The following is a 144,179-nucleotide window of genomic DNA, read 5'->3' on the forward strand; positions in this document are numbered from 1 at the left end:
CGAGCGCTCTCCATAGAAATGAATGGGCTGCTTCTTTCACTACGAGCACTCCCATTGTAGTGAATGAGAAGTGCCGGCGTGTACGGCTCGGCATGAGCAGAGCTAGCAGTACACACAGCGCTTCCCATTCACTACAATGGGAGTGCTTGTAGTGAAAGAAGCAGCCCATTCATTTCTATGGGGAGCGCTCGTATGCCGGCTCCCGTAGAAATGAATGGAACTGCTTTATACGCCGCTTATTCTGAACGTGTTTTACGTTCAGAATAAGCTGGCGTTTACTCCGTGTGAATGAGCCCTAAGTTTCCATTGGTGTTATTAATAGATGTTCATTCTACTTTTCTATGAAGAACTTTCTTTGAGCTTTTCTTGCTTTTTCAATCAGCTCAAAACTTGGTATACCCTGTGGCATTTCTAGTAAGTGATGCTCTTTTTCAAGAATATCTTCGGCAGTGCCTAAACAAAACAAAAACAAAAATACATGAATATCACAGTAACTAGACAATATAGGAGCACAATAAACTTTACATTTCTAGAGAAAATGTGCGTAGTACATAAGTCAAAACAGTTTAGGTAGGAAGCATGGGAGTGTGCCTGAATGTAGAGACCAGCTCTTAATAAGTTAGGCATATCTTCCGCCAGTCAGAATTTGAGTAGGACTATTGTATATAAAGCCAGTCTTATGAATCCCCCCACCCCTTGCATGTTACAATGACTGCTGTGTGTATATCTACTTTTCAACCCCTTCTTCAAGTCTATTAGAATATCAGTGCACAGTGCCACTAAATTCACATTATCATCAGCTCTCCGTTGTTCTGGTCCATCAGAAAACCAGAACAACAGATAGACGGACAACTAAAATAGCGCTTACATACGGAGCCCGACGGGTGTCAATTGTTTTAAAACTGAAAGTGGCGGCCAGATATGTCATGCGTGCAGGACTTTTACAAATGTGAACATGGTCTGAGCTGAATTTTATTGTAGCAATTAACTGAAATACTGTCCTAATGAGAAAAATACTGTTAGGCAACAAATGTTTGTCATGGGTAGGGTATAAATAAATGATATATTAATACATAACTTATAAATAATCATAACTTTTAGGCTGGTGATTTTAAAGAAACATTTCAATAAATGAAATCATTGTATATAATGATTATATAAGTAACGCTTTAAAAGGAGAGTCATTCTCTTTTACAGAGCGCTAAAAGCAAAACAGGTGTTCTTATTTCCAAGAAATCCACTTACTTGTACATACATAATGTAGCAAGTAGAGGCTTTGTCTGTAAAAATTTACATCACAATTTCCATTGCATCTATGTGTATTGTTGCATGTATATTTCAATAATTACTTGTGAATTATTTCTGGTTGCATAGAAGCCTGTTTCCATAATATAGCCATTACACAGTAAACAGCATTAAAAGGGTTGTGGGGAAATTCATTTTATTACAATGCATTATTCCAACTGTCTTACTTGCAGAGTGCTGCAGGTCTGCAGAGTAGAGCACAGTCGGCATGTAACAGAGTCAGAACATCAACAGGAGAAGCTGAGGAATGAGACTTCCCACCCATTTGCCTCACTCTGTTCTGCAAAACATCAGGATGCCTGGGGGACCCTCTTGTATGCCAGTATGATGTTTCCTCAGCGCAGTGACTGCGCTGTAATAAGAAATAATCTTCCCTTTAAGTAACAGTGCACTAAACACTGAGATGTCAGTTGTCGATACTGGACAGAATACATAAACTTGGATGTGTTTTAAGAAAGAACATACTAAGAGTTTTATGAACATGAGGTGCACTTTTTCCTATTTCAGAAATGATCTTGGGGGAGGGGGTAGGTAAGTGGCAACCAGCTTTAGTGCCAGACAAAAGTAAAGTTACACTCAAATTTTCTTTGTTGTTCTTTGTTTTGCACCATACGCATATAGACCCATATCGAAAGTAATTCATTTTGGACATTTTCACAGTAGGACTTGCTACTTTCACATGCAAACCACAAGCCGAACCTCCCAAATTATATAAATCTTCACACTTAAAGGGTTTCTATCATTGGAAAAAGTCATTTTGCATAGCCTTTGGGAAGGCTGTTCCACACCTATCTTTTGTATGTAAATTGCCTCAGTAGATTTTGAATATGTCTGTTTTTATTCATATGCTAATTAGCATCTCTGTGCGCCCAGGAAGTCTCTTTGTGAACTGTCTTCTGTATATACAGTACAGGCTGCTGCTGACTCCTCCTCCCTGCTCTCACACACAGCAGGGAGAGGAGCTGGCTCACAACTTCGAGGGCACGAATAAACTAATTAGCATATGAATAAAAATTGACTTATTCAAACGCTACATACAAAAGGTATGTGTGAAATAGCCTTTTTAAAGGCTATGCAAGGATGTGATTAGTTAAAAATGACTTTTTCCAACAATAGAGCCCCTTTAACTGGGATTTTAGCTCAATGGCACATTCTTTATAGACACTGTATAAATAACATCAATAACTTAGGCAATTAAAGGGGTATTCCCAACTCGCCTGTTCACCACCTTGCAGGTTCTGTTTAGTTCCTGGTTTTCTCGGTAAATTGGTGGGCGGGATTTCACTTGTTATCTCACAGACAAAGCCAGCTCTGTGATCTCTCTTCATAGCAGTGCATGTTTGCAGTCAGTAATGAGGGATGGTTGTAAATAAATTAGCACAGTATCACTGGAAGATGCACAATATGAAGCTGATATAGCAGAGCTGGATTTGTTAGGTGATGAGAATCCCAAACTTACATGCTACAGGACCACGAGTCAGCTTGCAATATACTCACTTTTAGGTCTGTGTTTAATGGACTTCCTGTCTCAGCCCTTATCAGCAAAATTCAATTAGCTGACTGATAACTGGAAGAGCTGGGGATAAATAGCTCAGAAATACAAGCTCCTGAGCAGTCAGCTTCCCCTCTCTCCTGAGAGCAGAGAGCTATGTCACTTTTCCTGGGCGGAGAGATAAGACCATCCCCAGGTCTGTGGTTATGGAAACAGTGTGTAAATAATGAAGTGAAAAATCTCAGCGGCCAAACAAAGCAGTTTTGCTGAAGCAATGTATTTAGGAAAAGTCTTAAATCCACATAAGCTAGCAGTATAGATAGGATCCTTGTGATGGGACAACCCCTTTAAAGAAAGATATAGGAGCAACTTTTACAAAGAAATTCTCCATTCTGGCTCATATTGGAGAAGGGAGAAGGACTCAGAATGCCCTACTAGGATATAAACAAAGGGTTTTCATCTGAGATGACGCCTTTAAATTGAATCTTATTTATACATGGATGTAAAAGACTTGAGCAGTTTTTGTCACTTCATGGTGCCATGTAGGTAGCAATTGCCAGTAAGCTAATTAACTGAATGTGAAGATGTACAGATAAAGCTGCTGGTTGTTATTCTGTGAATGGAACTTTAGAATCAAGTGGCAAATAAGTTCTTCTAAGATATAGTAAGTAATCATACAATTGTACCTTTCATCCTATGAACTAGGGTTCCATATCCCATATCATACTGGTATGCGAAAACAAATCCCAGTGGTATAATAGGAATAAATAATGCTGGCTTCTTTCTTTTTATTGCTCTGCACAAAGGAACAAATAGTCATAGTTAGACACTATAGATACAAGAATAGATTAGGTAAAATATACTGTACATATAAATGCCTCTTAGACAGATTTATAATAACTCTGCATATGGAATTAAGTAATGAACAAAAAACAACGTTAGGCCCGGTTCACATCTGCGTTACGCTTAGGGACACCCCCTTCCCCCTAGCATTCTCTTTTGGGCCGAGGTTGTACACCCTAGTGTCTGTGATTCTGGCACAGCGGTGACCCCACAGTGTGTTACTTGAGCCAGAGGCCAGAAGAGGATGTTGGGAGACTGTTGGATACCATGAGGATGACCAGGACTGGTGAGGCATGGGGAATGTATTATTACACAATGGGAACTAATGAGGCCCTAGAGTATACACTGTCTACCAATAAGTATTTGGACACCCATGCAAATGCAAATGAAGATACCTGCAGTCGTGATGTATCGTGTAGGATACAGCACTGGCATTAGCCGCATGCAAGATGCCACGAAGTGCAGAGTTGTCCGATTTCGAGAAAGGGGTAATTGTGGGGTACCACAGAAATGGTTGATCCTTAAGGGACATAGCAAGTGAACTGAATTACACAAAATCGACAGTGGCCTATGTGATTACGAAGTGGAAGGTGAACGGTGATTGTCAGAATGTGCCCCGAGTCAGCAGACCCCCGAAACTGCAGCCGTCCAAAATCGGTGAAAGAACTTACCTGTCTTCTCCAAGTCAAATGGAATAAAATACTACTAGCCGTCATACAAGGACTTGTGGAAAGCATGCCCCGGAGGGTTGAGGCTGTAACTGCCGTTTGTGGAGGCTTTACCAACTATTGAATATGAATAAATGTTGTTTTCTATTCTACCACAGGTATCCAAATACTTATTGGTAGACAGTGTAATAGTGTTTTGTGGGTGACAAAGCTCGTGGAAAATCAAGTCAAATTTGGTTTTATTCGAATTGGTTCACTCATCCCTACTATTGACCTGAATGGGAGCTGAATTCCAATGGTGTGGCATGTCCAGTACATAGTATGCTGAGCCAGCTGTTTCTGGAACTCCTATTGATGACCTATCCTAAGGACTGACTGGCCATTAATATGTAATATAAAAAAAAAACCAAAAACTTGATAGTCTTCAGTAGTTGATACCTTTTTAATGACTAACTAATAACGGTGACAGATTACAACGTTTCGGAACTCTAGGCGCCTTTCTCAAGTAAATTTAAAAAACATTTCTGAAGGATGCATATTTATACACAAGAAAAGGGGCACATAGGGATAGGATTCTAGGAGGAAGGGGGGTAGAAGGTTATTAGTTATTGGTAGAAACAATGTAAACAATTCCAGGTTCTTATCAGTTCTCAGGGTCTCAGGTCAGTGATTTCTGTAAGATGCCATAAGCATTAATATGTAGTTATGGATGACCCCATTAAAACAGGGTAGTATTTTGGTTTCGTATTCCAGATATTGAAAATATAACAAACCCCGCTGTTAATCCGAGTGCGGCTAAACTGAAAAACGTCCCATAATATTTCAGAAATTCCCGCGTCCAGGCAATCTGCATGGCCATCTGTTTCTCTCGCATTTGATTCTGCATCAAGATCTGCCTCTCCAACTACAAATAAAAAACAATAAAAGACAAACTTAGTTAAACTAAAGGCAATTTGTCTACCTTTCCTTAGAAAAAAAATTCATGTTTCACTATTATACACATGTGATGATCCATCAATAGTCAATCTGATTTCTTCCAGCAAGACGCATATGAACATAAACTAATTTTGTCAAGGACAAAGGTATTTGAGCAGGTGTGCATAGCAATATCCACAAGGATAATCAATCTTAATCTGATGTTTAAATGGAATTTCTAACTGGATCTCTTATTGTATTCGCAACACAGAATAACACCATGATACAAGTTTAAAAAAGAGGGGGAAAAAAAACACAAAAACACTTTTTTTTTCATGTAATTATTTTACATTTCTCTAGGAGCTTACCTGCTCTGTGGACACACTAGGTAAACTGCTCAAACTGAGACAGTGAAAGTCTGGAGAGGTACAGTACTGGTTCCTGGGTGGTAGAGGTCTGCATATGTGTATTTTTTGTTTTTATCTTGTCGTAATATGTACAACATATGTATTCAATCCTTCTTACACTGGATCTCACATCCAGGAGAGAGGTAAGTAGCGGTATATATATTTCTGCAACCGTTATCCCCTTCCCACTGGTGACATTTTTAGATTTTCCATTTTTGACTCGCCTCATTCCAAACCCGAGTAACTTTTTTATTTTTCCGTTCACAGAGCAATATGAGGACTTAAAGTGTAACTAAGCTTTCAGACAACTTTTGATTTTCTGGTAATATTTGTGTGATTAAAGGGATCCTATCATTAAAACACATTTTTTTCTGCCTACCACATAAGAATAGCCTTAAGAAAGGCTATTCTTCTCCTACCTTTGGATGTCTTCTCCGTGCCGTCGTTCCGTAGAAATCCCGGTTTTCGTCGGAATGCAAATGAGTTCTCTCGCAGCACTGAGGGCGGGCCCAGTGCTCAAACAGCACTGGAGGCGTCCCCCAATGCTGCGAGAGAACTCTCCAGCGACGCCTCCATCTTTAAGAACGTCCTCTTCATGCGTCTTCTTCCGGCGCAGGCAGTCAAACTTGTAGGCCTCGGGCAGAGCAGACTACGCATGCCCGCGCCCACAAGAAAAATGGTCGCTTACCCAGTATAAGAACTTCCTATACATTTCTCATTCCTTTTGTAGTCACTCCTAGGTTTGGCTCGAAAAACTGCAGCAAAATCTGCAATAAAAGAGGGTGCGTTTTATGCAATGTGGGGCCTCAGCCTTAAAGAAAATTTGTCAGAGTCTATGGTGATCACTGATTCTGAGACAGGGAAAGAAGGACAATGTCAGGTAGTATTTTCAAGGGTATATCCGTAAGACCTGTTGGTAAGAATTTGTTGCAAGCACTTAACCTAACCCTAGTATCTACGAAGTGTGGTCTTAGAGAACAAAGGGTAACCACTATCTACAGTGCCTACAAGTAGTATTCAACCCCCTGCAGATTTAGCAGGTTTGATAAGATGCAAATAAGTTAGAGCCTTCAAACTTCAAACAAGAGCAGGATTTATTAACAGATGCATAAAACTTACAAACCAAAAAGTTATGTTGCTCAGTTAAATTTTAATAAATTTTAAACATAAAAGTGTGGGTCGGGGCGTGGCTTGGCCATGGCGGAGTGAGGTTGTGTGCTGTCTCTGCTCCGTCCCTGGCTCCTGGTAGAAACACCCTATACGGCTGACCATATTTGAACTTACCTGCTCGGTGATGGGGAAGAACCACAGGCCCTCTCAGCGGTCCTCTTCAACCCCTCCGGGGACTTCTGGATCGTCTTCTATCTCCCGCTTCCTCCGGGTGCCGCGCTGTGGGGACTCCTCTGCTCCGGCCGGATCTAAGATGGCGCCTGTTCCTGTAGCCGCTCCACGCGGCCGGCCTGCTGCAGCTGCGGTGCTCTCTCCGGCTGCCTCCAGCGACGTGCGCCTCTCATCTGCTGCCCTCCGCAATGCTGGGGATCCTGAGGACACGCGGCCGTGCTCTTCCTCCTCCGGCGGTCCGGACAAGCTGCAAGCCGGGGATGTCCGTCCGCCGACGCATACCTCCGGCGGCCCCCCCCTTCTCTCCTCCGGCCTGATGGATGATGGGCAGGTAGGCTGTGACTCTGCCTCGCCCTCTCTACTACCTGCTCATGGGTTGGATGGTGAGTGGCCGTCCCTGCCGCCTTCTCCTGCTGCCCCACTGATGTCCCCCTCCCTGGAGCCCATGAATGCCTCCTCAGGGTCTGTTGCTTGGGGAGAGGGTGGGCATGGCTGGTACTCCTCTGAGCCCTCTTCCCCTAGGATGGCCCCAACGTCCCCCTCATGCCCTGTACGTGAGACCCTGAATGTGCTGAATGTGCTGTCTGTGCCTCCGAGCCCCCTGGCTCCTGACTGTGCCGTCCATGCAGCCCATGGACTTTCTTCCCCATCTTCTGCCTCCCCCTCGGGGTCCGCCCCCCCCCTCTGCTGCTCCCTCCCGGCCTCCCCAAGGTCATCAGGCTGCTGCTACCTCCTTGCCAGTTCCCCTGGACTCTCCTACTGCTGCTGCGGTTGGTGGACCAAGTCTCTGTGCTGCTTTTGATTCTTCTGGAACTGACATTTCCTCTGCTTCTGTTTCTGATACCCTGGTTGAACTACGTCGCCTTAGCGCTCATTTGGCGGCGGTTCCCACTAAGTCTGATATGGAGGAATATGTGATTCGACTTGAGCAGTCTTACAAATCGGAGCTGTCTGCGGTCCGTTCCTCTGTACAACAACTGGAGACCAGAGTGGATTCCCTCGAAGCGTCCTCTGCCTCCCATGATTCCCAGCTTTCTAACCAGGAGGCGACCATTGCCTCTCACACTCGGCAGCTGCGGTTCTTGTCTGATATGCTGGACGACTTGGAGAATCGCAATCGACGTAATAACATAAGGGTGAGAGGACTGCCTGAATCTGTTGAGTCTCAGCACCTGGACGCCACCTTGCGCACCATCTTCAATTCGATTTTGGGGGCCCTGGACTCACCCATGGAACTTGACCGCGCGCACCGCTCCTTGGGTGCGCGCCCTCCTGATGACAATAGGCCCCGAGATGTTATTTGCAGGGTGCACAGATACCAGTTGAAGGAGGCGATTATGCGTAAAGTTCGGGAGGTCCCGAAGGTTTTGTTTCAGGACTCTGAGCTCCAGTTACTTCCGGACCTGTCGCGTCTCACCCTTGCTAAACGGAGAGCGTTGAAGCCTCTTCTGGAGGTTCTCACCCAGCATCAAGTGCCGTACACATGGGGCTTCCCTTTCCGCCTACAGGTCCGTCATGGCGGCCGTGTTGTCTCCATGTCTCATCCGGATGAACTTTTCAATTTCGCCTCTGCCTTGGGCCTCCCGTCTGTTCCTGCCCTATCCTGGCCTCCGTTCCCTGGTGATCTCCTGTCGGCCCCTCCTGCCCGTCCTCAGAGGCGCTCCGGGAGGCGCCGCAAGACCCGCTCCCCGGTGGAGGCGAATCCGTCTCAGGCTGCTCCTGGCACTTCTACCTGATGGCTCTGATTGTTTGGACGGACTTCTCTAGTTGTTTGGATTGGACTCCTTTTGCGTTCCTGTGATATGTGTTGGGGGGATAGGGATGTGTGATGCTTATCTCTCACTGCGGTCTTTCCATCCTCTCCACCAGCTGGCTCCTTCGGGTGGCTTGCTCCCTTCGATTGTTATGTTCTTGTTGTTCTATTTTGTTGGTCAGCATTTAATACTCTGTTAGAAGATTTATTGTTTCGGTGTTTTCGCCTGGGGGCCCGGGATGGGGCACCGGCTGCTATATTTGGAAAAGCCCGTTTCCCACCGGGGTCTCCACGCTTTCTTTGTGCGTGGTCTTTGGCAATCTTTTTCTTTGCCGTTTCCCCACCTCTCTGTGTGGAGTTTTTCTCTCCACCCCACTTAGTTGGTTTTGTCTCTCCTTTTTTCTTGTCCTCTGTGTTTTGTTCTGGTTTTTTTTTTTTTTTTTTTTTTTTGTCTGGTTGTTTCCTCTTTTCTTTTCCCTCTTTTACTTGTTTTCCTTTATCGTTCTCTGTCTGTCTCTCTGTTGTTTCGTCCCTTCCCTCTCTCTTTCCTTCTCCCTTGGCCATGTCCTCTGTTAACTTTTGCACCCTCAATGCTAGGGGTCTAAATGTCCCTCAAAAACGTAATCAGATTTTGTATCAGTTGCATAAACAGCGCTCACATGTCCTTGTTTTGCAGGAAACCCATTTTAAGAAGGACCACGTCCCGGACATTCGCAGTCGTTACTTCCCTAAGTGGTTCCACAGCGTCAACCCTGTTGCTAAATCAAAGGGAGTCTCGATTGCTATCCACCGTTCCTTGCAGCATGAGGTTCTGGACACCTGTATCGACCCTGAGGGTAGGTTTCTCTTTTTGAAATTGCGCACGGAAGGCACGGTTCTTACCATGGCTGGCTGTTACCTTCCGAATCAGGGTCAATTGGCATACTGTAGGTCCCTTATCCGCAGATTGGCAGACTTCAGTGAGGGAGTAGTAGTTCTAGGTGGTGATTTCAATTTTGTCCTAGACCCCCTCGTTGACTCCTCCCCCCCGCGTCCCCCCCTCGCAATTGCGCCGTTTGTTGTCTGCCCTTCACAACTCCCAATTGGTAGATGTCTGGCGTATTCTACACCCTCAGGATAAGGATTATACATATTACTCCCCGGCCCATAACTCTTATAGTCGCATTGACTTTTTCCTGACCAGCCACCATGCCCTCTCTTGGTCACCGGAAGTTCGTATCGACTCGGTCCTTTGGTCGGATCATGCCCCGGTTCATTTGTCCCTGGTCATCCCTGGTTTGTCGCGTCGTCCATTTAACTGGCGCTTAAACGAGGGCCTATTGAACGACATTTCCTGTAGGGAGGCTGTCGGGGAGGCTATCCGGAACTTTTGGCTTGATCATACCCATGACCCTACTTCCCTCCCGTTGCAATGGGAGGCTATGAAGTGCGTAGTGAGGGGGGTCCTTATTCAGCATGGCGCTCGTCTCAAGAAGGAGCGGGCTGTTGGGGTTGCTGCCCTTTTGGGGCGGATCCACGATTTGGAGATGTCACACAAACAGACTGGCTCCCGTACGACCTTCACGGAGCTTATCAATGTGAGGGAGGAACTCCGTACCCTTTTGGACGGAAAATATTTACACTTCAGGGATCGCGTTAAAAAAACATTATTACGAGTTCGCTGATAAATGTGGTCGTTCGTTGGCTCGTCGTCTCCATCCGCGTGACTCCCCCGCGTACGTTCCGCGCTTGCGTACGGGTTCGGGTGGTTTGGTTCATAATCCTACTGACATTGCCGCGGAATTCCGCTCGTTTTATTCCAACTTATATAACATTCGCGGTCACTACGCGGACCTAGATCCGTCGGCGCTCGGGGATAAGATCCGTCGTTATGTCACGGAGACTGCCCTCCCCTCCCTTTTTAGTTCTGACGCGGAAGCCCTTGAGACACCCTTCTCGTTGGAAGAAGTCGCAGCGGCGATTCAGGTGACGCCCGCGGGTAAGGCGCCGGGCCCAGACGGGTTCACAGCTCGTTTTTATAAATGCTTCAGTTCTCTACTTTCCCCGGATCTGGCGCGGGTGTTTAATAGTGTAGGGGAGTCGTCGCCGTTTGCTACGCAATCCTTGTCGGCTCTGATCACTGTGATTCCTAAGCCTGGTAAGGATCCTGTGTGCCTGGCGAGATACCGGCCTATTTCCCTAATCAATATAGACGTAAAATTGTATGCGAAGTTGTTGGCGAATCACCTTTCCTCTTTCATGCCTGCTTTGGTTCACAGTGATCAGGTCGGCTTTATCCCGGGTCGGGAGGCGCGGGATAATGTTTGCAAAACTGTTCTTGCCATCTCCGTTGCCCGCTCCTCTGGGGTCCCTCTTTGCTTGCTTTCAATTGATGCCGAAAAGGCGTTTGATCGCATCCATTGGGGGTTTCTTCGGGAGACCCTGGTGCAGATCGGTATTGGTTCCGGATTTTTGGGCAAGATTCTGGCTCTCTACGGGAATGCGTCGGCGAGTGTAGGGGCGAACGGAGTGATTTCGGATCCTTTTTCTGTTCGTAACGGTACCCGCCAGGGTTGCCCCCTCTCGCCGTTGCTCTTTGCTTTGGTGATGGAGCACCTGGCGGTGGCGTTGCGCCGCTGTCCGGATGTGCACGGTATACCTCTGGGGTCTCGTGTGGTCAAAGCGGCGTTATATGCTGACGACCTTCTGCTTTATGTCTCCGAACCGCGGGTGTCGTTTCCAGCTATTCAGCGTGAATTCTCCCGTTTTGGTGCCCTCAGTAATTTCAAGGTTAATCTATCTAAGAGTGAGGCCCTTAATGTCTCACTTCCACCTTCCGAGGTTGAATTTCTGGCGCAGACTTTCCCTTTTAGGTGGCAACCCTCCTCCTTCAAATACTTGGGGATCCATATCCCCCCTGATCCTGCTTCCCTGTTCCAACTTAATTACCTCCCACTCCTGGATGCCATTGCTTCGGACCTACGCTCTTATGGCGCTCGTCTCCCCTCTTGGTTCAGCCGAATCCATGCCCTTAAAATGGATGTCCTCCCCCGGTTTTTGTATTTGTTTCAGGCCCTTCCCATCCCTCTCCCACGCACTTTTTTGGCTAGGGTACAATCCTTGTTTGGGAAGTTTGTATGGGGCTCCTCTCGGAGCAGACTTGGGTTTAGTACTCTTGTCAGGCGTAAGTCCAGGGGAGGTGTTGGCCTCCTGGATGTGCGCCTTTATTATCGCGCCTCGGTTTTGCTTCGTCTGTTTGACTGGCAATTCCGTCGCCAAGATAAGCAGTGGGTGTCCATTGAATTTGACCTGATATCATCTTCGCTCTCCTCTTGGCCATGGATTCCACCGCACTTTCGTCCCAAACCTCCTGGCCTCTTTGTTCTCCCTTCGCACTTCCTGAGGGTGTGGGATCTGGTCTGCTCTTCTGGTCGCTTGGCCCGTGTTCCGGGCCCTATGACTCCCCTCTTTGAGAATCCTATGTTTCCCCCTGGGTGCTCAGTGGATCGGTTCCTCTGCTGGGAGAGAGAGAATCGTACTTGTCTTCAGGAGGTGGCGGGTGATTCTCCGCTCCTTCCTTTTGCCCAGTTGTGTAGCTCTCACCCTGACCTACGCCTCTCGTGGTTGGAGTATGCCCAACTTCAGTCCTTTTTGACGCGGTTCTCGCTTCCTTCTCACCTCTCTCCTCCGGCCTTAGCTTTAGAATCCCTTGTTGGGCGACGGACCTCCCCCCCTCGCGCTCTTTCGCTGTTGTATGACGTTCTCCTTTCGGATGTCACGGCGGGACTCCCCTCCTATGTTGCTGCCTGGAATTCTGACCTTCCTGTAGGTCTGTCTTCTGCGGATTGGGACAGATCCTTCCTGCTTTCTCATAAGATGGCCCTACCATGTAGTGCTCAGGAGAGAAATTTCAAGATTCTGTCCCGGTGGTATAGGTGTCCAGTGCTTCTTCATAGGATTTTCCCTGCAGTTTCGGACTTATGTTGGCGCTGTGGTTCCGCTAGGGGTACTATGCTACATATTTGGTGGGATTGTGATGTTCTGCGACCTTTCTGGGACGCGGTGTTTTCATTGTTTTCCACGGTCAGTGGGCGTTCTGTGACTGTTTCTCCTCAGCTGGCACTTCTGTCAGTCATCCCTGGCAAGCTGTCGGCAATTAAGGAGGACCTCCTGAGACATTTTCTTACGGCCGCCAGGACCGTTATTCCAAGGCACTGGCGCAGCTCCACTCCACCCTCCCTGCTTGAGTTCCTCCAGGAGCTCCTCCTTATACAGAGGATGGAGGCCTTGGTGGCGGAGGATTCTCCCGCTTATTCCAAGTTTGAGCTTCGATGGCGTCCTTGGATTATGTTTCGGGAATCTTCTGCTTTTTCTACTGCCTTTGCTTGAGTGTAACATGGCCGCCTGTTTTCTTCCCCCTTTTCTTTCTGGCTTTCCCTTTCCTCCGCTTTCCGTTCTGGTTCTGTTTGTGGTCTCTCCGTATTCGTTTTGTGTTCGTTTGTTTGTTTCTTGTCCCTCCTTTATTCCCTTTTCTTCTCCTTGTTGAGCTATTTTATTTTTGATGTTTATGTGCGGGGGGGTCTTTTTTGGCCTCCCAGCCTACTGATTTTTATGTTTTGTCATTGATGCTCTGCTTATCTTCTTTTTACTTGTGTTGTATTATTTTTTTGAAAAATCCTTAATAAAACCCGTTTAAGCATAAAAGTGTGGGTCAATTATTATTCAACCCCTAGGTTAAATATTTTGTGGAATAACCCTTGTTTGCAATTGCAGCTAATAATCGTCTTTTATAAGACCTGATCAGGCCGGCACAGGTCTCTGGAGTTATCTTGGCCCACTCCTCCATGCAGATCTTCTCCAAGTTATCTAGGTTCTTTGGGTGTCTCATGTGGACTTTAATCTTGAGCTCCTTCCACAAGTTTTCAATTGGGTTAAGGTCAGGAGACTGACTAGGCCACTGCAACACCTTGATTTTTTCCCTCTTGAACCAGGCCTTGGTTTTCTTGGCTGTGTGCTTTGGGTTATTGTCTTGTTGGAAGATGAAATGACGACCCATCTTAGGGTCAGTTCACACGTGAACTGCCCGCGCGGGTTTTGACACAGAGAGACGCGGCGAGCCGCGTCTCTCTCTCTTGACAAAACCCGCCCGCCGTGACCATCGCGGTCGCGGCTTTCACCTCCGCTGTCGGCTCAAATGAATGAGCCAACATGGAGGGTGCTGCAGCCGGGCGGAAGCCGTGCGGCGCAGCCCGCGCAGCTTCCGCCTGAAGAAAGAGCATGTCGCTTCTTTTCTCCGCTAGCAGCAGCCCGCCGCTAGCGGAGAAAAGAAGCCCGGCGTTCTCCATAGACCACCATTATAAGGGGAGGTTTAGGACGCGAAATCCGCTGTCAAAAACATCCCCTTATACTCACGTGTGAACTAGCCCTTAAGATCCTTGATGGAGGAGCGGAGGTTCTTGGCCAAAATCTCCAGGTAGGCCGTGCTATCCATCTTCCCATGGATGTGGACCAGATGGCCAGGCCCCTTGGCTGAGAAGCAGCCCCACAGCATGATGCTGCCACCACCATGCTTGACTGTAGGGATGGTATTCTTGGGGTCGTATGCAGTGCCATCCAGTCTCCAAACGTCACGTGTGTGGTTGGCACCAAAGATCTCGATCTTGGTCTCATCAGACCAGAGAACCTTGAACCAGTCTGTCTCAGAGTCCTCCAAGTGATCATGAGCAAACTGTAGACGAGCCTTGACATGACGCTTTGAAAGTAAAGGTACCTTACGGGCACGTCTGGAACGGAGACCATTGCGGTGGAGTACGTTACTTATGGTATTGACTGAAACCAATGTCCCCACTGCCATGAGATCTTCCCGGAGCTCCTTCCTTGTTGTCCTTGGGTTAGCCTTGACTCTTTGGACAAGCCTGGCCTCGGCACGGGAGGAAACTTTCAAAGGCTGTCCAGGCCGTGGAAGGCTAACAGTAAGTTCCATAAGCCTTCCACTTCCGGATGATGCTCCCAACAGTGGAGACAGGTAGGCCCAACTCCTTGGAAAGGGTTTTGTACCCCTTGCCAGCCTTGTGACCCTCCACGATCTTGTCTCTGATGGCCTTGGAATGCTCCTTTGTCTTTCCCATGTTGACCATGTATGAGTGTTGTTCACAAGTTTGGGGAGGGTCTTAAATAGTCAGAAAAGGCTGGAAAAAGAGATAATTAATCCAAACATGTGAAGCTCATTGTTCTTTGTGCCTGAACTACTTCTTAATACTTTAGGGGAACCAAACAGAATTCTGGTGGTTTGAGGGGTTGAATAATAAATGACCCTCTGAATAAACTTTTCACAATTTAAAAAAAAAAATTAAACAAAGAAATAACATTCTTTTTTGCTGCAGTGCATTTCACACTTCCAGGCTGATCTACAGTCCAAATGTCACAATGCCAAGTTAATTCAGAATGTGTAAACCTGCTAAATCTGCAGGGGGTTGAATACTACTTGTAGGCACTGTATGTATATGAGGGCAATGGTGGTCCACATACTGGTAAAGTTTAGATTTTGTCACCACAAGCCCAGCTTCAGTCACATGCTCCTAAGTGAAAGAAGCAAGAAAGGCTGTTAGTCCCACTGTGAACTTTAGGAACCTAGACAACCTACGCTGTACCATGTTTTACAAATATAGCTCAGTTCCAGATGAGAGATATAAAAAAAAAAATATTTTAAGAAAAACAGGCAGATGGGAGCGATATAAACCCGTCTCCAACAGCAGTAGGATTTCCTTTTGATTTCCTGACCATTTTTAGGGTTGTGGAATACGGTATATGAAATGCTAAAGGCCTGACGGTCCTGGAGCTCTCCTAACACACATTCCTCATCAACAGTGTGCGGATATGACCCCCCTCCCCATTATATAATGTAATAACTCGTGTTCACATTTGGCAATAAAATATATATATAAAAAAACAAACATGTGGCTTACAAGATAATGGCCATTCATGCACAGCTGACATGCATAGTAATATGTGCACAGTATTACATCAATTAACAACTGCATGAAAGCACTGTGTAAACTCAGCCAAACTGATTGCTTTACAAGCTAATTTAGTAAAGGAATTAAACATATTCTTCCTATAAAAGTAGTTATAGTTTAAGGGAGGCATAGGTTTGCTCCTAAGCGGGTGCCATATTTATACCTGACATCCTATCCTATCCTTTCCTACTAATCCTACTAATATTATAATTATTATAATTATAATCCTATTATAAATGTGAAAGTTTGTGTGTTTGTTACTCAATCATGTAAAAACGGCTGAACGGATTTGGTTGAAACTTGGCACATAGATAGTTGGTAACCTGGATTAACACATAAGCTACTTTTTATCCCGGTAAATGAAACGGCTTCACAACTGTTATGAATTTATGTTCATATGCTATATTAAACTGCTCTTGCTGGCAGCACTATCTTAGCTAATTGCAGATTGCTGATAAAGCGAGGTCTGTTATCTCTCTATGTAAACACACAGATAACACTGAGTCCATTCTGTCCAAGCATCTGCATATTATATGATCTGCATAAGTGTTCTGTGTCCTCTAGGCATAATGCTGAGGCACTGAGATGGGAAAACCCATTTAATTCAAATTGGCAGTTTCCCAATTTTAAACATTGCGAGAAAAAGGAAAACGAATTTGTCACAAAATTAAAAAACCGGGAGCCATGAAGGTAGCCAGAAGTCAACAGAGTTCTCCTCAAGTGGAGCAGGCGGATCATCGATGCCAACAACACGCTCATTATATGGCGTCTTAGCGAGCTGCTGAGATGCTAGTACAATCAGAGGCACGGTGCGAGGAACAAATTCAGCGGCAGGCCAACTTGAGAGCTGCCAAAACACTGGAGCAGGCAAACCATCGACGGCAGCAATTTGCTGAATATAGGCGGATCATCAACACCAACAACACGCAGACGAAGTCGCAGCTGAGGCTAGTCTGCCATAACAGTAATTAATGCCTTAATCTGTTATGAAGCCCTTAGCTGGTACAGCAGTACTAGTGTCGCTTCTGGAGTGTCCCCAACATTGGATGTACACAAAACCAGAACGTTTGGTGGATGTGGACCTGTGACCTTCTTTAGGTCCTGTGATGATTAGTGCTTGTGCTCATTTGCATAGCCAACCAATTACCCAGTAGAGGCATAGTTGGAAACTGTAGAATCACCTTGACAAGGTACTCTGGTACCATAGGTGTGTATAAAATGTAAAACAAATTTATTAGGTTTACAACAAATCAACTGCTTACATACTCCCTTTATACTTGACACACAAGTTACGAAAACTATGGACAGAAAAGAAACTTTCAGACCTAGAAGAATCATAAGATTAGTAAGGATTACAAACTACAAAAGAGATAATGTCAGATGATTTAGAGAGGATGTGAAAAGCTATATTAAAAAGTCTGAATTTTCCTAAACATCACAAGATATCTCAAAGTTAGGAGCCAATAAAAATCATCTAGGTGCACTAGCTAAAGTGATGCTTGCAGCTCTGACAAATACAGGTAGGACTCATTTAGACTGCCGTAATGCTAAATTTTTATGACCTGTACTCACAGCATCAAAGCAATCTACTGTCCCGTTAATTTGTGCAATTAGAGCAACAGTCAACCTGGGACTTGCACTGCACACAAGGGCTCTGTGACTCCTCTTCACACTCACAGAATGCATGTGGCCAGGAGCTAGTGAGTTGCCAGACTGCACATATACCACTGTGATTACAGAATAAGTCTCTCCCCCCTATTGAGAACACATCCATACTTGACCCAGAGAGATGCACATGTGTATGGCAAGAGAAGAAAATATTGTAGTTTGACCATCAGCAATTTTGATGATATGATGTGGCCAGGCTAACTCTTATCCCGCTCGATATACCAAAAATGGATCTTCCTTGTAAAGTGGATGTTCATCTCACTGGATACTTTTTCTCATGGATTTTGATTCACTTGCTATAAATTTAATCAAAACAGTAAACATGCAATTAGATAAAAACTTTCGGGCTGGGAATAAAGTATTGTTTAAAAAAAAGAAAGAAAAAGAATTACTCCCTAAAGTAGATAACACATTATAATGTTCTAATTACAAATTTAAAAAAAATAAAATAAAATAAAACTTTTAAGCATAGTGACTGTAAGTGTAATGAAGTCTTCTATACATAATTTACAAACGCCATACAGCGTGTTTCTATAAAATAATCAAAGAATTAAAGAAAGAATTAATACCAGTATTCTAAACATAATATCAAAAGCGCCTTAATCCTGGCTCACTACCAAGTATCTTACGTGTTAATCATGAGCGTATGATATTCAAAGACATTCAAAAATTAAAATGTTCCCAAAGTGGCAAATAGAAATTATAACAGATAACATTTAGAAGAAATTAGACAGGTAACATGATTCTTCAAAATATAAACAACATTTCACAATCCACAGGGATCAATTAAATACAATTCTATGACATTTTATCAAATGGATCTTTGAGGACTGAAATGAAGATAAAAAAGGGGCTAAATAATTACTTAAATAAGCACAAGAGGTAGCCAGTTATCCTTCCAAGAAATTCACTTGAGAATTCAGCTCAAAAATTGCCCAGACACAACAAAAAGCAGATGTAAAGTCTAGTTTGATGTTTCGCCTGTACTCTTTTATGGCTCTAATTTGCCAAATGATATAACATTTGGGGGGCAATCTTGGCTAATAAGAGAACAGTTCTGTCCTTGTGAAAATGTGGTTCTTATATAAGAATATTTAGATGAGAGATCTGCTTTAAAAAAACATAAATAAACCAAATACATAAGCACACAATATAATATACCCACATCTAAAGAAACTTAATCAAACTTTATTGAATTTTTTAGGTTTATAAGAACATACACTGGTAAACGGTCTGGGAGGAGCAAACATGCACAACATTGCCCACCACTCTACTATAGCCAAGAGCTTCATAGGTAGAAAATGAAATAGCCTCAGACATGGATTCCTGTTGCAACATACTGTATACACAGCATGTCCATCCTGGCTGAGGCTAGTTAAATCAGGAACAGCCTTAACAGACAGCTATGTATGAGATGGAAAATTCCTCAGACTGGGGGTAACAAGGCCCCTGTGATGATGAAAGAGGGAGGGCGAAGTCCCAAGCAAAGCAACAGCAAATACAGTACAACCGCTAAACTTTAATGGAAGATAGGAGAAAGCGATATGCACTGTAATAATGATAGAGCTGGAGGGAGGTAGAAAAGAAAAGGAAATAAAAAGAGAAAGGAAAAAGGGGGTTTGAAGGGGGATAAGAACAGGGCAGGGGAACTAGGTTGCCATATTCGTAGGAATTTTTCCTTAGGGCCACAGGTTTCCACCAACAGTTTCTCCATAACAGATCTGAGTGCCAGAGGTGTGGGAGCACAGAACATACTAGTCAAAACTGAGAGGAAAGGAGTGTTCCTCACACTACAGTTTTTAGAATGCTAAAAGCCACCAGGGCCTGGTCTTTTGCCTATTGATGTTTTTAATTGACAGGCCAAGCTCCATGTCTTTTATTAAGCCCCTTTTCCAGGACGGTAAGGACTGTCTTGAATACGTACTGTATTTTTTGTAATATAAGACGCACCAGACCATAAGACTAGAGATGAGCGAACAGTGTTCTATCGAACACATGTTCGATCGGATATCAGGGTGTTCGCCATGTTCGAATCGAATCGAACACCGCGTGGTAAAGTGCGCCAAAATTCGATTCCCCTCCCACCTTCCCTGGCGCCTTTTTTGCACCAATAACAGCGCAGGGGAGGTGGGACAGGAACTACGACACCGGGGGCATTGAAAAAAATTGGAAAAAGTCATTGGCTGCCGAAATCAGGTGACCTCCATTTTAGACGAATAGTGGATTTCAAATCCGGGTCATATGAGAATGTGAACTTTGTGACTATGAGACAGGGATAGCTGTACAGGCAGGGATAGCTAGGGATAACCTTTATTTAGGGGGGAATGTTATTAAAAATAACTTTTTGGGGCTCTATCGGGTGTGTAATTGTGATTTTTGTGAGATAAACTTTTTCCCATAGGGATGCATTGGCCAGCGCTGATTGGCCAGAGTACGGAACTCGACCAATCAGCGCTGGCTCTGCTGGAGGAGGCGGAGTCTAAGATCGCTCCACACCAGTCTCCATTCAGGTCCGACCTTAGACTCCGCCTCCTCCAGCAGAGCCAGCGCTGATTGGCCGAATTCCGTACTCTGGCCAATCAGCACTGGCTAATGCATTGTATTGGCGTGATGAAGCAGTGCTGAATGTGTGTGCTTAGCACACACATTCAGCTCTACTTCATCGGGCTAATAGAATGCATTGGCCAATCAGCGCTGGCCAATGCATTCTATTAGCTTGATGAAGCAGAGTGTGCACAAGGGTTCAAGCGCACCCTCGGCTCTGATGTAGCAGAGCCGAGGCTGCACAAGGGTTCAAGCGCACCCTCGGCTCTGATGTAGCAGAGCCGAGGGTGCACTTGAACCCTTGTGCACCCTCGGCTCTGCTACATCAGAGCCGAGGGTGCGCTTGAACCCTTGTGCAGCCTCGGCTCTGCTACATCAGAGCCGAGGTTGCGCTTGAACCCTTGTGCACCCTCGGCTCTGCTACATCAGAGCCGAGGGTGCGCTTGAACCCTTGTGCACACTCTGCTTCATCAAGCTAATAGAATGCATTGGCCAGCGCTGATTGGCCAATGCATTCTATTAGCCTGATGAAGTAGAGCTGAATGTGTGTGCTAAGCACACACATTCAGCACTGCTTCATCACGCCAATACAATGCATTAGCCAGTGCTGATTGGCCAGAGTACGGAATTCGGCCAATCAGCGCTGGCTCTGCTGGAGGAGGCGGAGTCTAAGGTCGGACCTGAATGGAGACTGGTGTGGAGCGATCTTAGACTCCGCCTCCTCCAGCAGAGCCAGCGCTGATTGGTCGAGTTCCGTACTCTGGCCAATCAGCGCTGGCCAATGCATTCTATTAGCCCGATGAAGTAGAGCTGAATGTGTGTGCTTAGCACACACATTCAGCTCTACTTCATCGGGCTAATAGAATGCATTGGCCAATCAGCGCTGGCCAATGCATTCTATTAGCGTGAACTGAGTTTGCACAGGGGTTCTAGTGCACCCTCGGCTCTGCTACATCAGATTGCTACATCTGATGTAGCAGTGCCGAGTGTGCATCAGATGTGTAGTTGAGCAAAACTGACTCAGCACTGCTAAGTCTCTGCATTCGCATAGGAATGCATTGGCCAGCCTTCGGCCAATCAGCGCTGGCTCTGCCGGAGGAAGCGGAGTCTAAGGTCGGACCTGAATGGAGACTGGTGTGGAGCGATCTTAGACTCCGCCTCCTCCAGCAGAGCCAGCGCTGATTGGTCGAGTTCCGTACTCTGGCCAATCAGCACTGGCCAATGCATTTCTATGGGGAAAAGTTAGCTTGCGAAAATCGCAAACTGACAGGGATTTCCATGAAATAAAGTGACTTTTATGCCTCCAGACATGCTTCCCCTGCTGTCCCAGTGTCATTCCAGGGTGTTGGTATCATTTCCTGGGGTGTCATAGTGGACTTGGTGACCCTCCAGACACGAATTTGGGTTTCCCCCTTAACGAGTTTATGTTCCCCATAGACTATAATGGGGTTCGAAACCCATTCGAACACTCGAACAGTGAGCGGCTGTTCGAATCGAATTTCGAACCTCGAACATTTTAGTGTTCGCTCATCTCTACATAAGACGCATCTAGGGTTTAGAGGAGAAAAATAGGACAAACATTTTTTTTTTATGAGGGAAGGGGATCTGCTGCTGAAGGGCCACGGGTTGTGCAATACTCTTGTAGGGGGACAGCAGTTTTGCACAACCTGTGTAGTTCTGAAGCTGTTGCCAAACTACAGCTCCGATTATCCCAACCTGTGCAAGCATGATGGGATGGGAGTTTTGCAACAGGTGCAGGGCCACCTTGAAAGGTGGCCCTGCATTATAATTTTCCTACGCTAATGTGGGACACATCAGCCATGTGATGGAGGCACATACTGGCGCCACAGGCTTTCTTCTTCTAACGCACCTGCACTGGCTGGCCCCCACACAATATAATAAGCTCCACAGTTGCCCCTACACAGTATAATATGCTCCACAGTTGCCCCCACACAGTAAAAATCATCCACATTGGTGCCACATGGTATAATATGCTCCACAGTGGCCCCCCCACACAATATATGTTCAATAATGGCCCCCACACAGTATTACATGCTCTACAGTGGTCCCTACACAGTATATTATGCTCCACAGAGGCCCCCACACAGTATAATATGCTCCACAGTGGCCCCTAAATTAAAATACACTTATACTCACCTTACCTCATGTCTCTTAGACATTCTTGCTCCATCCGCCTCTCTTCAGCATCCTCCCCAGTTCTTTTCTGCCTGCAACTGAGGTCACATGCCCCAGATGTCACAGCTGGGGCCTGTGATTGGGCCTTTGTGGTGATGTGGGGCACGTTAATGTTATTACAACGGCAAGCACTACGTGACTGCTGGGGCATAATCACAGGCCCCAGAAGTGACCCCTGGGGCATGTGACTTCAGTCACAGACCGGGAGAACCCTGAAAAGGATGCTGAGGATAGTCAGAAGCCCAGGAGAGGTATAGGTGCATGTTATTTTTAGTCACCTTCCCTGGACAGAGTATGTGTATAGCGGAACTATAGAGGAACTAGGCTTTCCATGATTGATATCATGGTGATGCAGGGCCCTGGCCATCTTCAGCTGGATGTGAGCCCCAAACAATTCCGGGGCAAGCATGCATCTGCGACCCCGCTCTACTGCCCTCTCCCCACTACACTCAGACTATACACTACTCCCCCATTTCCAAATTTGGGGGGGGGGGGAAGTGCATCTTATAGTCCAAAAAATATGGTAATTAGCAATTCGAGCTTTGAATCCATATCTGGGATGCTGGTGTAGCATTAAAGGGGCAAGGTAAATGGGACAGGATTCCCCACATATAAGTGTAACCAAAGGGTATATACCAAAAATGTCAAACTCATGATTTAAAAAAACAAACAAAAAAACAACAAAACGCACTGCCCATGTACAAATGCATTGCTTTTAGGAACCCTAGTGCATCACGTACACTGATGCAATCTGACCGTCGGCAGGTCCGCTCTATTGTCATTGGCCACTGACAATAAAGCGGACATGCCGACGGTCAGATTGCATCACCGTGTCTTTTGTTTAAACAGCAGTTCTGACTGCTAATTACATCTGTCATCAAGCCCCTGATGAATCTACTATTAGATGAAATGCGCAGGGTATATGTGTTAGGGTTTTTTAGTTAGTGTGTGATAGTGCTCCTCTTTGGCTGTCTCCCAGTGCCTCCTATTAAAGACTGTTCCCTTCTATCTCCTCCATTGGCGTGGCATTAGGCCAGTAACCTTGGTGGACAGGAGTGGCTCATCTGTACCTCTGAATTTAGAGGTTTCTGAGGTTACACTTGTATTCAGCCAAGGAGCAGAGATCCATACTAAATTGTTTTTTGTATTTTTGGAGGGCGATAGGATTGCGGATATTTAGGGCAAGTCTCCCTTTATACAATTACACTCTATTAGGTCTGAAACCCGTCATTTATTCCAATTGTCCATTGAGACAGATTTTAATATTAGAAATAAAAGTGAGTTTTAATCATGTTTATTTATCAGTATCACCCATTGGAATATATTTATTCCCTTATGTGACATTGATAAAATATTTTGGGGACCCCCTCTTTATGGTCTGTACAGTGATTTAGACTTTACAAGAATATATTTGTATAGAAACCAATTAAGGAGAACAGAGAGCAGTTAAAAGGATACTGTCAGCAAGAAAATTGCAGTTAGTAAATGATACACATGGTCATTTAGACATTAGGCACCTTCATGCTGAAAAAAAACGGGACCTTTCTTATGCCAAATATGCAAAATATGTTAATGAGCCTGGAAGTGCTACCCAGGGCATTCCTGTGGTTGTTAATGCCCTGGTTCACATTGCAAATTATCATTTATCATCATCCATGTCAGGTTGAGTGACATGCTCTCATTGCCTCTTGACTGCAGAACTCACTCCTAAATTTGTCTTCCAGCGCAAGTGCAGTACAGTTGCGACACATTGGACTGTATTGTGCTTGAGCCAAAACAGAGATTCAGGAGTGAAGAAAAGACAACGTGAGTGGAGGCACTTGCAGCCTCAGGACCACCCCGAGGAGCTCTTGTATGTTCACCGACACATTTATAATAAGATGAAATTCTCAATGTAGAAGCAGTAGTGTGGTATAAAAAGGCACAATTTGTTCAGTGCGAAGGTGCCTACATGAACATGCGTGCCACTTAACAGCAATTTTCCTGCCGACACACTCTTTAAGGGTTTTCCCATTACAAAAAAAAAGTTATATATTTGTGCTGCCATTCTGTCTGTAAATGCAGTAAGATGAAACAATCCTACAAGGTAAAATATTGGGAAATCAATAAAATTAACCTTTTTCGCTGCCAAGGGTCTCTGGAAATTTTACACCTCCAGTAGCCAGAGCAATTTTCACAGTTTTGAGATGAACAAATCAAACCTAAATTGCAACATTAAAAAAACATCCAACCCCCCCATACCTATATATTTTCTTAAAGTAGACACCTGCAGCATTGTCAGAATGCCACTTGGTACTGTATACGAACAGGCACCTTCATGCAATTTTGATTTAAAGTGAATGTTTTATGAAAAAATGCAAATAAATGTATATTAGTTGTTAAAAGCGGAAACCAAACAAAAAAATAAATGCACCAAACCTCCTAAAAATAAGAGTTCAACATGTGCAGAGTTCATACATATCACTATGGCCTGAACCTGCATGCACGTGTCTTCAGAAAATCGCTAGAACTGGAAGGAACAAAAATCTGCTTTGAAGCTGGAAATGTTAAAAAAGTATCATCCTATAAAATGTAGGGATTACACACCATGAAAAGTAAGTGAACCCCTAAACCCTATATTTTTTTTTGAAAGTAGACAACCTGAAGATTACAAATATCTTAATGGGTCAACGATAGCCACATCCACCTTCATGCAACTTTGCGACCAACACAAATAATTTTTTGAAAAAATACGCTAAAACACATATTTGCACCTAAAACTCATGTTCAATCTCACATTCATATCCTATTAATATTATAAATGTGAAAGTTTGTGAGTTTGGATGTTTGTGGGTTTGTGTGTTCGGATGTTTGTTAGTCAATCACGCAAAACCCGCTTGACCGATTTGGCTGAAATTTTCCACAAACATAGTTAATACACCCCATTGCGCAATAGGCTACTTTTCGTCACAATAGCGCACATACGTTTTTCCCAGGACCCCCACAAACCCCAAACTCACATCACCATCTCTGCAATCTCACACACTTTGGACCATAGCAAGCCACAAAATTCATATTGTCCTCTACAGCCTCGCCCCTAACCCCACACAATCACATATACATATACTTTACCACTTTGCCCCTCACCTTAACGATACTCCAGGAGGCTCTCTTTAACGCTCCGGAGCAGCCATGTTTGCCAACCCCCACCGCTCTGACAATCCGCGACACCGCCCACCCATGTCAATACCCCTAGGCGGTCTAATAAATGCAAAAAAAAAAAAGTTTAAAAAAAGTAAAAAAAATATTAAAAACAAAAAAAAAAGGATTAAAAATTCAAATCACCCCCCTTTCCCTAGAACACATATAAAAGTAGTTAAAAACTGTGAAACACCTACATGTTAGGTATCCCCGCGTCCAAAAATCGCCCGTTCTACAAAGCTATACAAATATTTTTCCTGTTCGGTAAACGCCGTAGCGGGAAAAATGGTCAAAAGTGCCAAACCGCCGTTTTTTCACAGTTTTGATTCTGATAAAAATTTGAATAAAAAGTGATCAAAGCAATAACATTTCCTGAAAATGGTAGAACTACAAAGTACACCCAGTCCCGCAAAAAAAGACGCCATATACATCCCCGTACATGCACGTATAAACAAGTTACGGCTGTCGGAATATGGCGACTTTTCAAAAAAAAATTTTTTAACAGTTTTGGATTTGTTTTTAAGGGGTCAAAATGTAACTAAAACCATATAAATTTGGTATCCCCGGAATCGTAACGAAACACAGAATACAGGGGACATGTCATTTTGGTTGCACAGTGAACGCCGTAAAACCAAAGCCCGTAAGAAAGTCACAGAAATGCATTTTTTCTTGAAATCCACCCCATTTTGAATTTTTTCCCTGCTTCCCAGTACATTATATAGAATAATTAATGGTGGCATCATGAAGAAAAATTTGTCCCGCAAAAATTAAGACCTCATATGGCTCTGGGAGCGGAGAAATAAAAAAGTTATGGGGTTCAGAAGGAGGGGAGTCAAAAACGAAAATCAAAAAATGCCATCGGCGGGAAAGGGTTAACTTCAAATACCTCTGTCCCAAAGTCACTATGTAAAGTTTCTCACAACACCATATATATAGCAGCTCTAATACAAAGTAACTGCAACACAAAAGTCTGACGTATTCTCTGAATTACAGCAAAAACAAGATACAAACTTACATTTCATAACCCATACCTTATACACACTACGAAAACCTTACCCGCGCCTGTATATACCCACTTCTACAATCACCGCAGACGAAGTCGCGGGTACCAGCTAGTACAAAATACTTTTAAAATAATAGCTTATGGTGTATACAATGTGTATATATACTATATGTATCGCAAACATCAACTACAACAAGAGCTCGGACTCCCAAAAACACGAATACAGAAGACAAGCAGGATTTTGCTGTTGTTCACTAATATGTTAAAAAGCTATACTGCTGAAGGGTGCCCCGATTCCTTCTGCCATGCTTCAGTCCCATATTTCCCTTGTCCCTAAACCAGATAAGGATCCTCAGGAGTGCTCCAACTATAGACCAATCGCCTTACTTAACACCGATCTTAAAATATTTACTAAACTTTTAGCTAATAGGCTTGGGGGCTGGCTGCCTTCTCTCATCCACAAGGACCAGGTGGGTTTCGTCCCCTGCAGGCAGGGGGGAGACAATACCAGAAGGGCTGTGGACCTGATTGAGGTAGCTAACCGTTCGTCTATACCGACCGTAGTGCTGAGCTTAGATGCGGAAAAGGCTTTTGACCGCCTTGACTGGTCTTTCATGTTTGCTACTCTTCGGCGGTTTGGCCTTTCTGGAGCTTTCCTGACTGCGATCCGATCTTTGTATTCAATCCCTTCTGCTGATGTTAAACTCCCAAATGCGACCTCCCGTCTTTTTCCCATACGGAATGGAACGCGGCAGGGGTGTCCTCTATCCCCTCTGATTTTTGCTCTCTGTATAGAACCCCTGGCAGCCAGGATTCGTTCGAATCCTGATATTGCTGGGGTTAAAGTCCGGGACAAGGATTTTAAAATTTCTTTGTTTGCGGATGATGTCCTTCTCACCTTGACCTCTCTTCACACTACTCTACCCAATCTCTTAGTCACTCTGAAAGTGTTTGGTAGTTTTTCGGGATATAAGGTTAATCCTACTAAAACTGAGGCCCTTCCTATTAATGTACCAGCGCCTTCTTTACAACTGCTTCAGAGTAATTATGACTTTCAGTGGCGTGTTACCTCTCTACGGTACTTAGGAGTTCAGATTTCCTCTTCCTATGCGGGCTTGTACTCCGCTACTTATCCGTGCCTGTTTGGCGAACTTCGCTCGTTATTGGATAAATGGCGCCCCCTCCCTATTTCGCTACTGGGTAGAATATCCACGGTCAAAATGTCCCTCCTTCCTAAACTTCTCTACTACTTTGAGACTCTTCCTGTTGCAGTACCTAGGGGTGAGCTTCGGTCCCTTCAGAAGAGTATATTTCATTTTATCTGGAATGCTAAGCGACATCGCATCCCCAGGTCCGTCATGCTGGCTGGCAAGGGAGAGGGGGGACTTGCAATCCCGAACCTGCTACTGTACTATTGGGCCGCTCACCTCCGAGTTATCCCGTTTTGGGCAGCTCCACAGGCTTATACTAAATGGGTCGAAGTTTTGGATGGCTCCTGTTCATCCTAATACGCTCTTATGGACGCGATCCCCTCCCTCAATTGCCACTCCGCTTCTTGGTCCTATTTGGTTTTCCAGGGAAATTTGGAATGTTTGCTCCTAACGTTTTGTGTTGGCCTCTCATTCGTCCTCTATGGTTTCCTTTCTTTATAATCCACTTCTCCCGGGAGGGCTTTCCTCTGCTATGGTGCGTCCATGGGGTGGGCGGGGTCTGTTTCGTATAGCTGATTTGGTAGACCCTTTGTCATTGGAGCTCCGGCCTTTTGAATATTTCACCTCGACATTAGACATGCCGGTTACTGAATGGCTGCATTATCGACAGATTGCGCATTTTGTTAAAGCTCAGTTTGGGTCCCTACGGGTCTCACCCCCCACGGTGTTCGAATGGCTATGTCGAGCGGGTGTTTCTACTAGGGGTCTTATCTCTTCCATTTATAGACTTCTCTCGGTGTCTGAGTTGTCGTCCTCCCTACCCCATAAGTATATGACTCGGTGGGAGGAGGTTTTGGGACATCCGATTCCCTTAGGTTCTTGGCAGGTTATCTGGTCCTGGGCTGCTAAATCCTCTACATGTATTACCTTTCGGCAGACCCAGTATAAAATCCTCATGTCCTGGTATCATACTCCTGTACTGTTGCATAAACTTAACTCTGCCCTTTTCCCTATGTGTTGGCGCTGCCAATCCTCCTTGGGCTCGATTTTTCACATATTTTGGGACTGCCCTCTTCTTCGTCCTTTTTGGGAGGAGGTGCAACTTATCACGGAAGATCTTTTTATACAGGGGGTTCCGCTGGATCCAATGATTTATCTACTTAATTTGCCTCCTAAGCAGCTGGGTAAAAAGACATCTCGTTTATTTTTATATTTATGTACTGCAGCTAAAACTCTTATTGCCCGCCATTGGAAAGATGTGCTTCCCCCTACCAAACCTGAATTGATAGCACGTCTTAAAGACGTGCGTAGCCTCGAATATATGACTGCCACGTTGAATCATACAATGGAGGTCTTTGATTCCATCTGGTCGTCCTGGGATGCTTACTGTATTACGCACGGTTTTTGACCTTTCCTTGTCCTCACACCGGTTTACATCCCTCCCCCCCCCTTGCTTGTCCACCCCTTCTTTTTGGTCCTACTCCCCTTTGTCCTGTTTGTCTTGTTAGTCTCCCCTGTTTGTTTGTTGTAATATGTTCTTTTTTGTCTCATACAGTTGTGGAAAGCCGTCTTCGATTTGGTTTTTCCTTTATTTTATTGTATTTTGTATTTTTACTGTTTGTGGTTGTATACTTTGTTTGAAAATTTAATAAAAATTACAGTTTAAAAAAAAAAAAAAAAAAAAGCTATACTGCACCTACCAAACGGTGACTGTGATACCAAAATCTAACTTTTTTCAGAGTACACAGCATACCGTATATAAAAACACAATTTAATAGTTCATATATACAACCACCTTCATTCAACTTTGCGGCAGAGATTGCTAGCAAAAATTGCGCAAAAATTCAAATTTGCCACTAAAGTGCGGTTCAAGCAATCCCTTTCTGCAAATATAATGTACTGTACATAAAACTGCAATATGTGAGGAGTTCATAAATACCACAGATGAATATATTTACAGGGGCGGGTGTTAAAGAATCGCCAAAATCGCAGAAATGCGCCATCCCATTTTGCGCATGCAAATTAAATAGGACTTTACATAAAAATGTTACTTTCCATCCCCCTATAAAAATTTTAGCAACCTATACGTTCATCTCTAGTGATAATCGTTATTACTATTATTTTATCACTAGAGACGTATTTTACTGTAGAAAGCTCAGGTATAGACAGGACAGGGATTGGGTGAAATGTAAACTTTATTTGCGACTTTATGTATATGTTGTGTAAGTGTTTGGTGCGACTTTTTTTTTTGGCGCTGTGACCTGGACAATGGTAAATGCCTGGGTCACAGTGCCAATAAACTTCCTGGTTATGTTCAAGGGGTATAACATAAGAATACCCCACTAGTAAAGCTCAGGGGGAAATTACATTATACCTGTATGTGACAATCAGAGACAAATGTATAGTAAGTTCTATACATAGTAAATTATATTTGTTGAGTGAAGAAATTTGCAGTGCATTAACCCTATGTGGAAATAACCTATCCACGACTGTAGAAGAGTAAATATAACAGACTTCTAACAACCTAGTCCAGACACACTGAAACCACACTAGCTTTTTGAATAAAAATGTTAATTTTTTACATTAGGGAACACACCGTAAACATACAATGTTACAGATTTTTTTTTTTTTTTTTTACTAAAACTACAGGATTACCCAAAGTATTAAAAAACTGAGATGAGTGGGAGCAGGTGGAGCCGCACACACACCTAATAAGTAAAGGCTACAAACCATCTCAATCATTTTTATTTGACACTAGTGTGTGGGAGTGGAATATAGAAAAGTATTATTATGTAAATGATAAATTGTGTAATTAGAGTCTAATGTGAGTTTATATTAAATAAGAATACATACACACATTTTGGCGGTATACACATGGTAGATCACAGAACAATTACATCAATCACACACGTATACAAATATGTACAAGCTGAATATTTCAAATTAAGAAATCAAAAAGTATACAGTAATGTAAAGTTTGGTTTTTTGGATATTCCATCATGGTTTGTATTGACTAATCTGACAGGCGTATTGTTCAAAGATGCAAAAGAAGGGCATACATGGCGGTGCACTTTTGGACGATGGTGGAATGTATCACTTTCCACCCAATGATCAACTATAAGTGAGCAGCACAGCAAAAGTTACATTCAGTGCTGTGGAAAACCATGGACTGGTCAATAAATACACCACAAGAGAATCAGTAATGTAAGTGGCACAACCACATGAGAAATAAAGCATTATAGAGTTGAAACTAAAAGGACTGTTTAAAATCAGATATTTACATAGCGTAACCTTGGGATAGGTCATCAATAGCAGATCGGCTACCAATCAGCTGATATCTACACTGTGTATGTTGTCAGAAATATATCTGTACCCTGTGTGGTGGGCATGCCATGTTACCGCAGCTCAGCAACAGTGAAATACTGTAGGTACTTTATGTAACAGTCCTCTGCTGAAGCTAAAAGATGAAGATTGGAGAATGGAGACCCCTATCTCATACCTGAACAATCCTTTGAAGTCTGCGATACATAAAAATCTTTATCATTCACATTAATATTAAATTACTGAAATACTGTTATTAGATAAGCAGCACTACGCCTGTGACAACTGTGTACCCCTTTATAGCAATTTACTATCCCAACTTTTGTCTTGAAGGTTGCATTCTCCCCTCCAGCAGATACCAATATACAGTGTTTGACTCATTTAAACTTTGTCAAACACTGCAGACCAATTAAGAGGACCGAGGCACGCAACGCTCAGTAATTGATACATCCAGACTGATGGGATCATACAATGTCGTCATAATGAAGCGTGGCAGCAACTAATGCCCGGAAATCTTACCTCAGAGGACCTAATTTGAGCTTTTATTTAGTGTGTCAGTATAAATGATACAAATGTGTGAGGGATGAGCAATGATACACAGCCGCTTGTTCTACCTGTCAAAAGCCTGAGACAAACACACAGGACCTTTGTGCCCTAATCAATACTGTCAGGAAGCAAATGTTTCATGTTTCCTCTAATAGGAACAAATTCTCATTATTACTCTAGACTCCTTGCTTTGTTTTGTTTTCTTAGGGATGATTTTAATGAAAGTTCAGTCTTGCGCAGAACTAGGTTAAAGGAGCAACTTTATCCTTTTCTCATGTGTTGTTGCCCACTTTCTTCCAACTTCACTTGATATCCATAAAATAAAATTGTTATGGAGGTTTCACCCATAGCTGTGGGCAGATGTTTGCTGATAAAATATAAAATGTACTAAAACAATGCACTTTTCTTTGTACCGTTTTTCCTTAATTTTGGAGTGTTTTTGAGGGCAAGTTCACACGTAGTTTTTTGGTCAGGATTTTGAGGCCATATCCGCCTCCAAATCCTGACCAAAAAGACGGCTCCCATTGAAATCAATGGGAGCCGCTCAGGTCTTTTTTTCCGGGAGCCGTTTCTTCCGGTACCCGGAAAAAAGAAGTGAGATGCTCATTGTTCAGGCCGTTTCACCTCACGATTCGGCCTGAAGAAACTCCCTCCTCCAGACTAGGCCCATTCATTGGGCCTAATTTGGAGCGGAGTGCACGGCTGGAAGCCGGTGCAGTGCACCAGGTTTCAGTTGCGGCTACCCGGCTTTTGCATCAGAACCTGAGGCGGCCTCCGCCTCAGGTTCCAGTCCAAAAAACCCCGTCTGAACTTACCCATAGCGATTTAGTGTTCTCTTTTCCAAAATGAAGCAAGTGCAAGGTATGAAGGGCATCTTCGCATAAATTTCTGCACAGGATTTAAAAAATGTCTAGAAAAAGAACCCTTGTATAATAAAAATGATCTCAATAAAAAGCTCCATCTAAAAATGTTTTGGTGATTCTCAAAAGCCAATAAAACTCTACCACCTCATGCACAAGAGATAGATTCTGGTAAGGATAGGTTTCTGTAAACTTCTATTACTAAACTTTTTTGATAATTTGTAAAAAATAAAAAAATAAATGAAATTAAATTGTGATAGATCAATCAATTCACAACATAACTGCAAACTTTAGAAAAATATTTTACATCACTTTATTGTTTTTCATTATACTTTTAGGCTAGAAATACACAGAAGTGCAGACCTTTCTTACACTAGGATCACACTAGCATTTGGGTTTTACTGTATGTTCTTTGGGTTCGCTAGGGGACCTCTGTGATGGAAAACCCTATAAGCTTAAAAAGCAGTTTCCCATGGACCCCACAGACCATAATGGGGTCTGCCGAGTTCATGCATGAAAGGCAGGAACAGGCAAGTCGGTGTAACTCAGAGCTGATAGGCCGGCGCCACATGTAGTGTAAATGGTGTGGTTTGGTCGTGGCAAACACCACAGCATTTTACAGACCCTGTCCATGTCAATTGTATATCAAAAAAGATTTTTTCCAGCAAACCTTTAGGTATAAAACTTAACTTTTACTAAAAATGTGCATAAAACATGGAGATTACATCATCATTTAGAAGAACACGAGCATAGTTGAACAGCTGATGCGTTTCAGGACCGAGATATTATGGTCCCTTACTCATAGCCACTATCAGCTTTCCGGCAGTATATAGAACTGCCTGTGGGCAAAATGGTGAAAGGTCCTCTTTAAGGGCCAGTTCACACGGAGTTCATGGACGCACATTGTTCTGTCACGTATACACATGTCAGAATGTGAGCGCTCAAAACAGATCCCATTCATTTCAATGGGTCGTTACAGGCGTATGACGCGCGTAATTTTATACGCCCGTAACGACCCATTGAAATGAATGGGATCTGTTTTGAGAGCTCACATTCTGACACATGTATACGTGCCAGAATGTGCGCCCGTAAACTCCGTGTGAACTGGCCCTAAAACTACAGGAGCAGAATGGATATTTCTGACATTTGGGCTGCACAGACGGAAAACCAGCCAACAAGTGCTCAGAACCTTCATGGAACCCCTTTAACACTGTTGGAAAACGATTCCAGATGACTACCTCATGAGACTGATTAAGAGAATGAACGCCGTAATCACAGCAAAAGTGGGCAACTTTGTAAAACCAGAATGTTTTATATTTAAAACTCTTCACTTTTTTGTTTGCTATTAATTGCATACATGTACAATGTAGAACAGAAAAAAAAAAACGCTAAATGGATAGGTGTGTCCAAACTATTGACCAATATTGTTCAAGAGGCTATATATATAGTGAATGGAAAGTTACATGAGAGCTGAAATGAAGAATATTACAATGAACACAAACTGACTCAATGCAATGTGACAGAATAAGGGAAAGGAGAAAAGGTCACTAGCTTTAAAAATGATAGTGCTAATAAAAGTTAGTCATAGGTGTCTCATGATTGTGGGTCAACGGGTCTTTGTCTTTTCTTGACAGCTTACATTCTAACCCCTTCCTGACATCCGCTGTACTATTACGCCAGATGTCGGGTATTTAAATTATACAGCAAAGATCCGATGGCCCTGACACCTCAGTCAAATCTGACTGATGAGCCATTTTCCCTGCAGAGCATGGGCGCTGCCAGTTTGGGGAGGATCACGGGTACCTGGAAGACATCCGGGGCCAGCAATCCATTGCCTTGACATTTGGGAACCTATTGAAGGCTCCCAGGCTTGCATTAACTTCTATGCAGCCTGTAATAAAAGTACTGGTACTTTGCAATTCATTGCCATGCATTACATTAGGAAACAAACCCTAGGGGGATCTAATAATTAGTTAAAAAAACAAACATATGTATAAATATATATAAAAAATTCGCAGAAATGCACTTTTTTTCCAATTCCAATCCATTCTGAATTTGTTCACAGCTTCTTAGTACATTGTACAGAATAACAAATTGCACCATTATGAAGAACAATTTGTTCCGCAAACATTAAGTCTTCGTATAGCCCTTTGAAAGGAATAATAAAAAAGTCATGGGGTTTAGAAGGCCGAGTCAAAAACAAACATCCAAAATTGCCAGCGGAGTGAAGGCATTTCTTTCATGTGAAAGTCACATGAGTGGAAAAAACCCATTGATTTTGCAACAATGTTCTAGCACGTTTTTGAATCCAATATATTTACCGTAAAATATATAGTAACCAGATATAAGTGGGTACTTTTCTCAGGGGTGGAAGTGGTACGCTCTTATTCTTGGGACTGGTGAGGGGACCCAAATGTGCAAATTCGTATATTGTATTTAAAAATTACAAAATACTTATATTTTGCAAAAACAAAGTTATACATGTACTTGAAGTTTGTTAAAAGGGTTCCAGGACTTCAATATTGATGGTCTATAATTAGACTATATACTCTTTATAAGAACAATGAGATACAACCCACAGAATGATATTAATGAAGAGGCTGCAGCTCTACAGCATGCACCTTATTCTTCAGACACAACTCCTTATATTTTGCATTCGCTGTTCAGTTTATTCCCCTTAATGTAAAGGTATTAGGTACAACCAGGCTGTGATCAATCAGCTAACTCATAAAATGTTCATTTTCAGGTGGGAAAATTGTCAAAAAGGATTATACAGCCAATGCAACATGGCTGTAAGTACACTACTCTCATGAGGTCTAAAGCTGGCCATACACATAAGATATTTAGCTGCAGACCCTCAACAGATCCGGATAAAGGCCCATACACACGACCATGTGCTAGTTCAGCGTGTTATATAAGTTCTTCTCAGATAGTACACTGACCCATTCATTTGTATGGGCCAAGGCACACGGTTCCATGTAGGGGCCGGCAGCCTGTGGCGCAAAATTCAGGACAAGTTCTATTCCTGTCCGGTTTGATACTTGTGTTCTCTGGCCCTGATGAATGGGATCATGGAATCACGGGCGGCAAAAGGAGGCCATCCGTTCAGTTACAACTGGCGTCACGCATACGGTCATGTGTATGACACCTAGATGAAATCTGATGAAATTTACCAAGAATGTGAAGTCTATGATAATCAAGCAGAAACAATTAACAGTATGCACGAGGGCTGGGCAATTATGACCCACCCCAAATCAAAATCATGATTAAGTGAAAATTTTACCTTGATTATGATTAGAGAACAATTCTGTTAAGACGTTCCCCTATGTGCATGACAAGCCCACTATTTATATGCCACTGAAATTCATGCCAGTGAATTTTGGTTTCGGCTATTCCTATATAATAGTTTAAGTTATTTGTGGGGGGGGGGGGGGTCATGTTCCTCGGCCTCCTTACTAAGAGCGGTTTATTCTTTTAAAAAATGCAAGGCAAATGGCGGAATTTCAATATTGAAGGATATTGTAGTTTGCCTTTACAGTGTTTCGGATACAGGCCTTCAGTTCAAACTTTGTGTTATAACTTGACCAAAGCATAAATGAATTTCCACTTATTGCTTTGCTGCTGTTATTTGTTACCAGCCAAGGCCTGTGCGTACTGCAATTACAGAGTTCACAGCTCACAGAAATCAATACAGGACACAGCCAATTTACTGGGGTCCCTCTTATAACAAATAATGACTGCAACGGTCAACAATGTAACTTCTTCCATCTTGGTTCATTAGCATCTCTTCTATGAAATCTATAGGGTACATAATGTTGGCAGAGCTGAAATCCACACCAGCTGAAAGCTGGCACAGAATTAAAGTATAATTTGGGTTATTTACTTGTGAAAATGAAAACATGTACAAAGCGACCAAGGCCCCACCCATATGCCCACCACTTTTTTGTATCTACATACCCCCCAGAAGTCACAGGTTTATGCACATGTGAGACTTGCACTAAACGTTTTAATGCCAGAGAACATATGAAGTTTATAAATGTGCACCGACATTGGCTGTAGTGCTAATATACTACACTACAAATTAAAAAAAGCTCTCCAGAATTGCAATTCATTGTGTGGGGAAAAAACAGGCATGTGAACTATATTCTCACCATAAACTATTAGGAACATGGGAAGAATATGCAAATCTGACTTCCATGATGTAATTAGGATGTCAGTGCCTCAAGTATGTACACCAATAGACATCCTAATTATATCATGGAAGTCAGATTTGCATATTCTTCCCATGTTCCTTTGCACAGTGGAGAGCTCATGGCTTAATAAGACTCCACACGCCTTAATGGTGGTTCTCTCCTTATGGAGTGACGATATCCCCTCAACCCTGTCTAAGCCTCTCAACTCTGCCAAATCAGTCCTCTCTACGCCAAGCTGATGAGATGCAAATACATCGAAATGGCTGTCCTTGGCTGAGATGACTGTATCTGGAATAATCCCAACATCATTGCAAACAAAGGCCTCTGAAAAGGTCGGCATGATGTTAAAGGGAGCGCCCTCTATAGGTTGTTTGACTGAGACTCTGTCTTCCTAATTACATCATGGAATATAGACTTGCACATTCTCAGTCAGCGCCCTCTATTGGTGTATACTTGAGGCACAGGCATCCTAATTACATCATGGAAGTCAGATTTGCATATTCTTCCCATGTTCCTTTGCACAGTGGAGCGCTCATGGCTTAATAAGACTCCACACACCTTAATGGTGGTTCTCTCCTTATGGAGTGACGATATCCCCTCAACATAAACTATTAGGTAATAGAGCTAAGTGTAAGAATTACTAACGTCTCCCACAACAACACACAATACAGTCCTCCAGGCTGCACAACTAAACAGGACCCTTGTAACCGCAGGTTTGGGTGTATACAGCTACTCCCTGGTCTATTTCCCAGAATAAAAGTATATATAGGATTATATCAGAGATGCAACATGGTATACATTAACAGATGTTGCCTATTAACGGTTATAAAGTGTATTTCCCTTTTAGCAGACTATGTTTTTCTAAGCATAAAGAAATGTATGTATGGAATTATCAGGATGTATTATCAGTAATATCAGGATGTTTTCCAGTGTCTGTTGCAGTATGCCCCATACTTAACCCTTTCACTGCCAAGGGTCTCTGGAAATTTTGCACCTCCAGTAGCCAGAGCAATTTTCACAGTTTTGAGATGGATAAATCAAAGCTAAATTGCAACATTAAAAAAGCATCCAACCCCCCATACCTATATATTTTCTTAAAGTAGACACCTGCAGCATTGTCAGAATGCTACTTGGTACTGTATACGAACAGGCACCTTCATGCAATTTTGATTTAAAGTGAATGTTTTATGAAAAAATGCAAATAAATGTATATTAGTTGTTAAAAGTGGAAACCAAACAATAAATTATATGCACAAAACCTCCTAAAAATAAGATTTCAACATGTGCAGAGTTCATTCATATCACTATGGCCTAAACCCGCATGCACGTGTCTTCAGAAAATCGCTAGAACTGGAAGGAACAAAAATTCTGCTTTGAAGCTGGAAATGTTAAAAAAGTATCATCCTATAAAATGTAGTGATTACACATCATGAAAAGTAAGTGAACCCCAAAACCCTATATATTTTTTGAAAGTAGACAACCTGAAGATTACGTATATCTCAATGGGTCATCAATAGCCACATCCACCTTCATGCAACTTTGTGACAAACGCAAAAGATTTTTTGAACAAATGCACTAAAACACATATTTGCACCTAAAACTCATGTTCAATCGCACATTCATATACAAAATACATTTAAAATAATAGCTTATGGTGTATACAATGTGTATATATACTATATGTACTGTAAACATCAACTACAACAAGAGCTTGGACTCCCAAAAACCCTAATACAGAAGACAGGCAGGATTTTGCTGTTATTCACTAATATGTTAAAGCTATACTGCACCTAACAAACTGTGACTGTAACGCCTAAATCTAACTTTCTCGAGATTGCATAGCATTCCGTATATAAAAACACAACTTAATGTTTCATAAATACAACCACCTTCATGCAACGTTGCGGCAAACAGAGATTGCTAGCAAAAATTGCACAAAAATTCAAATTTGCCACTAAAGTGCGGCTCAAGCAATCCCTTTCTGCAAACATAAAGTGCTTTCTAAAAAACTGCAATTTGTGAGGAGTTCATACATACCACACATACCGTATTTTTCGGACTATACGACGCACCTAGGTTTTAGAGGAGGAAAATAGGGAAAAAAAATTTTGAAGCAAAAACTGGTAAAATATTTAATATATGGGAGTTGTAGTTTTGCAAAAGCTGCAAGGCCACATTGACAGGTGACCCTGCAGCTGTACGGGGATGCATAGTGTGTTTTTTTTTGCGGGGCCAGCTGTACTTTTTAGTTATACCATTTTGGGGACTATCTATTGCTTAGATCACCTTTTATTGAAAAAAAAACCCGGTGGTTTATGATATATGATTTTCTACTTTTATATATATATTCTAGGGACAGGAGGTGATTTAAAATTTTTATTTATTTCATATTTTTATTATATATTTTTAAAGCTTATTTTTTTTTTTTTTACTATTTTATTCCCCCCCCCCCCGGGGCTTGAACCTGCGGTCACTTGATTGCAAGTCCCATAGACGGCAATACAGTTGTATTGCCGTCTGTGTATTAGTATTACGGCTGGTCATAGACCCAGCCGCAATACTAATATATAGCAGTGACAGGCCTGGGAGCCTCATTAGGCTCCCGGCTGTCACCCGAACAGGTCAGCTCCTGCGATATCGCCGCGCAGGAGCCGGCCTGCAACTTTACAGGTACGGGGCCGGTGGGGACCGGCCCCGGGGGAGAAGGGGCCACCGATACTGACCCGGCATCCGCTGTACTAGAGAGGCGGATGCCGGGGAGGGATAGACGCCGAGGCCTGAGACATCGCTGCCCTGCCCTGCATGAAGCCAGCAGCGGGGGGATGGAGGAGCGGAATAGCATCACTCCTCCCGCTGCTGGCTTCATTGCAGGGCAGAGGAGCGCAGCGATGTCGCAGGCCCCGGCACCTGTAATGGCGTCTATCACTTGCCGGCTTCCGCCTCTCTATTACAGCGGGTGCCAGGCGCCACATTCGGCCTATAAGACGCACCCTTCTTTTCCCCCCAAATTTGGGGGAAAAAAAGTGCGTCTTATAGTCCGAAAAATACGGTATATATATATATTTACAGGGGCAGGTGTTAAAGAAATACCAAAATCGCAGAAATGCGCCAACCCATTTTGTGCATGCAAACTAAATAGGACTTTACATAAAAATATTATTTTCCATCACCCTATAAAAATTTTAGCAATCTATACCTTCATCTCTAGTGATAATTGTTATTACTATTATTTTAGCGTGTAATGGATATCACTAGAGATGCATTTTACTCTCGAAAGCTCAGGTATGGACAGGACAGGGATTGGGTGAAATGTAAACTTTATTCATGATTTTGTGTGTATGTTGTGTAAGTGTTTGGTGCGACTTTTCTTTTGGCGCTGCGACCTGGACAATGGTAAATGTCTGGGTCACAGCGCCAATAAACTTCCTGGTTATGTTCAGGGGATATAACATAAGAATACCCCACTAGTAAAGCTCAGAGTGGAATTATATTATACCTGTATGTGACAATCAGAGTTCAAAAGTACAGTATGATCTCTGATTGACAGGAGGGGGGTAATAGGGACTGAATCCCTTCTCCGCCCCCCCCCCCTCCTGGGGTCACATACAGGTTGTGCACAAAGACAGAGAAAATGCTTCTCTGTCTCTGTGTGCACGCTGCTCCTCCTCCTCCTCACACTTTAAAGTCTTGCATCTCAGGACTCGTTTGAGCTATGAAGATAATTTTAGATTCATTTTAAAGATGAGAATTTAGGGGGGGGGGGGAATGTTACTCAAGCAGCTCTTTGGGGCTCTAATCTGGTCGGGATCCCTGTCAGCTTGCGATATGAGCGAGCTGACTTTTTCCCATAGGAATGCATTGACCAGCGTTGATTGGCCGAATGCCATACAGATTACAGCATTCGGCCAATCAACACTGGTTCTGCTGGAGGAGGCGGAGTCTAAGATCCGTCCACAGCAGTTTCCATTGTGGTCCGATCTCAGATGTAGCAGTGCTGACACAGCACTGCTACACGGAGAAGTGGCAGAGCTCAGCACACACAGAGATGCAGCAGAGCTGAGTGCGCAGCATGGTTCAGCGCACACTCAGCACTGCTACATCAGATGCAGCAGAGCTGAGTGTGCAGCAGGTTCAGCTGAACCCTGCTGCACACTCAGCTCTGCTGCATCGGACTGCTACATTGGACACTGCTACAATGCTACATCGGCCAGCACTGCTACATCGGGCTCAGCTGGGCTACTCCGGAGATGCAGCTGAGCAGAGCGCACACCCAGCACAACTACATCGGAGATGAAGCAGAGCTGGCCATTCGCCGAGCTCAGCTACTCCGGAGTAGCCGAGCTGAGCGCACGGCCCAATATAGCAGTGCTGGCCGTGCGCTGAGCTCAGATGCATCTCCGGAGTAGCCCAGCTGAGTGCATGGCCCGATGTAGCAGTGCTGGCCGAAGTAGCAGTGTCCTATGTAGCAGAGCTGAGTGTGCAGCAGGTTCAGCTGAACCCTGTTGCACACTCAGATCTGCTACATCGGGCCATGCACTCAGCTTGGCTACTCCGGAGTAGCCGAGCTCAGCGAACAGCCAACTCTGCTTCATCTCCGATGTAGCAGTGTTGGGCGTGCGCTCTGCTTGACTGCATCTCCGTAGTAGCCCAGCTGAGCGCACAGCGTGATGTAGCAGTGCTGGTCGATGTAGCAGTGTCCGGCTATAGCATTTGGCCAATCAACGCTGGTTCTGCCGGTGGAGGCGGAGTCTAAGAGCGGTCCACAGCAGTCTCCATTGTGGTCCTCACAGACGAGTCTCCGGCAGAACCAGCGTTGATTGGCCGAATGCCGTACTCTGTACGGCATTCGGCCAATCAACGCTGGTCAATGCATTCCTATGGGAAAAAGTCAGCTCGCGCATATTGCAAGCTGACAGGGATCCCGACGTAATACAGTGACTTGGGCATGTTAGATGCCCCCAGACATGCTTCATCTGCTGTCCCAGTTGCATTCCAGGGCGTTGGCATAATTTCCTGGGGTGTGATAGTGGACTTGGTGACTCTCCTGAGTCGAATGGTGGGATCCCCTGAAACGAAGCATTTTTCCCCATAGACTATAATGGTGTTTGATATTCGTTCGAACAGTCGAATATTGAGCGGCTATTCGAAACGAATATCGAATATTTTACTGTTCGCTCATCTCTAGTTTTCATCAGTTAGACCCCAAGTAATCGGAAGTGCTCTTCCTGGGAATATCCTTGTAAAAGTCACAAGAGTGCTGTTACTGCAATGTATTTTACAGTTTTCTGTGCTTTTAAAGGGGAGCCATATAAAGGATAGCTTTATCATAATTATTACAGCATGGACTAATGTGCTTATTTAGTAAGTCTAAAATAATTCGAGTACGGCAGATACTAGAAAATCTTTGACAGAAACCATTTTATTCTCATTTTGGACTGTTTGTATTTCCACTCACTTATCTAACTAATGATGACTGTTTTGAGTGACTACGTAGGCTGGACATCTGTGGTTCAGGGATAATGAAGACAAAATGTGAACAATTACTAGCAGATAAGATCAAATTAGCAGGCCCACATAACGATTGCCCTGACACACGGCATACCAGCAATTATTTTGTGCTTCACAGAAAGTTGACACAGAGAGTGAACAATTCTCCTACCAATGGGAATCTGTGAGCTTTATGTGGATACTCGACTTTTCAACGCTAATAACTTACGAATGTCACCTTTGGTTTCAGGCTCTCTTCTGTTCGTCATTGTTACATCAACATTTGACCTTTCCATTCCTTGCTAATGTAAAACTGGTATATTTGTATTTGTCTGTGCTCAATGACTTTTAGCACTATTGTTAGGATAGACCATGGGTGTAAAGCTGATTCCCTTCGGGTGAAGTGTAAGTCAAGATTTCAAGAAACACCTTCACCTAAAGTTCAAACATTAAAGATATTTGGGTGATGAGACCTCTAATGCATGTTTATCATTTCTGCTACTGTAGATAATAATATTGAGTGAAATATACGTTCGGACTAGTTTATAGCAAAATAACACACATAATTATGTATTTTTGAAAACATATGTTGTTATTAATGATCAGCGGCCAGGCCAGCTCATTAGAGGATAGCCGATGATATCATAAAGCACAGCTGGATGCTTCAGTAATCGATTAGTGATGAGGGGACTGTGCTTAGAGGACACAAGGAATTGACTGGAGGAAGAAGAAAATGATCCTAAGAGTTCTATAATGGGAACAAAATTTCCCCTCTTTGATGATTTAGATGGATAATTGGCTAATGAGAAAAGTTAGAAAAAAAAATATAAAGTAGAAACCTTAGAAAATTTCTATAGTGCCCAAGAGTCCCATTGTGATCTATCACTGAGCAAGGATAAGCAAATGTTATTGCACTGTAGATATCACTGATGTGAATGATACCTGTGCACTTCTCTTTAGGCAATTACAGTAATAGAATAATCACTAGAATAGGATAATCCATCCATAAATGTCTCCACTGATGTAGTCCCCTTTAATTTTTGTTTAACCCTTTTGCTGCCAAGGATTTTTGGATATTTTGCATAGTTTTGAGAGGGACAAATAAAGTCTAAATGGCAATGTTAAAAAACGTATTACTAAGGCCCCGTTCACATGTGCGTTGGTAATGAAATACCAAACGCAACTGCAAGCGGTGTGCCAGTGAAAGCACACGGACTCCATAGACAAATATACTTTTGTTTTGATCTTGCGATACCATGGCATCTTCCTACACAAATATCTATGCCATGAGTTAGGTGGGCATTGCCTGCTGGCATCATTTTGACGCTTCTAGCAGTGCAACTTCCTCAGTGGCGCCACTTTGGGTATTCTTGGATTATTAACTATACCTGTTTCAGGTATATGTGGATATATGTGGACTTATATGTGGATGTGTGACCTTCACATTTCAGCCGCCTTAGGAAGCCAGGGGTGAAACACGTGTAGGGGCTCATGGGGGAGGACCCATCCATTCACTGGTACTGTATTTTGCTTTCATTGCATTGTAATGTTTATTATATCTTTATGTGTTCTGTGCATATACACATACACATAATTAGGATTGGGATACTCGCCATTTGGGCCATACTTTGGAGTCTGTTTATTACTATCCACTCCAGTCTTTCTCTGTGCAATGACACAATAGTGTGCAAAGTCCTTTTATATGTGGGACATCATAACTAGAGATGAGCGAGTACTGTTCGGATCAGCCGATCCGAACAGCACGCACGCATTGAAATGAATGGACGTAGCCGGCACGCGGGGGGGGGTTAAGCGGCCGGCCGGCGTCAAAGCAGAAGTACCAGGTGCTTCCATTCATTTCAATGCGTGCGTGCGTGCTGTTCGGATCGGCTGATCCGAACAGTACTCGCTCATCTTTAATCATAACTAATAAAACTTTTCTTGCAAGCATCTGATGTACATCTTACTCTTTATCTGATGTTTCGCACTACTCAGTTTTGTGAATATATATACTCTAATAGTATGCTATTATGCAATCATACGTGTAGTGGTTTGGTGTATACACACATGTACATTGGAGACTTTGTCAATTGCACTATTTCTTTGTGAGACTATTTACTGTTACATTAAGCGTTTTGGATGGGACCTCTGTTATGAATTGTGATTTTTACTATTTTTAGCGCTTAAAGTTTGTTAATAAAATATTTATATTTTCCAATTATGTTAGTGTATGATTTCTTTGGTATTTTCATATAGGTCAGTAATAGTGTAACAGGCTTATCAACCATTAGCCACTATGAAAAATCTGTTGAATTTTAAGACTGTTTAGTGACTACAGTCTGAAAATGCACCAGCTTTTAAGATAAATTATAGTTTAGCACTGTCTTTTATTAACACGCAAGTCAATGGAATTTTTATATTGGTGTGGTATCATCATATATACCTTTTATTGGGTATCTATGAAGTATTTACCTGAAGCTGTGAGTTCATGAGCATGAATTCCTGTTGTTTTTTCATGTTTTCATCCATTGTTCTAGAGAAAAAGGATCCCATTTCTAGGAAGAGATATACATCAAATTATTTAAAATTAAACAGGAAAAAATGTATTTTTTTAACCTGCAAACAAAATAAAACACGTGTCAAAAATGTCTTCAATTGTTATCAGCTATTCCTATATGCATATTAAATATTCAAGCAGGATATTTAAAAATTTGCTGTGAACTCAGGGGGCCATTCACATCACAGTTGAGAAGATCTGTTTAACTGATAGCCATCTGTTTACATAGACTCAATGTTAAAAACACAAGGGGTCCATTTTTGTCTGTTATTTTTATGAGGCACAAAATTGTGGTAACTACACTTAAGTGTCTATAAGTGATATCTATGTCTATAAGTTATGTCTATGTAAACAGCATTGTTTTTAGCGTCAGTTTTTTAATCTGTTAAATAGATCCCCTAAATGGATGTTAAAAACATGATATTTTCAGACCACAGAGTATAATGATCGGAGACCCAAGGGAGGATACAAACATAAAAAACAATGTTAGTTAACTCTCCATGGCTCTGGTGCACTCCCTGCTACCTTCGGCCAACCTCAATGTTGGACCAGACGTCACATGAGCCAGGCCTGTGTCGCTACTTATAATTACGTCGGCCTGGCCCATGTGATGTCTGGGACGTCACCAAACAGGGCCGCAGACTGCCAGAGTGCAGGAGAGGTAAGTAACAGTGGTTTTTTTTTTTATGTTCCCTCACCTCCCCTGGGCCTCCAATCTTTATACTCTGGGGTTTGAGCAGAAGAAAGGCAGCACTGGAATGCTGTGCACATACAGTAGCATAGAGGGCACACCCCCTGTGATTTATGAGTGCAATTAACATAAAGAAGAAAAAATTAAAAACCGGTGGCACGGACCATCAAGATACAGGTAAGAGATGAATAGCCTTTATAAAGGCTATTCCTATGTGCTATTAGTTTAAAACAGTTTTTTAATGATAGAATCCCTTTAAGGACTGTGGGTGTAAGAGGTCATTGATGACATCATAGCCACTAAGTAACAGCACAACCAGAAAGTTGCCATTTTGTGGAGCTAGAGGAGAGATAGATAGAAAAAAAAATCAGATTTAGCACCTTGTGTGTATATACCTGAGTCATCTTTCTACAAAAGGGATATTTTTTGGCCTTAAAAAAAATCCTAAACAAAATGAATTTTAAACTTTTTGCATGTCCTAAGGTCTCAGACACATATCGGAGTGCCAAAGCAGCACATGGATAACATCTGTGTGCCGCACGTGTTCCCACAGCTCCATTCCCTGCTCTCAGTAAGTCCAGGCTGCAAAATCAGAACATGTCTTATATGTTATATTCTTCAAAGTAGTCCCCTTTTGCGTTGATGAGGCAATCACCTTGAATGGTTTTCAATTAATAGGTATATTTTGTCCAGAATAAGGCTACATGCACACAACCGTAGCGAGTCCATTGTTGAACAGCAAGGCTGGCATAAGAATAACGCCTGCGTGCTGTCCATGACTCCACGGATCTATTCACTTCATCTAGTAAGCACAAGATGCAAAACTGTCTGTTCGGATTTCAACTTGGGGATGACTTCTGCATACACAGGCCTGTGATAATACATGGTGGTTTGTATGGGGGCCATAGAAATTAAAGGGTCAGTGTGCTATTCGTGAAAAACACAGCTTGCACACTGACAATACAGTCGTATGCATGAGACTCTGGCGCGTATGTATATACCCTAGATAATAGAAATACTGGTGTTTATGGAGCAGAGAACTAGAGCGCATGTCCAGTACACAATATGGGGCCAGAAGCAGAAAACTTTGTCCGTTGTCTAGTAGTCCAGCTCCTTCACTGCAACTCAGCGAGGGCACCCGGCTGCTATTCAGCGGACAGAACTTTCTACTTCTGGCCCCATAATGTGTACTGGATGGATGCTGGAAGCCATGCTGTACAGATGATTGGTCCAGGGTCTGAGTGCTGGCACTGCATCAATCATATATTTATGAATAGTAAAAAAGTAAGCCTAGACAACCCCTTTAGTACCATTCACATGGAAATGGTCAATCCAGGAAATGCAGCCATCACACAGACCATGTTTCATAAGAACACAGCCACATGAATAAGAGTAAGCTCACACAGAGGAATTTGGCACTGATTTTAAGGCAGATTCTTAAAAATCAGCGTTAAACTCCATCTTGAATTCAATCGGAGTACGAGACTGAAGGAGGACACTGAAAACGATCTTGCCGTGGCTTATGCAGCTTATTCAGCGGCAGAACCCTCAGCCTGAGACTTTCTACTGATCCGGCCACTTATCTGAGATTACTCAGCATGGAAAATCTATGGTGGTGGAAAGCGGAAAGTAAGGGTCCATTCACACGGAGGAAAATGGTGAGCAATTCTGCTAGCAGAAAAAGGAACCCATTGAAGTCAATAGGAGGCTTTTTTTCAGCGCTGAAATTCCACACCATTTTACGCCGTGTGAAAAGACCCTTATTTGGAAATCTGCCGCAAATTCCTCTCCACCTTCCACCGTGTGTACTTACCCCATGAGGGTATCCACAAGGTTTTGATTTTTCATGTTTTCCTAGTCATAATTAGTATGAAAATATACTGGCTTTTGCCTTCCATTGCTTCAGACGGACAACTCCTAAATACTTTCTATGTTTAGGTTTTCCCATGAGTGGAGCTGATTCCCACAGGTTTAGAAACACAAACCAAGTCCAATCTTAGCACTGAAAACAATGGCCATAGCCCCCAGCTGACTGCACAAGGATTGGTCCTAGTGACTGGGGGAGACCCTTTCCCTGTGGCAGTTCTGCACTTTGCACTGTCCCTGGCCTTTCTGCAGGCTTTCTCAGCGCCCACTCCCACAGGACAAGTCTAAGATTTTCTGCAGCTCAGACACCATCCCCGTTTATTCTAAGTCCACAGACAGTCATACTCCACTCACTAGTATGGCGGATTTACCGTGCCGTCAGACAAGCCCTCTGCTCCCTACAAGTGACTCGCTACAGGTCGGAGGAGAAAGGTCAGAGCTGTGCTTTGTCATTGACAGCTCTCGTTAACTGTTGCTGTACCGCACCGAAGTGGAAGCTTACACTTCACAAGAGCTATGAGAGCGAAACTCCAGCGGTGAAAGAGTTAAGAGAAGGTACAGCAGCGTGTACAGGAAGGGTGTGTCAGAACATGGTGGGCGGACTAGGAGCGATATTTGACTTCAGCTTTGACTGAACGGATTGTAGCGACACCCATTGGTCATTTTCAGGTACTACAATGCGAGAACGTGCTACACTTTAGTTTCCTTTTAGTCACACGACCATGACACGAAGGAGAAGTCACGTGGTTAGGAATGCGCAGGAGAGCGCGTAATTTCCTACTTCAGCAGTGGCGTTATTTACCAGCAGTACCTGGAAGATAAACCGCAAAAATTCCAACTATATACCCTGAATATAATAAACTACAGACAAGGCAATGTTTGCGATAAGACCAGTGACAGATCTGACCTCGTTGATAAAAACATAGTTGTTGTGCTATATTGCCATTGTTGTTGATGTTTGGCCCATCATTGGGTATGGGGAGGGTGTTGTTGTGGTATTTTAACCCTTCAGTGATCAGCCTGTTTTTAGTTTGAGGCCCGGTTCACATCTGTGTTCGGTGTTCCGCTTGGGGCCCCCCCTTCCTGAACGGAATACCGAATGCATTGACAAGCGGTGAGCAATTAAAGCACACGGACCCCATAGACTATAATTGGCCTTCCGCACGGAAGGCCTGGTTCACATCTGCATTAAGTAATCCATTCAGGGAGTCTACATGGGGAAGGGAATACCGAACACATTGGCAAGCATTGAGCTTATGAAAGCACACAGACCCCATAGACTATAATGGGAACCGTGTGCTTTCCGTGTGGTATCCACACGGAACGTGCGGACAGAAAAGTACTTTGTGATCTACTTTCCTATCCGCATGACTCGTGCAGAGACCACGCAGAAAGCACACGGACCCCATTATAGTCTATGGGGTCTGTGTGCTTTCATAATCTCTCTGCTTGCCAATGCGTTCGGGGGTCCTCGTGTGGACTCCCTGAACGGATTACCGAACGCAGATGTGAACCAGGCCTAATAGTACAAGTGGTTAGGATTTTTAGACCGGAAAATGTATTTTGTTTTTTATTTTTCTATACTTTTTTTTTTTTTTTTTTTACATTCAATTATATTTTAACAGGTAGGGGATCTAAGTAGGCTATGAAACTTCTAGACCAGGGATAGGCAACCTTTTTTGTTCGGCGCGCTGATTTTAATTAAAAAATCACAGATGAGGTCCTCAGAGTGTAGGTCAATAATTGTAAGTCTGATAACCCCTAAGCTAAAGTCATATACCACAAACCATAACAGAGAAGTACTGCCACCAGATGCTTTAGGACAGATGCATTTACTGTTATTTCTTGCGATACAGCTATACTTTCCGATTAGAAGCAATGTACATGTGCAGCCCCCAGTTAGTAGAAATGATAAATGTAGGTGTCCAGGAGCATCCTTAGGGTGGTGACACACTATGCATTTAGATGCAACTATGTTCTTTGGAAACTGGAACTTTTACTGTGATATAAAGCTGCATTCACATAGTGCATTTTTGCACACACAAATGCCTGTTTTCTGTGCAAAAACACAGTTATACAGAATAATGTCCCATACCGGCTCCTGCACACACTATTATATCCCACACCAGGCTCTGCATGCCGTATTGTATCCCATAGCGGCCCCTGCACACAGTATTATATCCCATAGCGGTTCCTGCAAACAGTATTATATCCCATAGCGGTTCCTGCAAACAGTATTATATCCTATAATGGAGTCTGCCATGTTTCCGCGCAAAAATGGCAAAAAAAATGCAGAGAGAAAAGTGCTGCTTGCACACATTCTCCACATTTTTCAAACGGATAGGGGAACATAATCCCCAACAGTCCTCAATCACTGGTGTGACTCCAGCCTAAGACACATGTGGTATCTTACACAGTACAACTTGTTTGCAGCATGCTGTTGTAATGAAAAACATAGTTTACTACACTTTTCAGTAAAGGTGAAAAAAAATCTGAGCACAAACTTGGCCAATGTATGGCAAAAAGACACTATTCTGTTGAAGATTGGCCCATAGACAATACCTTCTAGGAATATATACTAAATTGGTAAATACATTGTGAACATTGCCTAATAAGCTTGCATCAGTAGTGGTACTTATTCAGAACTTCAGCAATCAGTGCAGTTTGTTTCCCTATCTGCTAATAATAAGCAGATCCAAGCATATATATTGCCTCAAGGCTACTTTAATCCTGCACATTTGCATAAAATAAGATGCCTGCAGCACCCCAAGTGTCTACATTGTTCAGCTGAGTACTCTGACCTTTAGCTTAAGATTTTTGGGTGGAGGTTGTGAGCCTTGTATCGGATATACTGGGTGCCCCTGTTCCGCTCACCTGAGATATTTGCCTGTTTGGTATCTTATGGGTTTGGGCACAGGCAGTTCCATATACTGCTGGAAAGCCGAGAGTGCGCTGAATTCAGCGCACTGTCGGCTTTCCCGATTTGTGCCCGGATAAAGCGCTATCGGTCCCGGTACCGTAGTGCTTTACAGTCAGAAGGGCATTCCTGACAGTCTGTCAGGAAGGTCCTTCTCCACAGCAGCACCTATAGCGCTGCACAGTGTGAGCAGGGAGGAACACCCCCCCCCCCCCTCCACATAATGCTCATCTATAGACGAGCATCGTGAGCAGAGGGTGGGGGTGTTCCTCCCCGCTCACACTTTGCAGCGCGATAGGCGCTGCTGTGAAGAAGGACGTTCCTGACAGACTGTCAGGAACGCCCTTCTGACTGTAAAGAGCTACAGTACCGGCACCGATAGCTCTTTACCCGGGGCACAGATCGGGAAAGATGACAGTGCACTGAATTCAGCCCACTGTCGGCTTTCCAGCAGTATATAGAACTGCCTGTGCCCAAACCCATGAAAGGTCCTCTTTAAACAAGGAAATGTGGCCACACCAATCGCATATCCTTTTACTAGAATCCTTATTTTTGGCTCGGAAAGCCCTTGCCTTATGCTGGATGGCTTGCCGTCCACACTCCCTGTCAATGTAGAGAAAACTAGTAAATACCGATTTACCATATAATCAAATGGTAAATAAAGGTAGGGGCTGCTCTAAAAAAATCCAAAAAGTCTGAGGTCTCTGGTGTAATTCACCAGTGACTTTATATACAGCCCCGTGCACACATTAGCTAGATAGGGGATGTTGTTGGGTGCGCCCCATGACCTCCCCTTGAATTACATACTGTCTTCTTCTTGGCTTCCCTGCCTGGACTTTCTTCTGGACTATTCATTTGTTTTCTTTTTTCTATGGATATGTAATGGACTCTGCAGCACTGTTCTGGTTCTTTACGTATTTATTTATTTATTTATTTATATAAATATGTATATTTATAATTTGATTCATTATGGTAAGTAGATAAATACAGTATGTGTGAAAACCTACACGTCCTGTTACTAGAATCTATGTGATAAAAGCCATTCTATATTTCCTGAAAATTACCTCATGGGAAAATCCAGAATATGCAGAATTGCTATCATTTCACTAGATGGTGACAATGTTTCTGTATTACAATTAACTAATGGACACAGACAAAAAATGTCTGGACAGCAGATTATACTGTAAAAATGTGTACTAGTCGCAAATGATTATGGATAAGCCTTAGAGGCTTTATAACCAGACACAGATGTTTATTTTTTCCTAGTGGCCAGGGCTGGCCTTAGGTCACTGATTGCAGAACAGTTGGAATTTTTTTCTCTAGCCCCAATCGTTTCGCAAGCAGTCTTTACTGTTAGTTTTGGCTAATTAGGCTCTTTATGGTCATGTGGGCAGTCCCTGGCAATCTGCTCCAGTCAAGGACTGCCCACCAGTCAGTAATGGAAATTACAGGAATGGTGATAGCTAGAGAAAAAATTCCAACTGTGCCAAAATCAGCAGAATAGAATTTGTCGATCGAACAGTCGAGTATTGAGCGGCTACTCGAATCGAGCTTCGAACATTTCACTGTTCGTTCATCTCTAATGTTCATCTCTAATATTTTTCTAATGCCCAATACAGTTTGGCGTTCTCCAACTCAACTTTGAATTTCCCTGCAGGTTCTGACTCCAAAGGACTCCCTATGAGAAAAAATTTTCATGCAGATGTTTTACTTTTATGTTGGGAAAGTCCATCAAGACTATATTTCGTTTCAGCGGTCTGGGGAGTATCGGGCGCTCCTGGGCTCTTCACCTTCCTCCTAGTTTTAACTGACACACTTGGTTTGTGGATACTACAGGTGGACGTTCTTCTTAAGTATTGAATATGTTGTTTCTCCCCTCTAATAGGAGACCATTGGCCCATCAGAGGTGGACAATTTAGTTGGTCTGTCTCTCGCTCCCCCCCTTTTTTTCTCTCCTTCTTCTCTTCTCCCCTTTCCCCTTCTTTCTCCACTCCTGTTCTCATTACTACTGGCCCATTCTGGGGTTCCCCTGATGGCCCAGTTTTTGATCCTTGCTTGCTGGTTATATTGTTGTTTGTTTTATTATGTCTGTAAATGTCTTCTCATGTTTTTGGGGCATTTGTCAGCCCTGATGTCTGTTAAAGTCTGTTTCTTAAAAATTTGCAATAAAAACTTTGAATTAAAAAAAAGAAAAAAAGACTATGTTTCATTTTTTGTCCAAGGATTTAAGAATAATCGATGGATCGCTCTCCAATTTCATAAGTACTAGGAGCGGTGCATGGTTATTATTATTAGGGCCACTCCTGTTTTTTTTTATATCAGTGACAGTCCATAAAAGACCTCCTACTCAAAGATGTGTATGTGACTAATGTCAAAGTCAAACCGGCAGAACAAGGACCGATTTCAATAAAGGAGACTGCCTTAATTGCTGGGGTGAGCGCTGTGATCCTTACCTGTTCCTCGGGTTGGTCCTTGTTCTGCCGGTTTAACTATACGTCCCTGAGACGTCCCTGAGACGCTCTTGCAGCTGCTGCCATAGTAATTCCTATTGGGACCTACGGGTGTTTAAGGCTCTTCAGGTTGTTGTGACTCATCACAACCCACCAAGGTGAGCAGACACCTGCTTGTACCTATTTACTACACCATTTATTTGTAATAATACGAGGATCGGCTCGGTATTTGTTTTTGTTGTTCTAATGTCAAAGTCAGGAGGGGCCATAGTGCTTTTTGTATGCAAGCTCGTGAGCGGACCTGGTCCAGTTTCACCCTGACCATCTAACCACAGTTCCTCAAGTATATTTAAACCAGGGAGTTCAATCTCCATGTCCAATTCTCTACTCTTTTTACGACCTGCCAGTCTCATAAATATAGCCATAAATAAAATATAATGAGATTAAATATCTTAATTTTCTAATAAATAGGGCAACATCTGTGACTCAAGAAAAATGGCAGTGCCAGTTGTCTTTTTTCTTTTCATAATGTTTTGTTATATAGTTTTAATATATGTTTTTTATTAGAGTTATTAGTTATAGAGCTAAAACAAAGAAGAATATCTTAATGAATTTTACAGAATCATTCAGCTTTTAGATTAAAGATATCATCACATCAGGCAGTACTACACCATGCAAGTCCACCCTTACTGGTTTTATTAAGGTTTAATTAAACAAGATGCTGAGCTGTTCATGTAGAAGGACTGAAACTTTTAGGCTGAGGGCACATGTTGTGGAAATGCAGAAGAGAAAAACTCTGTGTTTTACAGTTCCAGCAAAGTAAATGAGATTGCAGGAAAGTTTTCCCTTTGCACTTATATGGTGGGAGGAGGCAAAATGCAGCAGAAAAGTCATAATAAACACCAGCATTTTTGGATTGTGTTTTCCATTGCGTTTTTGCTTTGTTTTGCTATGTATGGCTTTAGCCTGATGAGAAGTTAGGTCATTATGAGGAATTAACTATAAATGGGGAAACCCTCACATACATTTTATCAGCACATTTTTAAGTTCTGCCCTGCTGAAGAGCAAATGTAACTTTCCTTTGACTAAGAGCTTTTCTCTGAAATGCGTTTCCAGTATGCACATTTGTAAATTCATTTTCTGGCAGCAGCCTGATATGTGCAATAAGCAATTTTCCCGCAACATCATTTAAAGTATTACTAGGCATGTACTTCCTCCTTGAGAGAAATTATATGTAATGATTCAGGAAGCGCTGAACAGTACAGAGCAGACTATGAATCCTCACTGTGGCTGCAGTTCTCTGGGTAAGTACACAATACTTGAGCATCTTTTATTTGCTTATAGTCAATATTCCTTACCATGACCACACAGCTATATATCAAGAAAGCGCTGTATCCAATATCAAAGATATAACATAAAGATTTACTAAAAGTATTTTGTTAACTATTTTTCTGAAGAAAATAGATACATATGTATATCATCTACTTAGCTTCTGATACGTTATAAATGATCTGTTTTGGAATAAACACCACATTTTTATTTTAGCAGCTTTTACATGTTTACTATGTGTTTTGGTTCCTGGATCCAACACACAATTTGCATTCCAGTGTTATATTGGACTACCCTCTACAGGGCAGGGAAGCCCTGCATGCGCCATGGCTGCGTAAAGAAAAGGATTCTGTGGGTACTAAGCTTATTTATGAGAGTGCACTTTGCTGGAGGTGTTGTTTATTGGGGCTGTCACTATAGTTTGGGGGGCAGTTTCTCATCACTACTTATGTGGGTCACTTGGCTGACATTATTATTTATGGGACCATTTGCTGGCACTGTTTATTTTGGTGCCTTCCCTTGTCATTGTTTAAATAGGGCACTTTACTAACATTATTATTTTTGAGGGACAGTCTACTAGCACCTCATATGACAAACATTTGTAATGCACTTTTCTTACAGAAAGGAATAAAAGTGAAGGGCGATTTGTGGAGTAGTGGCTGCCATACAGGCGCACATGCCCAACGCCCACATGGAAAGCCAAAAGTTAGAAGAATTTATGGAATATGGTATCTTATGAGGCTTTAATGATTTGTGGAGTCATATTTCTAACTAAAAGTATATGTGAGAGGAAACCCATACAAACACAGGGAGAATATAATAACTCCATGAAGATGTGGCCCTTGGTCAGATTTGAACCCAGGCCCTACAAATACAAATTTCATAATGGTAGATAAAAGTAGATGTGGTATGTTATCTTTACATCTCCCTTCAATAGTCTACTACTCACACTCTAGGTATGGCATATAAGGATCTAAGAGTATTATAAAATGGTTATTTTTCATTTACAGTACACTATATAAAGGGCCTTTCATATCCTCATGCACATTCGGTTTTATATACCGCTAGAAAACCGACAGTGAAAATATTGGTGCTATTAGTTTTGGCACCGATCTCTGCCCACTGTCAGAAGGACGTTTCTGGGCTGAGCTGTGAGGAATGTTCCCCTCCTGACAGTTCTTATCCATAGTCCTAGACTGTAAGAGGGAGAGTTCCTTACTGCCCAGCAATGCTACTAAGCTCACCCCACCCCACCCCAGTACATGTGAAATGGGCGAATACTGTCGGGGGGGGGTGTTCCTCCCAATCCAGCAATAGCACCTATACACTCACCGGCCACTTTATTAGGTACACCATGCTAGTAACGGGTTGGACCCCCTTTTGCCTTCAGAACTGCCTCAATTCTTCGTGGCATAGATTCAACAAGGTGCTGGAAGCATTCCTCAGAGATTTTGGTCCATATTGACATGATGGCATCACACAGTTGCCGCAGATTTGTCGGCTGCACATCCATGATGCGAATCTCCCGTTCCACCACATCCCAAAGATGCTCTATTGGATTGAGATCTGGTGACTGTGGAGGCCATTGGAGTACAGTGAACTCATTGTCATGTTCAAGAAACCAGTCTGAGATTATTCCAGCTTTATGACATGGCGCACTATCCTGCTGAAAGTAGCCATCAGATGTTGGGTACATTGTGGTCATAAAGGGATGGACATGGTCAGCAACAATACTCAGGTAGGCTTTGGTGTTGCAACGATGCTCAATTGGTACCAAGGGGCCCAAAGAGTGCCAAGAAAATATTCCCCACACCATGACACCACCACCACCAGCCTGAACCGTTGATACAAGGCAGGATGGATCCATGCTTTCATGTTGTTGACGCCAAATTCTGACCCTACCATCCGAATGTCGCAGCAGAAATCGAGACTCATCAGACCAGGCAACGTTTTTCCAATCTTCAATTGTCCAATTTCGATGAGTTTGTGCAAATTATAGCCTCAGTTTCCTGTTCTTAGCTGAAAGGAGTGGCACCCGGTGTGGTCTTCTGCTGCTGTAGCCCATCTGCCTCAAAGTTCGACGTACTGTGCGTTCAGAGATGCTCTTCTGGCTACCTTGGTTGTAACGGGTGGCTATTTGAGTCACTGTTGCCTTTCTATCAGCTCGAACCAGTCTGGCCATTCTCCTCTGACCTCTGGCATCAACAACGCATTTCTGCCCACAGAACTGCCGCTCACTGGATGTTTTTTCTTTTTCGGACCATTCTCTGTAAACCCTAGAGATGGTTGTGCGTGAAAATCCCAGTAGATCAGCAGTTTCTGAAATACTCAGACCAGCCCTTCTGGCACCAACAACCATGCCACATTCAAAGGCACTCAAATCACCTTTCTTCCCCATACTGATGCTCGGTTTGAACTGCAGGAGATTGTCTTGACCATGTCTACATGCCTAAATGCACTGAGTTGCCGCCATGTGATTGGCTGATTAGAAATTAAGTGTTAACGAGCAGTTGGACAGGTGTACCTAATAAAGTGGCCGGTGAGTGTATCTCCGGCCATGGAGCACATAACGGAAAAGCCAACAGTGCGTTGAGTCCTAAGCTTTCTAGCAGTATATAAAACCCCATGTGCATGAGCACTTGAAAGGTCCTCTTTAACACTTCATATTTTAATATTTACAGCACCTTCCACCAAACGTTGAGACGTGACAGTATTATATGCATTCCAGACAATTTATTTATCAAATGGATTTCTCAGATTTCACTGGATAAATGTTTAGTAAATACTAGTACAGTCCTTACTATTTACAAGGCTTGCTTATGTGGAATAGCTAACAATCTGTACTGTTATTATCTTTATGGTTTAGGCTGCAGATGGCTGGACATAACAATTTTCTGCTTGCCATGATTTTGGGGATGTGCTGCACCATTATAAATGGTAAGCAGTTCTTTTTTTTTTCTTCTAATTAGAATTTGTACACATTACAAAAAAATAGAGCTGCATGAGGCAGACACAAGGAAAGCAGAGTTACTGTTAGAGGAAGGAATCAGGTACATCTAACGCTACGCTAACACTAGCGTTCAGATAAAAGCCTGTCTGCTAAAAATGCAGTTACCTGCGGATCCCAGAGTTTATAATGGGGTCCTCTGGGTGTCCGCTGAGTTTCCACCAGTTTTATACTGAAACTGGCGGAGATAAAAAGCCAATTTTGTGCAGAATCAGCGTCAAAATGCAGATGTGAACCTAACCTTACTGTGATGTAGTGCTATAATACACATACAATCAGGTCTCTAAACACTGTATGTATTTCAGTTTATGTTTAGATGGTGTTTAGATTGTGTACGATCTAAACACCATCTCTTCAGAAATGCTATATATATATATATATATATATATATATATATATATATATATACAGGGCCGGCGTCAGCGCACGGCATAGTCGGGCAAGTGCCGGGGCCCACAGAGCCTCTGGGGGCCCCCCGGCACTTGCCTGTCACAATTTCAGCTCATCGGCGTCCGTCCGCCGATGAGCTGAATACATACGCGATGCAGGAGCTGTGAGATCAGCTCCTGCTTTAAAGCTCCGGCCCGGCTTGCGTGTGTAGGCGCAGAGCGCGCCGCACATTTTGCCCCTCTTTCTACTCTTTAAAAGATTGGGAGGTATGGCGTTGGTGACGCCACACTCCTGCATGACGTCACTCGCTTCATCTGCAACGCACAGTGTCTCGACTCCCCCACCTCCTTTACAAGGGGGCCCACTGAGGCTCTGTTGCCCAAGGGCCCATAAAAACCTGGAGCCGGCCCTGTATACATATATATATATATATATATATATATATATATATATATATATATATATATATATATATATATATACACACTGTGTAAAATTTTTAGACTGAAGTTAAATGGCAGCAATACCTGCATAACTCTGCAGATTCTTTTCTTCTTACTCTGGTGCTGTGCTGTTTGTCCAATATTCATACTAGAAATGTATAAATAAATTGATGAATTGGTGTTATCAGTATGGACCTAAATACACACACTGTCTATTCAGTGATGCTAGTACCAGACTGTGTAGCTACACACCCTTTCACTATTGAAATGATAACTACATTTGTAGTAAGCGTGACAGAGGAATGGCAGGACAAAGAGTTAAGAAAAGATGTTCCAGAATTGTTTATGGGGAATGTGAATACAAATATGTATTTACCAAACCCAAAATGTTGCAGTAATATCTTTGGACAAACCTAAGTTTGACATATGATATGACTTCCTGAAATAAAAATTATCACATGCAGAAAAGTACATGGGGTGTTGTCCCAATTTCTCTTTACATTGATGTTACTTGGGGAATTGGTCACTTCCCATGGTGATCGTGCACCTACCTGTGAAGTATCAGCTGAGTGCCACCCTGTATATACATATGCTACTCTTTAAAAAGGTTGTCCTATCAAAACATCCCTGACCATATGTTTTATTATGGCAAATGTATATAATAGAGTGTCTACAACATGGGATATTCCTCTGTGAGTCACAACATGGTAGCCATGTAATGCCACACGTTCATAGCAATAGCTGGGTCAAAGAAACTGAACATCAGTCAGATTAGGGGCATTGTCTATAAAAGTGTAGCACAGCTGTACTGCCCAAATGTCTGCATTTTAGGATATGTATAATGGATGTAGTAAAGTATGGTAAGATAAGTTAAGCAATGCCAGCATTGGCGCATAATACAGTCACTAAAATGCTGATGTGTGATAGCTATGGTTCTTGAAGTGTCTTTATTTATTCCTCCACCCATAATAGAAAATCACTTTATTAGTCATTGTTACAGAATGCATCACTGTTTTCTGACATGTGTTTTATATTTCAGGGTTATTTACAGTGGAGGCCAGAACATCTCATTACATTGCAGAGTATGGGGGCAATGTCTCCATGGAATGTCAATTCACATTGGACCCAGGAACTCATGTTAAAAATTTACAAGTTTTATGGAAACACAACATAGACAAATTGAAAAGTGTAGAAGTAGTGAAGTACATAAATGGCAAAGATATTGAAATATTGCAAGGCACAAACTACAGTGCTCGTGTAAAGCTTTTATCAAATGAACTGCATAAGGGCCGTGCAATTCTTCACATCAGTAATATAAAGAGGACTGATGCAGGTCAATATTCCTGCATTATATCTTCTCATGGATCAGACTATAAAGTGATAAATCTGGACGTGCAAGGTAATTTCTTTTTTATTATATCAATATAACCTGCACAACTGCTGCACACATATGATAACTGTCAACTAGAATCCTTCATGGGCAGAAATAATTTATCATTACTAACATTTATAACAGTCAGATACCAGTAAATGAAAATGTATTATTTCATATTTGCTATTGTGGCTATCAGGGCTGGCTCCAGGTTCTTATGGGCCCTTGGGCGACAGAGCCTCAGTGGGCCCCCTTGTAAAGGAGGCGGGGGAGTCGAGACACTGTGCGTCGCAGATGAAGCGAGTGACGTCACGCAGGAGTGTGGCGTCACCAACGCCATACCTCCCAACTTTTGAAGAGTAGAAAGAAGGGCAAAATGCGACAAATTTAGCTCCACCCACTTTTATGTTGACTCCGCCCATTCTCATTAATTTTTCATGTGCTCCCACACAGTATAATCCTTCTACAGTCACCTGTAAATTATATGCCCCCTCCAACTCTCCCCCAGTTTCACATACACCCTTCCTCTGCCCCCAGTTTCATGTCCCCCTCTCCATCTCTGTCCCCAGTTTCATGCCGTTCTCCCCCTTCATCTGCCCACAGTTTCATGTCCCCCGTCTCTGCCCCAGTGTCATGCTGTTCCACCCCCCCATCTGCCAGAGTGTCATGCCGTTCCCCCCCCTTCATCTACCCCAGTGTCATGCCGTTTCCCCCCCCTTCATCTTCCCCAGTGTCATGCCATTCCCCACCTCCCCTTCATTTGCCCCCCAGTTTCATGGGCCCCCTTCATTATGCTCCACCTTAATGTTTAATACAAAACAAACACTTACACTCACCTTCCATCGCTCCCCCGCCGCTCCTCTCTCCGCTCTCTCACTCCATTCACATAGTTGTAGGCGCGATGTGACGTCATCACATCGCGCCTACACACGCCGCAGCGTTAAAGCAGGAGCTGAGCTCACAGCACCTGCTTTAATCGCCTATGTATTCAGCTCATCGGCGTCCGTCGGACGCCGATGAGCTGAAATCGGGACAGGCAAGTGCTGGGGCGGGCAAGTGCCAGGGGGCCCCCAGAGGCTCTGTGGGCCCCGGCACTTGCCCGACTATGCCGTGCGCTGACGCCGGCCTTGGTGGCTATGACTAGACACTTGCACGATGCAGCACATCTAGTTCAGGCTAAAAATTTCTCATAGTACAGGTTAAAATTAAACATTTCCTTAGGCCAGAGCCCCACGGAAAAAAATGCAGTGTGTTACAGTCTAGTGAATCCCATCCACACTTTGCGGGAAAGTTCGCTCAACAGACATGCAGTGATTTCTAAAACCACCATGGTTTTGGAAATCACAGCATGTCAATTACACCTACAGAGACACCGGCGTATAATTAAAGAAGAAAGTCTGCAAAGGAACCTTCCTCTGCAGATTTTCTGTTAAAAGCGTTGTGTTGCTGCCATGGTTTTTCCCACAGTGTATTTATGCTGCGGCCCACTATGTGGGGCCTTAACCTTTAGGAGGATTTCCTTCATGTTTAATTACAAGAAAAATGTTGTGTCTGCACACTGATGTAGAAGGACATTAATCATAAGCCACATACTTAGCACCGAGTAAGGTATTATATGTTTCGACAAGGTTTTCTTAGTATCACAAGATGGAACCCAATCTTTGGCTCTATTTCTTGTACATGATCCTTGTACTGTGAGCTTTATATTTGAGAACTATTATATCTCCTGGACATGTGCCTCTACACTTGTATATTATTAAAAGTGAACCATTGGTTCGAGCAATCATCAAAGATTATAAACATAATTATTTTCTACTTCTCCTCATACCCATCCTAACTCATTGCCAAAAATAAGGCATGGTAGCCCAGCAGGCATAGCAATTGTTGTTTTCTCAGTGATAATGTCCTATTGTATAATATGACATTTTTGTTTCTCCAGCGCCATACAAGAAAATAATAAAACAAGTCAGAAATGTGTTTAATTCATCTGGAGACGCAGTCAAGGAAGTTTCTTGTCAGTCATTTGGATATCCAAAGGCCAAGGTTACCTGGATGGTAGACAAAGAGAATCTTACTGAGGTCTACAACATCAGCTACACACTAACTCCTGACAAATTGTTCAATGTTACCAGTGTAGTCAGAATCCCAGCCAAATCTAATAGAGCACTAACTTGCACCTTCTGGAATGAAATCAGTTGCAATGCAACATCTCTCACTTTCAATGTATCAGGTAATTACAGTTTTCTATACCTCTTGTTATTGACAAGGCAAAGACAATATGGTACAAAGATCGTCAAGGGAAGGGTATTCTAGGATCTCTCAATATTCTTCTATTTGGAGATTAAGATAAGTAATATGAACCAGAAACTAAATGTGACTTAATTCATCTGCACTCATGAGTTGGCCATGTTATGTTAGCAATGGGGAAAGGGGAGTAAGCCACTGCTATAGATCCAGTGGTGGCTTAACTCTCTGAGATAATAAGGATCAAGCATTGAAATTCAACATGCTTGATTCTTCTTGATGTTAAAGAAGAGTAAGAGTCATGAGATATCAGGTTAAAGGGATTCTACCATTAAAACAACTTTTTTTTCTAATTACCACGTCAGAATAGCCTTAAGAAAGGCTATTCGTCTCCTACCTTTAGATGTGGTCTCCGTCGCACCGTTCCTTAGAAATACCGGTACTTACCGGTATGCTAATGAGGTCTCGGCAGCAATAGGGGTGTCCTTCTTCTTCATCTGCCTCTTCCCCTTGTCTGTCGTCTTCTTTCTTCGTCATGTCTGACGTCTGCACAGTCGGCTCTGACAGCAGAGACTCTGTTAGAGCCGACTGCGCATGCTCAGAAAGGTCCGTACAGCCCTCCGACGCGCGAGTGAACTCATCCATTTTGTCCCTCTTTCGGTTCTTCAAAAGTTGGGAGGTATGACATGGGGGTACTAATAAAGGACCTATATAATGAAGATACCTAATTATTACCTTCATATGTCTCATATATCAGTAACCCTTATGTGAGGCACACAGATGTTAATGTGAGGGACATGATGGGGTTAACTACAATTAATATGAGGAACGTGGAGTTGCTAACCTGTAATGCACATAGCCAGACTTTTTATCCACAAATTTGGATAATAGTACAGACTCATACATTTCAATGGACATATATATACAGCCATTTGTTTTGTGACTGTGTATCTGGGCCAAATTGAAGAGCTGAAAATTATGGCGCAGGTCCTATATGTGTCCTATACATACCCTATATCTGTCTGCAATTGCAGCCCTGTCGATTCATTTTTAATGTACAGGTCAGTGAAAACCACATCCGTATCATTTGTATGCAGGAGGCTGAGGCCTCACATTGTGGAAATGCAGTGTTTTTGTTGCAGATTTTGCTGTGTTTTTTTTAAAGCTAAGAATGGCTACAAAAGGAATGGGAAATATATTGGAAGCTTCTTATACTTCTCCCTTCTGCTCAATCCAATCCTGGCTTGGCTCAGAAAAACACAGCAAATTCTGCAACAAAAAAGCTGCATTCCTACAACATGGGGCCCGACCTTAGACTGAAGCCCCACGTTACAGAAACAGTTTTTTTTTTATTACAGATTTTGCTGTGGTTTTTGGAGCCTAAGACAGGAGTGGATTGAGCAGAGAATAGAAGTACAAGAGATTCTTATATATCTCCCATTCCTTTAGTAGTCACTCTTGGCTTTGACTGAAAATTGAAACAAACAAAAAAAAAAAGTTAGCAAAATCTGCAACAACAACAACAAAAAAAAATCTGCGTTTTTGCAACGCCTTAGGGTAATTCTTTATGGGTGGTGACACACTGTGTACCCAACTATTACTGTGCCCAACTGTGCAACTATAGTGAAATCCAGTCCCCTTGCACCTGTGCTGTCACATTGGGGTAAGTGGGACACTCATTAATTCCTGGCTGTGGTTTTACTGTTACCGCGCAGTCAGGAATTAAAAGTGGCTGTAATTAGTCTGCATTTCACTTACAGAAAAGTGAAGTTACTGATGGCCAGGGACTAGATGCAGAATCTAGGTACATAGTGTGTCACTGCTCTACAGGTGTTGCCTCACTCTGCTCCCAATCACATACATTTACCACTATTTGTGGGTTACACATGTATTTCCATTGCTTCTAATGGAAAGGTACAGGTGTATCAAGGCAAATAGCGGAAGGGTATGTGGCTGGGAGCACAGAATGACAGTACCCCTATGTTACGATTTGTGCTATATGAAGTATAGGGTTTGTCAGCCTTACAATTATTGTGCGGCACTCCGAGGACCTCATCTTTGATTTTTTTATTTAAATTGGCACGCTGAACAAAAAAGGTTGCCTACCCCTGGTGTAGGGTTTTAGGGTTATCCCGGACAACCCCTTTAAAGTCACCTCAAGAATGGTGTGCCCGTGCCTAGAAGGCGGAGGTGGTATTGTCTGTAACTGCCCATGTGATGCTGTACCAAGGCATTGTGAGAGTTATAACAGAGGACAGTCCTTGGTCCCACCCCCTTCTCCATCCTGGCGACCTCTGCCCTTTCCTCTTGTTTCCCCCTTCGATGTCTATGTGTTCCCCGGTGTCTTTTCGTCTCCCCCTTCCTTCTTTCTCTTACCCCTCTTTTTTCTCCCCCCTTGCCTGTTTCGGACTTTTATGTCCACCAGCACAAACATTGTTATGATGTTGCCTGTATTCTGTACTGTGCAGTTACCCTGTTTTCTTACGAAATTTTTTTTATAAAAACTCATTACACCTATGGCAGAGGACAGAGGAAATCTAATATCAAGATGATGTCTGATCACAAGTAGACAGGATATGCATAAAAAAGTTCAGGTTGTAAAAGACAATTAGGTGAGGAGTTTAGTGATGGAAAAAGTGTTTTTCACTGGAGTTTTTCTTATTAAGTTTACAGTATCAACTTCCACTGCACAGTTATAATTTCTGAGTAGTGATGTGTCTTTCCCTATAGGGCCATCATTTCTCAATGCCAAATTAATTCTACTGTCATAAAAAATGTTTAAAAAATTCATGTATGTACTATGCTGTAGAGGCTCACATACAATGAAGTGAAATAGAATTTTTATTCATATATTTAGTTATTTTTTATTTATTTCTGCAGAAAATTCAGCAACTGAAAGATCTCAAGAATGGAGATTGTTATTTTCCAGTTTGGCAATAATAATTGTAATAGTTTTTCTCTTGGCAGTAGTTTATGGTAAGTCAATTAATATTATTTATATAGATAAAGTCTTTTATTTTAGCAGCATGCACGGAACTAGTAGGACATAAATCCTTCTACATTTCTTCACTGTCAGGGAAAATGTGTACACAATTTCACGTAAGATGAGAAAATACAGTAAGACGAAGTAGTATGTGTTCCCAGCAAAACTGAGATAACTTGAGGAAATATAATATTACAATTATATTTATGTAAATGTATATTCACTGTTCCAATTCCTCATATAAAAATGCTGGATTGAAATAATGCAATATTTTATAATAAAGACAGAGCTAGTCCCTCAGAAGAGAGAAATGCTGTTTGGATTATCTCTCGACTGCAACAAAGGTTGCATTCATATGAATGATCTGTTTAAAAATGGAAATACACTAGAATGTGCAATGCCCATATTGCATACGTAAAAAAGAAAGTATGTAACCATGTTTTTTCTCAGTTTCAGGACAATGGAAAATGTTTTATCAGAAAAGGGCTGGCTTTCACGACAACATATGTACAAATGAGACATCTACAAGCGAATATTCTACAGTAAATCTCAGAAACAATTCTGAGATTATAATTATTGGTAAGTCATTTTCATCCTCTTCCACATCATATGCATGAACTACTTTATTCTACTCTATGATATTCCTTCACACTGACACATAAAAATTTCATACAGGGAGACACCAATATTTTTTCACACATTAAAACTAGATACCAATACATATTATTTTTTTTCCTGTCTGTTTCTATGTCCTGATGGCAATTTTTTTTCTATATATATATATATATATATATATACATGATTTATGAAGGAAGCCATCTTGCTTGAACAACTGTTAATGGCATTCAGAGAAAAGCTTAAAGAGGTTGTCCAGACATTCTTGTTCACCTCCAGGGGAGGTGAAAAAAATTAAAACAAAAATCATACTCACGTGTGCCTGATGCTCCGGTGTTCTCTTGGCGTGTTCCAGTTCTTCTGCTCCGGTGAGTTCTCACGGGTTTCTTCCTGAGTTCCACTGATGCTGCTGATTGGCCTCAGCTGTCACGTGACCTCTGAGGCCAATCACTGGCCTCAGCAGGCCTCAGAAAAAGACCCGTGATGTCACAGGTAGTGACGTCGCATGCCCTTCAGCGGCCTCAGCGGTCACGTGTGGCTTGGACTCCCGCTACATGTCAGCACATTACCAAGTATACTGGGCCATGCAGGGAGGCACTGGAGCACCATGGAAAGGTGAGTATGATAGTATGATATATATATATATATATATATATATATATATATATATATATATATATATATATTTTTTTTTTTTTATTTATTTTTTTTCTACTGCCCCTGGGCCTATTTAAAACTTGCACAGGATGTTCATTTTTTTCCTGGACAGCCCCTTTAACAGCAGCCACTGGACATGGCTTCTACAGCAGAGTATTGTAGGCGTTCTATGGGCCCTGTGTAGAGGTTGTTGTGCAGGGAAGAGGAAAGTAGAGATGGGTGAAGCTGAACTTTAAGTGCTCTGTGGTCTTCAGATCGCAGAGTATAATAAGTAGAGGCCCTGGGAAGGTGTGGAAACATAACAAACACTTATTATTACCTTTCTTCACTTCTCCTGGGCTACCTTCCAGTATCTGATGCTTTCTTTGGTTCTTCTTCTGGCTTCCTGGCTGTGGTCATGCGCCTCGGGCATATCTTACAATCATCAGTACTCTAAAAATAAGTTCATCTTTAAAGGGATTCTACCATTAAACTACCGTTTTTTCTAATTACCACGTCGGAATAGCCTTGAGAAAGGCTATTCGTCTCCTACCTTTAGACGTGGTCTCCGCCGCGCCGTTCCGTAGAAATACCGGTTTTAAACTGTATACAAATGAGCTCTCTGCAGCAATGAGGGCGAGCCCCAGCGCTGAAACACCGATGAGCGTGTCCCCATTGCTGCCCAGAGATCTTTCCTGCGCCACCTCCTTCTTCTGCAGCATCTCCGCCTCTTCTGGCTTCTCTTGCTCTTGTAGTTCGATACAGGAGCATAGAGAGGCCACCCCAAAATGGCCGCCGGCCAGCTCCTGTATTGAACTGCAAGAGCGACTACCCCAAAATGGCCGCCGGCCGGCTCCTGTGTTGAACTGCAAGAGCGGCTACCCAAAAATAGCTGCCTGCCGGCGGCCATTTTTGGGTAGCTGCTCTTGCAGTTCAATACAGGAGCCGGCTGGCGGCCATTTTGGGGTGGCCTCTCTATGCTCCTGTATCGAACTACAAGAAGAGTTGCTGAAGAAGAAGGAGGCGGCGCAGGAAAAAGCTCTCGGGCAGCAATGGGGATGCGCTCATCGGCCTTTCAGCGCTGGGGCCCGCCCTCATTGCTGCGGAGAGCTGCTGCGATATTTCTACGGAACAGCGCGGCGGAGATGACGTCTAAAGGTAGGAGATGAATAGCCTTTCTTAAGGCTATTCCGACATGTTCATTAGAAAAAAAGGTGGTTTAATGGTAGAATCCCTTTAAGTTTAGTTTTAAGGACTGGTTCATTTCCTGGTGACACACTCCATGTATGCTGCACCTTATATAAACTGCATTCTAATAATAATATTAATGTTCAATTTCATTTTCAGATGCAGAAAGCACAGTCACAAGACTCCTGAATACTTCATGAAATCAGTCTGTCCTATGATATAACTACAAGTAAAGACCAATGAAGACTATTCTATTTGCACTTTATGAAGAAAAATGTTTACTTAACTGAGGTTTAGTGTTTGGCTGGTCCAGAACACTAACTAAATAAATAGACAAACCACTGAATAAATCTTTTGGGGCACCTTTGGGTAACTTTTTAGAAGTACCTCTAGTTTACACTGAAATGCATGGTTCTGCAGGGTTGGATTGCAGCACAATACGGCACAGCAGAAGATGGCAGTGTTCTGTAGTAGTGTAATTCTTGTAAGTAGGATAACAAAATTAATAAGTGGATTTTTTAAACAACAAACAAAACATATTATGAATGTTTTCACGGCGGTCCCAGCATGATCTCTACTAAAAGTAACTCCCACTTTTATGGAAAATTGTAAAAACCCCTAGTGTTATATCTGCAGCGCTTATGTGAACTTAGCCTATGAAAGTAAAACAATCATCATAAAAACATTATTTTTTAGCTTTTATTTTTTTGAGAATAAAATACATATTTTGTAATATTTTCGCATTCCTAGCTTATTTCCGTATTCAGATTGTTTTGTAAATCCTAGTTAAATATCACCTGGAAACTCTTCAAGTGCATCTAAACTATGTATGGTTCCTTAGAATGGAATGGGAATATTGGGCTGTCCTACAAAACTTCAACCTAGGAACAATTTTTCTCACGGGTAAAGCTCCTCCATCAAGAGCTGACTGCCAGGCTTCAAGTCAACGGTTGCCTTACCCCATCATTTCGGCTTGGTAGGGGCACACTGAATGGTTGCCCCTCCCCTACCCTGCTCTTCACCTTTGGTATAGAGCCCATGGTGACTGTTATAAGGCAACCCCGGATACTGTGGATTCTGGATGTGGACCATTGGAGGAGAAAGTAGCATTATATACTGATGATACCTCATTGTTTTTGACGAATGCTAATTGATCTATTCAAGTGGCTATGCAATTTATAGGAACATTTGGATGGTAATTGGGCTTGGTCATGAATTGAGCTAAATCCATGGTGATGCCTGTGGGCAACACATATCATGTGGTATTCCAACTAAGGCCTTCAGATAAACAATTTAAGTTTCTCTTTCTCCGCACGAGATTTAGAAAGGCTTGTTCTGCTATTTTTTAAAAATACATTTTCTAATAAAGTTTGATCGTCGTCTAACCTATCTCTTCCCATAGTGGGTACAGTAAACATAAGATGATTTTGTTGCCTCAGTTATTAAATTTGCTGCAAAACTCCCATGTGTGGATCTTCAAAATAAATGGCCATTACAGGCAATGTGGCAGCAGGCGTATGGCTCACATTAGGTTGGAGACACTTCAAAGAGGCAAAAGCAATTGTGGCCTGGCTACTCCTAACCTATAGTTGTATTACATTGTGCCACAGCTACAGCATGCCTGGGACATGGAAGGCAGTAACCCCAAAAAGCACTTATTGCGGTAGATTCACACTAGGGTCATGCTGTGCGTTGTTCGGGCCAAACCACTAAAACAGAGGTTACACACTGTCACCGGTGAGCACAGGTTATTTGCTATAATGGCGTGCGTCAGGTTGTCCATGGTGGTTGTCTGTTGTGGTTGCTCATCAGGTGTCCACTGTTTCAAAAATGAAAGTGGCAGAAAAAAAAGTCTTCAGTGCAGGACTGGTCTCTCCACTGATTTTCGGTGGTTCTTGCAATGCGGCGCAGATGTGAACCCAGCCTTACTTTAAAACTACTTATTTACAAGGTCTCTGGGGGCCCATAAACTTTGAACCACTGCACATAATGCTCTGACACATGCTATGCATTTCTGTAGGTATAATTGATATGCTGTGATTTCCAACACTCCAGCGGTTTTGGAAATTGCAGTGTATCTGCTGCGCATATTTTTCTGCAAAGTGGGGATGAGGATTCGCTAGAATCCCATACACTTTACTGTGACTGTAAAATGTTGTGTTTTTTTCAACGGCATTTGCGCCACGTTGGGCCCCAACCTTATAATGTTTTGGTTTTTTTTTTTCATTTTTAGACCTTTTAAAAATTGAAACCCTGGAAAATACAAAAAAAAATATTTTCTGTTGCCATATTCCAACATCCATAACTTTGTATATTTTATATGTACGGTGTAAGGCTCTTATTATAGCAGGGAAAGTTGTAGATTTTGTGGGGGAATGTATAATATTTTCATTAATTTCATTCTTTTTTTTTTTTGGGGGGGGGGGATTAGATTTGTTTTTTGTTTTTTTTTTCTATTAAAGAATTCGCCATACAGAATAAATATTTGTGTATTTTTATACTTCAGGTATTTTTGGAGATGGGGATACCTAATTTGTTTATGTTGATTTTTGTTTATTTATATATGTAATCTCGTGAAAGGGGGGTGATTTAAACTTTTATATGGTCTTCAACATTGAAATTTCAATCTCTCTAGATCCCAAACCCCCTGAGAACCTGTGGTTAATCTTCAAAAAGCAGGTGGAAAAACAGAAACCTAGAAAGTGTGATAAACCCCAAGCACTGACTAGGCAATAAGTCTTCAGTCAGGATATGGCCCAGAAGATCATCTACTATGGCGAACTGTAGAACACCCACTGTAAATATTGAGACTTTGCATAAACTTGATGCATTTTTCAATTAAAGTATAAAAACTTATGGAATGCTTATAATTGTATTTCAATATACTGTAAACATCTGGCTAAAAGATCTAAAAAAATTTTTTTGCAAGAACAAAATTTTTTGTTAGTCTCACACACTTTTGACCATGACTGTAGATGTTAGATCTGAGTAGACTAAATGACCTTTGATGTTGTCATAACCGTGTGACCAGTGTCTTGCGTGAGAGAAGACAGGTTTCAAGCTGACTCCAATTTCATCTCTATGTTTTCTGGAAAATATTACAATGTCCTTATGAGCTCATTATAGAGATTTAATACTCATCAGTGCTGCCTGTTCTACAAAGCTCTGCACTACTTTATGCATTACACGAACAACCCTATACTGTATGTGTAACAATCACTGCTGTGCACTGCATGTTATATGCTGAACTACAGTGTTGGCCAAAAGTATTGGCACCCCTGCAATTCTGCCAGATAATACTCATTTTCCTCCAGAAAATGATTGCAAGCACAAACTCTTTGGTATTAATATCTTCATTTATTTTGCTTGCAATGAAAAAACACAAAAGAGAATGAAAAAAAAAAAGTCGTCATTGATCATTTTACACAAAACTCCAAAAATGGGCCAGACAAAAGTATCATCAAGTATCATCAAAAGTGGCACCCTCAGCCTAATACTTGGTAGCACAACCTTTAGACAAAATAACTGCAAACAACCGCTTCCGGTAACCATCAATGAGTTTCTTACAATGTTCTGCTGGAATTTTAGACCATTCTTCTTTGGCAAACTGCTCCAGGTCCCTGAGATTTGAAGGGTGCCTTCTCCAAACTGCCATCAAGAGATCTCTCCACAGGTGTTCTATGGGATTCAGTGCTGGACTCATTGCTGGCCACTTTACAAGTCTCCAGTGCTTTCTCTCAAACCATTTTCTAGTGCTTTTTGAAGTGTGTTTTGGGTCACTGTCCTGTTGGAAGACCCATGACCTCTGAGGGAGACCCAGCTTTCTCACACTGGGCCCTACGTTATGCTGCAAAATTTGTTGGTAGTCTTCAGACTTCATAATGCCATGTACACGGTCAAGCAGTCCAGTGCCAGAGGCAGCAAAGCAACCCCAAAACATCAGGGAACCTCCGCCATGTTTGACTGTAGGGACTGTGTCCTTTTCTTTGAAGCCTCTTTTTTTCCCTGTAAACTCTATGTTGATGCCTTTTCCCAAAAAGCTCTACTTTTGTCTCATCTGACCAGAGAACATTCTTCCAAAACGTTTTTGGCTTTCTCAGGTATGTTTTGGCAAACTCCAGCCTGGCTTTTTTATGTCTCTGGGTAAGAAGTGGGGTTTTCCTGGGTATCCTACCATACAGTCCCTTTTCATTCAGACGCCAACGGATAGTACGGGTCGACACTGTGCACGGTAGACACAGGAACATTCAGTTCTTTGGAGATGGACTTATAGCCTTGAGATTGCTCATGCTTCCTCACAATTTTGCTTCTCAATTCCTCAGACAGTTCTTTGGTCTTCTTTCTTTTCTCCATGCTCAATGTGGTACACACAAGGACACAGGACAGAGAGTCAACTTTAATCCATTTCAACTGGCTGCAAGTGTGATTTAGTTATTGCCACCACCTGTTAGGTGCCTCAGGTAAGTAACAGGTGCTGTTAATTACACAAATTAGAGAAGCATCACATGATTTTTCAAACAGTGCCAATACTTTTGTCCACCCCCTTTTTTTATGTTTGGTGTGGAATTATATCCGATTTGGCTTTTTGACAATTCTTTTTGTGGTTTTCCATTGAAGACAAATTAAATGAAGATAATAATACCAAAGAATTTGTGCTTGCAATCAATTTCTGGAAGAAAATGAGTATTATCTGACAGAATTGCAGGGGTGCCAATAATTTTGGCCAACACTGTGCTGCATGGATGATACACTAGTGTTTTTTGCATACTGTCTGAATTCTGTGCTCCCTCAATGATGTCAAGAAACCCCCATGTGCTGCAGCCAATCATTTGACTTTAGAGGTATCTGGTTATGTAATCTCTGCATTGGAGAGTCCCTAAGGGTTAGGACTGGAGGACTGGAGGGGATTACGGGATTTTTGCTGCTGTAATGACAGAGGTTGAAGCAGCGAGTAATACCTTATTTATTAGCTTAAGCCATTTCCTGTCTTTGTATATTTAAGGCTAAGGCCCCACGGGCTGTAATCGCAGCACTAAGGCGCTGCGGAAAGAACCACTGCGTGATCGCATTGCAGTTCTTTCCGCAGCGCTTTGAAGAGAAAGTTTTCCTCTGTGAACTTTCTCTTCCCATTATATCTACGGGAAAGCCGCCGGCGTTTCCGTAGATATAATTGACATGCTCCGATTTGCAAAGCCGCATGACATGGTATCAGGACATGATACTATGGGGTCAGTCTGAGGGGGATTCACACAGCGTGAGAAGCCATGGGAATTACGGTTGACCTTCAGACTAGTAGTGTGACAAATAAGAGTCACATGTAGAGGAGTAGTCCTGCAGCTGCATAAAATTCGTCAAGACTAAGCCTGTTGTATGTAACAGCCAGGAGGGGGTTGGTAGTTTGTCTTTTGCAAAAAAGGAAGACAAAGAATGGTGCTGCAGTCTACTCCAAAATGTGGGTTGAGCAAACCGTTTAGAGTTGCTCAAATATGGGAGTAGATCTAAGGGCATTGTGGGTGTAGGCTGAGAGAGCAAGGGTGAGCTTTTTGGAAAGCATGTCAGACGCCAGTTGTGCTATATAGGAGCTATTATTGGGGGTGGGTGCTTGAATGCCCCAGAGCGCCAGCCTTTTCAAGAGACCAGAGAGAGTGCTCAACTTATATGGTCAAATTGTCGCTGGCTCATTATAAGAATCCAGCGCTTTATCTGACCTCCTTTTACGGAGGACGTAGGTTTTTAAAAGGTTTTTGCGGCTTAGCCATGACACATAAGGTATCTCAAGATTAGTTAGTTTCTTCTGAACATCACGAAGCATGAGAGTATAGTTGAGGGAGAATAGGTTGGCAGGATCTCGAGAGATATGGATACCAAGGTACTTATTTATTTTAAATTTAGTTTTTATTGAGAAAAAAAATTTGAAATACAGGAAAGGAAAAAGAATGCAGGGAAAATAATAACACGCTACTACGACAGACCATAAATATAGCATGGAAGGAGTGACATTATACATATTAAACAGATATACAATACCAGTGTACAGTTGAAGAATAAGAACAACTGCACACCACATAAGTACGACTCTTTCCGTCGACAAATCAAGGTCGCTTCAACTGGATCTGGGAGGGAAAGGGGGAGGCAGGATGTGAGAAAAGAGTAAAATAATAACAACCGCAACAACATAATAGAAATAACACTTATCTACGTCCAACTCAGCTTCACAGCATATACAATTTAAATCTCGGTCAAGAGACTAAGGAGGTGCCCAGTGGTACAGTCACCACAAACTCAATTAAGAAAAGCTGCTATCAGGAAACTCCAGAGGAAGGAGGCAAAATCCGGGGTTGGGAGTCCCTTTCATTCCTTACATAAGAAAACTGTTAGGATCACATCTTCCATCTTGTATTCTGTCAGCCATTTTGTAAGCATTTTCTGTTCTAAGCTTCATAAGGATGTCTGTTTAGAGTCTAAGAGACCCCTTTAGGGGATAAGGCGTGTGGAATGTTAATGGTTGGGTTATAACTCCTTATCTATTTGTGGTCATCTTTGAGAGTGGGTGTAGAAACCGGTTCAAATAACCTGTTTGGTCGTTAGCCCCAAGGCCAGAGCGGACCAGTATGTGATCATTATCTCTCTTGCTGTGATATACATCTAGAATTAGTGTAAGATGTTGGTTTACACATAAATATCTTAAATTCTTCTTCATTCCATGAGAAAGGTCATCCCAGGTTGGAGTGTAATTATAAGATGCAGACCTTATCCAATAGTCATGTGCCACAGCTTATGTTATAACCAATCATGTCAAGTCCAACCTGCTTTTGTCTGTATAAATATTGACTCCCTGTAACAATAAATCAGAACTCACTTGATACACTATCAGCTGCCTGTGTGTGTGTGTGGTTCTCCAGGCCCAATGGGTGGTAGCCCATCTAGGCCTGTTAACTAATTATTTAATTTGGAGCTCTGCAACATACTCTGTGACAAGGACCCATTGATGTCCCCAACAAGACCAAAGGGTCCATTTGGTCTGAAATTTAGAAAAAGTGTGCCCTTTACTGGCCAGCATACGCTCCAGTATAAAAGCTAGGTTGACATGATGGAACAACTCGTTTACAGACAAACATAATGCTGATTTCCATTGTCGGGCAATAATGGACCTAGCTGCTAGGATTATTTAAACAGACATACAACCTGCGTACCCGTTGGAAAAGAGCCGGGATCCAAGAAACACAGCGCTAACCCTGGGGAGGGAGGAATAGGGAGACCAACAATGGAAGACATGAACTGGAACACTGCTATCCAAAACGCCTGAATTGGGGGACACTCCCACCACAAATGAATAAATGAGCCTACACGGCCGAAGCCCCGCCAGCATAGCTTTGAGGTAGAGTAATTCATATGAGCCAATTGAACAGGAGTCCTATTAATTTCAGAGTTGAGTAAGGAGATACACCTATAGCTTTGGGTCTTTCCCTTCTTTGGGAAATGGGAAGAATATGCAAATCTGTCTCCCAAGATGTAAACAGGGAGACAGTGCCTCTGTTATGCTGCCCTCTATAGCAAGCACCCTGAACAACATGCCCGACTTCCTAGAAGTCTTCACTACATGATGCGAGGTTATAACCAAATCAATTTCTCAGCTACGGACGGCACCGTTTCTATCTCTTTGGACTTCATCAGCGCAGCCTAGAGAGAATTGATTTGGTTTAAGTGAGAGGCTGAGAGACCAGATTGTGGGGATAACGTCTTTCCTTAGGGAGAGACCACCTTCTCAGGTGTGTGGAGACTTATACAGCCAAAGGCTAAAGGCTTCTGAGAAGTCGGGCATGTTGTTCAGGGTGCTTGCTATAGAGGGCAGCATAACAGAGGCACTGTCTCCCTGTTTACATCTTGGGAAAAAAACTTTGCAAGTCTTCAGTAGGTGATACCTTTTTTAATGGCTAACTCATAATGATGACAGAATATGACGTTTCGAAGCTTTCCTCTGAGCTTCTTCTTCAGATATAACTAAAAAACACTTTGTAGAGGCTGCATATTTATAACTGGACACAGGGCTAGAATTACAGGAGGGAGGGGGGAAGAGGCTTATTACTATATACTTATAACAACAAACAATCAATTGCCAGATCCCCCAGTTCTTATCTTAATGGCTGTCTTAATGATGTGTATAAAAAGACATAAACCCACGTGAGATGTTCATCCCATTGTCCAACGTCTGGAATAGGGTCATGGCCTTGTACTCATAAATCAGTCGCTGTTTCCTTGATTTAAAGTTCCCTTTTAAGATCAAGATTTTCATGTCATTGATGATGCTGTGGTGTTCCTGACAAAAATGATTTGGCACGGGAAGATCAGTTCTCTGTTGTTTGATTGTATGGCGATGTGAATTAATTCTCATTCTGAGTTTCTGACCAGTCTCTCCAACATACAGATTTTCAGTGGAACATTTGGTTGCAAATGATCAAATACACCACATTAGGTGTGTTACAGGTGAACGTACCTGGGATTTTATATTCCCTGTTAGAGTTTGGTATCTCTATCTTGTCAGTGGTCAGTATGTGGGGGCAGGTTTTGCACCTCTTCTGTCCACATGGGAATGTTCCTTTGTTAGTTGGAGGTGACAGAGAGCTGCTAATAATCATATTCCTGATAACCAAATCACCAGAGCCACCAGGATACCAAGATCGGAGTTATTAAAATACAATACCAAACAGGAGAACACTCGGGTACCCCTGGTTGTCACATACAACCCCCACCTGGAGACGCTGAGAGGAATCACACGCAAATTACATCCACTACTGCAAAAAGACAACCGTCTAAAATCCATATTTTCTGACCCTCCTCTCCTATGCTACAGACAGCCACCAAACCTCAGGAATATGATTATTAGCAGCTCTCTGTCACCTCCAACTGGACGAAATTTTGATTTGGATAATTACATAGACTGTTTCAGACACATGGTCAAATCCACTATACTGGATACAAATAAAGCACTGCCATCTAACATCACTGCCCAGGAAAGAAGGGCCATAAAATCTCTGAGAAATAATAACGACATCATCATTAAACCAGCGGACAAGGGTGGCGCTATAGTCATGATGAACACATCAGACTACATACAGGAGGCACACAGACAGCTGAATGACACACACTACTACTCCAAGTTGGATTCAGACCCCACAGTGGAGTACTCCAAAAAACTAAAAAAGGTTATCTCCGGCCTATCTGATGGAGCAATAAGCCTAAGCAGCCTCATACCAGCAAGCCCTAGGACAGGGACTTTTTATATGCTTCCAAAACTGCACAAACCTGGGAACCCAGGGAGACCGATCATCTCATGTGTTGGGACTCTCACTGAACAAATCTCTGGATGGGTGGAGGGCACTCTGAAACCCCTAGTGAAGGATACAGCCAGCTACCTACAGGATACTACAGACCTATTAAACAAACTATCCACTATAGGTCCCCTTCCAGATGGAACCATCCTGGCCACCATGGATGTAGAATCCCTGTACTCCAACATCCCACACCAGGACGGTATAAATGCCTGCCAGTTTTTCATGGAAAAGCGAGGTATGAACGCTGAATCGGTGGTGAAACTGACAAAATTCATCCTCACTCACAATTACTTCTCCTTTGGTGACTGCATCTATTTACAACGGACCGGCACCGCAATGGGGAGCAAAATGGCGCCACAGTACGCTAATCTCTTCATGGCCAAGCTGGAGAGTGACTTCCTCTCCACCTGCACCATTAGGCCTCGGGCCTACTATCGCTTCATTGATGATATCCTAATCATTTGGACCGGGTCTGAGGAACAGCTGAAAACCTTCCATGAACAGTTCAACCAGTTCCATCCCACCATCAACCTGACGCTCAATCACTCCTTCTCCGAAATAAACTTCCTGGATGCAGTCATCAAGATACAGGACAACAAAATTGAGACATCGCTGTATCGGAAACCAATTGACCGCCCTACGTACCTAAGATGGGATAGTTTTCATCCTAAACACATAAAGAACTCCATTGTATACAGCCAGGCCATCAGATACCATCGCATATGTTCAAACCCTGCAGATAGGGACGAACACCTTGGGGGCCTCAAAAACACATTCTTGAGGCAGGGTTACCATCCAAGAACAGTTGATAACCAAATCACCAGAGCCACCAGGATACCAAGATCGGAGTTATTAAAATACAATACCAAACAGGAGAACACTCGGGTACCCCTGGTTGTCACATACAACCCCCACCTGGAGACGCTGAGAGGAATCACACGCAAATTACATCCACTACTGCAAAAAGACAACCGTCTAAAATCCATATTTTCTGACCCCCCTCTCCTATGCTACAGACAGCCACCAAACCTCAGGAATATGATTATTAGCAGCTCTCTGTCACCTCCAACTAACAAAGGAACATTCCCATGTGGACAGAAGAGGTGCAAAACCTGCCCGCACATACTGACCACTGACAAGATAGAGATACCAAACTCTAACAGGGAATATAAAATCCCAGGTACGTTCACCTGTAACACACCTAATGTGGTGTATTTGATCATTTGCACCAAATGTTCCACTGAAAATCTGTATGTTGGAGAGACTGGTCAGAAACTCAGAATGAGAATTAATTCACATCGCCATACAATCAAACAACAGAGAACTGATCTTCCCGTGCCAAATCATTTTTGCCAGGAACACCACAGCATCATCAATGACATGAAAATCTTGATCTTAAAAGGGAACTTTAAATCAAGGAAACAGCGACTGATTTATGAGTACAAGGCCATGACCCTATTCCAGACGTTGGACAATGGGATGAACATCTCACGTGGGTTTATGTCTTTTTATACACATCATTAAGACAGCCATTAAGATAAGAACTGGGGGATCTGGCAATTGATTGTTTGTTGTTATAAGTATATAGTAATAAGCCTCTTCCCCCCTCCCTCCTGTAATTCTAGCCCTGTGTCCAGTTATAAATATGCAGCCTCTACAGAGTGTTTTTTAGTTATATCTGAAGAAGAAGCTCAGAGGAAAGCTTCGAAACGTCATATTCTGTCATCATTATGAGTTAGCCATTAAAAAAGGTATCACCTACTGAAGACTTGCAAAGTTTTTTTTGTTTTTTATATTTTATAACCACTGGCTAACACGGTACCAAAACAAACATTTTCCTTTTACATCTTGGGAGACAGATTTGCATATTCTTCACATGTTCCTTTGCAGTGGAGCAACTATGGCTGTATAAGTCTCCACACACCTGAGAAGGTGGTCTTTCCCTAAGGAAAGACGTTATCCCCACAATCCTTCTTTGGGAAGAATAGTAATAAAGGCTTCTAAATATTGAGAAGGGAATTTACATCCCTGTAGAAGGAAGCCAGAGTGAAGTGAAATGCGGCAGAAGAACTGATCTAAACGTCTTATAATACGTGATTGGTAGGCCGTCCAGCCCAGGGCTCTTACCTATCAGGATGCTAGACAAAACTGTAGATAATTCCTTGGTGGTGATATTGGTATAATCTATAAACCACCCACCATAACCATAAGTATTTTATAAGTGGTGACATCCTTATTCAATTCCACCTACAAGGATCCCATTTTTCATATCACTGACATACATACACACGTCACCTCTCTTCCTTTTAGTCCTGTCTTTGTGAAAGAGAGTAAAACCCGGAATACTAACAGCCCAGTTATGTGAGGAATATAGCCATGTCTCAACTCCACCAACTATATCGATGTTTTCTTTCTGGACCAGGGCCTCAAGTTCCCCCATGTATTACATGCAGATTTATTATGCTTTTTATTTCCTGTACAGTCGGACAGATACTGCATCTACATTCTGCACTCATGTGATTTACAGCTGAGCCAAGGAAAGTGAAAGTAAAAGCCAAAACCTCCCTGAAAGTTCTCTCCTCTATCTCCAGTGAATGAATATTGTCAGGTAAGGCACAAAGATTTTTAAGGTTTTGTATGTGCCCATAATGCTGTATCCAATAGTCTTTCATGCCTTCAGCAAGGAGGGATGTAAATATTTAGAAGGGGGATGTATTGTTAAGAAGGGAAAGTTCATTGGAGGTAATACTGTTAATCTATTAGTCTTACTGTATGACTCAGTTTTTCTATATGACTGTCTGTAAGCCTAGATGGATAGATAATACATGGCATAAAAATAGATGTGAGATAGATAGATAGATAGATAGATAGATAGATAGATAGATAGATCGATCGATCAAACACTGTGCAGCAAGTTACTAAACAATCCTTTTTATTATATTGCACCATTCAGCACTTTATTCTCATACATCGTTGATTTATTGCCACTATAAATCCATACAATATGTACAGATGGATACAATTGTGGAGATTTATTGAACTATTGCACCAGCTTTCTGGCATAAATAAAGTCACAAACCAGTGATCTTTGACTTTTTACTCCTTACTCCAAAACTTACTAACATTTTCTGAAGGTTTTCTGACCATTTCTGAAATCTAGGAGCTGGCATACATTTTATTCTAGTTGCAGGGATTACTAGAGGATTATTATTTATTATGAGGTGTACATCGTTTCATAGTTTAACTGAATCCTCCAGCAGCGCAGGGGATAAATGCTGATCTCAGGAATCTGCCCCAATGTATTTGCTTAAGCAGTCAGATGTTTAGAGGATATTCATCGATAATATGATAAGACACTTCAGTACATCTTATACCTAAACATGTGATGTGAATTCACAATATGAAAGTTTAACTGTTATCTCTACAGTAAATTTGAGGAGAAAAAGTTAGAAAATAAATTGCTTTAGGTTCGCAGCAAGGGTCCCTCTAAGTTTTGTAGCTAGTGAGTGGACTTGGGTGCTGTTTCTTCTAAAATGGACAATCCATCACAGTGGCAAATAAACATTGGTATATAATGGCAAATAAATGATCAGAAATAGCTAAGGTTTATGTTTACATCCCTGAGGTCTAAGGCAAAGAAGAAACTAATATCTCTAGTACCCTGGTGGTACAGGACAGTGATGGGGTTAATGTCTGCATCCATAGTTATCTAGGGCAGTGGATAAGTTATATATAGTCAGCATAATATAAGTTATTATAGTCAGCATCATTGGTGGCCTAGGGCAGAGGAAGGGTTATTGTTTGGATCCCTGAGAGCAGAGAGAGAGTTAATCCTACTAATATTATAAATGTGAAAGTTTGTATGTTTGGATGTTTGTGTATTTGGATGTTTGTGTGTTTGGATGTTTGTGTATTTGGATGTTTGTGTGTTTGGATGTTTGTGTGTCAATCATGCAAAAACGGCTGAACAGCTTTGGCTGAAATTTGGCACATAGATAGATAGGAACCCTGATTAAAATATAGGCTACTTTTTATCCCGGTAAATGACGTCACTACATGACTGTTAAGCACAAATTTACACACACACACTACGTTTGAGGACCTTTGATGACATCGCAGACCCTTCAGCCGTCCCATAGGATCAAGCTATGTGGTGGGGAGAGCTACACGCTAATTTGTGGGTGGAGCTAAACAGGAGGGAGACGGATAGTGTGAAAGCTGAAGACAATGGAGTCTCATAGAAGATCAGGAAACTACAGAACATGCAGGCTGTGTCTGGACAAGAGGAGAATATCGGCTGTAGAGTTTCAATAAGTAGGACGGGGAATCTGTTGTTCTGCCTCGGATGGGGGAGAGGGGAGAACTGTTGTACATATCAGCAACATCCCTTCAGCCATGTCTAACACAGAAGCTGCTCAGACACTCTCACACAACACAAGCCTGTATTCTAAATCAGCAGATGTAGCAGAGCTGAGGCAGCGTGCTAGCAGTTTGTGTGCGTAACACAGGGGCATGTGGTCTTCCGACTGTGCTGTGGGGGGGAAGGAGAAGGCAAAATGTGTCAAATTTCACCAGCAGCCATTCAGCCATGTCTACCACAGAATTGCCCGATGTCACCGAGCTGAGACAGCGCAGTACCGCAGCTTGCTCTGCTCTCCATACGGATGTGCATACGGCTGAGGCTGCTGTGCATATGCACAGATGTAGCAGAGCCGACGGATCACCATCAACCACATTTGGCTAATTATTATCGGCTCATCGCCAACAACAACCCGCAGATGAAGTCGAGGGCAGAAGCTAGTATTGAATGTTTGGTGTTCAGTAAGTTGCCTTACCAGGCTCCAGTGTGAGTGAGACTGAGACTTGTATGGACAGACATCTCCCCTTCACACAGATTGCTCACGGTGGTTCTTTCTTTCTACTATGTAGACTGCTCACATATCCCCATCTATCACAGACTGCTTCTAGACATGCTCCCTCTCCTGACACAGACTACCCCTATTTGTAACTAACTAGTCCCCATGCACCTTCTGTAACAGACGTCTATCCATGCACCTCATCTTCTCGCATAGACTACATTAACGGACTACATTCTCTCTCACAGACTGCTTCCATTGCCTCACTTGTTACACAGACATAGAGCTAGCGTCAACACCTGGCATACTCCTGTAGTAGCCCACTCGACTTCCAGGCGCTGACTGCGGCTGCTGCTGTTTTTTTGTTTTTGTTTTACATAGGCTGTTACCTGCTGGAGTTGTTCCAGCAGGTAATGGGCCCTATTTACTTACCTATCCCCACTCCTTTGCTTCCACTTCGGCCTTCCAGAAGGGTCTGGCCTTCCCATATCATGTTGCTGAGACTGACAGTGATGTGATATGTGAGACATGAAGCTTCCTGGAGGGCTGAAGCGAAGGCGTCCGTGGCCAGGAATGGGGATCAGTAAATAGGGCCTGCAGCAAGAGTATTTGTTGGTTGAACCCTGTGAGATTCATTTCGTGAGGTTCACCTGGCAGTTCCATTCAGACCGCATACGTCTGAACCAAAACTGCTATAATTATTAATTATACTCAGGGGGCTCTTTAGACCCCAGTGTATAATGATTGGAGGCCCCAGGGAGGTGAGAAAACATAAAAACCTGTATTACTTACCTCTCCTGGGCTTCAGCACAGTTCCCACGAGGGTTAGGTTGCGGCACAACATATGTCTGTGACCTCATTGAGGAGGGCCGAAAGCTTAGTAAGGAGTTGTGCCGGAGCCCAGGAGAGGTAAGTAACAGTGTTTTTTCATGTTTAATCAACTCCCCTGGGCTTCTGATCATTATACTCTGGGGTCTGAAAAGGATAGGATATAGGATAGGTCATCAGGATGAGATCAGTCAGGGTGCTACCAAGATGATTGGGTTGGGGTCTGGGTATCCCCGACTCGTCTGATGCTAATAATCCATCCCCTGGATAGCTCATCATTATCAAATACCTTCAGATTTTAGACAACCACTTTACGCTACGTTGCTATGAAAAATGTCATTGATATATGTATGTTTTATTGGGGCATAGCTATAAGAAGGCTATAGTAACAGTTACACCTAGGCCTGCGGTACAGATAAAACACCAGTGTCATAAATGGTACATGGTAGATGATGGACCCTATTACAGAAATCTCACTAGGAACCAGGATGCACTGTTATGGTGATACACAGTTAAGTCTATTTCTATGTATTAAAGGGGTTTTCTGGGCAAAAAAAAAAAAATCTTTCTTTTTTTTTAAAGGTCTATTAGTGCTATTAATGAGTTAATAAGGGCACCCAAATACCTTTAGCAGTGTTTTGAGTGATTTCTGGGTTTCTCTGGGAGCACTTAGCATCTTCTGTATTTGTTTACGACAGTGTAGATTCCTGCTGCCTTACCTAATACAATGCATTATGGTAGTTGTAGGCTTTTACACTTTCTCCCTCTCTAACACCCCCTCCCTGTCTTCCTAGCCATACTGCCCACTACTAGCCCTTCCCAACTAACTCAGCACACCCCCATATCCGATAATACTTACCTGTCTTCTTCCTGTCCAGAATTCCTTCTGTGGGGAACGGCTCCTCCTCTTCTTTGATTCTGCAGCAACCCCAGTATTGTGCTGTAACCTTCACCATCTTTACTTTTTTTTCTATGTAGATTGTGAGCTCACAGTGTACATTTTTTCCCCTATCAGTATGTCTGTTTGGAATATGGGATGGAAATCCATGCAAACACGGGGAGAACATACAAACTCTTGCAGGTGTTTTTTTATGCCCTTGGTGGGATTTGAAAACCAGGACCCAGCGCTGCAAGGCTGCAGTGCTAAACACTGAGCCACCGTGTGGCCCCTACTGTCACCATTTTTACTGTGCAGGTGTGGGTGGCTCCTTTGGGCTCCCACGCTTGTACAACAGAGATTAAGTGTTGACTAGAGCACAAAGACGAGACTCCGGCTCTTTTGTGCATGCACAGGCAGATGTCACAAAGATGGAGGAGCTGTTCCCCGCAGGAGGAAATCTGGAAGGAAGTGAGGTAAATATAATGGGGTATGGGGGGGGGGGTTGTAGTAGTGAACGGATCATCAGCGGGTAATCAGAAAATGTCCCTGGTTTAGTAACTATACATTTTTGATAAATTATGAAATTTAGAAAGTAGGTGAGGGTGTTTAGATTAGTGTAGGGATTTCTATTTACCTCGGACAATCCCTTAAAGTAGCTAGGAAATTGCTTGAAAAAATATATTTCTGGCTTGATCTGAGTTTTCTCTCTGTTACTCCCTTCTGATTTTAGTGGCTAAGGCTGTATACAGTAAAATATGTAGTGCAGAGTGAATTTTTACTTTACTCTTCTTTTTTTTTTTTTAAAGTAGGTCAAAATAATCCTGTAAAAAGCCACAAATGTGCAGTTCTTGTAACTGTGTCAGCCACAGCAGTCCCAGTGAAGGGTAATTTTACATTGTTGAAATCTAATTTGAAACCTTGTGACTCAGTAGTCATTCTGAAAATGCATGTGAGCAGATCCTACATGTATGAATCAATCCATTACACAATTAGAGACCCTCCACAGTTTCATTATTATGGTAAGCAGTGTCCATATTTCCTGGTGTAGTCACTGAAGTATGTTACTGTTTATAGGCTTTTATATGTTCACTTCCAGACTATCGTTCAGGGTAAATGGGCCTTAAAGGGGTTGTATTACCAGGAAATAACTTTATAAATTGGTTGCCAGTAAAACCAGCTGTTTGCTAGGAGTCCAATGCTTGATCATTTACGCTGTGGTATCTATGCAGCGGTGCTTGAAAGTGTGTGAACCCTTCAGAATGTCCTGTATTTCTACATAAATTTGACCCAGATTTTCAAAAGTCCTAAAAGTATTTAAAGAGAACCAAATCAAACAAATGAGTCAAAAATATTAGATCATTAAAGGGGTTTTCCAGGATAATTCAATATTTTTAAGCTAAGTTCCCCATTCCCCCTCCAAGTTTGTAATATATCTTTATTAAACATATTGTATATTTTGTCACGTGACCTACATATATTATATTTTTAACCCTTCCACTGAAGTAAAGGGTCCTTGGTATAATCCATAGCCTGACCAGTTACATCTGTCTAAAGGCCCCCCCCCCCCAGCTCCTTTGTACTTACCTTTTCCTGTGGACCTGGGCAGATGTGTCATCACTGCAAAGCCCGCCTTTCCTCTTCCGTTTGCCGACCCCCCATGAACGAGCAATAGTCCCAGAACATCGGCATGTACAGTGCACACTATTCTCCCCGGGCTTCTCTACCTTCCAGACTGGAGCAGAAGTGTAGAACCACCATTACTACATGCTGGCATGAGAGGGGAGGCTGGAGAGATGCCCACCTGTGCAATCAGGAGTGAAAAAAGTTTGCGCAGCCCGCATTCTCTTTCAGCTGAGATTGTCTGAAAAGAAGGGAAAAGGGGATGGGGAATGTGCAAGAGAGGGAGCGGGAGTGTGTGAGAAAGGAAGGAGGAGAGGGAGTGAGAGGGAGAGGTGGAATGAGGCATCATTGAACTTGTTGGGTTAGTTCACACGGCGTTCCGTGTGTGCACATTCTGTCGCGGCTGCCGCTACGGGATGCTGGTGCAGTGCACCAGCATCCCATCACAGCTTTCTGCTCTGGATTAGGCCCAAATGAATGGGCCTAGTCCGGAGGGTGGTGTTGTGAAGCAGACGCTTGAAAAAGGGCAGCTCACTTCTTTTTTCAGTGAGTGGGAACAAACAGCTCGCGGAAAAAGGAAATGACAGGCTCCCATTGATTTTTAGCAGGATTTTTACGCAGATTCCGCGTCAAAATCTTGTTCATTTTGCCCCATGTGAACTAGCCCGTAGGACTCACACAACAGGAAGACAGGGACATAAACAAATGCAGAAGATGCAAGGAACTCTCAAAGAACCTCAGAAATCACTCAAAACATTGCTAAAGGGATTTGGTCGCACTTATTAACTTCGGAAAACCCATTTAACTATTAGGTCATTTATTTATAGATTTTCAATATCACATCTGTGAGTGACAGTAGCATGTGACCCTTTGCTTTCAGTATCTGGTGTAGCCCCCCTTGTGCAGCAATAACTGCATCTAAATGTATCCAGATTAATCCTGCACATTAGCTTAGAGCAGGGGTGGGCAATTAATTTTCCCATGGGGCCGCATAAGAAATTGAAACTATGCTAGAGGGCCGCGCCATGGCAAATTTAGCTCCACCCACTTCTACGTTGACTCCGCCCATTCCCAATCATCTTTCCATGTGCCCCCACAAAGTATAATCCTCCTACAGTCACCCGTACACTATATGCCCCCACATTGTAATGTTCCCTTCCAACTGCCCCACAGTATTAAGTCCCTCTCCTGGTGCCCCAGTTTAAACTGGTGGAAACTAGAGGGGGACATGAAGCTGGGACAGCTGGAGGGGGACATTAAACAGTGGGGGTAGTTGGAGGGGGGCAATAAATTGACAGCTGGAGTGGGACATGAAACTGGGGGCAACTAGAGGGGGACATTAAAATCAGGAAGCTGGAAGCAGACATTAAACCGTAGGGGTAGCTGGAGGGTGACATTAAACTGGGGGCAACTAGAGGCAGACAGGTCCCCCTACACCTACCTCCATGGTTTAATGCCCCCTCCAGTTGTCCCCATTTTAATGTCCCCCCCCAGTTTAAGTGCCCTCTTCATCTACCCCCAGTTTCATGTCCCCCCTCCATGTCTCCCTCAGTTTCATATCTCCCTTCATTTTCCCCATTTCATGTCCTCCCTCCATCTCTCCCCCAGTTTCATGTCCCCCCCTCCATCTGCCATCTCTGCCCTAGTATAACATTCCCCTTCCATCTCTGCCCCTAGGTTACTGAGACACACACACAGATAGACAGACAGACAGACACATATAGACAGACACATATAGACAGACAGACACATATACACAGACAGACACATATACACAGACAGACAGACACATATACACAGACAGATAGACACATATAGACAAACAGACACACATATAGACACACATACAGACAGACACATATAGACACACATACAGACACACACACTCCCCCCTGCAGCTTACATTCCCCAGTACCTTATGACACACACCACGTGTCTCCATCTTCCTGCACTGTCCTGCTCCCCCCCCCCCCTAGTCAAGCTGTGCGGGCCGGACTGAATCAGTCAGAGGTCTGGATATGGCCCGGGGGCCGGACTTTGCCCAGGTCTGGCTTAGAGGTAGGTTAGCCCATTCCTCCATACATAACAGCTTCAACAACATTTCTATTTGGTTAAGTTCAGAGCTTTAACATGGTCATCCCGAAACCTTAATTTTATTGTTCTTTAACAGTTATTATGTAGAATTGCTTGTGTATTTAGGATTGTTGTCTTTTTTCATGACCCATGTTCTCTTGAGATTCATCTCCTAGACAGACATTGTGACATTTTTCTTTAGCATTTGCTGGAATAATTCAGAATACATTGTTCCATCAATGAAGGCAAGCCATCCGGCCCATATGTAGCAAAACAGGCCGAAGCATGAAACTACCTGGCTAGAACGTAGTGTTTTTCTCCATCCAAACATAACACTTCTCATTTAAACCATCTGTCCACAAAACATTATTCCAATAGCCTTCTGCCTTGTCCAGGTGATCTTTAGCAAACTGCAGATGGGCAGCAATGTTTTATTTGGGGAGCAACAGCTTTCTTCTTGTAATACTACGCATTCAATTGTTGTTCAGTATCCTCATGATGGTGGACTCATGAACTTTAACCAGTGGCATATTTAGGAGTGGCTGGTCCCTGCACACAGTATTATGCCCCATAATGGCCCCTGCACATACTATTATGGCCCATTGTGGGCCACCCATGATCAATTATTATACTCTGGGTTATAATCATCATAGACTCCTTGTGCAGCAATAACTGCATCTAAATGTATCCAAATTAAGCCTGCACATTACTTTAGAGCAGGGGTGCTCACACTTTTTCAGCATATGAGCTACTTTATAAACTGACCAAGGGATAAGATCTACTACCCACTTCTTGTGGGCATGCCCAGGGGCAGGCCCAGGGCGGTGCCTGTGGGAGGGGCGGAGCGTGAGAGCAGGAGACAGCTCTCCGGTGTCTGCTTGTTCACAGCGCAAGCTGAGAATCATCTCTGGACACTGGCAGGCCGGGGCCTTGCACTCGTTCACAGTCAGGGCTGCGGCGGCCCCGCCTGCAAGTGTCCAGAGATGACTCTTAGCCTGCGCTGTAAACAAGCAGCACCCCGGCTCCCTTCATCCCTAAGAGCGGGGAACGCGTCACCCCCCAGAGTTGCTGCTGCCCGGCCTTCAAGTGTCTGGAGTGCTTGTTCACAGCGCAGGCTGAGAGTCATCTCCGGACACTTGCAGGCGAGGCCGCCGCAGCCCTGACTGCGAACGAGTACAAGGCCCCGGACTGCCAGTGTCCAGAGATGATTCTCAGCCTGCGCTGTCAACAAGCAGCCACCGGGGATCCCTGGCTGCATCCCGCGATTGACCCATACGTCCTTTGCGATCGAACGGTAGATCGCGATCGACGTATTGGGCACCCCTGGTTTAGAGGTATGTTAGCCCATTCCTCCATACAAAACAGCTTCAACAACATTTCTGTTTGGTTAAGTGAAACACACATTGGGCGTTCCGGTCTTTGGTAGACATATTCATTATTATTTTTGCAATATATTGTGTTCAAAGTCTTTCATTTGTTAATCTTTGTCTCATGCCTTACTTGTAATGTCTTTTCAGCCTTGCACTCACCTCATTATTTAGCTACCATGCTTCCACTTGTGTATATGGCTACATGTGTGTATTCTCTTATGCACCTACACTGAGTTCTATCTCTATTTAGGGGTATTGCTACTATATTTTTTATTTTTTATTTTTGTGCATATACTTTTCAGCTAGCTGACACATTATTATTATAATATTATTGTTTTATACACTTTGTTACACTTTTGCATGTTTATATTTTACTGTCTATTGTTGCCTGCCACTCACCGCATTTTGTGGTGTGTTGGTCCTCCTATATTTAGCCAGTATTTTTGATATTTATATGAACTACAATTTTGGTGTTTTTTGTTTTTTAACTTGATTATTAATAAATACAGTATTTTTATGGTGACCCAGTCTTTTTACAATTTTTCCTTAATGTACTGCGCATGCTTGCGTAAGCGGCCACAAAAAAAATGGCCGCCAGCATTTGCACTCTGCTCTGCCTGCGGCCCGATTCGACTGTGCAGGCGTACAAGTATGACCCAGAGCGCCGTAAGAAGAAAATGAAGAGGCCGTTGCTGACGAAGATGTAGGCGGCACTGGAGAGTTCTCTCGCAGCATTGGGGACGCCCCCAGTGCTGTTTGAGCGCTGGGGCCCGCCCCCAGTGCTGCGAGAGAACTCATTTGCATACCGATTAAAAATGGATTTTTAACCAAACGGCAGGGTGAAGAAGAATAGCCTTTTCTTAAGGCTATTCCAACGTGTCAACTAGAAAAAAAAAGGTTTTAATGGTAGAATCCCTTTAAATGGAGTAATTCTAAGTAATACTTAGCCAATAACTAGCACATAGGTGTGGAGAAAAGGAAATAGGATGAATAATTTTGTTGAGAACTGCTTGCACGTATGAGTAAATCTGCTATGATCTGACTCCTGATCATAGATGAGTAACAGCAATTGCAATTCAAAGGAACTAACCTATTAGTTGTAAACAATGTCGCCTCATTAGTCATGTATGGGGTTACTGTGTGTCTTTTCTGTTTTGCTTGCAAAAGATTTAATGGTGGGGGAGGGGGGCAAAAATAAAAACTCCTGAGCTATTAAACATATTAGAAGGAAGCTCTTGGAAATTCCCTTCACAGCCATTATAGACTTGTTTACTGGCAGATGAAGAGCTAAATACATTTCAGCTGTAAGCCATCATTTCATAGTGAAAAGCACTGTGTAAAGTTACATTTGGTTAACCCCTGCTTGTGGACCCGAAAAACGGAACTGCCATCCCCTTAAATAGCTTTTACCTGCAGAAAGAGTATAATGGGGTTCACCAAGTTTCCGCCTGAATCATCAGACTTTTCTCTCTGGAATGGTGGCCCAGGGTCCCTGAACGGTCACAGAACGCAGTTTACTGGTCTCCTTCTATGTGCCTCCTATTATTATATATTTTCAATTATTATAGGTTTGTCATAGTTATGACCTTTGAATAAAAATTAACATGAGACCAAATTAATTGAGTAATTGCAGGTGCAGGTTCTGAATTATTACTGAATGTTTTTACCTCCTTAGTTTTCGGTTTTAGTCCTTATTAACTGAGCAAGTTTTTGCATTTTTGCTCCCTTACATAATGGAAGCTATAACTTTTTTATTCTAATGTTAGTGTAACTATATGAGGGCTTGTTTTTTGCAAGACAAGTGGTAGAGTTTAATAGCACCATTGTGGGGTACATATATCACATGGAGTAACTTTTATTAAAGGGATTCTATAATTAAAAAAACATTTTTTAAACTAAAACCACGTAAGAATAGCCTTTAGAAACGCTATTCATCTCTTACCTTACCTTGCAGGTCCACACCGCATTTTCGAATTTTTCTTCTTTTCTCCATTATGCTAATTGTGCTCCATTGTGCTAATTGTGTCATCCATTCCAGTGCTGCCTGTCTTCTGCTCCTGACATGTCTCCTCCTCTACTTACATGAGACTACCACAAAATGGTGACGAAATATGCACATTCGGCTGTTCTGTCGGCCATTTTGTGGTGGTCTTGTGTAATATTCTAAATGTATTCTCTGGGTTGATATGATTACATACCAAATTTTCATATTTTTTAAAAATAAATTTTGCTAAGTGAATACCCATTTTCTAATAAAAAAAAAAAAAACTTATTTGCATCGCCACTTTTCTGTTAATAACTTTATATTTTTTTAATTATATTTATACATTTTATGATCTTTGCCAACGGAATGTGTGGGAGAGCTTTTGTTTATTGTAGGAAGATCAGATGTTTTAATTGATGCCATTTGGGGGGAGCATAACACTTGTTTGTTTGTTTTTTTTAAATGTAGATTGTGAGCCCCACATATAGCTCACAACATACCTTTTTTTTTTCCTATCAGTATGTCTATTTTGGAATATGGGATGGAAATCCACGCAAACACAGGGAGAACATACAAACTCCTTGTAGATGTTTTTTTGCCCTTGGTGGGATTTGAACACCAGGACTCCAGTGCTACAAGGCTGCAGTGCTAACTACTGAGCCACTGTGTGGCCCCAGCATAACTCTTGTTGATCGGTTTTCATAAACTTTTTTTTGGTGGCCAGCACACAAAAAAAAAAAAGGCAATTCTGGCATTTTCTTTAGATTTTTTTTTTTCTGCTGTTTACCAAGCTGGGAAATAACATTATGGTATTAGGCTGGGGGGCCCCACGTGGCATAAACGCAGCGTTTTACAGTCTAGCAAATCCCACTCATACATAGCAGAAAATATGTGCAGCAGAAATGCTGCAATTTTCAAAACCGTTGCGTTTTTGGAAATCGTAGCATGCCAATTATACCTACGGAAACACTGACAGTTTTACTATAAATATAATAGAAGCAGAAGGTCTGCAGAGGACACCTGTACAGATTTTATGTGAAAAGGACTGCAGATGAAACCACAATAATTTCCGCCACAATAATCTCCACCTCATTTTTTTGCTGCAGCGTGCTATGTAGGGCCTTAGCTTTAGGCTGGTTGCTGACAATCATGCTGCAACCGACCTGCTGTGAATTAAAATCGTGGGCTACACACGGGGGACATGGGGATGTCCCCATGTGCCACCCATGCACGCACCATCCTTTCATTAAATGAATAGCAGCCACGGAAGCACGGGGACAAAATAGGACAGGAATAGGACCTGTTCTATATTAAGGGCCCAGACTGCTTGGCCTGCACACAGGACCATGAAATTCACGGTTGTGTGTATGGACTCATAGAAAAGAATGTGCCAGTGTGTTATCCATGAAATACACGGATAGCACACTGACTCACACCACGGTCATCTCCAAGGGGCCTTACTGCTCAGGGAAACAACTAATTTGTGTGTTTTTATATTTTAACATAACATTTTGGGATGGCGGATTAATGTTTTATTATATTTTAACTTTCAACTTGCAATCTTATGTAGTGCAATGTATTATGCCATCAGTGCAGTAAGCCAAACATCTAGCACAGGCATGTATTGAAGGTAGACCTGGAGGCCTTTCATGGGCCACTAAGCATTGGCACCCATGAAATCACAATCATGGGGTGCTGTTGTCAGTACATACTAGTAGCACCCCATCATAGTGATTTCAGGGGTGCTGATGTTTAGTGGTGAGAGCCTCTTCCTTCTAAAGTCATTTAGATGCCACGGTCGCTGTTGACCTCAGCATCTAAAAGGGGTAATGCTGCTGCATGTATGTTTTTTTTTAATCCTGTCACTACCTGTAGATGTGTCTGTACTTGTGTGTGTGTGTGTGTGGGGGGGGTAGTGAGATAAGGAGCGAGGAGACGCCCTTGTACTAGAATCACAGGGGTCATTCAAAATAGCTTTATACGTCTTAATGCTGAATTGGCTCAGTAATTAGGAAATAAAAAGGCTGCACAGTGGCCGAAAGTGGTTAAGGGAATGTTTTATTGACAAAAGATTTTTTACCAACTAATAATCAGACACAACTATCTTTTAGACAATGACTATTGTTTGGCTAAAATTATTACTTTTAAAATTGACACCTGACAAACATTTGTTATGATTGAAATTGAGTCTGATGTGTATTGGACACCTTCCGTGGGCAAACCCAACTTCAATCATTTCTTAAACCAACAGATTGGAACTGTATATGTCTACTGAGGTTTGTTGGTCCAGATAAAGCATGGTGGGTACCCAGCTTTTCCTCTTTATACTTTTGGATAGTCAGATAATTCTAGGTAAGTGAATATTCAAATATTTTCCTCATTGTTTTATTATATTATGTTTTATTATATTACAGTTCTCCACTATTTGTTCTGTTGTTAAACACAGCATGTGAATAGTCTAAAAGTCACAGTTTACTTTATCACATTTTGATAACAGTATAAAAATACAAGAACATCTATAACCACATTGAACCATTTGAACTAAGAAAACCACTGTTATATCTATGATATATATATATATATATATATATATATATATATATATATATATATATATATATATGTATGCTATGAAAGTGTGAACTGGGAGGTTTGTCTGTAGTGACCATCACTGTTGTTGAAACAAGAGTCCAATGGAAATGTTGCTGTTCATGAACAATTTCTCTTTATAGAAATATAGGGCCATTACATAAACCTCCATTGGCTTTCCATAGCTTCTAGTATTCTTTTAATGAGTGTGCCTGTCTTGTGGATAGATTAAACACGTGTCCATAGAAATCTTCTTTGCTTTAAGGGGTGTTTGGGCTAAAAGCCTACTTCTGCCTCCATTCTCGGAGAACTGCTGATCAATAGTGCCCGCACTGATTTCAGATTGCTGATCTATTGAAAACCACTTTAGGCTAAGGCCCCATGGGATGTCCCGCAGTGCAAAGCATCAGCGCTTTAGACAGAAAGTTTGCACAGTTTTCCTCCACAGACTATCTGTTACAATTATATCTATGGGGAAAGCGCCGATGTTTCCGTAGATATAATTAACATGCTGCGATTTCCAAAACCGCGCCGGTTTTACCACAAAGTGGGCATGGAATCCCATCCACTTACTGTAAAAGCCATGATTTTTCCCGCGGCGTTTCCATCCCATTGGGCCACGGACTTAAGGTAAAGGCCCCACAAAGTGAAGCACAGCAACAAAAAAAAACAAAAACACCGTGGGAAAAAATGCAGGGGAATCACATTGCATTGTTTTTCATTGCATTTTCACAGAGCTTTCCTCTGCAAAATGTCTGCCCCTATAATTGACATGCTGTGATTTTCAGAAATGCGGGCATTTTGAATACACAGATTTTCAGCGGATGATTTTTTTTTTTGCAATGTGTGGGCTCCAACCCTATGTAAACATTATACTGCACAGCTGTTTCCTTTTCTGTGCGGTCATTGATGCATCGCAGTTTTTCTTTTTTACATTATAACTAATATAGACGGCTAATCATTACAAGGATAAAATTATTTCTTCTTTTTTTTTTAATCAATTTAGCATTATTTGTAGTGACAGCTCCAAAATCAATTTACACTGCACAATATGGAGACACGGTAGAAATGATATGTAATTTTCCAGTTCCAAAAGAAGATGACCTAAGAAAACTTAAAGTGTCCTGGAAACATGTTCAAATAAATCAAGCAGAAGCAAGACAAGTAACAATATTTAGCAATGGGAGAGAAGATGTTTTAAACCAGGAGAAGACATATAAAGGGAGAGCAAGTCTGGTAATCCAAGAACTGAAAAATGGAGCGGCCATTCTGAATATTACAGAAGTGAAGCTCTCTGATGCAGGAACATATTTATGTCTTTTACAACTTGGTGGATCGGATTACCAAGAGATAACACTTAATGTCCAAGGTTAGTTGTCCAAGGTTATTGGCTATGCTCCTACTACCACTACTACTACTACCAGTGAAGGACAGGGCTGAAATAGATTTGCTCCTACAGTATTTAAGGAGGACCTTTCATGTCCTTGGGCACATGCAGTATTATATCCCGATAGAAAGCCAACAGTGAGCTGAATTCAGAGCACTATCGACTGACAGTCTGTGAGCAACATCTCTCCTGACAGTAGAGTCTATAGCGCTGTACTGTGACAGGGAGCGTTCCTTACCCACCAGTAATGACGCTGAGCGGTGAGGAACGCCCTCTAGAGCTAGTCTATGAACTAGTACTATTATTTAAAGGTCCTCTTTAAATATTAAGGAATGGAGCTTGCACCTCTGGTCCTATTACTAAAATAAGAGCAGCACCTCCTATATAATGCACACAGCACAACCACTAATAAAATATAAATATCATCTTTAGAGGAAATATGGCGTAACACGTGTTGGGATCAGACCCCATGTTTTACTGTTTATATATTTCCGTTTATGAATTGGTATATAGTCCTGGTTCTACAATTGATGTTCATTTATTTATATATCAGTATAAAAACCAACCTTTTAATTGAGGCAAATGACAGTCTTGGACTTTAACACCCATGGTTTATCACTGTGTCCATCTAGTCTTACTCTTATATTATTACCATTATTATACATGTGTTTATTCCAGGCATGCTTATATTGACTTACTGTAGATTTCCCAAGTACATCTGCTAGAAGATTGTTCTTACCCTCAACTAATCTTTCAGTGAAATAATATTTGCTTATTACTATTGACATTCCTTCTGATAGGATCTCAAGGATCAGTGGAGGTTTAATCGTACATTCAGTCAATGGCACAAGCTGCAGTCCCAGATACAACCACTTATACAGAAAAGCAATTGTGTTCTTGTAAACAATGAAGCAAATACAAGATGAATGTGAACACCACATTTTGTAGCAGAATTTGGCACTGATTTTACGGCTGATTTAGCCATGAAGCCCACAACTTGATCTACTTTCGCCATGGGAGGCTGGATGGGCAGAAATGGGAAAGAAATTAGAAGTGGAAGTGTTCCTCAAGTTCCTCTTCTATTTCTGCAGTGTGAACATACCCTGACTGTGCTGATCAGCAGAGGTGCTAGAGGCGGATCCCCACCAAACATTGATGGCCTATACTAAGCATAGGAGATCAATATTAATGTCCTGAAAGATGTGCTCAGCATGTAAAGTTTTGAAAATTTGTATAAATATAATATCCATATTGATTCCTCACACTTATTGGGGTTATTAAATGGGTCCCTTCATTCCAGTTCATATTCCAGAGATTATAAATTCTGGTCATTTGATGGCTCCATAATAGTATGGCTCATAATAAGAAAGAGTAAAGTAATCTAGATAAATTATCACAGGGCCAGACGGCTAAAACTTACCATTGAACTCTCTCTAACCACCCTGGCATCCATACGAAAATATGATGAGGTATAATGCTCATCCTCTGGAAGTAAATAGCATAGGTTCCCAACATCTTGTCAAGCTCCTGTAAACAAATAACATTAGGCACACTGAAAAAAACAAAAACATTTTATTATACAATTAATATTGTTATACATTTATATTAAAATATGGAAAGACTTGAAATTTAATAGCTATGACAACATTTGTTAAACTAGGAAAATTTACTTATGTAGTACATAGCATATATAGTAATACTTAGAACAAGTCATGCCCAATACTTGCTAAGTACCATTGTGTTGAGCAACATGATTTATAGCCATATCGTTACTTTGCACATAATGTATATTTATATTAATATTATATTTATATTAATTTTGATTTTTATAATTATTTTTCTTTGCAGCATCTTACAGTAGAATTGTGACTTACTCTAATGTATCAGAAGAACATGACATATCTTTGACATGTGAGTCAGTAGGTTTTCCTGAGGCAGAGGTATATTGGAAAAAGGATGGAGTTAATGTAAGTTCATCAGTAAATACTTCCCAGACTCGAACTACAGATGGATTGTATAAAGTAATAAGCACCCTCAAAGGCGTAGATGTAAATCACTACTACCAATGTGAGTTTTGGAACAAAGCACTGAATGAGATGACAGAAGCTTCGCTGAAACATTCAGGTACTTTCTGACAATATATTCATTTACTATAAGCAGAGCTAAAGGGCAATCTAATGCTGGCAATATAATATTTTCTTTAGAACATATACTACACTATCTGTACATTAGGTAAACGTAACTCTTGCATATTCATAGAACGATAAGATTGTCTTGTTTCATGGATACAAACCTCTGGGTGAACACTGTACATGGTTGTGTAAGATTTCTTTTGAGGATCATCCTAATTCATCTTTCATACAAAAGGAACCAAAAAATAAACTGACATGAGAATGTCAAACAAATACCCATGTACTTGCTTGGGGAAATAAATAGGAATGAAAAAAGTAAGTAAAAGTCCTGAGGAATCAGATTCTATTGCATGTCTTTATTTCTGGTGATATATTACTGTACAGCCTGGATTCATATTGACAGTTGTCACATACGGACCGTCCTAGCACATGACATGGGATCAGCTTTCATGGCTAAATTCACCACAGTCACTTACCCTTACACTCACCCTTCACTGTGGCTATAAAGTGAGTGTAAATCACACCCCAACACAGTTCACACCCCCAGATATACACTGCCACCACCTATCGCATTCAGGATTGATAGGAATCCAGTATGCACCGTCAGCAGTGAGATGGCAAATACACTTTTAAAACGCAATTAATCCATCAAGCATACTGGTTCTGGTACCTGAACCACTCCAGGCTCACTGGTACCATCTCCCTTCTCAGCCTGAGTAGAGATGCATCAAATGCTCACACTGAGCCCCAAACACCTAGCTACCTCCTCACCTCCTCCCTGCTCTAAGTGACCTTCCCGAATACTGACATCTCCCATATCCACACTCAGAACCACAGAGGCTTGAAACATAGGTCCAGAGACCCCATTCTGGCAGCCTTTCAAGTTCTTTCCAGCGCTAGCTACTAGCCTCTTTGCAAGTATGACTCAAAACAAGCATTGAGGTAGTCCATGTAGAACTGGTGTATTACTGGGAGAGGTCTTCATTTTTTTCTAATTCTGTCACAAGGTTAAAGGGATCCTATTAGAGATGAGCGAGTAGTATTTAATCGAGTAGGTAGTTGATCGAATACTACGGTATTCGAAATACTCGTACTCAATCGAGTACCACTCACTATTCGAATGGAAAAGTTCGATGCAGAACAGCATTGATTGGCCGAATGCTATACAGTCAGCCAATCAACGCTGGTTCTTCTCTACCTTTAGAAGTCTTCTCCGTGCAGCTTCCCCGCGGCATCTTCCGGCTCTGAATTCACTCTGCCAGGCATCAGGCCTGGGCAGAGCCGACTGCGCATGCCCGCGCTACAAGAAAATGGCCGCTTTGACTGTAAGCGGCCATTTTCTTGTAGTGCGGGCATGCGCAGTCAGTTCTGCCCAGGCCCGATGCCTGGCAGAGTGAATTCAGAGCCGGAAGATGCTGCGGGGACGCTGCACGGAGAAGACTTCTCGGGGGATCCAGCCCGACCCTCACTCGTGGACTTGGTAAGTGTAATTTGATCAAATGTTGCCTACCCCTGAAACGAGCATTTTACCCCCATAGACTATAATAGGATTCGATATTCGATTTGAGTAGTCGAATATTGAGCGGCTACTCGAAACGAATATCGAATATCGAACATTTTACTGTTCGCTCATCTCTAGATCCTATCATTAAAATGCTATTTTTTCTGACTAACACGTAGGAATAGTCTTAAAAAAGGCTATTCTTCTCCTACCTTTAGATGTCTTCTCCACGCCGCTATTTGGTATTAATCCCAGTTTTCTCCGGTGTGAAAATGAGTTCTCTCACAGCACTGGGGCGGTCAAACTTCTACGCATGCACAGTCGGCTCTGCCATCGGGCCTTGGGCAGAGTCCACTGCATATGCCTGTGGCCATTTTTTCCAGAAGAAGATGGAGGAGGCGCTGGAGATTTCTCTCGAAGCATTGGGGATGCCCCCAGTGCTGTTTGAGTGCTGGGGACCGCCCCCAATGCTGCATGAGAACTCATTTACCGAAGAAAACTGGGATTTCTATCGAACGGCGACGCGGAGAAGACCTCTAAAGGTAGGAGAAGAATAGCCTTTCTTACTTCTAGTTGAGTTAGTCAGAAAAAATAGCATTTTATTGATAGAATCCCTTTGAACTTACTCCTGCCATTCTGTCCTCCCTTCCCGACACACTGTCCCTTCAGGCTTGTGCCTATTGGTGGTGATGATTGTACATTGAAATCAATGGAAGACTCTTTTACCGATTGCTTTCAATGTGATACGCAATTATCACATTGAAAGCAATAGGTAAAAAAGCCTCCCATTGATTTCAATAGGTAGCGCGCGAATGTCGGCACACATTGAAGTCAATGGGATCTGTTTTTTACACCGCTCACTCTGAACGAGTTTACGTTCAGAATGAGCGGAGCGTAAACTCAGTGTGAAGGCAGCCTATCTGCAGAAAACCCAACGGAAACACTAGAAGAACATACAAACTCCTTGCAGGTGTTGTCCAGGACTTCAGCACTGCAAGGCTAAGCACTGAGCCACCATTCTTTTGCAGTTTGACAGAAATAAGTTTGAGGTCACATGGGAGCTCCAAAAAGTATCTGCAGTTAGCAGAGACAGACCTCCTGTTTATACAGCAACTCATGCTAGAAAAAAGAGGTCACGCTGTGATCATGTGATTTATTGATGAAGGTGAAAAGTAAGGGCTCGTGCACACGGAGTAAACGCGCACTCATTTTTGCATAATACATATGTAAAGAATACGTCAAAGAAAGACTCTATGATTACAAAACTATTACTAAAGAGGAAATAGTTTTCCATAAAATACAATGACTGAGCAAAAAAAAAAAAAAAATCACTGGAATGCCCCTTTAAATGTGGATGCTCACTATTGTTCAGTTAATATTTTATAGCCTCCCTGGTGAATCACTGGAGAATATAATTCTAATATAATTTTGTTTAAGTTAACAATTCACTAATGTTGATTATTATATAAAAAAATTATATAAATAATTTTTTTTTATTTATTTCTCATTGTCTTTATAGTGCAGAGTACACAGTGCTGTACACAGATTGTACAGACTACCTTATTCCCTTAGGTCTGATAATCCATGTTTGCAACAGTGCCTTTATACATCTGTAATTTTTACATATGTTAGTATATAACTTTAGTTAAAAAGTGTTTACATTTGAAAACAAAAAAAAAGTGAAGCGCAAAATTCCGATGAAAAGCAGGGGAAACAAATGATTTGTATAAGACAGCTGAAACACAGCGTTTATTTCCTGCCTATTTCCTCTTTTATAGATATTTTAACAAGTTTAAATTAAAGTTTTTTATGAAATCTAATAATTTTTCACATCCCAATACATGTTTCATGGATGCTCTGTTCATGGTAGACAACATGTAAAACGTTACAACTGAAAAAATATGAGACTAGTTCCAAAATATAAGCAATAAAAAATATGAAAAATGTTTATTGATAACAAAATAGTTAATAAAAACCACAGAGACGTACAAAAATAACTCACTAAAAATAGTGAGCAGACACATGAATCATCCCACTCAGCAAAGTGCAGTGCAACTCCTAATCATAAATACATACTATAATATCTCCATGCCTAAACATGTACATATATGACACACAAACAGGCATAAAATATATCAACTAGCCGGTTTGACGGCCAGATCATATATCCAAAATTGCATACCCAGAGACATGGTAAAGTAGTGAGAAATGGAGTCCACTGCACAACGCTGATGGGAATAAACCACTGAATGTCTGATGTGCATTTTGCCTACTGATGAAGCCATCCTAGCTGAAACGCGCGTCAGGCATTCAGTGGTTTATTCCCATCGGTGTTGTGCAATGACCTCTGTTGCTCACTACTTTACCATGTCTCTGGGTATGCAATTTTGGATATATGATATGGCCGTCTAACCGGCTAATTCAGGAATAGGGAACCTTCGGCTCTCCAGCTGCTGTGAAACTACAACTCCCATCATGCCCCATTCACTTCCATGGGAGTTCCGAGAACAGCAGAGCAAGTATGCATGCTGGGAGTTGTAGTTTTGCAACAGCTGGAGAGCCGTACGTTCCCTACCCCTGGGCTAGTTGATATATTTTATGCCCTTTTTGTGTGTCATATATGTACATGTTTAAGCATGGAGATATTTTAGTATTTATTTATGATTAGGAGTTGCACTGCACTTTGCTGAGTGGGATGATTCATGTGTCTGCTCACTATTTTTAGTGAGTTATTTTTGTATGTCTCTGTGGTTTTCATCAACTATTTTGTTATCAATATACATTTTTCATATTTTTATTACATATATTTTGGAATTAGTCTCAGATTTTTTCGGTTGTTATGTCTATTCTATAGTTGGACTTCATTTGGTATTTAGTAGGGTACATTTTTTTGTTTTTGAACATGTAAAACGTTCTCAGCTTCTAACAAATTGATCTTGTTAGCTGGTGCTTCATTTGAAGATATATTAGGATTGCTGAAAGTTTTAAATACAGGCTCTCTTATTGTATGATGCTATATTTCCCATTGTAGCAAGCATAATCTGTTGTCCCTTAGACCTAGTAGCAGTACAATAATGGGGCATTTCTGCCCCTGCATAATAGTAGGACAGTTGGAATTTTTAATAAACCATAATTGTTTAATACACACCTTGCCCCTATGGATTATATAAGGGCTCTAGACCCCACCCACAATACGTGATAATAAATAAAATAGGGAGGAAGCCTTGTGCTGCTGCTAGGACTAAGGTAAAACAGATTATCAAACATAATCCTTCCTTTGCATAATAATGGGGAGACAGAAAGAACAAACCCTTAGGGAGGGCCTTCTTGAGTAAGCAAGTTGAAAATCGTGCGTCCAAAGGATGCAGACTCCGGGCTCCAGTAGTTTAAAACATCAGCCAGAAATAGAGAAAAAAAACTCTTCCCCACACCAACTCTCATTCTGTCCATCTAGACAGAAAAAAACATGTTCTGGTTGAGCCTTTATGTACTCTAGATGGTGGGAGTTTATTAATCAACTATGATTTTTTTTCATAATTCCAACTGTCCTACTAGTGTACAGGGGCAGAGATATCCTGTTATTGTGCTGCTGTAGGATGCAATGGAATCTGTACATTTGTCCTGCATGTTTAACCTTGGCCTAGACAGGAAATTATGAACCTGTTGTTTTCCAAATCCTGGATGTGGCTCTCAGTTTAATCTAAAAGATAAAAACTGAAAATCTAAAAATAACCAAATATAATCAATGACAATACAGAAAATGCTCCAGCATGCAGGCCCGAACCTGATACCAGAAACAGACAATGGAGTGAGGAGGTAGGTGAGTAGTACTTTTTTTTCTTTTGCACCCACCTCAACTACCCCTGAGGTTAATAATGCAGACCTGGGCTCTTAAATAGTCCTAGAAAATTCAGTATAGTTCACCTTTAAAGCATTAACACACATAATTGTAATATTATGGGCTTACCCTTGGGATCTTTCACTGTAAATTCCCCTGGTGTTTAGACATGTTTTTTATTTGTTTACTATACACATTATTATAAATGATCTAGGGAGTTTCCTACTTATCATTGGAAAGATCTGGAAATGACAAGTGAATTGCAAATTTTTCTGATAAGTAAAACAATTGTATACCTTAGAACCCTAAAATAAATAAATCAATTCATCACAGAGTGATGGACAGTAAAGCTAAAAACACAAAATGAAGGTAAAAAAGAAATAAAGTTCTATATGTAAAATTGAATACAAATAATAATGCATAATATTTGTACTTTGTGCACTGTGTTCATCCTGACACTAGTTTCAGCACAGTCCGCAAAGAAGATGGCCAAATAGTTAAAGGGATTCTGTCATTGGGAAAACTCATTTTTAACTTTTTAGAAAGGCTATTCCAGGCATACCTTTAATTTGTTAATCCTCTCAGCCATTTTTGAATTAGTCCGCTTTTATTGATATGCTAATTAGCCATCTTGGAGCACTGGAAGATCACCGAGTACTGTGTGTTGCATGTAAACAGGGAGGAGGTGACAGCAGGGAGGCTGCTGAGTAGTCCATCAGCAGCAGCAGCCTTCCCTGGCTCTCACCTCCCTCTGTGTACATACAGCACACAGTGCTCAGTGATCTTCTGGTGCTCCTAGATGGCTAATTAGCATATCAATAAAAGTAATAAGTAATTTAAAAATGGCTGAGAGGACTAACAAATTAAAGGTATGCCTGGAATAGCCTTTCTAAAAGCTATGCAAATATATGCTTGGTTAAAAATGAGTTTTCCCAATGATAGAATCCCTTTAACTGTAAAGCCAACTGAAGCATACTAGAGAGGCATGCTAGAGGGAGAATGAAAGAAAATGTGCCTGCCTGCAGAGACTGCAGCAAGTACCCTATATTATTTGCGCTTGTACTTATTTTCTTTTATTTGTTAAACATCTTATGTACGGCTGATTGTAGTTTTTTGATTGAGGCAAAAATTGAAATGGCGCCCCCATGAGTAATGGAGAGCTTGGCTTTATACTCTCATTCTCTCTCCACCCCCTTAACGTTAAAACTCTAATTTACATGTTGAAAAAAAGTGATATTAAATAGAGATGAGCGAACAGTGAAATGTTCGAAGTTCGATTCGAGTATCCGCTCAATACTTGACTGTTCGATCGAACATTGAACCCCATTATAGTCTATGGGGAATAAATACTCATTTAGGGTGAAACCACTATTCGACTCAGGAGGGTCACCAAGTCCACTATGACACCCCAGGAAATGATGCCAACAACCTGGAATGCAACTGGGACAGCAGGGGAAGCATGCCTGGGGGCATCTAACATACCCAAGTCACTGTATTACGTCGGGATCTCTGTTAGCTTGCGATATGCGCGAGCTGACTTTTTCCCATAGGAATGCATTGACCAGCGTTGATTGGCCGAATGCCATACAGAGTACAGCATTCGGCCAATCAACGCTGGTTCTGCCGGAGGCTCGTCTGTGAGGAGGCGGAGTCTAAGATTGCACCAGAATGGAGACTGCTGTGGACCGATCTTAGACTCCGCCTCCTCTGGCAGAACCAGGGTTGATTGGCCGAATGCTGTACTCTGTATGGCATTCAGCCAATCAAAGCTGGTCAATGCATTCCTATGCCGAGATGTAGCAGTGCTGGCCGTGCGCTCAGGTCGGCTACTCCGAAGATGAGCCGATCTGAGCGCACGGCCAGCACTGCTACACCGGAGATGAAGCAGTGCTGGCCGTGCGCTCAGCTCAGCTACTCCGGAGATGAGCCGAGCTGAGCACACGGCCAGCACTGCTACACCGGAGATGAAGCAGTGCTGGCCGTGCACTCAGCTCGATTACTCCGGAGATGAGCCAAGATGAGTGCACGGCCAGCACTGCTACACCGAGATGTAGCAGAGCTGAGTGTGCGCTGAACCCTGCTGCACACTCAGCTCTGCTGCATCAGAGATGCGCTGAACCCTGCTGCACACTCAGCAGAGTTGAGTGTGCAGCAGGGTTCAGCGTACACTCAGCCCTGCTTCCATCTCTGATGCAGCAGAGCTGAGTGTGCAGCAGGGTTCAGCGCACACTCAGATCTGCTACATCTCTGGTGTAGCAGTGCTGGCTGTGCACTCAGCTCGGCTCATCTCTGGAGTAATTGAGCTGAGCGCACGGCCAGCACTGCTTCATCTCCAGTGTAGCAGTCTCTGATGCAGCAGAGCTGAGTGTGCAGCAGGGTTCAGCGGTTTTCCGGTGTAGCAGCAGTTCTCCGGTGTAGCAGTGCTGGCCGTGCGCTCAGCTTGGCTGTATCTCCGGAGTAGCCAGCTGAGCGCATGGCCAGCTCTACTACATCTCAGCATAGGAATGCATTGACCAGTGTTGATTGGCCGAATGCCATACAGAGTACAGCATTTGGCCAATCAATGCTGGTTCTGCTGGAGGAGGCGGTGTCTAAGATCAGTCCACAGCAGTCTTCATTCTGGTCCGATCTTAGACTCCGCCTCCTCACAGACGAGCCTCCAGCAGAACCAGGGTTGATTGGCCGAGTGCTGTACTCTGTATGGCATTCGCCTAATCAACACTGGTCAATGCATTCCTATGGGAAAAAGTCAGCTCCCGCATATCACAAGCTGACAGGGATCCCGACCAGATAGAGCCCCAAAGAGTTGGGTGAGTAACATTTCCACCTAAATAAAGGTAATCCCTAGCTAACCCTGCCTGTACATCATTTAGCCAGACGCTGTCTTTTTTGTCATTGCCATCATGAGCATTTTAAATTGAATGGACTGTACCATATTCCGAATGACTTCACAATCAAAGTTAAGTTTTAAAGTATGGGATCATTTGCTGGAATTATCCTTTGGACAAACTGCCTGTACATCTGTCCCTGTCTCACAATCACATAGAAGCAAAAGAGGGACCGTCCTCCTTGTGGAAGATGAAAGGAAAACCGCGCTCGCCCAGGTACAGTGAAAAGACTTTATTTTGCACAACGCGTTTCGAGCATACTGCTCTTTCTCAAGTGCATATGATCAACCTTAAAATTAACAACAACATCCAGAACAGCAATAAATACTTCAAAATTTAGATAAATAGTTAAAATATCCAGTTATACAAAGGCTAAGGATATCCTGATAAGGTCCAGTAAGTTGCTACACTTATGGACTAAGCTAAGATAATTCTAACAGTCTCATTAGATGTGTGAATAAACACATAAAATAGAACTGATAAATGAAATAAACCTTACTAACACAACACAAATAGGAGAAATGATAATCATTGCAATCTAAAACATTATTAACTTGTAGGTGAACATAAATAGCTCACTATAGATAAAACATACAGATCAGGCCATGTTGTAAAAAATCCCTCAAGCACTAGATAAAGTGCCAGGGGAGTCACTCAAATCATACTTTTACCATAAACCCTAATGGTTCTGATGGGAGGATAAGTATGATTATGGTAAAAGTATGATTTGAGTGACTCCCCTGGCACTTTATCTAGTGCTTGAGGGATTTTTTACAACATGGCCTGATCTGTATGTTTTATCTATAGTGAGCTATTTATGTTCACCTACAAGTTAATAATGTTTTAGATTGCAATGATTATCATTTCTCCTATTTGTGTTGTGTTAGTAAGGTTTATTTCATGTATCAGTTCTATTTTATGTGTTTATTCACACATCTAATGAGACTGTTAGAATTATCTTAGCTTAGTCCATAAGTGTAGCAACTTACTGGACCTTATCAGGATATCCTTAGCCTTTGTATAACTGGATATTTTAACTATTTATCTAAATTTTGAAGTCTTTATTGCTGTTCTGGATGTTGTTGTTAATTTTAAGGTTGATCATATGCACTTGAGAAAGAGCAGTATGCTCGAAACGCGTTGTGCAAAATAAAGTCTTTTCACTGTACCTGGGCGAGCGCGGTTTTCCTTTTATCTTCCACAAGGAGGACGGTCCCTCTTTTGCTTCATTGCTTTGACGTCTTGCAGGCGTTCCTTCCAGCGGCTGCCCGTGTCCCTGTTGCTTCCAATATTATACGTCATAGAGTTGTTGTGTCACACACAACTCTTCCAGGTGAGCGGCCAATTTTTTGCTTACCTACCTTTCACCCATCATTTCTACACATTGGTCGGCTCGGTGCCCCTCTCTCTCTGTATTTTTTCACAATCACATAGTTCACAGTCTCATATGATCCGGATATTAAATCCACTGTTCGTATAAATTGGAGGCCATCCAATTACTTTTTCCGATTTTCTTTCAATGCCTCCGTTGTTGTAGTTCCTGTCCCACCTCCCTTGCACAGTTATTGGTGGAAAAAAAGCGCCAGGGAAGGTGGGAGGGGAATCGAATTTTTAGAGAGTTTGCCACCTGGTGTTCGACTCGAATCAAACATCTCGAACAGCCTGATATCCGATCCGATCCGATCAACATGTACTCGATCGAATGCTGTTCGCTCATCTCTAATATTAAAGATATTTGAGATTATGCAGACATTGTTGAAACAGGTGAGAAGCCCTCTCGGGTAGAGATGAGTGAGTAGTACTCAATCGAGTAGGTATTCGATCGAATACTACTGTATTCGAAATACTCGTACTCGATCGAGTACCACTCGCTATTCGAATGGAAAAGTTTGATGCAGAACCAGCATTGATTGGCCAAATGCTATACAGTCGGCCAATCAACGCTGGTTCTTCTCCTACCTTTAGAAGTCTTCTCCGTGCAGCTTCCCCGTGGCGTCTTCCGGCTCTGAATTCACTCTGCCAGGCATTGGGCCTGGGCAGAACCGACTGCGCATGTCCGCTTGTAGTGTGGGCATGTGCAGTCGGCTCTGCCCAGGCCCAATGCCTGGCAAAGTGAATTCAGAGCCGGAAGATGCCGCGGGGACGCTGCACGGAGAAGACTTCTCGGAGGATCCAGCCCGACCCTCACTCGTGGACTTGGTAAATATAATTTGATTGAATGTTGCCTACCCCTGAAACGAGCATTTCCTCCCATAGCCTACAATAGGGTTCGATATTCGATTCGAGTAGTCGAATATTGAGGGGCTATTCGAAACGAATATTGAACCTCGAACATTTTACTGTTCGCTCATCTCTACTCTCGGGTACTGCTGATTGTTTTAGGGGCAAAATTATGGTGACAGGTTCCCTTTTAAACAACTGCTAAAGTGGTGGCCCAGGACTTGGAGCATCCTCAGGGGTGGGCAGGGTGGATGTAAAAGAAAAATACATATTCACCTACCCACAGTGCTTTGTCCATTCCTGATCCCATTTCCATCTTTTGCTGGGGCTCACAGCATCAGGAGTGGTAAGGCTCAAATGACTGCTGAAACCAATCAGGAATCTGTGACCTTTGTGAATGATTTGGAATGTGCAATACTAGTGCACTTGCGTGACCAGAACTACATTCAGTCTATAATGGGACAATCCCTTTAAGGATTCTAATAAAATAACTGTTTGAGGGGAATTGGGCTATAGCCAAAGTCAGTGCCAGTGTACTTCAGAAGTAGTAACTATGCTCTTCATTGGAAATGACACAGATACTGGTTCCCCTTCACCCTGCCCCCAGCAGTCAAGTTATTACACTGAAGCTTACTGCACGGGGACAGGGAACCAGTGCCACAGTCAGAGCCAGTGAAGAATGTTCCAACTTCCTCTGAAGAACACTGGCACTGACTGTGGCACTGGCAGCATACTGCTTGTGCACTGCCCCAAAGTCAAAGAATTTTAGATAATTACATAGCATTGTGGCTGGCTTGGCTTCTCTTTGGAGAGAAGCTGCAGCGGCGCTACCAGAAAGTTCCTGCATGGTGGACATGACCACACACACACACACACACACACACATCTCCACCCCTCCTGCATATGCACATTGAACAGCTTGAGAGAGAAAACGGTGTTTAACTGATAGGTGACAGGCCGGAGAATAAGCAGAGGGAGTAGACCCTGTAAGCAGTGCGACTGCGCGGGAACTATATTAGAGCAACAGGTCAGCCACAACTTAGTAGTAGTAGAAGTGGTGCAAGGGTCTGGACAGTGCCAACCCTTCGGCAATCTGCCACCGGAGGTAAGATACTCATCTCGCTTTATAGCAGATGTTACCCTGTCTGTACTTGGAGCTCTGCCAATTAAATCATAAAGCATAACTGGCTGTCTGTGTCCACCATTTTAAACAAGGGTATACATGGATATGGGAAACTAATATTTATATTTTCAAGGACCTATTGAGGCCAACTAATAATAATAATAATAATAATAATAATAAAATGTATTTATATAGCTCCAACATATTCCGCAGCGCTGTACAATTTGTAGGGTTCAAATACAGACAAAAAGATACATTACAAAGAAAAAGTCACTTCACACAATGGGACTGAGGGCCCTGCTCACAAGAGCTTACAATCTATGAGGTAGAGGGGGTGACACAAGAGGTAGCAGGGGCGGCATTGCTTATACAGAGGTCAGACAATTTTGTAATAGAGGTTACTGTCATTACACAAACAAAACTTTATGAGCTATCACCAGTCGTGTCCTGTAACATGTGGATGGAGCTTGGACAGATAAAGTTAGCTTGAAATGGCATCATATCATGTGGAGTAATGTGGGAGCGGGGACCGAGGAAGGTTCATTATAGAGATTCTAATGATGGTACGGAAGGGTTTACATTAGGAATTGTGATAGGCCTGTCTGAAAAGTTGTGTCTTTAGTTTGCGCTTGAGGTTGTAGAAATTGGGAGTTAATCTGATTGTCCAGGATAGAGCATTCCAGAGAAGTGGTGCAGCTCGGGAGAAGTCTTGTATACGAGCATGGGAAGTTCTGATAATAGAGAATGTAAGTCTTAGGTCATTGAATGAATGGAGAGCATGGGTTGGGCGGTAAACAGAGATGAGGAAGGAAATGTAGGGAGGTGCAGTATTATGGAGAGCCTTGTGGATGAGGGTGAGGAGTTTATATTGTATTCTATAATGAATAGACAGCCAATGTAGTGACTAGCCTAATCAGGAGCAGATTGCTGCGATGGAATGCTGATGCTGCATTGGCATCCTGTCACAGCTAGCCGCGCGGAATGTTCACAAGGCGGAAAAGGTTTCCACAATCTTTTCCTCTGTGTGAACATACCCTTAAGGGTTAAAAATGTTCATTGTACCCCTGTCTAAATCCCCTCAGGAGTGTAATTTCCAAAATGGGGTCACTTGTCAGGGGCTTTCACTTAAAGGGGTATTCCCATAACTCTTGTTCTGCAGCCTGAAGGCTCTGTGCTCTCTTCACTTCCTGGATTTCTCAGCACATTGGTGGGCGGGGTTTCACTTGCTCTGATATCTGCTATGCATTTCCACAGTATGAAGCTGATGTGGAAACTGATGCAGCAGAGCTGTATTTGAGTCAGCTTGCATTACATACAGAGGTAACGGACTCCTTATGTCAGCCCTTATCAGCCAAATTCAATTAAACCAGCTGATAAGTGGAACAGCTGAAGATAGATAGCACAGTAATCCCAGAGCTCTCACCTCCCCCCTCCCCTATTTGAGGATCTCCATTGCTTTTCAGCCCCTCCCTCCCCCCCTGAGAGCAGGTGTCACTTGGGAAATGAGCATATAAGCCCAGTGGCCATAGAAACGCAGTGTCAACAATAAAGTGAATAAATTAAGATTGCGGCCAAACAAAGCAGTTTTAATAAAGCAATGTATTTAGGAAAAGTCTTAAATCCACATAAAATAGCAGTATAGATAGGATCTTTGAGATGGGACAACCCCTTTAACTGGCATTTCAGGAGCTTTGCAAGAATGTCATGACAACCAAAAATCATTCCGTCTAAATCTGTGCTCCAAAAACCAAAATAGTGTACCTTCCCTTCAGCAGTTTATACCCACATATGACATTAAGTACATTATCCCGGGTACAACAGTGTCATACATGATGGCATAGACTTCATTTTGGGCACATAGCATGGCATAGATGTAAAGTAGTGCTATGTGGCTTTTGGAGCGCAGATGTTTGATATCTGGATGGCCTGTCCTGTTTGCAGAGCCTCTAAAGTATTAGTAAAGTGGAATCCCCTAGAGCAGTGGTCCTCAAACTGCGGCCCATAGGCCACATGTGGCTCGCCAAGCACTTCTGTCTTGCCCCGCCGACAACGCCGGCAGGCATGCATTTATAATGAAGCTCCTGGGGAGCTCGGGCCAGGACATGGAGCGCACTTCACTTTACTTATTGGAGGGCACCACTCCCAATGTCTGTGCGACCTGCTCTGCCTCCGGCCCACTGTTTAAAAATTTTGAGGACCCCTGCCCTAGAGAATGGCCCCATTTTAAAAATTGCACCCCTCAAATTTATCAAGGGGTGTAATGTGCATTAGTTTCCCAGATGTGAATGCACAGTGGATGCTGAAAAGTCAATTTGTAAGTTGTGTGGAGTATATTGGGAAAACCAAATTCCCTACTATTTTCTCAATAGCTTGTGGGGTTAACTCTGGTGTCTCTTTCAATGTGAACTCTAAATCTGGGGTCTGCCCGGATATACACTCCCACAGTTTATATATACCCTTTCTGCCACAGCCAGTGCTGTCCTAAAGATATGGCAATTTTTGGCGTTTTTTGTGGTCATATGTATAAGATTGATTTATTTTATTTTTTTTCTTGTGATGTAGCCATATAAGGTCTTGATTTTTGTGGGAAGAGATGCATTTTCCCCATAATAAGGACATTTTTAGGTATCAATGACATTAAATTTTTTAATTAAATTAATTAATTAAAAAGTCTTACTGGGAGGATATAAAAATAAAATAAAAATCAATTCTGCCATTGCTTTTTAACATTTAAAAATTTTTCCTTTACCATACAACAAATAATATGTTACATTTATTTTATGAGTCAGTACGATTACAACGATACCAAATTTATATAACTAGTGTTTTACTTTAATTGTACAGTTTGTTATGGACACGGCGATACCTATGTAGTGTTTTATACTGTATTGTGTGTTTTTATACTGTATAAAGGGTTTTTTATTTTTTATACACTTGTAAATATATATATTTTTTTTACTTTTTTTAATTTTTTTTAAACTTATTTTATTTGTCCCAATAAGGGACATGAACCAGTGATCAAAAGAAAGTTTTCCTGTGTGGACTTTCTGAGAAAGTGCTGCAAGAAAAACCGTGATGCATTACCTTTTCAATTTTGGCTCTTAGCCTTAGGGGAATTCACATGTAGTAAAGTGGAGCACAATCTGGCACGTATACGCGTGTCAGCAGTTTACGCGCTCAAAAAGAACCCATTGATTTCAATGGGAGTTACGAACGTATACGCCACGTAATTTTGCGTCCGTAATTTTGTGGTCGCAAAATTACGGGCGCAATTTTATAGAGAAAAAAAAAAAGATATGGACCCCACATCCCAATCTTATACATTGATCTAATGCTTTTCAGCAAAATGTACAAAAATGAAGATGAGGTTCTTAGTAGCTCTTTGTATACTGGGTCCCTACTCTACTGGTTGCGGCACATGGGCGAAAAACCACTGCATTGCAGTGCCCACATAGGGAGTGACCCAGTGGTCCAGCAACACCCCTGCCACCAGAGCAAGCCCCCAGGTCTGGGCCAAATCACCCCACAAGCACAGCACCACAGGAACAGCAGACGCCATGCAGCACTGCACCATATGAACAGATCTCAAAAAATTCACCTTACCTTATTGCTTCAGTCAGAGGACTGAGAGCAGGTGGGTGGGTCCTTTTTGCAGTCTCCTGCTAATTAAAAACACCTGGGCCAAATGGCAGGAGCGCTGGTACCAAATGAGGGAACAACATACCATAATACATCAGTGTACTATAGATGTGAAGAAAGCCTTACAAATGTGAATTTCATCACAAAACTATTGTTATACATAGGTTAAAGGGATTCTACCATTAAAACACATTTTGTCTGGTTGACATGTAGGAATAGCCTTAAGACAGGCTATTCTTCTCCTACCTTTAGATATCTTCTCAGCGCTGCCGTTTCATAGAAATCCCGGTTTTCGGCGGTATGCAAATGAGTTCTCTCGCAGCACTGGGGGCGGGCCCCAGCGCTCAAACGGCACTGGGGGTGTCCCCAATGCTGCGAGAAAACTCTCCAGCGACACCTCCATCTTCTTCAGGAACATCCTCTTGAACTCAGCGCACTGTCAGCTTTCCGGCAGTATATAGAACTGCCTGTGGGAAAAATGGTGAAAGGTCCTCTTTAAGTCACCCCCCTTCCCCTAGAATACATATAGAAGTTACAAATTCCTGTGAAACGCATACACATTAGGTATCCCTGTGTTTGAAAACGCCCGGTCTGCAAACAGGACTTCTCTCCACATTTTTCTGCCTTTTTCAGGCGGAAACTGGGAAGAAACCCGGCAGACCCCATTATAGTCTATTGGGTCTACAGATAACCACTTTGGAAAGCCGAACGCCAGTGTGAACCTAGCGTTAAGTTGTTTTTAACTGGGGTACGCTTTAAGTGTTTTATTCTTAATTTTACTATGAATTGACTTGATAAAACATTTTTATTTCCAGGCCATGTAGAGCTTCTTACTCATGGATCAAATTACCCCCAGAAGAATGGTAAGATTGGTAAAAGTTCTCAGAAAGCACACTTCTCCTTTCAATATATTTTTAAGGGGATTTTCCACTTTTCATAAAAAGTTGATATCTATACTTTGTTTCAGTTCCTCACTATTTGCAAAATCTCTGTCTTGCATGCTGACAGCCATAGTACAATGCGATTCATTAGTATAACCATAATATCAGAAGATCGTGCAGTCTAGTCTCCTACTGCCACTATATAAATACGTGATCCCAACCTTAGCAATCCATTGTGTACATTATCATTCTGCCAAATCGTGACTAGCTCTATAATCATATTGCAGGAAATACATGCAAGTAAATACTTTACAAGGGAAAGTTATTCTAGTATTAAATAAATCTGTTTCCTTGTCCCGCACATAGCATTGGCATTTCATCAATATATTTGAACAAAAGTTAACATTCCATCTTAACACATAGAAGCACCTCAGGTAGCACAAAATTGGCCATGAAAAACATCATCCATAACATAACGGAAAAAGCTCAAGCCAACACACAATCCAATTTGTTTAAAAAAGTTTTTAAATATTTATTAAATATTTTGGCAAATAATTGCCATTTAAAATTCAATAATATACAGCAGGGAAGATGGATATAGCCAAAGACACAAACAAAATAGACATGTAGAACAAATAGCATAAGGTGTTTATGCTGAATCCTATAGTATAAATTCAGGTAAATCCAATATGAATATATGGAATAGCAGAATTCTGTTATATTCACCGTAGAATATCATTAGTATATAACAATATTCAAAATATGTGAGCCATAGATGTAGATATACAGTATTATGTCATTACATTGTTACTAGCAATGGGAAACACATCAAGATTTTGTTACACAAAATTAAGCATGAAAGTGATAGGTAGCTATAAGAATACTAGTCTCATTGACAAAAATATAGCACCCATAAGATCATACATAAATATGCCCAACCACCTTCAAATCAAAGTGTAACATCCTGCTACAATGCCTGACAAGAATTCCAATACAATAACAGCCGTATTAATTACCTGATGTCATATTGAAAGATGTTAATGGTCAGCAAAACACCCAAAGATAATGTACTGATAGGTAGAAGGACCACCCCTACGCGTTTCGCCACAAGACTGGCTTCCTCAGGAGATGACAAATGCTATGGGGTAGATGGCGTCCTTTTATAGAGGGATGAGAGTACATGGCGCGCCGCAGCTGTGATGACGTCCCGAGGAGTCGGACCCGTCTGTGCGCATGCGCCGGCAACGTCAATGACGTGCCGGTCACATGACACACGGGGCGGGGCCAAGTCACATGATCGGGAGGCCAGAGCGCAGCCGGAGCGCGCACCTCATCAAAAGGGTAAGTATGGTAAGACACAAACGTAAGGAGGATAGGAACGAATCCTGTCGTGGCATCATAGCATGTGGAGAAGAATCAAATTGTGGGATATGACTAATAAGAATCTGTCTCATAATAGAGACATATGAGAGTCATATAATAACATTATAGAGTGAACTCTATAAAACGGAATCCTATTCAGAAATCCAACTTAGAGAATAGGTCTGCCTAATAATAAATACAATTACAGCTTAATAGCAGATATCTCAGCGAATTCACATCTTTTGTTAACCCTTTAAATGCAATAGTATACCTCATTCAACCAGATATATGGTGAAAAAAATACCAATAATATATCATGTATACAAAAATATCATTTAAAAAAGTGAAAAAGTGTGACACAATTATAATACCCACATATACACACCATAGGCATATAAGCATATGATGCATACATGTATATACCAGTGCAAAAATTTTTATATGTGAATAAAAATGTATTATTCATAAAAAAATAAAAAATAATAAAAATAAAAATAAAAAAAAAAAAAAAAATATTAAATGTGAATAAATAAGATGGACTAATCCCATATAGGACAGTGAAAACCACGAAAGATATTAAAATTATGCAAACAGACATCAAAGTGGAACAATCTGTGAATAATGTGCAGACAAAATATCTAGTGTGAATTTATTACACATCTAAACATCACAACATCATTTAAAAGTGTCAACAAAACACGTGTTATATGAATAAATTGGTACATTCTTCGAATCCCAAATACGGAATAAATTGGTATATTCATCGAATCCTAAATATATATATGGAATATCGCAGATAGATTTCTTAAAGATCACTCCAAAAAACCACACTGTAGAGCCACTTGCTGGAGAGAAAGGTGGAGACAGAAAAAACGATCCCCACGTCTCACCATCATTCTGAAAAAATAATTGAATAATGTAAATAAACATAAAAACGGACACAAAACACAACAACAACTGCCGCATCAAAAACTACCTATCAGTTACAAATACTATAGAAAAGAACCAAAATTCAGTTCCTCGTTCAATCCATGAGGAGACATCGTGTTCAAATTAACGATCCAACGGGTTTCCCGTTGTAATAGGGCTTTCTTAAGATTGCCACCTCTTGATCCCAATGACACATGGTCAATACCACTGACCCTGAATCCACGAGGATTACAGTTATGATACTCTTTAAAGTGTCTAGGGACACTTTGTAACCTTTCCAAATCAGAGGCTGCGGCCGCAGCTCGAATTTTACTTACATGTTCAGATATGCGGACCTTGAGGGCCCTAGAGGTCATACCAATATAAGCCAAACCGCATGGGCATGTAGCCTTATAGATCACTGAGGTAGTATTACAGGTGATGTAATGTCGAATTGTATAATTTTTTACCTGTTTAGAATCTGAAAAATTAGTGGCTCTTACCATGTGTATGCACATTGTGCAATTACCACATGGAAAGAAGCCACTACGGGGTCCACGAGATCCAAAAGGATTAGCCAAGGGTGCAATATAATGGCTGTTTGTAAGGATGTCTCTTAGGCTTCTTGACCGTCTCCAAGTGATACTTGGATATTTGGTCAAATGCGATGCTATATCATCATCTGCCAATAGAATTGGCCAATATTTTTGCATTACCTCTTGGACCTCCCGCCATCTAGAATTGTATGAAGTGATAAATCGCAACTGTTGAACACCCTGATCGCTCCTATCCTTCTTACTCCTTTTACTTACCAGCAGTGAGCTGCGTGATGTATTTCTGGCTCTTAAGTAGCCTTTCTTGATAGTTTTATTGTTATAACCCCTATCTTTAAAGCAACTCCTCAAGTCAGCGGCCTGTTCTTCAAATTGGACATCACTGGAGCAAATACGTTTGAGTCGCAAAAATTGACCAGTCGGAATTGCCTGTTTAATTTTGTAGTAGTGAGAGGAAGTGGCGTGGAGGAGGGCATTCGTAGATGTTTTCTTCCTAAAGACATTGGTAGAAATGATACCATCAGGATTGCAAAAGATGGTTAAATCTAAAAAATTGACTTTGATTTTGCTATATTCCCATGTTAATTTGATGTTCAAATTATTTGAATTTAAAGCTTGCAAGAATTCATCCAACTGCGACACCGAGCCCTGCCAGATGAAAAAGATATCGTCGATATACCTCGACCACTGGAGCACGGCATCAAAACCTGGAATAAAAGGAAGGACCTCCCGTTCCCACAGCCCCAGGAACAAGTTGGCATATGAGGGGGCACAAGTAGCCCCCATAGCAGTTCCCTGGAGCTGTAGGAAGGGGCGGTCCTTAAATAAAAAATAATTATGGGTAAGGGCAAATGATAATAATTCCAAAATAAAATTGACCAAAGAATGATCTAAATTAGACATAGAAAAAAAAAATCTAGACGCCCGTACTCCGTGGTCGTGGCATATCGACGTGTACAGGGACTCGACGTCGCAGGTGACCAATATGGTGTCGGAATCAAGATGTAACCCGTCTAAGTGACGTAACATATCTGATGTGTCTCGGATAAAAGATGGCAAAGTCTCGACACATTTTTGTGGATAATGATCCACAAATCTGCAAACATTCTCACACAGACTCCCAATTCTGGACACAATTGGACGTCCGGGTGGAGTCTCACAATTTTTGTGTATCTTGGGTAAAAGATACAGCGTAGCTATCCTAGGATAGTCAACCATCAAACCTTGCATAATATCTATGCTAATAATGCCTTGGGCACATGCATCCTGAAGTATTTGATCCAACTCTGCTTTAAAACGTGATGTCGGGTCAGCCGGAAGACGTCTGTAACACACTTTATTGTTTAATTGTTTGAATGCCTCCTGCTCATACATATGCGTCGGCCAGATCACAACATTCCCCCCCTTGTCTGCAGGTTTTATAACAATATCCTTCATCTCACGAAGCTCACGTAGCGCTAAGCGCTGTCGGTAATTAAGATTAGGCTCCGGAATATCTTCCGGTATCTTAGTGAGATCATTTTTAACTAGTTTCACAAAAATATCAACTGCAGGACAAAAAGACAAAGGGAGGGAACGTTGCGAGCGCCGACGCAGATGCAGAGGAGCTTCAATAACATCAAGTACTGAAGTGTCAGATACACTACCAGAAATACCGTGAACAGCCGAGTCAGGCTCCATAGTAGCATTCTGCTCCTCAAGAAGTATCTCAAGATCAGCAACTACCTGCCTTTCACGAATGTTAATATCTACATCATCATCATCTTGTTCTCTCAGTAACTCCTCAAGATCAATAGCAGCCTGTCTCTCGATGCTATTACTTTCCGAGAGACTGTTGTCCTCAGAAGTCCCGACCCCAGGATCAATCAATGATCCATGTACCTGATTCAAATCATGAGTCTGAGCCTGATCACGGTTAGTCTGACTAAAAAATTTTTTCCATAGAACTTTGCGTGCAGATAATTCTGTATCTTTAATTGCAGTAAAGCAATCAAATTTACCAGTAGGGGCAAATGTCAGCCCCTTTTGTAACACTTCAATTTGAAATTTATTAAGTGTGTGTGAGGAAAGATTAATTACCTTTAAAACTTCCTTCGTTTCTCCCTCATGTTGTTTGTCAAAACCTTGCGTTTGAATACAGGGGCTCTGGGGCTGTCGGATGTTCCATTTTGAGCATGTATATCTCCTTGCCCTGCCCGAGCGCCTAAAAAAGAGGAGCCACTGCATTCTGCGTCAGATAATAGCGAGGAGACAGAGTTGGATCTTGAAATCGATCTAGAATTCGATCTCCGAGATCTATTGTGAGTATTCTTATGCCACCGATAGATTTTGTTATTCTTAAAATCTTCCAAATCTCGAGAAAATTTTTTTGCTTTCGTGGCCTGAATTTCCTTCTCCAATTTCTCTATCTCTGCTTCAAGTTCTTTCTCGAATGCCAACACCTTCACTTCACCCAATACTTGTTGAATTTTTTCTTTATGAATCTCAATATCTTGCTCCAATGATTCCAAGGTTTTTCGATCTGCCCCAATCAATAATTCAATAAGTGTCTGTGAGCATTTGGAAAGTGTTTCTTCCCACCTGCCCACAAACACAGTGTCCTCACTATCTAGGGTAGGAAACAGCTGTATGCGCAAACCCCTAGGAATGATGTTTTTTTGTAAATAGTTTTCTAGAGCAACCTTGTTCCACCAAACTCTGGTTCTTTTCTTAATTAAATTATGTATTTTCAGCTTTAATTCTTTAGTGTCCTGTGTCTCAGTCAAAACTGCTGTATGTTCTCCAAAAATAGACCCCAATTGGGAAAGCCAACGCTTGTTTCTTTTCTTATAATTCATGAAAGAAGAGGAATTTTCTGAAAAACCAGAAATGATTACAACATTTCACATAGAAGCACCTCAGGTAGCACAAAATTGGCCATGAAAAACATCATCCATAACATAACGGAAAAAGCTCAAGCCAACACACAATCCAATTTGTTAAAAAAGTTTTTAAATATTTATTAAATATTTTGGCAAATAATTGCCATTTAAAATTCAATAACATACAGCAGGGCAGATGGATATAGCCAAAGACACAAACAAAATAGACACGTAGAAAAATAGCATAAGGTGTTTATGCTGAATACTATACAGTCCTATGAAAAAGTTTGGGCACCCCTATTAATCTTAATCATTTTTTGTTCTAAATATTTTGGTGTTTGCAACAGCCATTTCAGTTTGATATATCTAATAACTGATGGACACAGTAATATTTCAGGATTGAAATGAGGTTTATTGTACTAACAGAAAATGTGTAATATGCATTAAACCAAAATTTGACCAGTGCAAAAGTATGGGCACCCTTATCATTTTATTGATTTGAATTCCCCTAACTACTTTTTACTGACTTACTGAAGCACAAAATTGGTTTTGTAACCTCAGTGAGCTTTGAACTTCATAGCCAGATGTATCCAATCATAAGAAAAGGTATTTAAGGTGGCCAATTCCAAGTTGATCTCCTATTTGAATCTCCTCTGAAGAGTGGCATCATGGGCTACTCAAAACAACTCTCAAATGATCTGAAAACAAAGATTGTTCAACATAGTTGTTCAGGGGAAGGATACAAAAAGTTGTCTCAGAGATTTAACCTGTCAGTTTCCACTGTGAGGAACATAGTAAGGAAATGGAAGACCACAGGGACAGTTCTTGTTAAGCCCAGAAGTGGCAGGCCAAGAAAAATATCAGAAAGGCAGAGAAGAAGAATGGTGAGAACAGTCAAGGACAATCCACAGACCACCTCCAAAGAGCTGCAGCATCATCTTGCTGCAGATGGTGTCACTGTGCATCGGTCAACTATACAGCGCACTTTGCACAAATAGAAGCTGTATGGGAGAGTGATGAGAAAGAAGCCGTTTCTGCACGTACGCCACAAATAGAGTTGCCTGAGGTATGAAAAAGCACATTTGGACAAGGCAGCTTCATTTTGGAAACAAAAATTGAGTTGTTTGGTTATAAAAAAAAGGCGTTATGCATGGCGTCCAAAAAGAAACAGCATTCCAAGAAAAACACATGCTACCCACTGTAAAATTTGGTGGAGGTTCCATCATGCTTTGGGGCTGTGTGGCCAATGCCGGCATCGGGAATCTTGTTAAAGTTGAGAGTCGCATGGATTCCACTCAGTATCAGCAGATTCTTGAGAATAATGTTCAAGAATCAGTGACGAAGTTGAAGTTACGCCGGGGATGGATATTTCAGCAAGACAATGATCCAAAACACCGCTCCAAATCCTCAGGCATTCATGCAGAGGAACAATTACAATGTTCTGGAATGGCCATCCCAGTCCCCAGACCTGAATATCATTGAACATCTGTGGGATGATTTGAAGCGGGCTGTCCATGCTCGGCGACCATCTAACTTAACTGAACTTGAATTGTTTGTCCAAAATACCTTTATCCAGGAACTGATTAAAAGCTACAGGAAGCGACTAGAGGCTGTTATCTTTGCAAAAGGAGGATCTACTAAATATTAATGTCACTTTTCTGTTGAGGTGCCCATACTTTTGCACCGGTCAAATTTTGGTTTAATGCATATTGCACATTTTTTGTTAGTACAATAAACCTCATTTCAATCCTGAAATATTACTGTGTCCATCAGTTATTAGATATATCAAACTGAAATGGCTGTTATAAACACCAAAATATTTAGAACTAAAAATGATTAAGATTAATAGGGGTGCCCAAACTTTTTCATAGGACTGTAGGATTCAGCATAAACACCTTATGCTATTTGTTCTACGTGTCTATTTTGTTTGTGTCTTTGGCTATATCCATCTGCCCTGCTGTATATTATTGAATTTTAAATGGCAATTATTTGCCAAAATATTTAATAAATATTTAAAAACTTTTTTAACAAATTGGATTGTGTGTTGGCTTGAGCTTTTTCCGTTATGTTAACATTCCATCTTAAGCCTATTATTGTACCGTAACAAAATGCCTCTATAAGCCAGGAGTCTGGGGCTATTTTAAGCACAATGATAGGCGTAGTCCATGAATGAGACCTCCCAACTTCAGAAGACATAAAAATGTGCGGGTGCGTATGTAGCACATCACATTAATATTTTTTAAGTCCTGCCCATGTTCCATTTTACATCACCCATTCCTACTGAGCTCCCTTGTGACCCAACACAGTAATTGGGTGCTTCAATGTAAAACACACATTGATGATGTTGCAATGGTTCCGACCACACATAACGTCCAAAACAGTATAATGTACCATAGGTGACCCCATGTAATATAACTTACTGCAGGTATAATGTCCCCTTAGTGTCCCCTATACAATATAACGTTCCCACAGTGGCTCAGGCTGGGTTCACATCACAGATTGAAGTATGTTCGGGGTTTCTGTCCCCAAATACGATTAGAAAATGCGGAGAGAAAAGTCCTGTATGAAGAACTTTTCTCTTCACATTTTCCTGCAATTTCGGGCGGAAACCAGATGGAAATCCAGCATACCCATTATGGTCTATGGGGTCTGTGTGTTTCCGCAGTTACATGCTTTTTAACTTGGTTGGCTTTCCGTTTTACAGGTCCCCAAAGGGACGCGAAGAGTGTAAAGCCAAACACTAGTGTGAACCCAGCGTCAATTGATAGGTTTGTCATTCTTTTTATTATCAATAATACTTGATTGAAAACAATTAGATTTTTTTTTATAATTTCAGAAATATTTGCAGTAAGTGTCAAAAAGTGACAACAATCTATCATTTTGTTAGTGTGTTCTATTAACAACAGAATGGCAGTTTAAGGTAGTGGTCATATGGTGGATCACTGTGGGATACCCGCAGTAGAGTGGATTTTAACCATTGCATTTGAAATTGCTGTAGAATCTATAGTAATAATTGACACTTTGCACTTCAGATTTTTCTGCTGTGTGCAGACAGGATTTACTAATTGACTCTTTACATTTCTGTTTTTTCTGTACTGTAACTCGCAGTAGGTTAGCTACTGGCGAAGCTGCCAAAAGCTAACCTGTTGTGAACTCACAATGTGTGGTCCTGGTCTAACATTAGTTTATGAGAATGTTACTGATGAGAAAATGAAGCTAAACAACATTTACTTCTTGTTTCAAGGGAAAGTACAGCAATGAATTTGCATGCGGTAGCACTCAAATGTTTCCTTATATGTAGCAATACAGCAGAGAAGTGGTTATTGCTACTAATATACCAAGAACACATGAGCAATTGTACTTTGCTCATTCAAAGGTTACTCTAAAATAACATTATCATGCACATTTTTAATACTAAACATCATTTTTATATATAAAAAAAACAATATGGGAGATATACTAAGTGAAATCTACTAGAATTCTGCCTCAGTTTGTACCAAAAGCAATTTATTATGTGTTTTAGACACTACTGCACCTTACTAGGAAAGAACATGGCCTTAGAGGGAGAGGAGATAGCTTATTAGGAAGGACAGCGCGTAAAATGCATCAATGTGTGCCAATGTGGTCTTGTATAAAATATTGCACAAAGTAAATCTACTTTAAGTTCATTTAGGCCCAAGAGAGTTGAGTCTGTTTAGTATAGTGTCCTATAAAGAGGTCACTTCTCAGGAACAGATGTGTGCACACAGTTTGATCAAAATGTGCACTAAGCACCTCAAATTTACATGTACAGAAAATATAACAGTGATGCAAATTAAAATAGCCTCTTCTTCATACTATACAGCTTTCTGACTTTTTATGCTGATGTATGATTCTTTCTGCTGCTGCTTCTGATCCGGCCCTTAAGCCGGGTGTACTCTTGAGATTTGTGGTACTGTTGGCTCTGTGGGGACCTTATCATCACATCCAGGACTCCTCTTCCAAAGGGTGGTCACACCAAATATTGATTTGATTTAGATTACTCTTTTGTTCATTCAGTTAAAGGGATTGGCCACTTTCAGACCAATATTGAAAAACCAATATTATTTGTATAATCAAAGTTTTACAATCTTTAAATGTATTTTCTGTATCAATTCCTCCCGCTTTTCTAGATCTCTGCTTGCTGTCATTAGTTATGCTTACTACCAGTGGCTAACAATCAGTCCATGGTCATGTGATGAGCTCACAGGAGCACAGCTCGTTACAGACAGATGTCTAATTACTGTTCTGTGACTATAACGAGCTGCGCACCTGTGTGTATATCACATGACCATGGACCGTATATATCATGACTAGAGATGAGCGAACACTAAAATGTTCGAGGTTCGAAATTCGATTCGAACAGCCGCTCACTGTTCGAGTGTTCGAATGGGTTTCGAACCCCATTATAGTCTATGGGGAACATAAACTCGTTAAGGGGGAAACCCAAATTCGTGTCTGGAGGGTCACCAAGTCCACTATGACACCCCAGGAAATGATACCAACACCCTGGAATGACACTGGGACAGCAGGGGAAGCATGTCTGGGGGCATAAAAGTCACTTTATTTCATGGAAATCCCTGTCAGTTTGCGATTTTCGCAAGCTAACTTTTCCCCATAGAAATGCATTGGCCAGTGCTGATTGGCCAGAGTACGGAACTCGACCAATCAGCGCTGGCTCTGCTGGAGGAGGCGGAGTCTAAGATCGCTCCACACCAGTCTCCATTCAGGTCCGACCTTAGACTCCGCCTCCTCCGGCAGAGCCAGCGCTGATTGGCCGAAGGCTGGCCAATGCATTCCTATGCGAATGCAGAGACTTAGCAGTGCTGAGTCAGTTTTTCTCAACTACACATCTGATGCACACTCGGCACTGCTACATCAGATGTAGCAATCTGATGTAGCAGAGCCGAGGGTGCACTAGAACCCCTGTGCAAACTCAGTTCACGCTAATAGAATGCATTGGCCAGCGCTGATTGGCCAATGCATTCTATTAGCCCGATGAAGTAGAGCTGAATGTATGTGTTAAGCACACACATTCAGCACTGCTTCATCACGCCAATACAATGCATTAGCCAGTGCTGATTGGCCAGAGTACGGAATTCGGCCAATCAGCGCTGGCTCTGCTGGAGGAGGCGGAGTCTAAGGTCGGACCTGAATGGAGACTGGTGTGGAGCGATCTTAGACTCCGCCTCCTCCAGCAGAGCCAGCGCTGATTGGCCGAATTCCGTACTCTGGCCAATCAGCGCTGGCCAATGCATTCTATTAGCCCGATGAAGTAGAGCTGAATGTGTGTGCTAAGCACACACATTCAGCACTGCTTCATCACGCCAATACAATGCATTAGCCAGTGCTGATTGGCCAGAGTATGGAATTCGGCCAATCAGCGCTGGCTCTGCTGGAGGAGGCGGAGTCTAAGGTCGGACCTGAATGGAGACTGGTGTGGAGCGATCTTAGACTCCGCCTCCTCCAGCAGAGCCAGCGCTGATTGGCCGAATTCCGTACTCTGGCCAATCAGCGCTGGCCAATGCATTCTATTAGCCCGATGAAGTAGAGCTGAATGTGTGTGCTAAGCACACACATTCAGCACTGCTTCATCACGCCAATACAATGCATTAGCCAGTGCTGATTGGCCAGAGTACGGAATTCGGCCAATCAGCGCTGGCTCTGCTGGAGGAGGCGGAGTCTAAGGTCGGACCTGAATGGAGACTGGTGTGGAGCGATCTTAGACTCCGCCTCCTCCAGCAGAGCCAGCGCTGATTGGCCGAATTCCGTACTCTGGCCAATCAGCGCTGGCCAATGCATTCTATTAGCCCGATGAAGTAGAGCTGAATGTGTGTGCTAAGCACACACATTCAGCACTGCTTCATCACGCCAATACAATGCATTAGCCAGTGCTGATTGGCCAGAGTACGGAATTCGGCCAATCAGCGCTGGCTCTGCTGGAGGAGGCGGAGTCTAAGGTCGGACCTGAATGGAGACTGGTGTGGAGCGATCTTAGACTCCGCCTCCTCCAGCAGAGCCAGCGCTGATTGGCCGAATTCCGTACTCTGGCCAATCAGCGCTGGCCAATGCATTCTATTAGCCCGATGAAGTAGAGCTGAATGTGTGTGCTAAGCACACACATTCAGCACTGCTTCATCACGCCAATACAATGCATTAGCCAGTGCTGATTGGCCAGAGTACGGAATTCGGCCAATCAGCGCTGGCTCTGCTGGAGGAGGCGGAGTCTAAGGTCGGACCTGAATGGAGACTGGTGTGGAGCGATCTTAGACTCCGCCTCCTCCAGCAGAGCCAGCGCTGATTGGCCGAATTCCGTACTCTGGCCAATCAGCGCTGGCCAATGCATTCTATTAGCCCGATGAAGTAGAGCTGAATGTGTGTGCTAAGCACACACATTCAGCACTGCTTCATCACGCCAATACAATGCATTAGCTAGTGCTGATTGGCCAGAGTACGGAATTCGGCCAATCAGCACTGGCTCTGCTGGAGGAGGCGGAGTCTAAGGTCGGACCTGAATGGAGACTGGTGTGGAGCGATCTTAGACTCCGCCTCCTCCAGCAGAGCCAGCGCTGATTGGCCGAATTCCGTACTCTGGCCAATCAGCACTGGCTAATGCATTGTATTGGCGTGATGAAGCAGTGCTGAATGTGTGTGCTTAGCACACACATTCAGCTCTACTTCATCGGGCTAATAGAATGCATTGGCCAATCAGCGCTGGCCAATGCATTCTATTAGCTTGATGAAGCAGAGTGTGCACAAGGGTTCAAGCGCACCCTCGGCTCTGATGTAGCAGAGCCGAGGGTGCACAAGGGTTCAAGTGCACCCTCGGCTCTCCTACATCAGAGCCGAGGGTGCGCTTGAACCCTTGTGCAGCCTCAGCTCTGCTACATCAGAGCCGAGGGTGCGCTTGAACCCTTGTGCACACTCTGCTTCATCAAGCTAATAGAATGCATTGGCCAGCACTGATTGGCCAGAGTACGGAATTCGGCCAATCAGCGCTGGCCAATGCATCCCTATGGGAAAAAGTTTATCTCACAAAAATCACAATTACACACCCGATAGAGCCCCAAAAAGTTATTTTTAATAACATTCCCCCCTAAATAAAGGTTATCCCTAGCTATCCCTGCCTGTACAGCTATCCCTGTCTCATAGTCACAAAGTTCACATTCTCATATGACCCGGACTGACTAGAGATGAGCGAACAGTGTTCTATCGAACACATGTTCGATCGGATATCAGGGTGTTCGCCATGTTCGAATCGAATCGAACACCGCGTGGTAAAGTGCGCCAAAATTCGATTCCCCTCCCACCTTCCCTGGCGCCTTTTTTGCACCAATAACAGCGCAGGGGAGGTGGGACAGGAACTACGACACCGGGGGCATTGAAAAAAATTGGAAAAAGTCATTGGCTGCCGAAATCAGGTGACCTCCATTTTAGACGAATAGTGGATTTCAAATCCGGGTCATATGAGAATGTGAACTTTGTGACTATGAGACAGGGATAGCTGTACAGGCAGGGATAGCTAGGGATAACCTTTATTTAGGGGGGAATGTTATTAAAAATAACTTTTTGGGGCTCTATCGGGTGTGTAATTGTGATTTTTGTGAGATAAACTTTTTCCCATAGGGATGCATTGGCCAGCGCTGATTGGCCGAATTCCGTACTCTGGCCAATCAGTGCTGGCCAATGCATTCTATTAGCTTGATGAAGCAGAGTGTGCACAAGGGTTCAAGCGCACCCTCGGCTCTGATGTAGCAGAGCCGAGGCTGCACAAGGGTTCAAGCGCACCCTCGGCTCTGATGTAGGAGAGCCGAGGGTGCACTTGAACCCTTGTGCACCCTCAGCTCTGCTACATCAGAGCCGAGGGTGCGCTTGAACCCTTGTGCACACTCTGCTTCATCAAGCTAATAGAATGCATTGGCCAGCGCTGATTGGCCAATGTATTCTATTAGCCTGATGAAGTAGAGCTGAATGTGTGTGCTAAGCACACACATTCAGCTCTACTTCATCGGGCTAATAGAATGCATTGGCCAGCGCTGATTGGCCAGAGTACGGAACTCGACCAATCAGCGCTGGCTCTGCTGGAGGAGGCGGAGTCTAAGATCGCTCCACACCAGTCTCCATTCAGGTCCGACCTTAGACTCCGCCTCCTCCGGCAGAGCCAGCGCTGATTGGCCGAAGGCTGGCCAATGCATTCCTATGCGAATGCAGAGACTTAGCAGTGCTGAGTCAGTTTTGCTCAACTACACATCTGATGCACACTCGGCACTGCTACATCAGATGTAGCAATCTGATGTAGCAGAGCCGAGGGTGCACTAGAACCCCTGTGCAAACTCAGTTCACGCTAATAGAATGCATTGGCCAGCGCTGATTGGCCAATGCATTCTATTAGCCCGATGAAGTAGAGCTGAATGTGTGTGCTAAGCACACTCATTTAGCACTGCTTCATCACGCCAATACAATGCATTAGCCAGTGCTGATTGGCCAGAGTACGGAATTCGGCCAATCAGCGCTGGCCAATGCATTCTATTAGCCCGATGAAGTAGAGCTGAATGTGTGTGCTAAGCACACACATTCAGCACTGCTTCATCACGCCAATACAATGCATTAGCCAGTGCTGATTGGCCAGAGTACGGAATTCGGCCAATCAGCGCTGGCTCTGCTGGAGGAGGCGGAGTCTAAGATCGCTCCACACCAGTCTCCATTCAGGTCCGACCTTAGACTCCGCCTCCTCCAGCAGAACCAGCGCTGATTGGCCGAATTCCGTACTCTGGCCAATCAGCACTGGCTAATGCATTGTATTGGCGTGATGAAGCAGTGCTGAATGTGTGTGCTTAGCACACACATTCAGCTCTACTTCATCGGGCTAATAGAATGCATTGGCCAGCGCTGATTGGCCAGAGTACGGAATTCGGCCAATCAGCGCTGGCTCTGCTGGAGGAGGCGGAGTCTAAGATCGCTCCACACCAGTCTCCATTCAGGTCCGACCTTAGACTCCGCCTCCTCCAGCAGAGCCAGCGCTGATTGGCCGAATTCCGTACTCTGGCCAATCAGCACTGGCTAATGCATTGTATTGGCGTGATGAAGCAGTGCTGAATGTGTGTGCTTAGCACACACATTCAGCTCTACTTCATCGGGCTAATAGAATGCATTGGCCAGCGCTGATTGGCCGAATTCCGTACTCTGGCCAATCAGCACTGGCTAATGCATTGTATTGGCGTGATGAAGCAGTGCTGAATGTGTGTGCTTAGCACACACATTCAGCTCTACTTCATCGGGCTAATAGAATGCATTGGCCAGCGCTGATTGGCCGAATTCCGTACTCTGGCCAATCAGCGCTGGCTCTGCTGGAGGAGGCGGAGTCTAAGATCGCTCCACACCAGTCTCCATTCAGGTCCGACCTTAGACTCCGCCTCCTCCAGCAGAGCCAGCGCTGATTGGCCGAATTCCGTACTCTGGCCAATCAGCACTGGCTAATGCATTGTATTGGCGTGATGAAGCAGTGCTGAATGTGTGTGCTTAGCACACACATTCAGCTCTACTTCATCGGGCTAATAGAATGCATTGGCCAATCAGCGCTGGCCAATGCATTCTATTAGCTTGATGAAGCAGAGTGTGCACAAGGGTTCAAGCGCACCCTCGGCTCTGATGTAGCAGAGCCGAGGGTGCACAAGGGTTCAAGTGCACCCTCGGCTCTCCTACATCAGAGCCGAGGGTGCGCTTGAACCCTTGTGCAGCCTCAGCTCTGCTACATCAGAGCCGAGGGTGCGCTTGAACCCTTGTGCACACTCTGCTTCATCAAGCTAATAGAATGCATTGGCCAGCACTGATTGGCCAGAGTACGGAATTCGGCCAATCAGCGCTGGCCAATGCATCCCTATGGGAAAAAGTTTATCTCACAAAAATCACAATTACACACCCGATAGAGCCCCAAAAAGTTATTTTTAATAACATTCCCCCCTAAATAAAGGTTATCCCTAGCTATCCCTGCCTGTACAGCTATCCCTGTCTCATAGTCACAAAGTTCACATTCTCATATGACCCGGATTTGAAATCCACTATTCGTCTAAAATGGAGGTCACCTGATTTCGGCAGCCAATGACTTTTTCCAATTTTTTTCAATGCCCCCAGTGTCGTAGTTCCTGTCCCACCTCCCCTGCGCTGTTATTGGTGCAAAAAAGGCGCCAGGGAAGGTGGGAGGGGAATCGAATTTTGGCGCACTTTACCACGCGGTGTTCGATTCGATTCGAACATGGCGAACACCCTGATATCCGATCGAACATGTGTTCGATAGAACACTGTTCGCTCATCTCTAATCATGACTAGAGATGAGCGAACAGTGTTCTATCGAACACATGTTCGATCGGATATCAGGGTGTTCGCCATGTTCGAATCGAATCGAACACCGCGTGGTAAAGTGCGCCAAAATTCGATTCCCCTCCCACCTTCCCTGGCGCCTTTTTTGCACCAATAACAGCGCAGGGGAGGTGGGACAGGAACTACGACACCGGGGGCATTGAAAAAAATTGGAAAAAGTCATTGGCTGCCGAAATCAGGTGACCTCCATTTTAGACGAATAGTGGATTTCAAATCCGGGTCATATGAGAATGTGAACTTTGTGACTATGAGACAGGGATAGCTGTACAGGCAGGGATAGCTAGGGATAACCTTTATTTAGGGGGGAATGTTATTAAAAATAACTTTTTGGGGCTCTATCGGGTGTGTAATTGTGATTTTTGTGAGATAAACTTTTTCCCATAGGGATGCATTGGCCAGCGCTGATTGGCCGAATTCCGTACTCTGGCCAATCAGTGCTGGCCAATGCATTCTATTAGCTTGATGAAGCAGAGTGTGCACAAGGGTTCAAGCGCACCCTCGGCTCTGATGTAGCAGAGCCGAGGCTGCACAAGGGTTCAAGCGCACCCTCGGCTCTGATGTAGGAGAGCCGAGGGTGCACTTGAACCCTTGTGCACCCTCAGCTCTGCTACATCAGAGCCGAGGGTGCGCTTGAACCCTTGTGCACACTCTGCTTCATCAAGCTAATAGAATGCATTGGCCAGCGCTGATTGGCCAATGTATTCTATTAGCCTGATGAAGTAGAGCTGAATGTGTGTGCTAAGCACACACATTCAGCTCTACTTCATCGGGCTAATAGAATGCATTGGCCAGCGCTGATTGGCCAGAGTACGGAACTCGACCAATCAGCGCTGGCTCTGCTGGAGGAGGCGGAGTCTAAGATCGCTCCACACCAGTCTCCATTCATGTCCGACCTTAGACTCCGCCTCCTCCGGCAGAGCCAGCGCTGATTGGCCGAAGGCTGGCCAATGCATTCCTATGCGAATGCAGAGACTTAGCAGTGCTGAGTCAGTTTTGCTCAACTACACATCTGATGCACACTCGGCACTGCTACATCAGATGTAGCAATCTGATGTAGCAGAGCCGAGGGTGCACTAGAACCCCTGTGCAAACTCAGTTCACGCTAATAGAATGCATTGGCCAGCGCTGATTGGCCAATGCATTCTATTAGCCCGATGAAGTAGAGCTGAATGTGTGTGCTAAGCACACACATTCAGCACTGCTTCATCACGCCAATACAATGCATTAGCCAGTGCTGATTGGCCAGAGTACGGAATTCGGCCAATCAGCGCTGGCCAATGCATTCTATTAGCCCGATGAAGTAGAGCTGAATGTGTGTGCTAAGCACACACATTCAGCACTGCTTCATCACGCCAATACAATGCATTAGCCAGTGCTGATTGGCCAGAGTACGGAATTCGGCCAATCAGCGCTGGCTCTGCTGGAGGAGGCGGAGTCTAAGATCGCTCCACACCAGTCTCCATTCAGGTCCGACCTTAGACTCCGCCTCCTCCAGCAGAGCCAGCGCTGATTGGCCGAATTCCGTACTCTGGCCAATCAGCACTGGCTAATGCATTGTATTGGCGTGATGAAGCAGTGCTGAATGTGTGTGCTTAGCACACACATTCAGCTCTACTTCATCGGGCTAATAGAATGCATTGGCCAGCGCTGATTGGCCAGAGTACGGAATTCGGCCAATCAGCGCTGGCTCTGCTGGAGGAGGCGGAGTCTAAGATCGCTCCACACCAGTCTCCATTCAGGTCCGACCTTAGACTCCGCCTCCTCCAGCAGAGCCAGCGCTGATTGGCCGAATTCCGTACTCTGGCCAATCAGCACTGGCTAATGCATTGTATTGGCGTGATGAAGCAGTGCTGAATGTGTGTGCTTAGCACACACATTCAGCTCTACTTCATCGGGCTAATAGAATGCATTGGCCAGCGCTGATTGGCCGAATTCCATACTCTGGCCAATCAGCACTGGCTAATGCATTGTATTGGCGTGATGAAGCAGTGCTGAATGTGTGTGCTTAGCACACACATTCAGCTCTACTTCATCGGGCTAATAGAATGCATTGGCCAGCGCTGATTGGCCGAATTCCGTACTCTGGCCAATCAGCGCTGGCTCTGCTGGAGGAGGCGGAGTCTAAGATCGCTCCACACCAGTCTCCATTCAGGTCCGACCTTAGACTCCGCCTCCTCCAGCAGAGCCAGCGCTGATTGGCCGAATTCCGTACTCTGGCCAATCAGCACTGGCTAATGCATTGTATTGGCGTGATGAAGCAGTGCTGAATGTGTGTGCTTAGCACACACATTCAGCTCTACTTCATCGGGCTAATAGAATGCATTGGCCAGCGCTGATTGGCCGAATTCCGTACTCTGGCCAATCAGCACTGGCTAATGCATTGTATTGGCGTGATGAAGCAGTGCTGAATGTGTGTGCTTAGCACACACATTCAGCTCTACTTCATCGGGCTAATAGAATGCATTGGCCAGCGCTGATTGGCCAGAGTACGGAATTCGGCCAATCAGCGCTGGCTCTGCTGGAGGAGGCGGAGTCTAAGGTCGGACCTGAATGGAGACTGGTGTGGAGCGATCTTAGACTCCTCCTCCTCCAGCAGAGCCAGCGCTGATTGGTCGAGTTCCGTACTCTGGCCAATCAGCACTGGCCAATGCATTTCTATGGGGAAAAGTTAGCTTGCGAAAATCGCAAACTGACAGGGATTTCCATGAAATAAAGTGACTTTTATGCCCCCAGACATGCTTCCCCTGCTGTCCCAGTGTCATTCCAGGGTGTTGGTATCATTTCCTGGGGTGTCATAGTGGACTTGGTGACCCTCCAGACACGAATTTGGGTTTCCCCCTTAACGAGTTTATGTTCCCCATAGACTATAATGGGGTTCGAAACCCATTCGAACACTCGAACAGTGAGCGGCTGTTCGAATCGAATTTCGAACCTCGAACATTTTAGTGTTCGCTCATCTCTAATCATGACCATACTGGTCTGAAAATGGTCAACCCCTTTAACTTAGTTGGCTGATAAAACTAAACTATTAACACTTTCATGTTTACTATTCTTACTTTGCAGCATTTTCTGATCTCTGCCTATAACACTGTCTATAACACTGCATGAGCTGAGATGAGCTTTCTAAGGTTGGATTCACACCAGCATTCAAACTCCGTTTGGGGTTTCTGTCCCCAAATCCGCTTGAAAAATGTGCAATTTTCGGCTGGAAACCGGGTGGATCCTATTATAGTCTATGTGGGTTTCCATGGGTAGCCGTTTTTTAAGCAGATTAGGTTTCTGTTTCTCGGACCTGAAGAATGGAAAGCCAAACTCTTGTACGAACCTAGCGTTCGACACCAGTTTCTTACAGAAGCAAGAATCTGATATGTCTACTGTCAGTCCTTTAACTGTCCCAATTATAACACCATCAGGTAGTAGGGCCCTCCTGCCATGCAGGCATGCCTCTGTTTCTTCTTTTGATTCTGTGATAATCTTGAATATCTGGGATTAGGAAAGCAATAAAAAATTAGATTCTTAGGATGCTCATATGTGTAGAACCTTCCTAGCATGTGATTCTAGAGGAGGCAGTAGCATGAGAGCGTGATGCAAATATCTTCTGCTTTACTATGCATTATGGGCATTAGAATATGTTTGTGTCAGGAGTCGGGGATGCCATGGCCTTCCTGCTATGCGGCGCATGCCCCGGATGGAGGCATGTCAGAGACTCCTCTGGCTGTATTTAGTACACTAACGGGTTAAGTTGCCTCCTTGGTGTTGGTTTGACTGGCAGACTGTCTGGCCATTCATTCCTATCTGTGATGGGTGGAGTTGTATCTCTGTTCCTATTTAGCTCTGCTTCCCCATCTTCATTCACCTGCTATAGTTTCAAAATAGTTTGTTACTTCCAGGTTCTCTATACTTTACTTGTACACTTGCTACAGCACTTAAGCTTTGTTTTCCCTTCCTGTTCCTTGCCTGTTTAGTTTTCTTGTTTATTTCAGTATTCTATTGCTCACCAATACCTACCACTGGTCCAGCCTGGCTACGCTTAACAGCTATTGTTCTCCGTTATCTGCCACTACTACTAATACTCGGTTTGTTTTATTACATCTCAGCCCACTGTTAGGGTTACTATAGAGAATCTATTTTAGGTTCCAGTGAGGGGCGTCCTTGTAAGGACGTTACTCTGAGGTTAGGCAGGTTCAGTCAGGGGTTCTGTTAGGGAAAGTTGCCCAATCTGTTTCCTCCCACGTTCCTGGATTTGGCACCCAGCCGTAACCAATCCAGGTCAGTGTCTTACAGTTTGGCATTGTTAAAATAACATGACACTGACTTATACTGAAAGAAAGGCAAATGCTGCAGATTTCCTGCAGCAGAAGATCTGCAGTGTTTCTGCTGAAAATACGCAACTAAAAAAGGATCAAATAGTGAGTTTTTGCTGTGGATTTTACTGTGGAAGTGCTAACAATTTTCCAATATTCATTCATGTTGCACATCAACTTTTAGACTGCCCTTATGAGCACTGCTGTATGGTCTCAAAATATCACCAGAAATGGTTTAGAAATTATCAACAATGTGATTGTAACATTTACTGCATTTAAAGGGGTTTTATGCCAGGAGGTGAGAACGGCTGTCCTTCCCCCCCCCACTACACATTCAGCCTGACCCTAGTCAAGTTAGATTTAGGACTGTCTGGTGGTAGATGACTCCTCAATTCTCTTCAGTAGGAGTACCCGAGATAGCCGATTGTTTTAGTTTGGCTGTCTCTAGTGCTCCCATTGAAGTAAATCCACCATCCACCACAAGTCTGGCTGAATGGACAGCAAAGGAAAGCAATCCCAGTACTCTGGATAAGTCTCAGCATTCCAACCCCAACAATCAGGTATTTTTACTCTATAATATGCATAGAGGATACAGTTCAAGGCATAACCCCTTTAAGTTTGTTCCTGGAACCACCCTCCTCATTACACCACAACTCATTTTTGGATAGAATTTGCATAAATTCCACTTCTTTTTGTGTGCAGTTTACCCAATACAATTGCAATCTGTTTGGTTTGTTTCTAAAATGTTACGATTTTCAAATTCTGAACATGCTACTTATTCTGGTCATGGTAGTGTGTGGTTATTTGTTACACTCCTGATCATCAATATTAGATTAGAAAAGGTCCAATTCAAGAAAACCCAAGGAGTTAGACTGTCCTAAAAAGGGGCCATTAATATTAAAGTCCTAAAAAAAACCCTTTAAGGCTAAGGCCCCACGGGCTGGAATCGCCGCACTAAAGCGCTACTGGAACAACCGCGGCAGGAACGCATCGCGGTTCTTCCCGCAGTGCTTTGAACAGAAAGTTCATGAAGATTTCCTCTGGACTTTCTGTTACCATTATATCTATGGGAAAGCCGCCGGTGTTTCCCTAAATATAATTAACATACTGTGATTTCCAAAACCACGCCAAAAATATCTGTTTTTCTGCAATGAGGGCCCTCAGCAGTAAAAAACGAGCAATACCACATCTCAACACATGACAATATGTGTACAGTTATCCATTTCCTATTCCTAAGAGATGGGCACTTTTTCAATTTCCTTCTCAGGAATCAGGAGAACTACCATATCACAAGGCTGGTACCAGTATATGCTATGATATTATTTATCCTAGTTTTCACTTATCACCAACATTACTCCATGTATACTATATCTACAGGTACCAATATATGCTTTAATTTCATTGCACTTTATTAAAATTATTAAATTGCTACTAGTAAAGCCTTATCTACAGTTTATGTATTTTCTTTATTCATTTCTTTAGATTCTGGTCACCATTCACATACAGTGATCATAATCTCTATAATCGGATGTATAGCGATTCTGCTTATAGTAATGGTAATTCTGCATTTAAAAAAAAGACATTGGTGTTTCAAGTGCTTCAAGAAAAAAGGTATGTCCCTATATGTTGTATGAGTATTTTGCAGGTACCAGAGCCTATCATCAAGGCTCCGGGAAATGTGGTTTTAACCGCAAGTCTCCTTATTTATCTTGTTATTTACTATCTCCTGATCTTGCGTTATTCAGTAGGTGAGAGAAACATATTGAGAATTTATTATATCCATTAGTTGCTACCCTTAGCTGTCCTGAGTGGTCACTATTTAGCAGTGTTAGGGAGCCTTCACACGATGTAACGCTGCGCTCATTCTGATCGTAAAAACATGTTCAGAATGAGCGCGTAAAAAGCTTGAAATCAATGGGAGGCTTTTTTCCCTATGCTTTCAATGTGTTACGCGCGTAACACATTGAAAGCAATAGGGAAAAAAGCCTCCCATTAATTTCAATGGGGAGCGCACGTATGCCGGCTCCCATTCAAGTCAATAGGAGCTGCTTTTGACGCACTCATTCTGAATGTGTTTTTACGATCAGAATGGGCGCAGCGTTACATCGTGTGAAGGCTCCTTTAGATGGAGCTGGACACTATATATCCTGGGGGAGATGGTCGACCTGTATATCCCAGGGTTCAACTGGTCATGCTTCATCTGTTACGGTAATCAGCTTATAATCTAACCAGCTATATTCCACTTCTATTTATAGGATTTGTGGGGGTATTAGCAATCTCTTGGAGAATATTTATTTGCTCTTAATTGCTGGGACCTGTAGTGCACCTTCCCCACAACCAGTTAGCATAAACTTAATAGAGGGGTTGATGCATGCCATAAATTCCAGTATAGGAGTGCATATTCATCGGTTTCTTAAACCCATACTTATCTATGGGGTATTTATAGGGACTCTAGGTATTTCAATGTAATGTAGCCATATGTTCGGCACTTATTTAAATCTGTAGTATTAAAGGTTAAATTTTATTTTACACATATTTGTGAAAACCCAATCCTGTTATTTGGCCACGAGCAGACTTGAACCTACGGTCTCAGATCCCCAGCGCAATGTACTGTAATACATAGTTGCTCAGCCTCCAGGCTGCCATTGCAATTTCTTGTACTGCACGATATTATTGTAGGGGATGAGAGGGGTGGCATAGGGGCGATCTTGCCTTGGGACCCCTTTGATGCTGTGATTGCTATTGATTATGGCATCCAGGGGGTTAATCAGCCAGAGTCTAGATATCCTCTGACTCTGGTGGCTAGTTCCGGGGCTTGACTGTGTAATACAGTCGAGTGCTGGAGGTCATTCCACAGGCACAGTTTTTGTGCTCATTGGATTACAGTGCCATACTATTATGGTACTGAGCATTAACTACATGCTCAGCACGATGTGATACTATGGCACGGCGTGGAATGGGGTTAAGGCAAAACTGGCTGCGACCTTATGTGGGTAAAGGGCTGTGAATAGGCCTTAGGATTGGCCGTAAACATCAGATTGGTGGGGGGCCCAAATTGAAGTCAATGAGAGCTGAGCTGCAGTAACAACATTGGGCCACTATACAGACACAGAGCTATCTGCTTCTGACTCTGTATCACACTGTATCCCAAGGATAGGCCATAAAAAAAATCATGGACAACTCCTTTAACAACTGAAAAATTTTATCAGGAGCTTATCATAATACTATGTAACTCTTTATAGATTGCAGTCTCCAAAAGCATTTGGTTTAAAATGTAGGTAATATAATTCTAATTATTCTAAGATTCTAAGAATCGTTTCAGGATACCAATAAACGCTAATCTGTAAATTCAGACAGCTGAATAAGCATGACACTTACACAAGAATGACTTGATGTGCTGACTGAAGTCAGAGGAAGCTTCAGTAACAGATATAGAGGATGATATGGTTGACTTATTTACACACATTAGTATAGCAGCATACAATAGCAGCTGGCTTTGCCTTTTCAGCTTTGTTTATAGCATCAACTATAGTTTTTAGGTTGTAACAGAATATTCAGAAATGCAGGCCTGAGTAACTCTTACAGATGTAGCAGAGTTAACTTGAAATTCTGCACTTGGTTAAATTACTGTAGCGTGATATCAGAGAAGACAAGAAAAAACATTTTTCCATTACTTTTCATTGATTTGTTTTGTCTTCTGTGATAAGATCATCGCACTACAGCAGTTTAACCAAATTGCAGAAATTCAGATTATAGGGTATTCCCATCTCAAAGATTCTATGTAAACTGCTAGCTTTTGTGAACTCAAGAGTTTTCCTAAATACATTGTTTTAGAAATACTGCTTTGTTTACCTGCTATGTGAGATTGTTCTTCCCATTGTTTATACATCATTGTTGAGGAACCTGACCTGTATCTCCATATCTAGCATTATGGAATGGATGACATGACTCACTCTCTGGAAAGGGGGGACAACTTAGTGCTCAGGAGCTTTCAGAGCTGTTATCTCCTGCTATCAGGTCAGCTAGTTAAAGTTTGCTGATATAGGCTCAAACAGTGTCTATTTTATTTCTATGTATAAACAAAGAGAACATTAAATTTACTGCAAGTTAGTTGTGTGTTCTAGCAGTCTGTACATGTTCTCCAAACATATGTAATGTAATTAGAGATGAGCGAACAGTGTTCTATCGAACTCATGTTCGATCGGATATTAGGCTGTTCGGCATGTTCGAATCGAATCGAACACCGCGTGGTAAAGTGCGCCATTACTCGATTCCCCTCCCACCTTCCCTGGCGCCTTTTTTGCTCCAATAACAGCGCAGGGTAGGTGGGACAGGAACTACGACACCGGTGACGTTGAAAAAAGTAGGCAAAACCCATTGGCTGCCGAAAACATGTGACCTCTAATTTAAAAGAACAGCGCCGCCCAGGTTCGCGTCATTCTGAGCTTGCAATTCACCGAGGACGGAGGTTTCCGTCCAGCTAGCTAGGGCTTAGATTCTGGGTAGGCAGGGACAGGCTAGGATAGGAAGGAGAAGACAACCAACAGCTCTTATAAGAGCTAAATTCCAGGGAGAAGCTTGTCAGTGTAACGTGGCACTGACGGGCTCAATCGCCGCAACCCAGCTTTCCCAGGATCCTGAATGGAATACACTGTCAGTGTATTCCCGTATACCCGATATATACCCCCGATACCCGTTCCAACGGTGTGCCCCCCCACCTTCACCCCAGAAATACCCTGCAAGTCCCCTAGCAATAGAATTGGGGCTATATACACCCACTATTTTTGCTACTGCCATATAGTGCCAGTTTCTGACTGGTAATTCAAAGAATATATTGTGGTTACGTGCACCCACAATTTTTACTACTGGTATACAGTGCCATTGTCTGACTGGGAATTCAAAGAATATATTGGGGTTACGTGCACCCACAATTTTTACTACTGGTATACAGTGCCATTGTCTGACTGAGAATTCAAAGAATATATTGGGAATACAAATACCCTCATTTCTTGCTACTGCCATATAGTGCCAGTGTCTGACTGGGAATTCAAAGAATATATTGTGGTTACGTGCACCCACAATTTTTACTACTGGTATACAGTGCCATTGTCTGACTGGGAATTCAAAGAATATATTGGGGTTATAAATACCCTCATTTCTTGCTACTGCCATATAGTGCCAGTTTCTGACTGGTAATTCAAAGAATATATTGTGGTTACGTGCACCCACAATTTTTACTACTGGTATACAGTGCCATTGTCTGACTGGGAATTCAAAGAATATATTGGGAATACAAATACCCTCATTTCTTGCTACTGCCATATAGTGCCAGTTTCTGACTGGTAATTCAAAGAATATATTGTGGTTACGTGCACCCACAATTTTTACTACTGGTATACAGTGCCATTGTCTGACTGGGAATTCAAAGAATATATTGGGAATACAAATACCCTCATTTCTTGCTACTGCCATATAGTGCCAGTGTCTGACTGGGAATTCAAAGAATATATTGGGGTTATAAATACCCTCATTTCTTGCTACTGCCATATAGTGCCAGTTTCTGACTGGTAATTCAAAGAATATATTGTGGTTACGTGCACCCACAATTTTTACTACTGGTATACAGTGCCATTGTCTGACTGGGAATTCAAAGAATATATTGGGAATACAAATACCCTCATTTCTTGCTACTGCCATATAGTGCCAGTTTCTGACTGGTAATTCAAAGAATATATTGTGGTTACGTGCACCCACAATTTTTACTACTGGTATACAGTGCCATTGTCTGACTGGGAATTCAAAGAATATATTGGGAATACAAATACCCTCATTTCTTGCTACTGGTATATAGTGCCATTGTCTGACTGGGAATTCAAAGAATATATTGGGGTTACGTGCACCCACAATTTTTACTACTGGTATACAGTGCCATTGTCTGACTGGGAATTCAAAGAATATATTGGGGTTATAAATACCCTCATTTCTTGCTACTGCCATATAGTGCCAGTTTCTGACTGGTAATTCAAAGAATATATTGTGGTTACGTGCACCCACAATTTTTACTACTGGTATACAGTGCCATTGTCTGACTGGGAATTCAAAGAATATATTGGGAATACAAATACCCTCATTTCTTGCTACTGCCATATAGTGCCAGTTTCTGACTGGTAATTCAAAGAATATATTGTGGTTACGTGCACCCACAATTTTTACTACTGGTATACAGTGCCATTGTCTGACTGGGAATTCAAAGAATATATTGGGGTTATAAATACCCTCATTTCTTGCTACTGCCATATAGTGCCAGTTTCTGACTGGTAATTCAAAGAATATATTGTGGTTACGTGCACCCACAATTTTTACTACTGGTATACAGTGCCATTGTCTGACTGGGAATTCAAAGAATATATTGGGAATACAAATACCCTCATTTCTTGCTACTGCCATATAGTGCCAGTTTCTGACTGGTAATTCAAAGAATATATTGTGGTTACGTGCACCCACAATTTTTACTACTGGTATACAGTGCCATTGTCTGACTGGGAATTCAAAGAATATATTGGGAATACAAATACCCTCATTTCTTGCTACTGGTATATAGTGCCATTGTCTGACTGGGAATTCAAAGAATATATTGGGGTTACGTGCACCCACAATTTTTACTACTGGTATACAGTGCCATTGTCTGACTGGGAATTCAAAGAATATATTGGGGTTATAAATACCCTCATTTCTTGCTACTGCCATATAGTGCCAGTTTCTGACTGGTAATTCAAAGAATATATTGTGGTTACGTGCACCCACAATTTTTACTACTGGTATACAGTGCCATTGTCTGACTGGGAATTCAAAGAATATATTGGGAATACAAATACCCTCATTTCTTGCTACTGCCATATAGTGCCAGTTTCTGACTGGTAATTCAAAGAATATATTGTGGTTACGTGCACCCACAATTTTTACTACTGGTATACAGTGCCATTGTCTGACTGGGAATTCAAAGAATATATTGGGAATACAAATACCCTCATTTCTTGCTACTGCCATATAGTGCCAGTTTCTGACTGGTAATTCAAAGAATATATTGTGGTTACGTGCACCCACAATTTTTACTACTGGTATACAGTGCCATTGTCTGACTGGGAATTCAAAGAATATATTGGGAATACAAATACCCTCATTTCTTGCTACTGCCATATAGTGCCAGTGTCTGACTGGGAATTCAAAGAATATATTGGGGTTACGTGCACCCACAATTTTTACTACTGGTATACAGTGCCATTGTCTGACTGGGAATTCAAAGAATATATTGGGGTTATAAATACCCTCATTTCTTGCTACTGCCATATAGTGCCAGTTTCTGACTGGTAATTCAAAGAATATATTGTGGTTACGTGCACCCACAATTTTTACTACTGGTATACAGTGCCATTGTCTGACTGGGAATTCAAAGAATATATTGGGGTTATAAATACCCTCATTTCTTGCTACTGCCATATAGTGCCAGTTTCTGACTGGTAATTCAAAGAATATATTGTGCTTACGTGCACCCACAATTTTTACTACTGGTATACAGTGCCATTGTCTGACTGGGAATTCAAAGAATATATTGGGAATACAAATACCCTCATTTCTTGCTACTGCCATATAGTGCCAGTTTCTGACTGGTAATTCAAGGAATATATTGTGGTTACGTGCACCCACAATTTTTACTACTGGTATACAGTGCCATTGTCTGACTGGGAATTCAAAGAATATATTGGGAATACAAATACCCTCATTTCTTGCTACTGCCATATAGTGCCAGTTTCTGACTGGTAATTCAAAGAATATATTGTGGTTACGTGCACCCACAATTTTTACTACTGGTATACAGTGCCATTGTCTGACTGGGAATTCAAAGAATATATTGGGAATACAAATACCCTCATTTCTTGCTACTGCCATATAGTGCCAGTGTCTGACTGGGAATTCAAAGAATATATTGGGGTTACGTGCACCCACAATTTTTACTACTGGTATACAGTGCCATTGTCTGACTGGGAATTCAAAGAATATATTGGGAATACAAATACCCTCATTTCTTGCTACTGCCATATAGTGCCAGTGTCTGACTGGTAATTCAAAGAATATATTGTGGTTACGTGCACCCACAATTTTTACTACTGGTATACAGTGCCATTGTCTGACTGGGAATTCAAAGAATATATTGGGGTTATAAATACCCTCATTTCTTGCTACTGCCATATAGTGCCAGTTTCTGACTGGTAATTCAAAGAATATATTGTGGTTACGTGCACCCACAATTTTTACTACTGGTATACAGTGCCAATTTCTAACTAGGAATTCAAAATGCGCAAGGCTCCCGGAAAGGGACGTGGACGAGGCCGTGGGCGAGGTCGGGGGAATGGTTCTGGGGAGCAAGGTAGCAGTGAAGCCACAGGGCGTCCCGTGCCTACTCCTGTGGGGCAGCAAGCATTGCGCCACTCCACAGTGCCAGGGTTGCTTGCCACATTAACTAAACTGCAGGGTACAAACCTTAGTAGGCCCGAGAACCAGGAACAGGTCTTGCAATGGCTGTCAGAGAACGCTTACAGCACATTGTCCAGCAGCCAGTCAGACTCTGCCTCCTCTCCTCCTATTACCCAACAGTCTTGTCTTCCTTCCTCCCAAAATTCCGAAGCTTTACAGAACAATAACCCAAACTGTCCCTGCTCCCCAGAGCTGTTCTCCGCTCCTTTCATTGTCCCTCAACCTGCCTCTCCACGTCACGATTCCACGAACCTAACAGAGGAGCATCTGTGTCCAGATGCTCAAACACTAGAGTCTCCTCCATCTCCGTTCGATTTGGTGGTGGATGACCAGCAACCCACCCTCATCGACGATGATGTGACGCAGTTGCCGTCAGGGCATCCAGTTGACCGGCGCATTGTGCGGGAGGAGGAGATGAGACAGGAGTTGGAAGAGGAAGTGGTGGATGATGAGGACACTGACCCGACCTGGACAGGGGGGATGTCAAGCGGGGAAAGTAGTGTGGATGTTGAGGCAGGTGCAGCACCAAAAAGGGTAGCTAGAGGCAGAGGCAGAGGTCAGCAGCTTAGGCGAAGCCAGGCCACACCCAGAATCTCCCAAGATGTTCCAGTTCGTACCCAGCCCCGAAAAACTCCCACCTCGAGGGCACGTTTCTCGAAGGTGTGGAGTTTTTTCAAGGAATGCGCCGAGGACAGATATAGTGTTGTCTGCACAATTTGCCTCTCGAAATTGATTAGGGGCTCTGAGAAGAGCAACCTGTCCACCACTTCAATGCGCCGTCATTTGGAATCCAAGCACTGGAATCAGTGGCAGGCAGCAACGGCAGGACAAAGGCCGCCTGCCGTTCACGCCACTGCCACTGCCTCTGCCACTGCCTCTGCCTCTGCCACTGCCACTGCTGACTGTGCTGGCGATGCACTCCAGAGGACGAGCCAGGACACCACTTCATCTGCCTCCGCCACTTTGTTGACTTCTACCTCATCCTCCCCTGGTCCTGTCTTATCTCCTTCTCCTGCACCATCAAAGGCACCATCAGGCGTTTCTTTACAACAACCCACCATCTCTCAGACATTGGAGCGGCGGCAGAAATACACTGCTAACCACCCACACGCGCAAGCCTTGAACGCCAACATCGCTAAACTGCTGGCCCAGGAGATGTTGGCGTTCCGGCTTGTTGAAACTCCCGCCTTCCTGGACCTGATGGCAACTGCGGCACCTCGCTATGCCGTCCCTAGCCGTCACTACTTCTCCCGGTGTGCCGTCCCCGCCTTGCACCAGCACGTGTCACTCAACATCAGGCGGGCCCTTAGTTCCGCGCTTTGCACAAAGGTCCACTTGACCACCGACGCGTGGACAAGTGCATGCGGACAGGGACGCTACATTTCACTGACGGCACACTGGGTGAATGTAGTTGAGGCTGGGACTGCTTCCCAAACTGGCCCGGTGTACCTCGTCTCCCCGCCTAACATTCCTGGCAGGGACACGAGAAGAACACCCCCCTCCTCCTCCTCCTCTACCGCCTCCTCCTCCGCCACCGCCTCCTCCTCCGCCACCGCCTCCTCCTCCGCTGTTAGATTGACCCCAGCTACGAGTTGGAAACGTTGCAGCACTGGCGTTGGTAGACGTCAGCAGGCTGTGCTGAAGCTGATCAGCTTGGGGGACAGACAGCACACTGCCTCCGAGGTGAGGGATGCCCTCCTCGATGAGACGGCAATATGGTTTGAGCCGCTGCACCTGGGCCCAGGCATGGTCGTTTGTGATAACGGCCGGAACCTGGTAGCAGCTCTGGAGCTTGCCGGACTCCAACATGTTCCATGCCTGGCCCACGTCTTCAACCTAGTGGTGCAACGTTTCCTAAAGAGCTACCCCAATGTTCCAGAGCTACTGGTGAAAGTGCGGCGCATGTGCGCCCACTTTCGCAAGTCGACAGTAGCCGCTGCTAGCTTAAAATCTCTCCAGCAACGCCTGCATGTGCCACAACACCGGCTTTTGTGCGACGTCCCCACACGCTGGAACTCAACGTTTCAGATGTTGAATAGAGTGGTTGAGCAGCAGAGACCTTTGATGGAATACCAGCTACAAAACCCTAGGGTGCCACAAAGTCAGCTGCCTCAGTTTCACATCCATGAGTGGCCATGGATGAGAGACCTTTGTGACATCCTACGGGTCTTTGAGGAGTCCACAAGGAGGGTGAGCTCTGAGGATGCGATGGTGAGCCTTACAATCCCGCTCTTGTGTGTTCTGAGAGAATCCCTGATTGACATCAGGGATAACTCAGATCACACAGAGGAGTTAGGGATAGCATCCGATCCGTCACAGCTGGAGAGTAGGTCCACACATCTGTCCGCTTCACTGCGTTTAATGGAGGAGGAGGAGGAGGAGGAGGAGGAGGAAGAAGAGTTGTCCGATGATGTGATGGTGATACAGGAGGCTTCCGGGCAACTTCGAATCGTCCCATTGTTGCAGCGCGGATGGGTAGACATGGAGGATGAGGAGGAAATGGAGATTGAACTTTCCGGTGGGGCCAGAGGAGTCATGCCAACTAACACTGTGGCAGACATGGCTGAGTTCATGTTGGGGTGCTTTACAACCGACAAGCGTATTGTCAAAATCATGGAGGACAACCAGTACTGGATCTTTGCTATCCTTGACCCCCGGTATAAAAACAACATCTCGTCTTTTATTCCGGTAGAGGGGAGGGCCAATCGCATCAATGCTTGCCACAGGCAATTGGTGCAGAATATGATGGAGATGTTTCCAGCATGTGACGTTGGCGGCAGGGAGGGCAGTTCCTCCAGTAGGCAACCAAGTTCTCACCGGTCCACACAAACGAGGGGCACACTGTCTAAGGTCTGGGACACCTTGATGGCACCCCCTCGCCAAAGTGCCGCCACGGAGGGTCCTAGTGTCACCAGGCGTGAGAAGTATAGGCGCATGTTGCGGGAATACCTTTCCGACCACAGCCCTGTCCTCTCCGACCCCTCTGCGCCCTACACGTATTGGGTGTCGAAGTTGGACCTGTGGCTTGAACTTGCCCTATATGCCTTGGAGGTGCTGTCCTGTCCTGCCGCCAGCGTCCTATCTGAGAGGGTGTTCAGTGCAGCCGGTGGCATCATCACTGACAAGCGCACCCGTCTGTCAGCTGAGAGTGCCGACCGGCTCACTTTGATAAAAATGAACCACCACTGGGTAGAGCCGTCATTTTTGTGCCCACCTGTGTAAAGCACCCCAACATGAAACTCCATGTCTGTACTCAACCTCTCCAATTCCTCCGCATCCTCATACTCATCCACCATAAGCGTTGCACAATTCTGCTAATACTAGGCTCCCTCCACCCTGATTTCCCCCAACTCTGCTGGTTAGAGGCTCCCTCCACCCTGATTTCCACCAACTCTGCTGGTTAGAGGCTCCCTCCACCATGAATTTGCCCAAACTGGGCTGTTTAGAGGCTCCCTCCACCATGAATTGGTCCAAACTGGGGTTTTTAGAGGCTCCCTCCACCATGAATTGGTCCAAACTGGGCTGTTTAGCGGCTCCCTCCACCATTAATTGGTCCAAACTTGGC

The 144,179-nt window shown here is 42.8% G+C and overlaps 3 protein-coding genes across 4 annotated transcripts; 2 read left to right on the forward strand and 1 right to left on the reverse strand.

Moving 5' to 3' along the window:
• Positions 1–205: 205 nt before the first annotated feature.
• PLGRKT (plasminogen receptor with a C-terminal lysine) lies at positions 206–47,546 on the reverse strand. 2 transcript variants are annotated; one of them, XM_075279241.1, is made up of 5 exons: positions 47,354–47,546; positions 44,341–44,423; positions 5,082–5,212; positions 3,484–3,593; positions 206–453 (listed from the first exon to the last, which is right to left on the reverse strand). In XM_075279241.1, the coding sequence occupies exons 2-5, from the start codon at positions 44,419–44,421 to the stop codon at positions 332–334; spliced, it is 444 nt and encodes a 147-aa protein (XP_075135342.1). In that variant the 5' UTR covers positions 44,422–44,423; positions 47,354–47,546; the 3' UTR covers positions 206–331. The 2 variants fall into 2 exon arrangements, with proteins under 2 accessions (XP_075135342.1, XP_075135335.1); XM_075279234.1 differs by having other exon boundaries at positions 47,337–47,546.
• Positions 47,547–56,499: 8,953 nt separating this feature from the next.
• Positions 56,500–66,937, forward strand: LOC142210126 (programmed cell death 1 ligand 1-like). Its single transcript, XM_075279156.1, has 6 exons — positions 56,500–56,615; positions 58,558–58,917; positions 60,830–61,120; positions 64,015–64,110; positions 64,568–64,696; positions 66,716–66,937. The coding sequence occupies exons 1-6, from the start codon at positions 56,552–56,554 to the stop codon at positions 66,754–66,756; spliced, it is 981 nt and encodes a 326-aa protein (XP_075135257.1). The 5' UTR covers positions 56,500–56,551; the 3' UTR covers positions 66,757–66,937.
• Positions 66,938–91,747: 24,810 nt separating this feature from the next.
• Positions 91,748–133,834, forward strand: LOC142209931 (programmed cell death 1 ligand 1-like). The gene is made up of 6 exons (XM_075278997.1): positions 91,748–91,851; positions 93,095–93,457; positions 95,324–95,599; positions 111,632–111,679; positions 133,565–133,693; positions 133,728–133,834. The coding sequence occupies exons 1-6, from the start codon at positions 91,797–91,799 to the stop codon at positions 133,832–133,834; spliced, it is 978 nt and encodes a 325-aa protein (XP_075135098.1). The 5' UTR covers positions 91,748–91,796.
• The last annotated feature ends 10,345 nt before the right edge of the window (positions 133,835–144,179 follow it).

Source organism: Leptodactylus fuscus, chromosome 1 (assembly GCF_031893055.1).
Source record: "Leptodactylus fuscus isolate aLepFus1 chromosome 1, aLepFus1.hap2, whole genome shotgun sequence".
Taxonomy (NCBI): domain Eukaryota; kingdom Metazoa; phylum Chordata; class Amphibia; order Anura; family Leptodactylidae; genus Leptodactylus; species Leptodactylus fuscus.

Excerpts from the sequence above, each read along its gene's own strand:
- LOC142210126 (XM_075279156.1), top strand. The coding sequence starts at position 56,552 with ATGGCTGGACATAACAATTTTCTGCTTGCCATGATTTTGGGGATGTGC. Across the intron at positions 64,111-64,567 it reads TCTCTTGGCAGTAGTTTATG|TTTCAGGACAATGGAAAATG; the intron begins GTAAGTCAATTA and ends GTTTTTTCTCAG. Across the intron at positions 64,697-66,715 it reads TTCTGAGATTATAATTATTG|ATGCAGAAAGCACAGTCACA; the intron begins GTAAGTCATTTT and ends TTTCATTTTCAG.
- LOC142209931 (XM_075278997.1), top strand. The coding sequence starts at position 91,797 with ATGGTGGGTACCCAGCTTTTCCTCTTTATACTTTTGGATAGTCAGATA. Across the intron at positions 93,458-95,323 it reads GATAACACTTAATGTCCAAG|CATCTTACAGTAGAATTGTG; the intron begins GTTAGTTGTCCA and ends TTTTCTTTGCAG. Across the intron at positions 133,694-133,727 it reads CAAGTGCTTCAAGAAAAAAG|GTACCAGAGCCTATCATCAA; the intron begins GTATGTCCCTAT and ends AGTATTTTGCAG.
- PLGRKT (XM_075279241.1), bottom strand. The coding sequence starts at position 44,421 with ATGGGATCCTTTTTCTCTAGAACAATGGATGAAAACATGAAAAAACAA. Across the intron at positions 5,213-44,340 it reads TCATGAACTCACAGCTTCAG|TTGGAGAGGCAGATCTTGAT; the intron begins GTAAATACTTCA and ends TTTTATTTGTAG. Across the intron at positions 3,594-5,081 it reads GCACTCGGATTAACAGCGGG|AGCAATAAAAAGAAAGAAGC; the intron begins GTTTGTTATATT and ends TCCTTTGTGCAG.